The sequence below is a fragment of the Labrus mixtus genome, chromosome 23 (assembly GCF_963584025.1).
Source record: "Labrus mixtus chromosome 23, fLabMix1.1, whole genome shotgun sequence".
Classification (NCBI taxonomy): domain Eukaryota; kingdom Metazoa; phylum Chordata; class Actinopteri; order Labriformes; family Labridae; genus Labrus; species Labrus mixtus.
The window spans coordinates 5,974,469-6,088,728 of NC_083634.1; the positions used below are offsets into that span (position 1 = coordinate 5,974,469).

At 44.7% G+C, this 114,260-nt stretch overlaps 4 protein-coding genes across 7 annotated transcripts; 2 read left to right on the forward strand and 2 right to left on the reverse strand.

Moving 5' to 3' along the window:
• Positions 1-1,162: 1,162 nt before the first annotated feature.
• On the forward strand, positions 1,163-7,276 carry hacd4 (3-hydroxyacyl-CoA dehydratase 4). Its single transcript, XM_061031415.1, has 7 exons — positions 1,163-1,410; positions 3,285-3,391; positions 3,509-3,636; positions 3,773-3,882; positions 5,288-5,394; positions 6,341-6,469; positions 6,682-7,276. Coding segments are annotated over exons 1-7 (663 nt in total). The 5' UTR covers positions 1,163-1,408; the 3' UTR covers positions 6,762-7,276.
• Positions 5,668-41,813, reverse strand: focad (focadhesin). 3 transcript variants are annotated; one of them, XM_061031355.1, is made up of 44 exons: positions 41,739-41,813; positions 36,838-36,909; positions 35,678-35,752; positions 35,252-35,406; positions 33,436-33,534; positions 31,004-31,105; positions 30,567-30,771; positions 29,792-30,001; positions 29,559-29,646; positions 29,253-29,446; positions 28,080-28,346; positions 25,909-26,013; positions 25,364-25,465; positions 25,118-25,245; positions 24,053-24,179; positions 23,826-23,960; positions 23,426-23,476; positions 22,642-22,725; positions 22,294-22,441; positions 22,018-22,206; positions 21,775-21,896; positions 21,077-21,169; positions 20,725-20,813; positions 19,942-19,983; positions 19,717-19,825; positions 19,460-19,576; positions 17,848-18,086; positions 17,672-17,761; positions 17,269-17,416; positions 16,076-16,195; positions 15,810-15,932; positions 15,650-15,727; positions 15,338-15,409; positions 14,401-14,503; positions 14,075-14,155; positions 13,241-13,369; positions 12,865-12,980; positions 12,397-12,657; positions 11,141-11,230; positions 10,876-11,053; positions 10,263-10,360; positions 8,871-9,122; positions 8,712-8,787; positions 5,668-7,224 (listed from the first exon to the last, which is right to left on the reverse strand). In XM_061031355.1, the coding sequence occupies exons 2-44, from the start codon at positions 36,892-36,894 to the stop codon at positions 7,151-7,153; spliced, it is 5,421 nt and encodes a 1,806-aa protein (XP_060887338.1). In that variant the 5' UTR covers positions 36,895-36,909; positions 41,739-41,813; the 3' UTR covers positions 5,668-7,150. The 3 variants fall into 3 exon arrangements, with proteins under 3 accessions (XP_060887338.1, XP_060887339.1, XP_060887340.1); XM_061031356.1 differs by lacking the exon at positions 41,739-41,813 and adding an exon at positions 40,303-40,431; XM_061031357.1 differs by lacking the exon at positions 41,739-41,813 and adding an exon at positions 37,769-37,812.
• A 3,183-nt stretch (positions 41,814-44,996) lies between these two features.
• mllt3 (MLLT3 super elongation complex subunit) lies at positions 44,997-90,310 on the forward strand. 2 transcript variants are annotated; one of them, XM_061031376.1, is made up of 14 exons: positions 44,997-45,128; positions 45,873-46,053; positions 67,704-67,786; positions 68,204-68,347; positions 70,561-70,599; positions 71,900-72,028; positions 75,416-75,991; positions 83,067-83,136; positions 84,021-84,074; positions 85,094-85,232; positions 85,345-85,438; positions 85,524-85,592; positions 86,807-86,878; positions 89,907-90,310. In XM_061031376.1, the coding sequence occupies exons 1-14, from the start codon at positions 45,117-45,119 to the stop codon at positions 90,036-90,038; spliced, it is 1,794 nt and encodes a 597-aa protein (XP_060887359.1). In that variant the 5' UTR covers positions 44,997-45,116; the 3' UTR covers positions 90,039-90,310. The 2 variants fall into 2 exon arrangements, with proteins under 2 accessions (XP_060887359.1, XP_060887360.1); XM_061031377.1 differs by lacking the exon at positions 84,021-84,074.
• Positions 90,311-104,348: 14,038 nt separating this feature from the next.
• On the reverse strand, positions 104,349-106,696 carry LOC132958544 (histone H2A.Z). The gene is made up of 5 exons (XM_061031456.1): positions 106,561-106,696; positions 106,245-106,322; positions 105,988-106,101; positions 105,779-105,908; positions 104,349-104,679 (listed from the first exon to the last, which is right to left on the reverse strand). Exons 1-5 carry the CDS (start codon positions 106,561-106,563, stop codon positions 104,618-104,620), a joined length of 387 nt encoding a protein of 128 aa, XP_060887439.1. The 5' UTR covers positions 106,564-106,696; the 3' UTR covers positions 104,349-104,617.
• Between the last annotated feature and the right edge of the window lie 7,564 nt (positions 106,697-114,260).

Sequence of the window (114,260 nt, forward strand, 5' to 3'; positions counted from 1 at the left end):
TGTATGTTTGTCTGTTTCACACACTGAAGGACGACACAGACACACACACACAAACACACACACTAACAGACACAGACACAGAGACACCCATAAACCACATAGATGTTTATTCTATGTTTATGTTTTATTTTTATTTTATTTTGTAAATCTATTTTTTGTACATTCTTAATTTTTATTTTTTATTTAAATTGTACTGTGTTCACTTTTTGTCTGCAATCTTTGCTCTTTGCTGCTGTAACACTGTACATTTCCCCGTTGTGGGATAAATAAAGGATTATCTTATCTTATCTTATCTTATTCTCCCCACCACTAGAGGGCGGTGTGACTGTTTTGAAAAAGTGCAGTTTTTGAAACCCATGTGTAGGAGCCAAATCAGTGTGTGGATAATTAATATGTACTTTATTTAAATGTTTTTGCTTTATATGTTAATTTACTTAATGTGGACACTAGAGGGCGATAACGGGTCACTAGGGTTAATTAGTTAATTGGGCTTTTCAAGTATTCAAAGACACTGTAGTTAAAAATGTAGGTCAGTGAGGTAGAAGGAGGAAACTGTGAGTGAGTTCAACTTCAACAAAATCCACAGTGGAGCAGCTTACCTCCGTTTGTTAGTGGAGTGGTCTCTGAAGTGGTTACAGGTACACTTGGTGTGGGAGAGGTTAAGGTGGAAAGGTAAGAAAAAAAAAAAAAGGCTTCAGAGACGGCTCCACTACCAAACATAGGTGAGCTGCTCCACTGTTGTTTTTTTTCTGTAATTTGTCCCCACAACAGCGCAACTCATTACCCAACATGACCCGACACACCCTGAGCACGCCAGCTTCCCCTCATTGTTTTAGGTTCAGCTCTGGGATGATGACAACCCTTTCCTTGGAGTTATTTGTTTGCACAGCTGACATGTTGAATGTGTTGTTGTGTGTTTTGAGCATGTGTTGAGTCACCATGAGTCAAACATCAGAATGTGAAGAATTTACACTTTCCCCTCAGATTCTCGTCTGTTTTTCACTCCTGATATTTGAGACGTGTTCGGTCTGTGAGGCTCATTGTTTCTCTCTCCTGAGGCAGTGTGTGTGTGTGTGTGTGCGTGTGTATTCTGGCAGACACTCAGTTCATACTTTTATTAGAGGAGGGTGCAGAGGGAGGGGGGGGAAGACTATCTGACGTCACACTCACATATGGAACATCCTCTTCCTCCTCTCTGTTAAGTAATAACCGTCACGTTCAGCCCGACACATGTTGTTGCTTTTTTTCCTCTTGCTCCAGTTCTGACGGTTAAAAAGTCAAAGAGGCGTGTCGATGTCTGAAACAGTCTGTGGTCGTAAAACTGGACAAGTGATCCTCGTAAAGCTCCCACTGGGATTATGATCATCTCGTCACTCTGGCTGAAGGACAGAGCGAAGACTTCAGGAGGATGTGAGTGTTGGAAGTCGGAGTTTTGTGAGTTTTTCTTTCAGAGTGTGAGTCTGTCGCTGTGAGAGGAATGTGCCGTGTGTCAGGGCGTGTTGAGCTCTGTGAGTACACACACACACACAACTTCTCTTACGCTCATCTTTAGGAGACTTAACAGCCGAGGCAAATGTGAAATATGGAGTCAGAGGAGGGACAGAAAAACACATTTTTACAAGCAAAGCATCGACGAGGCTCAAAAGCTCCTCAAAGACGACCGGTTTCTGTAAATCGTGTTTTTTTTCATCTTAACTGTATTTATAAATCATCTCTCATACATCTAAGCATGCAGCCTGAAGCGCACTAACCTGTTTGCACATTGACCCATTTATTCTTTTAATAAATCCACTTTCTTCTCAAGAATCTGTTTTCACGTCTTCATCAGAGCACGTCAGAGCTCACAAGAAATCTTCAAACTGTTAAACTGCAGCTGAAGGAAACCAACATGTTTGAGCCCGACGCTTTCATCAGAGATTTTAAAGATGTGGGTGTGACTCCGTTTAACAACAACCGTAGCTAGGTGCCAAACTCAAACATTAATCATCAATCATAATAGAGCAGAGTTTCTGAGGGGGGCGGGGGGAGACAGCTCTCTACAATGTTTAGAATTTGGACTGCAGTACCCATTTTAAACACTAGGTGTCAGAGTTACATACTGCTCCTTTAACCGCTTTCACTTCTTGCAGTGTGTCGTTTTTCTGATCAGTGTTGAACACCGTTCCTGCTGACAGCGTCGCCTGAAAGAGTGACATAACCTCACGTCTCTGGGTTTCTTTTGAGCAGCACTTCATCCACTTTAGACCAACGTCAGTATTTATAACTTTGCGTCCAGTGAGGAATCGTTAGAGAGACATCAGGAACTAAAATTAAAGTCTTCAATTTCTCTCTTCAGTCCCATTCAACTTCTGTGTGTGTGTGCATACCGCCCTGCAGCCTCATGCCCTTATATGGGCATAAAAAGGGCATTTCTTTAAGCAAATTAGCTATTAGTTATAACACACAGAAAATTCTTGTTTACAACGGAATGGTGTTCAGAATTTTAAGAACACATGGGCGAACACTTCTGCTCAAGAACCCGATGAAGGTTTTGCCTCCAAACTTTCTTTGGAACAAATTTAAGAAAGTGCTGAAGATGTTGGTGAACTAGGCCTAACATGCTAAATGTTGAAAAATAGAGAGGTTAGAACACAGAAAGGTTTACAGACCGATGCAGAGCTGGCTAAACACTGAAGCTTCAGTGTTCACCACATGGTGACCTGTGTGAGCATCGACTCTAGAGAGGAGGGGGCGGGGGGAGACAGCTCTCTACAATGTTTTGAATTTAGACTGCAGTACACATTTTAAACACTAGGTGCCAGAGTTAAATACGGCTCCTTTAAGAGGTAAAATTAGTTTAAATACCTTGAAATAATTCAAGAGAATTCAGAATGAGAAGCTGCTGAGGTTTGAGTTAGTGCAGTGTGACAAAAAGCACAACAAGCATGCATTGCTTACAGCTGCCCTTTTATATTTTTATATAAACAACAGATCAGATGACCGTGTGTGATGTGACAGGAGAACCTCCTTAAGATGGTGTAGATTCAAATATGAACCCACTGAAGCCATACACACTTGGGAGGAAAATGCAAAGATTGTGGATATTTTGTGCAGATTTGAGCCTCAGCTTTAGCAGTCCCAGAGTTAAAGTTTTGCAGTTTTGATAAGAACACACTCTATGTACTCTGCTTTTTAGTTGAGACAGGAAGCAGGTGAGCAGTTTCACCTCTCCAGGGGATAAAGTGACGATCCAGCCATGAATGCCCTCCTTGTAATCTGTTTTTTTCTTCTCGGTCCTCTCCCAGGCTGAGCTTCAGGCTTGTCTATATTTTCTCGTATAACCTGTTCCAGTTCTGTGGACACACGTGGATCCTGGCCAACACCATCGCCAGGTTTCTCACTTTTGGGAACGGTGAGACGATCCAAGAAGGAATTAATGAGTTAGAGATAAGAGAGAAAACACCTCTGCACTGCTTCAATGTGGAGAAAAAAAAGCAGCTCTTTACGTCGTCATTGTTTTCCTCTGCAGATGCTTTAGCGGACACGTTTTACTCTGTGGGCGTCGTGATGAGTCTGTGCCAGCTGCTCTCCATCCTCGAGGTCTTCCACATCGCAGACGGCATCGAGAAAGCCCGACTCCTCCCTCGCTTCTTCCAAGTGTGTACCCACCGCAGCCCGAACTCTTCATGCTGTGTCATTCCTGATCTTTTTAAAGTAAAAACACTCAAACCACGTTGTGAAGAAAGTCTTTGTACATTTGAATGAGTCTGTGCGTGCTCTCTCTGTGTCTCAGGTCGTGGAGAAGAACCTCCTCCTGGTCATGGTCGTCAAGTTGGAGGAGATTCAGAGTAAACCTGTCGTCTGTGTTCTGCTCTTCTTGTGGAACATTTTGGACCTCCTGCGGTACGAACGTCACCTCAAGATGTCAAACATGCAGCACTGTTTTCCCCTAATACACAGATATTCTTCAAACACCCTACAACTTTTAGATATGTAACATATTGGTCATCATATATTATTTATTGAAGAAGCAAACACTCTAATATCTTCCCTGTTGGCTTGGCTGGGATAAGGCGGTCTATCGACCTCGCCCACACAGAAGTTTCCTATATTTTAAGGCGAAGGTTCAGACATTTCTCTACACTTCTATCAGGATTGACAAGCTGCCGTGGTGGCCACAAGATGATTAATCAAAACTGCATATAAAACATGCAGAGCCACTGTTCGTTTGTGGGCTGTCAAATTAGAGCCTCCGGTTTGAGATTTTAGAGGTCTCTTCTCAGTCTCTGTATTTTGGATCCAATCAGTGAGATGTGTAGTGAGTGAAATGATAAAGTGATCTTACTATATGATCAGACATTAAGGAAACATGTTATGTTGAAGTGCTGTCTTCTCTGACAACAATGCAGCAGCCAGTATGTCCTCCTTCTAACTTTAGATTCTGCTCCTGAATGATCTGGATTTGTTTGGACCAGAGAAGGTAGGCGGTTTTAAGACACCCCCACACGGCCGTTTTGGACGCCCCTCGGTTTGTCAGATATGAGAGCAGTTATCAGGTCAACAGGTGTTGCAGTGATGGAAGTGGGCAAGAGAAGTGGTTCAGATAGAAGTGATTGTACCCGACCTAAAAAGCCTCTGCATGTTTCTAATAAGCTCCACGAGCAGAAACGTGCTCAAACTAGGATCAATATTGGAGATGCTTTTTGAAAAATGGAGAGAGGTTAGAACACAGAAAGGTTTACAGACCGATGCAGAGCTGGATAAACACTGAAGCTTCAGTGTCCACCACATGGTGACCTGTGTGAGCATCGACTCTAGAGAGGAGGGGGCGGGGGAGACAGCTCTCTGCAATATCATTGGTTGTACTTGACATATAGGTGTGGCCACAACACAAGTGTAAGTATGCATGCAAAGAGAGGTTTCGGTTTCGGTTTTATTTTTTAAATAATATAGTCATCATAATAAAAGCTTTTTCAGTGTTTCCGTCATCACTTCTACATATTTCATGCTTGGACTGCCTGGTTTCCTCCCTTTTTTAATGTGTTAAACATCCTGCTGTGTGGAAGAAGTCCTGGAACCAGAGATAGAGATCATAAACTCTCCAGGAAAATGTTTCCTGTGGGACTAAATTAACTGAGAAGTAGGGCCGCCTGCTGGTCGTTAGAGAGACTGCAGGTTTAAGATACTTCTGCATTAGCTACATCTTTTCAAATATGATGTCGTCAAAAACAAATCACTGTCACTTATTGTGTCATGATTCTTCTTCTTTTTCTTACTTGAAAATGTTTTTGTGTATTTCTGCGGACAGGTACCCTCACGAGCTGCTGTGTGTGATGGAGAAACCCTCCGACACCATGCTGTGGACTCGATACACGCTCTGGATCCCCGTGTACGTCCTGTCAGCGGCCACTGAAGGTGATTCAATCGTTTCTATCATCTTTATTTTCACAGTCATTCTAGGGAACTTGCAGTTCTGCCTCAGACGGTCTCTGCAGCTGACCTCACATGTTCCCCTCGGTCTGAGCTGTTTCTCGTCTGTGTCTGTTATTGCATACAGGAAGCAGAGAACAGGAAATGAGTTGGCAAAGCAGCAGAGATAATAAAACGTCAGGAAGTGTGAGAGGAGAGTGTAAACAGAAGACACACATTAGGAGAGGATGGTCTCATGTCTTTAAAGAAGTCATCAGCTTGTCGTTAAATCAAACTCATTTATATCTGCAAAGGGATTCATGTAGCGTCAGACATTAAGGAAACATGTTGAAGTGCTGGCTTCTCTGACAACAATGCAGCAGCCAGTATGTCCTCCTTCTAACTTTAGATTCTGGTCCTGAATGATCTGGATTTGTTTGGACCAGAGAAGGTAGGCGGTTTTAAGGCACCCCCCACATGGTCGTTTTGGACGCCCCTCAGTTTGTCAGATATGAGAGCAGTTATCAGGTCAACAGGTGTTGCAGCGATGGAAGCGGTCAAGAGAAGTGGTTCAGATAGAAGTGATTGTACTCGACCTAAAAAGCCTCTGCATGTTTCTAATAAGCTCCACGAGCAGAAACGTGCTCAAACTAGGATCAATATTGGAGATGCTTTTAAAAAATGGAGAGAGGTTAGAACACAGAAAGGTTTACAGACCCATGCAGAGCTGGATAAACACTGAAGCTTCAGTGTTCACCACATGGTGACCTGTGAGAGCATCGACTCCAGAGAGGAGGGGGGGGGGGGGGGGGGGGAGACAGCTCTCTACAATGTTTTGTGGAGCTCTTTGAATGGTTTAAAAGTTTAATAATCTGTGACCTTTAAAAATAGATTTTAAGGTCTTATCAATGATGTAAAGACAGAATTCAGTATCTTTGTTCTTCTTCCTCAGGTGTGACGGTATACCAGGCCCTGCACATCGAGCCTGAAGCTCCACAGTGTTCCTCTTTAAACTCGACGGTGTCGTCACATCTTCGCCTGCCCCTCGTCCTCATGGTCTACCTGTCTGTCCTCGCTCTGGGTGAGATGACTTAACCACTACTCTGATAAAAGGTGTATCTTTGTGACGCCGATGCAGACATGTCTTAAACCTGAAGTCTTTCAAACGGCCACTAGAGGTCTCCACCTAACTTTAAACTTTAACACCAGTACTGCCCTTACAGCGACATGTTTTTTGATGAACATCTACCGACCTTTGCGCCTTCCTTTCTAACAACGGTGTTGTGTTTTCAGGAGCGTCTGTGACAGTGTGGCAGCTGCTGAAGGAGAGACAACACCACCTGCACAAATGGAACAAGACGAAGAAGAAATGACACCTGGGGACATAAGCCTGAACGTTTGGACGTCTCGGTTTCCCAGGACCTTCCTCTGAAGTTTCACTTAAAGGACAACAGAATCTTCATCGATCACAATCTGAGAGTCTGACGTCCAGACGTGCGTCTAACGTTTTAGAGAAGGTCCTGAAACAACAAGCCGACAACACCGTTTAATGATGAACTTTTAATGGGTGTGTAGGAAACGTTCCTCGTGCATCTTTGCATTCAGTCTGTGAGGCAGCAGCGATCGCAGCCGTGTGAAGTCATCTCTGCGGCCGGGTCAAAGATGCTGTCTGAGTGTGTTCAAGCTCCCACCGTGTTCTCCTGAAGATCCTGTGTATGCGTTTCCACGGTAACAAGTCTGTTTTCTTAAAATTCCCCGGGCGCTACCATCCGTACGCTCTGGTCCACACGGCTTTCTTCTTGAACTCGTCGGAGGACTTCAGGGCCAACAGAGCGGCTGGAACGACAAGAAGGGAAGATTTCATTTGTCGTGCGATTGTGTTTCTTTCTTTAAAACCGTTTTGTTTACGTTCTGTCTCTCTCTGAAACACGTTGTACATTCCCCTGGTCTCTAACAAACAAAGTGAACATGTATCCTTCTAAATTAAACATTTATAAAAACACTTTTTATACATTGCAAAACCAAAACAGTCCACACTTCCTAAGACTGGATACTAAACTCCACGTTCACGTAAAGGGGCTTAAACATTCCATGCTTTAAAAGTCATGAAAATTATAGTAAAATCTGGACGGCCTGGGTTAGAATCCGACCTGTGGCTCCTTTTCCCGCATTCTCTCTCTCTCTCTCCCTCTCCCTCTCTCCCTCTCTCTCCCTCTCTCTCCCTCTCTCTCCCTCCCTCCCTCCCTCCCTCCCTCTCTCTCTCCCTCTCCCTCTCCCTCTCTCTCTACTCTCTCTCTCTACTCTCCTGAGTCTCCATTAAGGCACAGACTTAATTGTCAGTCACCTGCAGCGAGGCCTAAACTATTCTGCGATCAGTCCGGATCTGAGTCCTGCAGTTTCCGTTATTTTATGAAATGCAGATTTGCAGGTGCTTTACACATGACTGGATGTGTTTGCAAAACTGTAAGAAGTCACTTTGGTCGATGTTTTTTGATGTTCTAGCAGCTGATGTGTTCGAGCCTGAAGGATTCAATTTGCACTACTTTTTTTTTGTGTCTATTTTGGAATAATAACAGTCAAATCAGAACCAACAGAACTCTGGTTACAAATCAAAGACACAGAAAAAAAGATGTGCTTTATTGTGAAATCCTCCGTTTCCTCTCAGTTATTATCAGGGCTAATGACTCTGCTGTTTCTCATCCTGTATTGTGAAGCACTCTGTGACGTCAGATCTTCACAGGTGCTCTTTAAATAAACTTTACTTACCGGGCAATTTATTCTGATTTAATGTTATATGAGCAATATGAGCATTCACAATAAACAAATAGAGTCTGAGTTTATTGCAGTGATGTGTTCTTGGGTGAGACCCTTAACCCCAAGTTGCCCCCGCTGCTTTGTCGGCAGTGTGTGAATGTGTATGAATGGATGAGTTAATACTGATGGACTCTTTACTCAGCAGCCTCTACCATCAGTGTGTGAATGTTTAAGGCCCCCGCCCTTTGTGAAAAAGATGAAATATTTTCAACTTGAGCGCTCGGAGCGGCTGCACAAAAATGGCAGAGCGCTCGGAAAAAAAGACGCTGAGCGCTGCGCTTTTTCTCCAGGCGTCCGCTTTCTGCTGCCAACGCTCCTCTGCTCATTGTAATGAAGTGATAACAACGCTAAGTGGACACAGGGCCAAGGTGTGACCTGCGGCGCAAACGCTCTTTGAGTAGACAGAAGACAAGTCAATGTTATCGCACATCGCTTATTTTTCTCATATCGTGCTTTAGAAGTGTGTTTCTGGTGCTTGTCATATTTTGTCCCGTGTGTTGAGTTCTTACCTTTGGCGGTGTCGATGGTCGATGGCGACAGACTCAGCTCGGGACCTTCTGTGATGCTGAGGAGCCAGTCTATGAACTGAGACACACATTCAGGTTATCATCACTTTGGTAAGATGTGTATCACACTTGTTTTTATTATTTTAAATCTTTCACACTGACTTTGTGCGTCTGTCCGCTCCACGGCTCTTTGTCCAGCAGCACAGGCAGACTGTGGGACACTCCCAGCATGCACTGGGGCAGGGCGAGCTCGGTGAACGACTCCCCGCCGTACAGACTGTGCTGCAGAGTTTGGGGCTTGGATCCTTGTTGCCACGGGAACCACCTGTCCCTGATGCCGAGGAGGAGGGGCATGAAGTGGTCGCCCCAGGAAACGACAGCAGCAGAAAAGAGATGAAACAGAAAGTCTGAGGCCTGCGGGAGAAAAAAGAAATGATTAGTTTAACTCGTGTTCAATAATGAACCGTACGATCAAAACATTATCTGCAGAGCTTGATCAGGTTTAAAGATGGTGTCAGCAGTTTTCTCCTTCAAAATAAAATACAGACTTCTCCTAAAGTGAAGCTGCTCCATCGTCCCTTCTGGGCCTCCGTACATGTGTGGTGGTGACTGTGTCTGCAGAGACTCTGTCCTCTGACTGGATTTTACTGTTCTGCTTTGTTCTTGTTGACTCGGGACGTTTCTGGGCGGAGCTGCTGTGTTTCCTCCAGCCATTGAGAGCGCAGCAGGTGAGTTTAGGAGTGGATACAATTCAGTGATTGGACGAGATTCAAACCGGTGAATATGACCGATGTGGACGTAGCAGCAAAGAAGAGAAAATATAATCACAGTGAGGAGAAACACCAAGCGGATAAAGCTCGTTCTAAAACGAGGGTGAACCTTGTGTTGTCTTTTACCTGTGGACGTGGAGTTTGTCTACTTCCTGTTGGACAGGCAGGTGACAAACACCGGTGGTTAGCCTGTGCTAGCGTGTGTTAGCTTTCAGTGTAGGTACAAGCAGTAAATGTACACACTACGTCCTGCAGTGAGTGAGAGCTTCTGGGGGCGATGAGCCCAGGAGGAGGGGCCATGTTTGAATGTTGAGTTCATTTTGAGGCTCTGTTTGCACACCCAGACATGAGCAGCAGAAACAGAACATATGAGTGTTTCTTAGGATCTGAAAAGTTTGTCAGAAAGTTGCAGAAGTTATGCAGGATCTTGCAGATAAATCTCTTGTTCTGTTGTGTTGATATTACATGAACTGTTTGTTATTATTCTGCAAAGGTTTATGGATTTCATCAAACTAAATGTTTTGCATTTTTTAAACCCTGGCTTTTTCTCTCACTGGACTTTATTTAATTCATGTCAGGGAGTTTAATCTTTTCAGATCTTAGAATAAGAGACAGAAATGATGCTTTATGTACTAAAATAAAGCCTGAATGCAGAGCCAATAAAACTCGAGCTGCATTTGAGTCCAGCTCAGGAACCACAGGTATGTCTCCGGATCCTTCAAGTCTCACTCTCTTTCTAAAACGCAGACTTTTCTATCACATGAACGTGACAGAATCAACATACCAGTTTGGTATCTCCACATGTGACGGAGGTCGCTCCGTAGGCGACGTTTCTGATGTGTCCCATCAGCTCCAGCAGCCACTCCATCCGTTTAAGAACGCCTGAAACCAACGAAGAGCGGGTCAGCGTGTGGAGCCCCTCAAGAGGCCCGCAGAACAGAGACACACAGAACAGAGACACGCAGAACAGAGACACGCAGAACAGAGACACGCAGAACAGAGACACGCAGAACAGAGACACGCAGAACAGAGAAACACAGAACAGAGAAACACAGAACAGAGACACACAGAACAGAGACACACAGAACAGAGACACACAGAACAGAGAAACACAGAACAGAGAAACACAGAACAGAGACACACAGAACAGAGACACACAGAACAGAGACACAGAACAGAGACACACAGAACAGAGACACACAGAACAGAGACACAGAACAGAGAAACACAGAACAGAGACACACAGAACAGAGAAACACAGAACAGAGACACACAGAACAGAGAAACACAGAACAGAGACACACAGAACAGAGAAACACAGAACAGAGACACACAGAACAGAGACACGCAGAACAGAGACAATGTAATTTAAAAAAATAGACAAAATGATCCCTCACCTGTGTTGGCGTTGGTTGCCAGGCGACACTGGTAAAACGTCTGCAGGAGGAGCCAGCCGACTCTGCTGCTCGGCCAACCTCGAAGCACGCCGGCGATGATGTCATTGAGACTGAGGAGGGGGACTCTGCCCTGGGAGGTCAAGTAGCAGAGGACGAAACACGTCTTCTCCATCTGAGTCTGAGGCACACAGAGAAAATGTTTTAAACTCTGAGACAGCTCAACATATCCAAACAAAAAGCTGCATTCTTCCACTTCCTGCGTTACCTCTGTGACTCGAGCGATCCGGTCGATCTCTGTATCAGACATCTCAGACAGACATTTAGAGATTCCCACGTACAGATCCACCTCATCGTCCTGAAAAACAAAGAGTGTGTTACAGGCTGGAGACACTCGCTGAAATTATTAACACGTCACATAATGCTGTGTTAAAATGTTTATATGTTAAAATGTGAGATGTTGAAAGGGAGCTACAGTTTAAGGTCGAGCCTCAATGCCATTGTTCAGTTAAGATGTTTGTTCCCTGCGCGCTCGCTCACACTGCGGGTCGATTGTGTATAGAGGTCAGCGTGTGAGTGTTCCAGCTCAGAGGACGACACGTACTGATAAAACTCAGGTTGTAGCTCGCTGTCTTCTTAACTTATACTTGCGATTATCTCACAAAAGCTTCTCAGAATCTTGCAAAAATAAACTTTGCTTTTTCTTTTCTTGCAAGTTTCGCAAAGTCTGGTATCATGCAAACATTATTTGGGATCTTTCCAAAGTTTTTCAGGATTTCATATACATTTTTCAGGATCTTGCAAAAGTTGCTTTTCCAAGATTTCCAAGGTTTTCTCAGGAAATGTGCAAAATTTTCACAGAATCTCCGAAGTTTCTCAGAATCATAAAAGTTTGTCAGAAAGTTGCAAAAGTTTTGCAGCATCTCACAAAAGTTCCTCAGGCTCTTACAAATATTTTTAAGGACCTCCCAAAAGTCTCTTGGTATAATGCACCATTTGATGATCCTTGGGATCTTTTCAAAGTTTTTAAGAATCTTGAAGAAAAACAAAATGTCCTTGTTTTCAAAAAGTTAATCAGGATCTACCAAAAGTAAGTTAGGATCTGAAACGTTTGTCAGAAAGTTGCAGGAATTTTGCAGAGTCTCGAAAGTTTCTCAGGATGTTTCCAAAGTTTTTTAGGATCTTGCTAAAATTTCTCAGGATCCCCACATTTGTCTCTTCATCCTGTATCAACATATTTTTTTTTTCTTCTACCTCCATGTCCCTTCTGAGCCTCCGTACTTTTCAGACATTTTTCAAACAGAAAATGTAATTATTTGCTGCTTTCAGCTTCTTCAATGTGATGATTTGAAAGTTTCCTATTTCACTCATGAAGACAGGTGAAGATTATTTTAGGGATAAATTATGATTCAGACAGAAGAAGACATCAGCAGGTACAGTTTGGGCTCAGGTGTGTAAACAGTGTTTTATATCAAACATCAGCTGAGGAATAAAAATGTAAAGTGGAAGTGGTTATTTTTTTACCTGGATGTGGTTCGGCAGGACGGAGAAGATCTTCTCGGTGGTGGAGCTCAGGATGGTCCAGCAGCTGTTGGGGGGGTTTGGGAGGGCCATGGCCTGAGACAGACCCTGCACCACGGAGCGACAGAGGGACACACGCTGAGGTCGGAGGTCGTCCTGGAACTGCTGCAGACCCAGACTCTCCAGGTAGACCTGCAGCTTGTCCTCAGCGACGTGCTTCATCCACAGACCCAGACACTCGTACAGGTGAGATCGAGTCTGGAACTGCAGGAGGAAATACGATTTACCCAAAGAGCACCGTCATTCTAAGAAGCTCTCCTGCTCCTACGCTTTCCTGTTACTCATTTCTTTCCAATCATGACTTCTGTTTCTGTAAAGTCCCCTTCCCAAAGCTACGGTAGGCAACACTATGGCAGAAACCAGAAGCTGTTAGCTTTGTAAACCTGGGGTGAAACGGCGTTCTGTACTTACACTGAGGCTGTGCACGAGGGGCGGAGACAGCCAGGAGCCCAGAAACAGAGACGCACTCTGAGACGTCTGAGCCTGACTCGCTGCCAGAACCAAACTCTGATGCTGAACGTCCTCTCCTGTGATTAAAGGGAGAAAAAAACACTGAGCCTGTGCCAGACCCAATCAAGGCTCCTCACCTTCCCGCCCTTTTTTCTGAGATCTCTGAGAGAAGTGGTAACGCTGTTTTGGTTGCGGTGGCGACTAAGGGTAGGTTATGTATCTCATCAGTAGACGATTAGGGGCATAATTAGGACGAGGGTTTCCATAACGAAGCTCTTGACCTTTCAGTAGGGTGTATATTTCAAATTCAAAAAGACTAGTGAACGAGGACTCTTACCGAAGCCGAGTCTCATCAGCGGAGACAGGACGGCGCTCCAGTTGATCGGCGGGAACTGGAAGCTGGATCCGACTGATGCCAGAGGAGTCAGAGCCGTTTTAACGAGAGCAGGATGAGAGAACTCTGGACCTGGATCATCAAAAGGAAGGAGTGAAGTAAAAATCAGGTTATTGAGATAAATATACTTTGTGATCAACCAGTGAGTCTCAGAGCTCCTCAAAACATGTGTGTGAAGTTTCTTGTTCTAAATCCACTCTGATCCTGTATTTGATCATGTCTATCAATCCCTCTATTTCAGCCCTGCTCAGAACAGGCTGTTTCTGTGTCTGTACCTTTAAATATGTAAATGAGCTGTGTCTGACCACGCCCCCTCTCTGGAAGGACTTGGGTCTTTCTCGCTCCATGTCCTTTTGTTTACAGTGAGAAGGCAGACTCAGAGGGCAGAACAAACACCTAGCTGTGGGAGTGTCACCCACCTGGGGGAGGGGTTACTGCCCTTTGTGATGTCATGAAGGGAAAATCTCCAAACGGCCTGTTTGAGCACACATTTTCCGAAAAGTGGGGCAGGCATCGTCTAAATTTCTAAAAAAACGTTTTGGACCTTCTCCAGTAGATTGCTGCAGCTTGCAGCTTCTAAACAGGCATGTAGTCGATGGTGGCGAACGCATGTAATCACAGTAAATCCACCAAAACAAGATGGGCCGTGTTTTAACTTATTTATGCAGCAAAACATTAAAAAAAGAAAAGCCCAGGTTTAAAGGTATATATATCGAATTACATTCTATAGGTGAGACAATCGATAACACTCGTGCAGCGATAGTTGAGTCAACAAACCTTTTTTTCCTGCCTCTGTGAGGAAGTCAACGATGGATCTAATGGCGCTCTTCTCCGAGAGGTAACTGAAATCCTGAGGAACTGAGAGAAAGAGAAATAACACGACAGGAACTCCTCGTTATGCAGTTATAAGACGAGTCAGTCAATCTGAGGAGCGTCGAGGTTCACACCGAAACTGAAGCTACATCCACAATCCAACTCGTCAATATCACCCTGGAGTTACTCAAACCCTACAGAAAGCTTCAGGATTAGTTTTGATCAAAGTATCGGACAATAGGTGCATGTGAATGGTGTCATTGTGGTCAGTGCGGTAGTTAGAGACCTACCTGCTGTGTGAGTGTGACTGGTCGACATGTGGGCCAAATGTAAATGAGCCACCAAACAGGCGCTGTTAGACTGCAGGCCGATGGCTCCTGAGAACGTTATGATCTGCAGAAGAGAGCCACAAACATATAAATCATCATCTCTCCTCGTACTTGACAGCATGTTGTTTGTAGCTGTGGATGCCTTTACAATATGTAACTCTGACACCTAGTGTTTAAAATGAGTACTGCAGTCTAAATTCTAAACATTGTAGAGAGCTGTCTCCCCCCGCCCCCTCCTCTCTAGAGTTGATGCTCTCACAGGTCACCATGTGGTGGACACTGAAGCTTCAGTGTTTATCCAGCTCTGCATCGGTCTGTAAACCTTTCTGTGTTCTAACCTCTCTCCATTTTTCAAAAGCATCTCCAACATTGATCCTAGTTTGAGCACGTTTCTGCTCGTGGAGCTTATTAGAAACATGCAGAGGCTTTTTAGGTCGGGTACAATCACTTCTATCTGAACCACTTCACTTGACCGCTTCCATCGCTGCAACACCTGTTGACCTGATAACTGCTCTCATATCTGACAAACCGAGGGGCGTCTAAAACGGCCGTGTGGGGGTGTCTTAAAACCGTCTACCTTCTCTGGTCCAAACAAATCCAGAGCATTCAGGAGCAGAATCTAAAGTTAGAAGGAGGACATACTGGCTGCTGCATTGTTGTCAGAGAAGACAACACTTCAACATGTTTCCTTAATGATCATATAGTAAGATCACTTTATCATTTCAGTCATGAAGACATTATACAAAGTTATCCATGAAGGAGGCGTTAGCCTGAAATCTCTGGGGAGCAAGTCCTTGCAAACGTCATCGGTACAATAATTACAGGAACAAGACGTGTCAGATATTCCTCCTGATGGAAACACAGAATGAAGGAAAAAGTGTTTGATGCTCATTCTGACCTGTGTGATGGCTCGTATCACCTCGTTGAGTCGGCTCTGCTGCTGAGAGGAAAGCTCCAGCTCACTCGACAGCTGAAACACAAAACATGCTCATGAAAATAAAACCACAGTGACACACACCTCACAGCGGGAGACTGTCCCTGTCAGAAAGGGGGGGGGGTCTCAAGAGGGAAGACGTGACGTAGAAAGAACGAAATGGAAGTAGTAGGGTGTAGAGAGAAACATTCATGCAGCTCAGGAGTTTTTCAGGAGTTTTGTGCAGCAACACGGCTGTAGAGCTTTAAAGTCATCTGATCCTGGCAGACTTCTCACCTGGATGAGGTAACTCTCTGATCCGACTAAAGCCACCAGACCGTTCACGGCAGCCAGACGCTGCATCGTGGGACAACCCTGAAACACAAACATCGCTTTTTAACTGACGCTGATAATGTTTCATCATCACTGTTAAAGACATGAGATGGAGGTACGTTACCTCAGCCAGTAAGATCTTGATCCAGGCAGCGAGCAGACGAGGATGGATGTCTTCAGCTTTACCGTGACCGGACAGTGAGAGGCCGTGGACCACCAGACCCAGCGCCAGAGAGAAGCCTGGAGTCTGAACAGAACCATTACAGCAGACCGAGTTAGACTACAGAGAATACCACGACGTGTTCTTAATCTACAAAATACTGAAGGAACGTTTCTCTGTTTTATCATGAAAAGCAACTTCCACAGAGACTGATTCTCCTTCCCTCTGACCTGCTGGCTCTCCTCAGTCAGGGTGCGCAGGCTGCTCATGACCTCCTCGGCCTTTGCGGCGTCAATGATACCTCCACTGAAGGCCGAGACGGCCACACACGCCACAGAGTACGCCAAGACCTGCACGGGGAAAAACCTTTCTTTACACACTGTGTTTAGTGAGAGTGATACGCGTTGTGGCTACGGTGCTTTACAGCCTTTAAAAAAAACTACTTTTAGTGAAGTGGAGACGGATGCACACAAGACGTGTCGATATTTTAGGAATTTTGGAAACATCGGAGTCTCAGTGTGAGAAGAGAAAAACAGAGAGAAAAGAGGAAGAAGAGGAAGGTGAAAAACACAGAATTTGACTGCAAAGAAGAAGAAGCAGAAGCCCTTTTACACCAGGTACTCACGGTACCGAAGTTTTTAAAGTCAGTCAGTAGGCTAAGTCAGAGTTGGCTTTGCTCCATCGGAACCGGCATCTCCTGACTCCAGGGAACAGCTGTTAAGCCAGGGAAATAAACAGATCGAACAGGGAATCGTGCCGGACAACGACGGACCTCCAGCGATGAAGATTTCACACAAATACGGCTATAACGCAGACTTGAAAACACGCTCTTATGCCGATGTAACCTCCTTCACTGACTCTCCGCTCCGATCACCGGTGATTTGCAAACCATACAAATGCCCTTCCTGGAGGATGGATTCCGACTGCGCGGGGAACTGTGGCTGTTTACCATTGGAGTGTGAGATGGAAGGGGGTGGATGACGGAGGGAGCCATGAATGGAGGTGTGAGTTAATGGAAAGGTGTGTAGAAAGGGGATTCTGACTCGGCAGGCGCTACAACGTACACACACAGCGCTGTGCACCCCCGCTGGCTCCGCCTCTGATACTACCTCCGAAGGCGGTACAGAGGGGGGAACACTTCTTCCCCCAATCATGCCTCCACAACATTCAGGCCGAAGGTGAAACGTCACAGGTGTGTAAATATCGTGGTTTGAATCGGCAGTCTGAACAGGGCTAGAATGAGCAAAAGAAGGAGAAGTGGAAGTAGGTGCAGAAGAGGAAGCGGTAACCTGGGAGACAAACGAAACCTGCAAAAGCGGGTCACTTCTGTTTTATTTATTTGTCAGTATGAAAGACAGCCAAATGCTGATTCCTGGAGGAATCCCTGAAACCACTCATGTAACAGTAAAACTCGTGTTTGTACCTCCTGCTGCATGCGTCCCTGCCCGCTGCTCTCCTGCAGGCTGCTCAGGAGTTTGTGGAGTGTTCGGGTGACCTGGACGTGTTGGTCCGTCTGTCCGCTGCTGCAGAGAGCCGAGAGCACCAGAGCCAGACCCAACACGCAGCCGGTACTGAGGGAGAGGAGGGAGGAGGAAGGTCACAATGTCAAAGTGTCAAAGCAAACAACCGAGTGTACTGAGGAAGAGGAAAAAGGGGGAGAGGGGAGGAGTCTAAACTCAACTCTCCAATCTAAGCATTTCCCACATGTGCGACTAATCATTTTTCAAGCCAACAGATCAGAACCCCAGGCTCAAACCAAACAGCAAAATGTTTCTCTTATTAAAACGTGAAGAACTACATATCATGTGTGAGGATTCAGCACTGACTTGTACTCCAGGTTTGGGTTGAAGGAGCAACTTTCCAAAGCCTCCAGAGAGCCGAGGAGGAGATCAGCGTCCTTCTGAACGGCGACATCGCTGAATAAAAGAAAAGAACAAAGTTTAAGATGATCCTAAACATGGTGGCTCAGAGCATGACACATTCCACAGGTACACACTCCAACCTGAGGCGCTGGTGGTGCAGACTGGACAGCACCATGCCGAGAGCGAGGCCCGAGTGGAACTGGACGGCCTGGGAGTCGTCAGTGCTCGGAGAACCCGGCAGACCGGCCTGCAGCGCTGACAGGACCTGGACCAGACCGTCCCTCTGCCACACCACCAGAACCGGGACGAGCAGGGACAACGCCAGGCTGGCACAGGAGCGAGCGATGGCACTCGCCGTGTTCTCACCCGAGTATGAGCGCTGAGAGGGAAGACGAGGATGTTAAAACCCATTAAAAGGTCAGAGAGGAGCAGGTGATGCTGGGTTTTAGATATTACAGTTTAGAATCACAACATTCATCAGCAGAGAAACAGCGCCACCTGCAGGACTTCTGGGCTCATTACAGACAATAATCACCATTGACACCCTCCAATATTTGAAACCTAGGTGACCTGTGTTTACTCTTTTTGGCTCTGAATCTCTCCAGAAGTTTGTTTTGGTTGATGTTTTGCAGATTTTTAATCTAACTGATAACTGGGCCGGGATCTAGGCACGGGCAGCGTGGGGCAAACCCTCGCCAACTGCACCGACTGCCCCAACAAATCATCCTGCTTCGAAAATTAAAAAGTAACTAAAAAGTTGAATTTGTCCTATCAAAAACATGCAACGTTTAAATACTAGCTTGTTATCTATGTTCTTTGTTAGTGTTTGCTAGTTTTAAATTGCACCATAGCCGCAAATGTCTCTCAGAAACAAGCGGTTCAGTGGTTCACTCACAGGCTTTAATTTCTCTCTCTCTCTAAAGACAGAGACAATGGACAATACCTGGCCAGGTGTGATCAATCAACCAGCTGGTCTCGCCTAATTAGTAGCACCATCTGTCTATATCTGCTCTGTGAAACACTCGTATCAGTAGCACTGATGATCGTCAAGCACAAGGAGGTATTTTAGAAAACAGAGGTTTTAAAAAATAATCCCGACCTCACACGCTCAGTTCTGAAAAATCATCTTTGTCCACATGGAAACACAAAACAACGATGTCCTTGACATGTTCTCACCATTCCTCTGCATCGACCGTTTCATTGTCAAAGTCGACCAATCAGGCGTCTCTGCTCGTCCACATAGTGGGAGAGTGACTGTGTGTGTATGTATGTGTGAGCATGAAAAAAGTCCGGTTAGCAACGTTAGCACCAACGCTAGTTTGTTTACGTCTGCCATCGCACTTAATCTCATGTAAACAAAACTGAAGAGGTCAAACGGAGGAGAGACCGGCGCACAGCGTGACGTTACACCCTGGAAGGAGTTTTACTAACGGAGAGTTTTCAGTGAGCTAAAAAGCAGTTTGCATACAAAAAAGGTCAACATGCACAGCTACCAGAAAAACCCGCCTGCATGCGGACGAGGCCTCAGTCTGTGGACTTTATGTGTGACTTTTTAGACCAGAGGAGTTAGTGTGTCATTTTTCAAAATTCTCTCCAGTACTGATGCGCTCGAGTGTCACTTCTTGGACGCCCTGAGTCGGAGGAGTTCCAGACCTCTTGAAATATTTGTTACTGAGAATCTAAGCACAGTTTTCTTTGTGCAGAAACACTTCAGACAGACAAAGTTACACAATCCTTGTCAAGGAAACGTACGTGTAGGAACCACGGGAACACCTGTCCTGAGGGCTTGTAGCTGCTGCTGCCGATGCTGAGCAGCGTGTTGAGGACCATCGACAACCAGCTGGACGTGGGGACAAACTCTGGACCAGCCTACAAGGGAGAAAAGACTTTGTGACGCTCTCTACATGCACTGTATCATTCTATTTTCATTTAATGGAAATCCCCCCACAGTTGAAACCACACAGTCATTCCTGTCATTTGAGGACAAAAAGAGGGACACATTATCTCACCCCGAGGCCGCCGTCTCCTTCAGCTGGCAGGTTGCTCTCATATTTAGCCAGGACGGCAGCCAGGCCGCTCAGAGCCAGGATGGAGTTCCCCTGAACAACAGGGCTGTCTCTGAACATCACAAACAACAACAACACATTCAGGTTAACACCCACACCTTGATCGCAGTATTTCACACTGTGTCCGACTGTTTGGTTTCCTGCAGAGATCACAAGCAGCCGACTCACTTTGTAGCGGCTTTGATGACGTCTGTCAGCTGATCTCTGGCCCTGAGAGGGAGGGGGGGAGGGGGGAATAATACAAAAAAACAACCTGTCAGCATGGACTCTCCTCCTGCTTGTGCAGCACACATTCAAAGTTACCACTCTCCCCTTTCATGTAAGACTGGCTGCTTCTGCACATATTGTGTGTCTGTATCTGAAAAGCAACTCTGTTTTATCTTCTCCTATAACACACACGCACTGCTTCAAACTTGGAGAACATTTCTGGACAGTCTGCCCGCCTCACAGCTTGGGTTTTCCCCTGTCTGATCTCCTGGCATCCTCCTGACAGAGTCTGCACAATGACCGTCTGTGCCCTAACATCAATGCAACGTGTGATTGGACGATTCACAGTATCGACGAACAAGTGAAGAAAAAGGTACTTTCAAGCAGAAAAGATGAAGCAGAACCTGCTGTTTATTTCCCTGCTGTGTTCACACAACCGCTCACATTGACTTCCTGCGAAAGTTTTACTATTAGGCTGGCAAAAAGGAAAAAGTCCAGGTGAAGTCGGGGAGACAATTCAGCTGTTTGCATTCACAGCAGCAAGTTTCATAACAGCATAGACAAAAAGCATCGTATGAATGTGTTCTGTGTTGATCCTTAAAGTTTAAACAAGGGCAGGGGTTGCAAATCAGCCTCGGCCTAGAAACTTGTAAGCATGGCATCTACTTTGTATTTTACACATGGAGCAGCTCATTGCATGTGTCCCTGTTTATAAAATGATGAATCTGTGTGGTTGACTCTCACCACAGCCAGGCACAGTGCTGTTTGTACTGCAGCTCCTGAGGATCCTCTTTGCCCTGTTTCTGCTGCAACTCCAGATCTGCACGACGACCCTGCAGACACACCACAGAAAAACACTAACTTCACCGTGCAGGACGTCAAATTCAATCTGTCAAATTAAAAAAGAAAAAAAGAGGGAAAAGTTTGGGTTTTTCCTTCCCTCCCTGTGAGATTAAAAACACTCCATGCTGCTTTTTATCAAACCTTTTCTCCTGGCTTTACTAAACAGTCCCTGAACAATGTATAATTCAAAGCAGCAACACATAAAAATAGATCAATCCTTCAATAAACATGCAATTAATCCAGACACACAGACCTGCAGGGCGGCGTGGAAAGCTCGGCTCATGAATCCTCTCCAGGCCTGAGGCAGGAGGAGAGCACGGTGCCACTCAGACGGCTGGATGTTCACCTAAAAGACGAGAAGAAGTTGAGTTATTTTGTTCTTAAACTTAAGAAGAAATTAAGATTACAGGAAGAGGAAGAGCAGATTGTGACCTCAGACTGTAACTAATAATGAATGCAGCCTGAGTGGCGTCACCCGTCTGTTCCTGCAGGGGGCGCTGGAGTCCCATCGATGGCGGTCTCCATGCTGGAAATGCTGTCTCAGTCTATCTTTCAGTCAACCTAACGACAGGCTGAGAGCTGGAGCTGAGGCGGGTTTTAAACCTCCTGACAAACCGTTACATCACGCCCACCTGTCAATCATGTCAGCTACACACCTTATTGTGAATAATTCTTATCCTTCATCAAATCAAAACTGATGAGTCATCAACACATTCACCCCCCGTACAGTGTGTGTCGATCGAGACATGAGCTAATCAGAACTATTTGGTTTTTTGAACCAGGCTGTAAACATGTTAATCTCTGCTGTAAAAACAGACTTTTTAGAATGGGTGTGTATGTGACTTCCTGTGCTTCTGCAGCCAGCCTCTAGTGGACACTCGAGGAACTGCAGGATTTTACACTTCAGCTTTATTTTTCAATGCAGGAGGTTGCCGCTTGGTTGAGACGTACCTCATGAATCAGAGAGGATAAGTTCTGCTGGTAACTGCGGCTGCGGCTGACGAGGAAACGATCGATTGGTCTTCCTTCACGATCCGTCTGCACGGGGAGCTCGTAACACAGCAGCAGGCCGGCTACAGCACACAAACACACAGACGCACAAAATGACAGTACATAAGTAATCCCATAAATTACAGGAGGCCGTTATCGCATCAAGTGTCTTTGCCATACAGGTTAAAGTGTTGCTTTTGTCACCTGCTAGTCCAGGTTTGAGCCCCGGCTGCTTGTTCTTCTCGTAGGTTTTCAGCATGAACGACGGGATCCCTGCCACCGTTTTCCCCTGATCCGAGCGCAGGTTGCCCCCCCTCAGGGCCGAGAAGTAGACCCCCCGAGGCATCTGGCTCATCTCCTGCTTCACCAGCGAGGTGAGGAAGAGCTGGAAGGCTGAGAGGAAGAGGAGAGCGGAGATCAGGTCCGGCTGGAGGCGTCATGGCGCCATCGTAACCATGAGGATATTAAAGGTTTTTTTACCTGGTAGGACAGGTACAGGAGTCAGAGCCATGAGCTTCACGTACGATGAACCTGGTACAGAGAGGTCCTTCTCTTCTTCTTCTTCTTCTTTTTTCTCCTTTGCTTGTTCGTCGTCGTCATTTTCAGGGAGTTTGATGGCCGGTCTGGCCTTCAGAGAGGACAGAACAGAAACACCAGGGCGATGTAGAAAGACGATAAAAACAGCCTACGACCCTGATTTAAAACTTTCTTCAGCGTTTAGAGATTTCATTAAAGAGCTGTCGAACATCCATGTTTATTTTCTACTAATAATCTGTAACTTAGAGCAAACAAACTGACAGTTTTTTGGATGTGGAAGAAGACTCTTACTGCCTCAGGAAGGAGGTTGATCGTGTGGACGTCTTCAGGAAAACCAGCCAAAGCTCTGAACCCACAGCTGGCCACCTCTGGATCCTGTTAAAGCAAACACAGATGTTATAATTTAGTTTTGTTGGAAAAACTGTCACCTGATGTTGTGAAGAATTCAACTCTTTTTGACACTGAGTAAAATGGCCCGTCTCCACCTGGAGTTTTTTCCGGGCAGAAAAGCGCTGACTGTGCACTCCGGAGTGTTTGCATGAAGCGTTTATGCGCCGAGAAGTAAAGCGCGAGCGTCTGTCCTGTCTCTATGACAACGGTCTCTTTAAACGGCCGCTGTATGACCCAACACTGCTCTGTTACTTTTTACTGCATGTTTTTCATTTTAGATCGTTTCCTTTCCATTCAGACACGGAACGAGGAGGATGTGGGTACAAGACACGATCTGTAGGGTTTAGAAAAGAGCAATGGGGACGTCATCAGCGCCTTTCTGAAAAGATTTTGAACTCTAAGTTCTTGGAACGGCTCCACAAGAAAGGCAGAGCCCTTAGAAAAAAAGATGCACTTTTCCTCCATGCGCCCGCCTGCTGCTGGAAACACTCTCTGCTCATTTAACACAATTGAAAAAAGACGCTGGCGTCAAGAAAAAAAACAAAAATGTTGTTATCTCTGGGTTTGTTGTTCTTAGCTGTGTTCACACTGACAGGACACTGGTCACATGAACCCCCTCCCTATTATCTTTTCACCCTGGGGGGAAGCCCGATGGCCCCACCCACTCTGACGGCAGTACACTGACCTTGCTCACGGCGTAATTCCAGAGAAAGCTGACCACCTCCTCTTTTAGTTTCTGAAAAAAAATGAAAATCATTTTAAATCAACAGTAAATGAGTTTAAACAATACAGCTGCAAACGTTGCTTGTGAAGTCATATGAAGGATTAACAACAAATGTTTGTTCAGAAAGAGGTTGAACGATCATTCAGGATAAGAAGGTGTTCCTTCCACACTCACATTAGGCAAAGTTTCTCCGCACCATGCTGCAGCCCGACTGATTTCTCTTTAACAAACATTTCATCTTCATGGTTACAAATCCATGAGCATTTATCCCTCAGGAGGAGGAAAACGTATCTGCGTGCCAGTTGCCATCGCGGCCGCCCTTCACATAAGCAGAAGAAAAAGGAAGGATGCTCTCCGTTACCTCGTACTGCTCTGACTTGACAGCAAGTTGTGGAACCAGAGCCAGGAGCTCCGCTGTGGCTTTGACCATCAGAGGACGAGAGTCACAGCTCAGCTCAGGACCCAGACTCCTCCAGGTGGAGACGATGTCCACCACCTGCAAAACACACCGCATTAAACCCTGAATACATGTTTAGAAGTTGGCAGTGTGTGTGTGTGTGTTTGTGTGTGTGTATGTGAGAGTGTGACCTCGGCTCTGCACAGCTCCTGTAGTCCCTGCAGGGCGAGAGCAGCCGGAGTTGCCGTGTCCGATGGGGTGCACTGATTCAGAGTGAGTTTAATAGCAGCCAACATGTCTCCTCCGTGCTGGTAAGGCCTGACACACACACACACACACACACACACACAAAGGTAATTCTATGAAACGTGCTGTGATCCATGCAGCTGACGTGGAAACAAAAGAGGAAGTGTTCTTTCAAAGCCACCAGACTCATTCACTAAAACAAACAGAAGCTGCAGGTCTCCTCCTACCTGTTAGTCTGTTTATTGTTCGTTACACAAACATTCGATGGATCTGATTTAACCAACAAAAAAAGTCACATAGAATAATAATTTGAGCCCGTCAGGGACAAAAACAACAACTGTTAAGCCAAGCGGTCTAGTTTGGTTCAGTACAGTAAACCCTGATCCTGCTGGGGTTTCCACAGCCGGCCGTACCATTCCTTAGAAAGCAGAGTGTGAAGCTGGTGATAGTGTGACATCATAGCAGTGTGACACAGTGTGATAAATTCAACAAAGAAGAAGAAAGTGACACAGTAAAGACTGGGCAACAATGGACGGCGTCCAGCAGAGGTCACTCAGGACTGACATGAGTCAGTAAAAAACAAAAACAAGAAGAGCCTTGAAATTACTCTCTCCAAATCTACAGGATATTTAATGGCGCGTTTTGTCTTTGACCTTTATTACCGCTGTTGCACAGGAAGAGATGATACCTTTGACCGATCAGTGGACGGTAGTGTGTATAGCTCCGCCTCTGCCCTTTAGAGTCGGATCGGTACACTTGGCACCCAACAGAAGGAGGAAAAAAGTAGGACAGTACAGAGTGGTTATTTTGGTAACATTCTCAACTTTTGACAGTGGACCCGCCAAGAAATGTGTACCATTGGTGGCGCAGTGGTTAGTGCGCGCACCCCATATATGGAGGCAATGGTCCTCCAAATCATTTAAGAAAACTAATTTATTCAGTTCCTTTTCTGTCCCTTTTGTACTGTGTCACGCTGCTTCATGCGACTCTTGAGTGTTTGTTGTTCTGACCTCTCTCTGCAGACGTCTCTGACGGAGGCAGCTCTGGCCAGGATCTGCTCCCACTGAGCGTCCCTCCCCACCACCACCCTGCTGTCCTGCTGGCCCAGCAGACGCTGCAGCTCCGGGTACACTCGGTCCTGAGAGGCGGGGACAGAGTGAAAGATGGACAAAAGGACATCAAAGGGAAATAATGAAGGAATAGAAAGAGTCTTAAATAAACTGTGATGAATTTTATGACCAGCTTTAGTTACAGACCTGTTTCTTCCACAAGGCAGTCATGAGGCGCATCGCCACTGCTCTCAGCTTGGGGGCGCTGGCCAGCGTGTGGAGGGTCTGCAGCAGCATGGGGACACAGAGCTGCAACATGACAGCACAGGGAGTTAACGGATGAAATAAGTCCTGCATAATGAGCTTCCTGCATAGTCTCAATGTTTTTAATTTTTTAGACGACTCTACCACTGAGAAATCAAAAAAAGACACGCACATCCCTTGGTGGGTGCTAGCTTAAAAAACAAAAAGTTATAAAGAAGCAAAAAGATCTGCACGTCCCATTTAAGGATTTATTAACAAGTGAGGTTCCGAGCCACCGATCTTCCTCAGGCTTCAAAGTGTATTTGTGAGCCGCCATCTTAAATATACAAAGACATACGCATGACAGCTGAAGTTCATCACTCTCTAATCAGGTTTGCTTCTTTATACCGCCTCTACCGCTGAGCCACAGCCGGAGGTTTACACGACAGAGAAGTGACGTCAATTCTGTTCTTCATGAGAAAACATCTTCGCTGTCGGCGGTCCGGTACCTTGTGAGTCCCGAGGTTGGGCAGACAGTTCAGCACAGCGTGAGACACGTTTGGATTCTTCTCTCTCCCCAGTTTGAACATCAGGACAGGAAGAAGGGAGGGAACCTGCAGACACACACACACACACACACACACACACACACACACACACACACACACACACACACACACACACACACACACACACACACACACACACACACACACACACACACACACACACACACACACACACACACACACACACACACACACACACACACACACACACACACACACACACACACACACACACACACACACACACACACACACACACACACACACACACACACACACACACACACACACACACACACACACACACACACACACACACACACACACACACACACACACACACACACACACACACACAGATTGAATCATGGTAATGAGATTATAAATATACTGGAACACAAATATATGATTACACATCACGGCATCAGGATAACTGGAGATTATAACATTCACCTAAAAAGGCAAATCCCAGCGTTAATGTATTTATTCTCTGAAATACGGCGTCAGTTTCACCTCTTATTCTTCAACATCTTATCAACGCTGTCCAACATTATCCCACTGTCTTCTTTTTCTTAAAGAGGACATATTGTGAAAAATCCACGTTTACAGTGTTTTTTAACATATATTTAGGTAACCTGAGTGTCTACTGACCCACAAAATGTGAAATAAATCCATCCAGTCCTTTGTTTGTGGTCTGCATAAGTCTTACAACACAGAGAGAAATGCTCTGTTTCAAATTTGATCAACTTGTGATGTCACAGTGGGATCCTGGTGAAAAAAGAAATCCCCTCCCCTCCCCTCCCCTGGTATCTCCACCCATGGACTCCTCCCCCAACCTAGAACAAAACTCTTAAGCAGGTCCACCATTTTTATTTTCCCTAGCAAAGGAGTGATGTCGACGGGGAAAACTCGGGGGGGGTCATTGCATTTAAAGAGACACACACACCAAAACGGAGCGTTCTGAGAGAGCTGGTTTATACAGGGTCACAAACCTCCTCTGGTGCTTGATTCATGTTATATTTTGACCAAAGCACAGCACAGATGTTTCATTTAGACCACAGGGGACTGTTTGAAAAGGTGGAGAAGGGGCGATAATATGTCCTCTTTAAGACTTAATTTTGGGCTTTTATTTTGTTACTTCGTCACACCCATTACGCCTCTGTGTAATTTAAGGTTGAAGGCGAAACGTCCCAGGGGCGTAGGTATTGCAAACCCCAGCAGGCCGAGCTGTGGTGACAGTATGAAGATGTTCTGGGCTGTCACACCTCCAAGATTAAAAGACTGGTCACTGGTCTTAACCGTGGTCATGTACGTCTGACTTCTCCCATGATCCTCTCTGCTCATTTAAATCTTCAAGGATACAAGCCAGAGAGAGAGAACCGAAGGACAACGCAGGGTTAACACTTCATTCTCCTTTCTGTGCTCGGGTCAGATACCAGGGTCTCTTGATGCACGTCGTCGACACAGCCCTGCACACTTTAATTAGCATAAAACACTTCTTGGTGCCCGCCACCTCGGCTGTTACCTAGCAACAACTTCACCTGCTGCAAGAAGACGAGGAGAAGAAAGAAATGAAGGTTTTTTTTTCCAGATGAATCCCAGAAATGTCTTTTTGTCACCTTGGACTCCAAACTTCCATCAACAAAATGTTAGAGTTTTGAGTTATTATTCATATTTTAGCCTCGTTTCTTACAAGAAAGGAGATCCATCGAGTTCAAATCTGCCAATAACCTCATACAGACACATCAAACGAGCGGAGGTAGTGGCACTGAGGGAGCAATTAGAGCAGCGGGGATACTGCGAGGAATCTAACGAGGCCGAGTAATGAGCAGCTTATAGCACTGCGTGATATTTCACATCGTCTTCTGCAGAGAGCGACTTTATGATCCCAGAGGGTCAGAGGGAAGTCTGTCGGGTTGAATCGCTCTCTTTAGACGAGAAAGGAGAGAAACACAGCGGCTGAAGGGAGGCAGCATTTCATGCATTACGTCCAAAAGATGTAAAAATATTAGTTTCATGTGAACTTTCCTTCTTTTGATTCAGAGAAGTTAGCGGGAATATTTGTATCTGAAGCTCTGCGTGAGTCCAACTGAGCCGTGTGGATTTTCTACCTGGCAGGGGTCGGCTGCAGCGATGGCCTGGCCGGCGTTCAGAGCCAGCTGGCAGACGTCCTCCTGACCCGTGAGTATGGCGTGCGTCACCATCAGGGTGAGGGACGAGAGGCGCTGCTGGCTGGACGACAAGGAGAGGGCGGAGCTGACGGACAGCAGCCAATCAGCTGCAGCGGCTTCATCGTCCGCCAGTTTACGCAGCACAGACACGGCCACGCTGAGCTCGCTGAACCAGGAGCTCAGAGGAAGAGGCAGAGGAGGGGCAGACTGAAGAGAGGAAGAGAGAGCGAGAGAGATTATTATTCTTTTTATCCATCCATGATTCAACCTGTAAAAAAAACAGTTCAGGATTCTGTGTGAGTTTCAGCCACGTTGAAAAGAAAACTTTGTAATTTAGAGTTTAAACCACAGACTGTACTTACAGGAAGATCCTGGAAGGAACTGAATGTTGTCTTTCTGTTGCAGGAAATGAGGTGGACATGCCATATCTGCAACGCCATGTTGACATCTAAACGTGCTAAACTCCTAATAATCCACGGTGGTCTTATTTTTCTCAGATTTCAAAATCACTGCAGTTTGTGTTGTAAAAAATGAACATCACAGACGCCTGCTCGAATACGATGCAGAAATCAGAAAGCAGGGTACGAGTGATTATCATTTTTCCAGGTAAATGAAGAACCAGGTTTATCTGTGTGCCTGTCCCTCTACCTGCCGCACACCTGAGTGCAATCTGTGCTCAGGCAGGAGGAGGGGTATTCTCAGCGATGTGCCGACGTGTTTTTGTCCCCCATTTTGGTTCAGTTTTTTCCCGGGCATGTCAAGATTTCTGGTTTTGTTATATATTTAATTTTTTGTTTGGGCTGGAGATCACAGGTGGTCCTGTTTTGGGGTCTTTTGTTTTGTTTCGGTTAGATTTTTCTTCTTTGGTAGTTTTTAGGGGGAGGTGCGGGAGCGATGGCTCGGCACCTTCCAGTCTTCTGTTCTTTTTGGCCGGGGTCTCCAGCCCCTTTTCTTTCTTTGGTTTCTTATTCATCTTTGAGTTGGTTATGTTCAATAAAGCTCGGGGTTCAACTTTAAATCTGTCAGCGTGTAAACACCAGATCCTGAACATGATGAAAACCAGGATAAGACTCATAACCGGGATACTCAAGTCTTTGAGAGAAACCTGTTTACCTGTCCAGGTTTATCCGTCTCCCTGCTGATTCTCTGCAGCAGCTTGTGGGCCAGGTCCTGGTTGAGCTTGTGAATCCGTCGGTCGGCTAGAGCTTCAGTGAGGCTCAAGCAGGACAGGAGCTGAAGGACTGGGAGGACCAGGACGGGACTCATCCAGGGTGACAGCTCAGACTCCTCGGGGACTAAACTCAGAGCTGGGCAAGTGAGGGAGAAAACACAACAAGATTTTAAATCCAATGAAGGTTGCACATGTCATACTGAGTGAAGAATGTAGCTGTGATCACTTCCAGTTAAAGTTTTTTTTACCCAGACTGAGCAGGCTGCTCTGCTGAGCTGCAGGAGCTTCTAACAGGAGCAGGGCCGCGCCCATCAGCAGCTCGTCCAATGGCAGCTCCTGAAAATACAGATGCAGCGTGAACAATGATGCACAGTGTGGAGATACTTTTATTGTTATTGTAGTTTTTGATGCTAATAAATAACCCCATGCAAAAGTCATAAATCTTAAACCATATTGGTTGGATAATAAAAGTTTCTGTCACCTGTCGGCAGGCGGACAGGAGCTGATGCATCGAGCCGAGGAGAGGGCGGCAGTCCCCGTTGAGCTTGAGGCAGAGCTGGCAGGCGCACAGAAGCTGCAGAAGAAGAACGACCCTCTCAGACCTCCAGCGCTCCTCAGAGGACGAGACGAGACCCTGAAGCAGAGCGTCGACGAATCCACACAGCTCCAGCACCGCCTCCACGCTGTCCACCTGTCCAATAAACAAAAAGAGTGTAACTGTTTTATTAAAAAAACAAATTTGACATTTAACCAGTCTATCTAACTTTAAGTTGGCTGCAGACAGGACAGAGTTTTTGTGATCAATTTGTGCCTTTTCTGCACCAATTTATTATCATGATGTAGTCTTGTGCCTCTCTTGTGTCTGTGACATTCTCAAGAATCTTTCAGTAGTGGATATGTGAAGACGGCTTAAGAGCGTGTGGAGTAACATCAGCAGTAATTAGCCGCACGGAACAATTCAAATTACGGCATTAGAAAATTAAAGTTTTAGTCTGAGGAGGACAGAAACAGCAGCATCTCTCTCTCTCTCTGATCACCTGCAGAGCATACAGACATTCCTCGCAACACAAACACCACTGGTACAGAGCAAGTGGAGATTGTCTGATTTCTTTTTTTTTCAATCTTAGATTGTAATCTAATGCAGATTTTTTACTACATCAAAAACAGTAGGCGGATACTTTGAGGTGGTGGGAAGTACATCTGTACATTTATTTACGTATTATTGAGTTATATGCACTTCAGCATCGTTGTTTCACCTGCATGTGAGGCACCAGCTGACAGAGGCAGAGCAGCACGCTGTCAGACACGGAGGAGGGCCGTCCCTGCTCTGATCCTGGGTGTTTGGGCAGCAGCACCCTGAGAAGACCGTGTCTGAGGAGGGCGTGCTGAGGCTGCCTCTGAGGTTCACAGTAGAGGTACCGCAGGAATGGAACCAGCATGGCGATGTAGGCCGCTTCATTTCTGCAGGATTTATAAAAACACAATTTAAAAAAAGAAAAAAACCCTGATCTTCCTGAGAATAAAACAAAGCCTGATCCACGCTGTGCATGCTGTGATTTATCAGTGCTGCATCATGACATGACAGCGGTGTGATGAGTTATTTGGCACGCCAAGCTTCTCGCAGATGGCTTTGAAACGCATGCAGTGAAGGAGGGAGGAGCTGATTGGACGGAGGGTTCAGGGCCTCTCTAACCTGTCAGCAGCCTGCTGGATGAAATCATCAATCTCCAGCAGCAGAGCCGGCCAGCAGTCCGCTCGGTTCTCCAGCACCGTGATGAACGGGTGAGGGCTGTTCCTGTTTTAAAACAAAAGGCCGGGTGTAAATCACACATCCAGACTACCTGTTCTCATTTTAATCCCATGCAGGTGACACGGACGTGACCGGCGACGAGTCAGCAAAGTAATCACAAAGCATCCTGCAGGGAACACGAATCTCTGCACAAACTTTCATAACAAAAGGTTACTCACACATTTCGCTAAAAAACAAAATCACCATTGATGAGAAAGGTTAACTGAGGAATATCACACCTGAACTGATGTAAAAAAAAAACAAGTCAAAGAGAAGACTTTGATCTGTTTTTTTTTTGTGTAAACTACTGAAACTGTGTGGTTCTAAAAATGGGTTCGAGTGGAGCGTCTTCCCATTACAAATGATCTTTGGCTGCCCAAAGAAAAGAGCTTCCAGACAACAAACAGGTTTCATTTTTTTGTTCATTAAACAATAATCAACGACAGGCGATATGACTTGTAAACAGTAAATGTTAAATGGGCGCTTTTAAACCGCAGGTCACACCTCCACATTCACACCGTGATGGTAGAGGCTGCTGTGTAAAGCTGCAGCCTCAAATCCGACCTCTGCCCTTTCCTGCATGTCACCCCCACTCTCTGACCTCCCAACGTTTCCTGCCTCTCTTCAGCTGTCCTGTAAGGTGCTGTAAAATGGCACCATTGCTCCGTCTCGTCTCCTCCTCTGGGAGAGTAAACAACAGACTACCTTCTTGAATTTGAAACCCATTAAGTCCAGGCAAAACACTGAGGTCAAATCCAAGGTGAAGGGTCTGTGTGCTGTCAGGACTCTGCACACAGACAGGTCAGAAGTTAACAAACCAGAGTCCCCCCATTAGGTCCACTTAACCAATCGCTCAATCAATCACCACGTATCTGAATGAAGGAAGGAAGTTCAGTGGCAGAGCATGTCTGATCCTGTGACGGCGTGCAAAGAGACCCAGACCTCCTCCTCCTCTTCTTCTTCTTTCTTCCTCACGCTGTAATCTGTCTGACCATCTCTGCCCCCTCCTCAGGTTCCATGTGGCCGTCTCCGCTTCAATTCAGCCCCCATCCATCAGCCTCTCACAGCACGCCCGAGTTCTCAGCGTCCACACAAAGGAGGAGGAGGAGGCAGGAAGACGAGCGGGGATCGTCCTCCCTTTTTTTTAGTTCAACTACAAGTTCACAGCTGAATCAGAGAGCTGGCAGACAGACAGATGGGTCTGCAGCTTCCTGAGAGGTCTGCAGGTAACAGCGACCTCTGAGAGGAAGTCTGACACAGGCCGGATTTACAACCTGAGAACAGCACAGAAAAACTAACGGCAATAAAACATCCATATGTTTCTGCCAGGAGCATTTTGTCTTTGAAGGAAATATCCTGTATTCTTAAAAGAAGAATGTGTGACCTGTAACACATAAATATATCAGAAATCAAGTAGAAAGAAAGGCTTCACTCGCTCTCTTTCTCTCACGGCAGCTTTTGGTTGAATTTGACTGAAGATCTTTTGATTTTTTAAAGCTTTTGTTCTTATCAAAACAACATATCATTGTATCAAGATTTTGAAATTGTAAATAACCTTAGAGCGTGCGGTACAGACATGATGTGTAGTGTGGGAAAGACAGAAATCACATCAGAGACGGGCTGGTGTTTCAGTCTGAACCGTCCCTGATCCCGCTGAGGCCTGAGGTGGCTGAGAGTCTCTGCAGCAGATTGCACAGGGCCGTGGCGAGCAGACGGTTAACAATGGGCATCAGTGTGCATCCTCCATTAATCCCGCAGCATTTACAGTCACCCAGCAGTGCCAGGGCCTGGCGACCAATGACAGGCCGGTCCTGCCAGGCCAACGGCGCCACCCTGCTGCCCTCAACGCATTCATCTTCACACCGGGGAGGTTCAGACCGCCAGACAGACGCAGACAGCAGAGACAGCGAGGAAGACAGAGAAGGACAATGAAAGGAAGGAGGAGAGGAGTGTAGGAGAGAAGGAGAAAGAGAGCAAGGAAAGAAAAAGTAGGAAAGGTGTCAGAGGTAGAAAAAAAAGACAAAGACAAAGAAGCTACGTGTTTTATCACCTGCTGTAACTGATTAAGGAGGCCCCCGGGATCCAGGCTGGCAGAGGTGCAGGAGGAGGAGGGGGAGGAAGAGGAGGAGGAGGAAGAAGAGGAAGAGGAAGAGGAGGAGGAGGATGAGGAGGAAGAGGGGGAGGAGGAGGAAGAGGAGGAGGAGGATGAGGAGGAAGAGGAGGAGGAGGAGGAGGAAAGGGAGGAGGAGGAGGAGGATCAAGAATAGGAGAAGGATGAGGAGGAAGAGGAGGAGGAGGAAGAGGAGGAGAATAAACATTCAACACTAAAGTCTCACCTGATGGAGTACGGACATGTGAAGGGCTTTCCTCCGTCCCTCTGATCCGCCTGCATCTGCAGCAGCCGTCCAATCACCTTTATGAGCCCCTGGACGTTTCTACACACAGATTCAGACAAATAAACAACAAGATTTATTTAAGTTCATTCAATACCTGATGAAATCAAAAGGGTATCCTGTGCACCGCCAACCAACGTTCTCAGGTGCCGGTCGGTTGCAGGGACATACAATGAAAAGATAAACCGTGGTACGCTGAAAAGGACTTCACTGTCACTTTATTGTGAGCAAACAGCGCCTTGCGCCTGTAGCTTCCCCACGTTGGCTGTCCAAACACATCCAGAAAGATCCACAGGTTTTATAAATTTCCCACCACTTCTATAACAGGCCAATTGCAAACGACTGTGCCGATGACTGACGTTTCTCAAAGCCATTTTGTGGGTCAGTAGACACTCAGGCTACCCAAGTATATGTTCAAAAATTGTAAAAGTGGACTTTTCATAATATGTGCCCTCTAAAGATCATTAAGGAAGGAATCGGACCCCCAATCGGCCCGATTATCCCGCCGTCTGAGCCAGGCTTTAGCTTTAAAAAGAGACCTTATCTGTGCTTGTTATCCAAACAGTTCAAGAGCAGCACTCAGTTTCCTCGGACTATGTCTGGATAGGCGTCTTAGGCACATTTTACAAGATCTCAACAAAGGACATATTCACACAAAACAGCTGATTTTGGTCTTTTCTTCCAAAACAATGAGCCACATCGGGTTTAAAAAACGTCCCTGGAGCTGAAGTGAGTCTTTGATGAGTCTCTGCAGGATCCTCTTTACCTTAAACATATTGTTCTTGTCCGTGTATTAACCAGTGATTTTTGCTCCACCATTCACTGGAGGAAAGGTCATTTTAAAAAGCTGACTCATCATTTTCCGTACGACATGAGTCATAGGACGATGAGTTGGAAAAGGTCACCGTTCTCTTGTTAGGCCGGATCCTCACAGAGAAGACTTAATGGATCCGAGTCAGCAGAGAGGACGAGGACAGCGTGCCAGTGTCCCATTACTAAAAGATGAGTTATGTTTCTGCACAGAGGCGCTGTGTCATGTTCACAACACGCTCCACTTCTGTTACAGGTACGCCATTTATTCCCCCTGTCATCTGTTTGAATGAGCTCAAAATCCAGCAGAGCATTAGTCACATTTAGCTCCATAAAATACTTCTTTGTGACTTCGACAATGCAGCAGCCAGTATGTCCTCCTCCTAACTTTAGATTCTGGTCCTGAATGCTCTGGATTTGTTTGGACCAGAGAAGGTAGGCGGTTTTAAGACACCCCCACACGGCCGTTTTGGACGCCCCTCAGTTTGCCAGATATGAGACCAGTTATCAGGTCAAACCAACAGGTCTGTTGTAGGTTTACAGACCGATGCAGAGCTGGCTAAACACTTCAGTGTCCACCACATGGCAACCTGCGTGAGTATCGACTGTAGAGAGGAGGGGGGGGGGGGGGGGGGGGGGGGGAGACAGCTCTCTACAATGTTTAGAATTAGGACTGCAGTACCCATTTTAAACACTAGGAGTCAGAGTTACATATTGCTGCTTCATCTGTGAATTTTAGAGCATATCTAGCTCTGATTCTTCAGGGCGACAGCATCTAGGAGGTTTTCTTTTTGTGTTTCCACTTATTGTTGGGGTCGTTACATTCAGACTTACGTCTCTGAAAGCGTTGGCCTTATTTCCGACATATTTTGGGGTCAAAATCAACTTGCATCCTGAAACAGGCTACAGCACTCAGTCCCCGAGCCCCAGTGTGAGTGTGTTTGTGTACCTGGCAGAGGGCAGGAGGTTGAGCACACTGTTGAGGACGTGCTGCAGGTCTGCGTGTCCCTGATCCGCCAGCAGCACCACGGCGTCACAGCAGGCTGAACGCACCAGAGCAGAGTCAGAGCAGCACTGCTCCCACAGAGCCTCCAGCGCTGGACCCTGAAACACAACACAACCAGACTTTACTGTCCAAAAGCAGAAGACGGTTTTAATCTGAGTGGATTTCTTCAGCTGCCTCCATGACTCCATCACACATTTCTGACCGATATGTCCTGAAATGAAGTCACTGTTCATTCAGAGACTGCAGGTTCAAGGCACTTCAACTTTGGCTGCATTTAACAGTCCCAGATACTCCCACTTCTTCCATAACATTTAAGATAAAGAATCATTTTTAAGCCACAAGAAAACGGCCTTTTCATGCGTCACTCACCTGTGTGGAGGACTGTGTAATCTGTCCATGTGGTCCTTTCTCTTTCAGGACAGCAGCAACGAGAGTCTTCACCGTCTGGGAAAGAAAAGAAAAAAGACATTTTACACTAAAGCATGTTTTTTTCCCTTCATGTTTCTCTTGGTTTCCGCTGCCCTGTGTGTCCACCTAACGTTTCTTTGTCAGCGCCAGAGCTTTTTTCAGTTGTTTTCAATAGGTAGAGAGCGTTTGCAGCAGAAAGCAGCCGCCAGGCTGAAAAGCGCAGCGCCCAGCGTCTTTTTTTCCAAGCGCTCTGCTGTTTGTGTGCGGCCGCTCCGAGTTAAAAGTTAAAGTTAAAAATCTTCCAACTTTTCAGAAAGGCCCTGTTGACGTCACGGGCGCTCTTTTCAAAATGTATGATATTCCCCGTATTTTAGCCTCCTACAGATCGTGTCTTGTACTCACATCCTCTTTGCTCTGTGTCTGCTGGGGTAAAAAAACAATCTCAAATATAAAACATGCAGTAAAAAGTAACACAGCAGTGTCGGTCATACAGCGGCCGTTGTCAACAGACTGTTGTCATAGAGACAGGACGGACGTGCAGCGCTTTTCTCCTCAGCGCACAAACGCTTCATGCAGACACTCCCGAGCACACAGCCAGCGCTTTTCTACCCGGAAAAAACACCATGTGGACGCAGGGCCTAATCCATTACCTGGAAGACAATAGTTCAGGGGAGAGGACAAACTAACTCAAAAACAAACCAGAAGCCAGAAATGGTGGACGGTTAGGCTTGGGGCTAGCAACCCCAACGTGTCTATATGCAACAGAAACGCTGACAACAAAAAATCAGACTCTGGCAGAGGACAGTTCCTCACCAAAAGGGGGAAATATCATTTATCTTTTTTCTAAAGGGACTACCCATCCATTCCTTTCCTCTGAAGCAAGGGGAGAAGTGTGTCCTGCCTGTATTTAGACATGACAGTAGATCGAGTAGTAAATCAAGGAGAGAGAGAGAGAGTGAGAGAGAGAGAGAGTGGGGAATGAGCCACAGCCACAGTTCGGACTTGAACCCTGGCTGCAGCTTGGAGGACTATAGTCTCTGTACAGGGGGTGCGACCTAACCACTAGGCCATCAGCGCCCCCCAAGAGGAGAACTGGGGTTTGGGTTGAGTCAGTCACTCACCTGGGCTTGTATGACGGGGCTTTGGAAATCAAATCGTGTCTTTAAACTGTCCGCCATATCTGCTGGTCACACCTGGGAGGAGGAGGAGGAGGAGGAAGAGAAGAGGGAGGAGGAGAAGGAGGAGGAGGAGGAAGAGAAGAAGGAGGAGAGGGAGGAGAGGGAGGAGGAGAATGAAGAGGAGGAGAAGGAGGAGGAGGAGGAGGAGGAGAATGAAGAGGAGGAGAAGGAAGAGGAAAAGAGGAGGAGGAGGACGAGAAGGAGGAGATTGAGGAGGAGAAGGAAGAGGAGGAGGAGGAGGAAGAAGAGGAGGAGAAGGAAGAGGAGAACGCTTTAGTAGAATAAGTAAACAACAGTTTTATCGTTCATTTCACTTCCAATAAATCGTGTTTTGTCAGCAACATAAAGACAAACTTTCCAGAGAGAGGAAGCTTGGTGCCGTGCTTCTTCTAAACTCCAGAATATCACATATCAGACGTTCTCTGAAACAAAAGCTACCTGGAGCAGCCACCTGTTCTTCAGCTTTAACAGAGAAACATTAGTGTGAGCGGCAGAACTGCTTGAAGGTATTCAGGTTCTTTGAAAAATGACCCCTGCTCTCTGTGTTATCATATTATTGGCCTGCAGCCCTGACATTATTTTGGTTTGAATTATTCACAGGACATCAGAGGGCCGGCCCGCTGACTGAGTCACAGGTTGCTAAGCAGACGAGTGGTCCACATTACACCTGTGTGTGTGTCGTACAGGTGCTGAACACCTGCTGTCTGAGGCCTGAGCTCCACAGCTGCTCTTTCATCAGACAAGATTTGACTGTTACAGACTGTGAGGGGGGGCGGGGGTGGTAATGACAGAAATGTGTCTGCTGGACTGAGAAGAAAAAGTAGAGTTGGTGATCAGCTTCAGAAAGACTGAAGCATAATAAGTTAGCCGATACCTGAGAGGAAAAACGAGAAGAAGTTATCAGCCAACCAAAAGAAGGAGAAAATGACGTCCACTACAGAGAGCTCCCTATGTAGTTAGAAGGGAGTAGAGAATGAATGTGTGATTCATAGACTGTAAATATGATGACGCCTGAGTGACGTCACCCGTCTGTTCCTGCAGGGGGCGCTGGAGTCCCATCGATGGCGGTCTCCGTGCTGGAAATGCTGTCTCAGTCTAACTTTCAGTCAACCTAACGACAGGCTGAGAGCTGGAGCTGAGGCGGGTTTTAAACCTCCTGACAAACCGTTACACCGCGCCCACCTGTCAATCATGTCAGCTACACACCTTATTGTGAATAACTCTTATCCTTCATCAAATCAAAACTGATGAGTCATCAAAACATTCACCCCCCGTACAGTGTGTGTCGATCGAGACATGAGCTAATCAGACCTGTTTGTTTTTTTGAACCAGGCTGTAAACATGTTAATCTCTGCTGTAAAAACAGACTTTTTAGAATGGGTGTGTATGTGACTTCCTGTGCTTCTGCAGCCAGCCTCTAGTGGACACTCGAGGAACTGCAGGATTTTGCACTTCAGCATCGGCTTCATTTTTAAATGAAGAAGACGACAGCTAACACTCAGCGACCTAAAACGACTGCTGCCGACTGATTTTTAAGAGAAAGAAAAATGCATTTTGAGTCTTGTTTTATACATCGAGTGACATCACAGAGACAATAAAGTTTCAGAAAGAGAGCATAAAAATATCAACATCCAACATTCAGCCCCCCTCCCCTCCCCCTCCTCGCTGCATACAGATAAAGTTTGTAGTTCCCCTTCACTGCAGCTTCTCTCTGTTAATCATGTAAACTGATCTATTGTTCTTTCGTTACTTTAAACAGGGAACAGGAGCCTCCCGTGTCCTCACCCGTCACCCCCTCCTCAAACACACACACCCAACCCACCCCCTCACCCCCCACCCCACTGCTGTTATCTAACTGATAAGCTGCCTGCTGTTCTGTACTGTTATCCACCCTGCTGCTGCTGCTCGCTCTGCACCCACTCCCACCGACCGCCTTCAGCTCCACATGGACAGGTAAGACAGCAACACCTGCTACACAACGACATCGCAAACGTACACGACCACAGGCTGCTCAAAAGCTTCATTATTCTCATTTTAAGACCACACGGCTGTTAATCAGGTCACATCTCCAGCTCCTGACCTTCACACACATAGCGTATCTCGTAGGCTTTAAACTAGTTTGACGAGTTTGAGGGCTGCAGAAGTTTATTTTCTAACTAAAATATTTTCAAAAAAGTGTCAAGACTCATCACGTTTGAGGTGTTATCCATCGTTTCAAATCATCAAGCGTCATCTCAGGTTGAATCTCTTGAAAAAAAAAAAAAAAAAACTGTTGATATGCAGACTTTTTCCAGTGTTTTCTGCAGCATATTTACCGTACAGCCACACAATATGCGCCTGCCTGTACTGCCAGCTCTGCATTAGCCATAGAAGAAGAGGACAATGCGTGAACAGTGTTGAGCCAACAGTGCTTTAGAAATGACACGGCTGAGGCTTTACTGTGGGACTCACGCCGCTGCTGTTGCTGCTCACCGCTGCACACATGCCGGACACACACACATGCCGGACACACACACATGCCGGACACACACATGCCGGACACACACACATGCCGGACACACACACATGCCGGACACACACACATGCCGGACACACACATGCCGGACACACACACATGCCGGACACACACGTGGGATTTTTTTCTTCTTTTTAAAGGCCGTTCATGCAGCACGACGTGGACAGTTTCATGGCCGTGTTGAAGGACTGTAGCAACACAGATTACAGCCTGATTGTTGTATTCTTTGAAACATGAGAGAGATGGACTGGAAGTGGCTTGCTTAGGAATCATTTTGATTCATATATCAGCACTCGAATATGCATATTTTTCAGGGAAACTGTGGTCATTTTATAGTATTTGTTTAGCCATGACACAACTAGTCTATTTCAAACTGGTTACCAAAGAATCCCTGAAGCATCTTTGTGACCTCCAAAAACAAAACAAACCAACAGCAAAAAGATTTAGCGTCTCTAAATAGGTATTACTAACGCCTCCGTCACTTGATCAGATCCAGACAAAAGACAGTAAATATGAATGTTTGAAGCCTGAGTGACGTCACCCGTCTGTTCCTGCAGGGGGCTTCGGAGTCCCAGCAGTAGCGGTCGCCATGTTGGAAATGCTGTCTCACCCTAACTTTCAGACCAAAAAAATGAAGCCGATGCTGAAGTGTAAAATCCTGCAGTGTCCACTAGAGGCTGGCTGCAGAAGCACAGGAAGTCACATACACACCCATTCTAAAAAGTCTGTTTTTACAGCAGAGATTAACATGTTTACAGTCTGGTTCAAAAAATACAAATAGTTCTGATTAGCTCATGTCTCGATCGACACACACTGTACGGGGGGGGGAATGTTTTGATGACTCATCAGTTTTGATTTGATGAAGGATAAGAGTTATTCACAGTAAAGCTGACATGATTGACAGGTGGGCGCGGTGTAACGGTTTGTCAGGAGGTTTAAAACCCGCCTCAGCTCCATCTCTCAGTCTGTCGTTAGGTTGACTGAAAGATAGACTGAGACAGCATTTCCAGCACGGAGACCGCCATCGATGGGACTGCAGGAACAGACGGGTGACATCACTCAGGTTTCATCCATTAATATTTACAGTCAATGTTATTAACCAGTTATAAAACACAGGTAGATGCGTTTGCCTCATCAATATGCATCCTGCAAACAAACTATACGAACTGAGGTTGCACATGAACACAAAGTGAAAGTTCATCATAGCTGCTTTAATGACCCCCTTTGATTAGAGACATTCACGATTTTAAAATAAAGAGAATAGCAAATAGTTGTGTGTTTAAGTATCAAATGCAGATTTTTAACAAGCACCTCCAGTATGGCCACCAGAGGATGTACAGTGCTGCTAACCCAACGGAGGACCTTTCAAAATAAAACTTCCACCATACAGAACATTAAGAGGAGATTCTTACTAGACCAAAGAATAACACGTCTTTTAAATGTCACGGTGTCAACTGTTGAGTTTAGCTTTCATACTTCAGGATTACTAAGCACAATCATTAGTGATGTGATAAGTGTTGTGGGTTGTAACTCACATAAAAAAACAGAGGTGTACTCTGACAGCTTCTTGTTTTATGTTTTTAGGCCATCTCTTTAAGTCGATTATATGTATGCCGAATTGAAGCACCCTGTCTGCTTTGTCAAATACTTCAATTTATTTCATGTTGTGCATTACAATGCCTCTTCAGTAAGCTAGTAAAGTTAAAGTTGGCACATTTCACAATGGGGTTCGCCGTAGCGCGTGCTCTAGTCCAAGCTAGTCGTGGTTCTGATGCTGGCTAGGTGACGCTCATGTCTTAGCAACAACAACTTCTTTTGAAACGAACAATTAATCATATAAACTTAAATGTATGCCGAATTAAAGTGTGACAGCTGTTTTGTCAGGCATTTTGTTTCTGAAATGTTTTACTCTACCGTTGTTCTCCAGTTAGCGAGAGACGTAAAGTTAACAGATTTTACAATGAGGTTCAACGTAGCGCGTTCTTTCAAGCTAGTCGCGGTGCTGATGCTGGCTACGTAAGGTGTCGCGCGTTCCCCAGCAGTAATGTAACGACTAGGTAATAAACACCTGTTCTTCCATTAGCCTTTACACACATTTATACTCAGTAATCATCATGATAGGCCGAATAAAGTTAGCTAAACCGGCTAAAAAGAGCTAACTTTCACAGGAGTTATCCACCGCAAAGCTAATGCTAGTCAACAGAAAGTGCACGGGCAATAATAAATAGTTTTATTGTTTGTATTTTTGCTTTAGACTTAGCTACATGTAGCATTTTATAGCCAAAAGTTAAAACTTTGGAAGTTATACATGTTGTTTGCTAAACTTTACCTCATTCATCCGCCTCTTGTTCACCAGCGTGGAACTACGGCGAGTCTGGAGGACCAAAACAGTAGAGTCCGACTTATCCAGACCACAACCTGCTTTTTGTTCATTTTAGGCAAATGCTTTTTTAAAGACCCTAGACTGTACATTTTAAGATAAAGCCTCATTGTCACAATCAGTAGTTCGTTTTAAATATTCGTATTTAAAACTGCAAAGTCTGGATTTTTGTGGTTGTTGTATTTTTACCTGGAGTTGCCTATTTGTGTCCTTTAGTTTTGTAGTTGTTTTGTGTTTTGGTCTTTATGATTAAAAATAGTCTAAATAGTTTATAGCTCTGTTGAGCACTTAGTGTCATATTTCTGCAGGAATAAGTCCTATAACCCTGCGAGTTTACATATTTGAGTCTATTTTCGATTCTCATGTGTCAAAGTCAACAGGTGTGTTTTGAAAGCGTGTTTCAGATGTAAACTCTTTTACTGTTGAACACTGGGTTAATAATTCTCTCTGTGGACTAAATGATTTGTAAAGGTGAGATAGGAACAGGTTGTGGACTCTTATGACTGCCCACATTTTTATGACCGTTTTACTTTTGCATAGTTAAACAATTTCCAATTATTTTCAGATGTTTTCGAATTGAAAAAAACAACAACATTTAAATGTTGTTTTTTAAACAGGGGTGTGTCCAGAGGGGTGACCACCGGTGGCATGGTCCCCCAACTGAGCTCTGTTTCCAACAAGTGATCCAGTATTTTCTGGTCCGGTACCAGTGGCGATTCTACAGTCTGTTGGGGGCCTAGGGGCTACTACCCCTATTAATCTTGGTTTACTTTCATTGTTTTGACAAACTTTGTTTCTCACAGCAATAATGCATGCAACGCTTAGCAGGGCAACAAGAGTGAGTGCTGTCTGGCAGGGCCCCTTTAGGGAGGTTTCCTGATGTCATTGCAAAATGAACATGCATCTTCTTTTCAATTAAGAATTAAGGGAGCAACATGTAACGTTATCCTAGTGTTTAAAATAAGTACTGCAGTCCAAATTCTAAACATCATAGAGAGCTGTCTCCCCCCCCCCCTCCTCTCTGGAGTAGATGCTCTCACAGGTCACCATGTGGTGGACACTGAAGCTTCAGTGTTTATCCAGCTCTGCATCGGTCTGTAAACCTTTCTGTGTTCTAACCTCTCTCCATTTTTCAAAAGCATCTCCAATATTGATCCTAGTTTGAGCATGTTTCTGCTCGTGGAGCTTATTAGAAACATGCAGAGGCTTTTTAGGTCGGGTACAATCACTTCTATCTGAACCACTTCTCTTGCCCGCTTCCATCGCTGCAACACCTGTTGACCTGATAACTGTTCTCATATCTGGAAAACTGAGGGGCGTCTAAAACAGCCGTGTGGGGGTGTCTTAAAACCGCCTACCTTCTCTGGTCCAAACAAATCCAGATCATTCAGGAGCAGAATCTAAAGTTAGAAGGAGGACATACTGGCTGCTGCATTGTTGTCAGAGAAGCCAGCACTTCAGCATGTTTCCTTAATGTCTGATCATATAGTAAGATCACTTTATCATTTCACTCACTACGATTATCATTTGTGTGTGTGTGTGTGTGTGTGTGTGTGTGTGTGTGTGTGTGTGTGTGATGTCTTATGGCCACCCCTGCAAAAGTCAGTGGTCCAGTTCAGCCACCCCAGTCAAAAAAAAGTCTGGCTCCGCCCCTGGTTAAACAATGGAAAAAGTGGATTTAAGATAAGAAAATAAACAAACACACTCTTTGCTTTCAAAATAACTCAATAAAAATGTTCTGTTTGTTGTCACATGACTTTGTTGTGTCTGGCCAGCTTTGAACATCTCATACAAACTGTTGAAGCACGCTTCATTCGCCGGTTTTCCCCCGGGACTTGAAGGCAACATAATTACATGAGGGTGCGAGCACCTGATTGGAGGACCGTATATTTGCTCTCTTCTAATAGGCTGCCTTCGTCTCGTGCGCCGTCTGCAGCCCCAGCGGGTACACCAAGCTGCGCGTGCGCTCTGTCCCTCAGCGTCGTGAAGTTTGCGGAAATAAGGAGGAAATGTAACGACGTTAAGAAACAATTTCCTTCAAAATAAAAGAAACTCGTTACGATGTTTTTAATATTCTTTATTCAGCATTTTTGACAAAGGCAATAAAAATGTTTACAATTCACACATTACTTCAAGCAGCATCTTTCGATTCATAAATTAAAATATAACAATCAAAAATGACCTAAAACAACCATTCATAAATATATAAAATCTTCACACAAATCTCAATAACATTTAGATTTATAAAATAACATTTAAATTAAAAAAAAATATATTTTTTTGTAATCAAAGTAAAACTTTCAAGGCACTTCTTTTTTACCAATTATTATAATATAAATATAATACATATTTCTATATAACCTATGACTAAACTGACCCCCCGGGATTAATGAAGTATTCTTTATTCTGATTCTGACACTGAACCAGGAGAACCACCTTACAAACATTGATTGTGAGTGTCTTAAGGTCAAAAACCTCATTTAAATATTTTATTACAAACGTGATGATCTTGACGAATATGTTGACTTTTTAAGACTCTGAATATTTTAGTTTGATCAGGCCATTAGTAGGTGAAATAAATGATTTTTAGTGAACCAGAAAAGATTCCTGGCACAATGAATTTAAAGAAGCAAATATTTGTCAAGATTACCCAAAACCATAAATACACCAGGGGGAACACCTGCAGCCAGACGTATTCGCCTCTAAGTCATTTAACATCCTCTCAAAAAGCATCCAATGAGAGCAGCAGGAACGAAAGTACACAGTAAATAAAGCCGGAAATATAGAAAAGACATTTATACATCAAATAACCTTTTCAAACAGTCGCCTGTGGACCTGCACAAAAGTTTTGTTCGAGGCTGGGGGTGGAGTCCATGGGTGGAGATACCAGGGGAGGGGAGGGGATTTTTTTTTACCAGAATCCCACTGTGACATCACAAGGAAAGCAAATTTGAAACAGAGCATTTTACTCTGTGTTGTAAGACTTATGCAGACCACAAACAAAGGACTGGATGGATTTATTTCACATTATGTGGGTCGGTAGACACTCAGGTTACCAAAATATATGTTCAAAAATACTGTACAAGTGGATTTTTCATAATATGTCCCCTTTAAAAATCTCCAGCTGCGTGTGTTTTATTTTGAAACTGTGCGGCGGAAACTGCCTGTCTCAATTCGGGTGCTTGACCGCCGGTGAGCCTTTGAAACTGTTGAGCGTGACTGCAGACCAGGAGAGACCATGTCCGGCGTCATAAGCAAACTGTACTCACCTCTACTCTCATTTATAACTCATTCTCCATGAAATAACAGGCACAAGGGGCCCAAAGGATGGCCAACTCGGTGAGTAGCCGGCCCGAGGATTTACTCGCCATTCCGCTCTAACGGAGTGGATGTTTGGATATTTTTTCTGGTTTGTCACACCGGAGGAGTCGGTGGTTTTTTCACTCCGTAACGAGGATTTTCGTACCGAGCTAGCACGAGCCGATACGTGCCGCTATCTCCTGCACGAACGTTCCAATTCAAAATCCAACCTAAAAACTTGAGATTTTTTTTGTAGTTTTCTTCTTAATGACCAAAAAGTCGCGTTTAAAACTCGCCAATTAACACTAATCAGAGTGACTAGAGTCCATTCTTCAATTCGGCGTTATTTTTACACAATGTTCCTCAAAAAGTGGCATGCAAAAATGGGTAAAATGCCAACTTTCTGCAGGGGTTTTCTTGCATTTTTTACAACCATATAGAGACACTTTATGGGAATTTTAAGATAACTGTTAAATGTTTGTGATAATACACGCATGCTTATATTGTTAAATAATGTTTCGGTTTAAATTAACAGTTAAACGTAGTCAGTCCAGTTTTCTCAGGTGTGTTGATTAGGCGAGGAGGAACATTTCATTAAATTTGCTGATTTTTAAATGGAGTTTTGTATGGCATGCTTCATTCAGAAGACATGGCATTATAATGGCTCCTTCTTCAGAATAAAGGAGTAAAAGTAGCATGTTAAACCCATTGATCAATGTTTTTACTTTTTAACTATTTTTGCAGTTTTATTGATCAGTAACCCAACATCATTTTATCCCAAAGGGTGCTGTTCAGGTGAAACTAGAACTTGGTCATCGAGCCCAGTTCAGAAAGAAACCCACCGTGGAAGGCTTCACCCACGACTGGATGGTGTTTGTGAGGGGACCGGAGCACAGCAACATCCAGCACTTTGTGGAGAAAGTAGTTTTTCACCTGCACGAAAGCTTCCCCAAACCAAAAAGAGGTAAGACACCTGGGCTGCTATTTTACTGCTCTGATTTCTCTGGCCCTTTTGTTTGATGCTCTCTCTGGAGCGACTCCTTCAAAGCAGCTTTGTTTCCTGTGTTATCAGCACTCATCCTGCAGCTGGATCCCACTGTGTGTGGAGGCTGGCAGAAAACCAGAGTCTCCTTGTGTTTAGAATTCATGTTTGGTTCGATGATTACTGGAAAGCAAATTGTGGAGAAAAGTCAGTGGGTTTTGGTTTTGGAGAGCATTTAATGTCCTGTTGCAGAGTGTAGGTCGGACACACTGGCTCGTAAAACCAGTGATGTGTTTAATTTCTCTGTAACTCTCAGAGGACTGAAGAGAAAAATTGGAAATAATGTTTAATGGAGGAAAATGTGTTTTATGGTGTGTAGGAGCTGCCCATGAAGATGGATGCTCCCTGCAGAGCAGAATCACACCTGATGTTGCTTTTCATCTTCGATGTTTGACAAAAGGACTCGTGTGTTGTTTTCTGTTTGTGTGGTTGTTTGCAGGTTCTCGTCTCCTAACAAACCAACATGCTTTAAACACAAACTCTTGCAAAAACGAATCGCTGGATTTGATTCGATATCGATATCAGCATCACCTCTGTTACGGCCTAATGCTGCATTCAGGTGCTCCTTGGATGGTCCCAGTTTCTGAGTCGGGAAGTCAGAATGTTGTAACAACAAAAAACAGCGTTGATGCTACAGACGATGTGTAGAATGTCTCTGAGTAATATTTGAGCCAAAAGTTGATGTGCAAAAAAAGTATCTGAACATTTACAAAACATCTTTTTCTCCCCATGTGATGACCAATATGACGTCAAGTCAAATTCTTTCCGGAGTTCTTGAGTTGTTGCTCCGACTTGAACAGGCGTTCATGTGCATTAAACCACTCGGAAGCTTGTTTTTCCAATGTGTCCAACAACACATGAATGCACCATATATTGCAGGATTTGCAAAGATACCATGGTTTCTTAGCTCTCCAGAAAATTGACTTATTTCTTCTTAAGTTGTCAGGATACCTGATTTTTAAAAATGATCCGATTCTAGTAAAAATCGAAGGATATCGATATCGTCACCCGTTTTGATGCCACAGCAACAAAAATTTAAATCCCTAGGCGCCAAATAGTGTGTCATTTCTTGTTCTTAATCACCACAAATTGCAAACAAACTCCTGCACATTGTCTGAACTGCACAAATCCGTTGTTGTGCAGGAGTTTGTCTGTAGTTTTTAAAGTATTCAATCCTCTCCAACGCTCCGTTCTTAGGAGTTAAAATGTTTTGTATTTTTTATTAAAATAACAGAGATTGTAACGTTTTAAAACAATTTGCGTCAAAAAAGTTTCCATGTTGGCAACGTTTGGGTACTGAATTGGTGCCAATGCACTTCTGCACTTTAGTAATGGCTCTGTCTGTCGTTAGCTCGCTCAGCTTTAAGTAAGATTTGAATAATTCAATATTTGGTACCTTTCGATACTATCGATCATTGAACTATATTTTTTATTGCAGAATATTGGAGTGGTACTGTTTATTGCTGTGATGTTTAGATATTTAAAAAAGGTGTCAGGTAGGAAGACGAGTGTCCACATATATCTATGGATCAGTCAGTGTAAGCATGCTGATTCCTGATTGGTTGTTGCATCAGTTTGCATGCAGACCGTCTCTCTCTCTGTTTGTAGCAGTCCTGCTCTAACTCTTCGATTTACGACCCTGCTTCAGGACTTGTCTGCTTTCCTCCGTGTTGTGCGTCAGGGTCTTCTTTGTGGTCTGTGGTGTGCTTTTAGTTTGTGAGCTTCAGGAGTCCTAATGGAACATCTGGAGAGGAAGAGATCAATTAAAAACCTCCCCTGGTTCAGGATTTCTGACCCCACTTCAGCTCGTTGTGATTTCAGGAGATTTCTACGAGCCAGCGCTTGGCATCGGTCCAGTGTTGCTTCCTCTCGTTTGTTGCTCGACTGTACAGTCACTGATATCCTCACACTGTGCTGTATTGTTGTGTTTGCTTTGGGTGTGTTTCTACCTGAAGTTAAGTCTCTCCACTTGTGATCCAATCACTCAGGACAGATGTTAATACCAAATGTAAACAGGGAGAAGTGCAGGTCTTTATTTGTGCAACCTGTTTCAAAGGAAGGGATGAGAAGGCTCGTGTTGTTTTACTCAAGACTCCTTTTTGAGACTAAGGTCTCGTCTCAGAGTCGAAAGCATTTTTACTCGGTCTTGTCTCGGTCTCAGGCTGGGCGGACTCAGGATTTTAAATCAAGACCACCACTGGTCGTCTATTTTTTCCCCGTCATTACTGAGATTAGAAGGAAAACTCCTCTTTCTAAATGAACAAATAACTTCAATTCATTTGTAGTTTGATTTTTATCCCCCGGTTACGGCCACAAACTTCCCGGTATTACGGTCTTAGTGAGTGACACAGCCCCTGAAGACAAGATAATGATTTTTCACTGATATTTATGGTCTTGGTCTTGTCTCGGTCTCACCATGCCATGGTCTTCTCTCTGTCTCGGAGCACTCCGGTCTCGGGTTTGTCTTGGTCTTGATTAGTGTGGTCTTGACTACAACACTAGAAGAGACCTATAGGGTGTTGTCACACACTTGAATCATTTGGATACAGTAAGTTGTTCAGAAACAAGGTTTGGTTCTTTAGACGTGTGTTACCAAAGCAACAGTCTCTGATGAGGACCAAAACAAGCGAGCCGAGATCACCAAGAAGAGGTGGTCTCAGCTTGCTTCAAACTCCCTCTTGTTCATGCGCTGATTCAGAAGTTTTTTTTAAAGGTCACATATTCTCCTCTTCTTCAACCAGTTTCAATAAGTCTCAGAGCTCCTCAAAACATGTGTGTGAAGTTTCTTGTTCTAAATCCACTCTGATCCTGTATTTGATCATGTCTATAAACCCCTCTATTTCAGCCCTGATCAGAACAGGCTGTTTCTGTGTCTGTACCTTTAAATATGTAAATGAGCTGTGTCTGACCACGCCCCCTCTCTGGAAGGGCTTGGGTGTCTCGGGCTTTCTCGCTCCATGTCCTATTGTTTACGGTGAGAAGGCAGACTCAGAGGGCAGAACAAACACCTAGCTGTGGGAGTGTCACCCACCTGGGGGAGGGGTTACTGCCCTTTGTGATGTCATGAAGGGGAAATCTCCAAACGGCCTGTTTGAGCACACATTTTCTGAAAAGTGGAGCAGGCAAAAAACATCTCATCATTGGGGGGTTTGTAGACGGACTACAGACACATATTAGAGTTAGTGGAGGTGGATGTTGCAGAATATGTGACCTTTAACATTTATCAAATATGTTCATCTACCTAAATGTTGATGAGATATTTCACCTCCTCGCTGCTCAGTCAGCCCACGATTCCTTTTATTATGTTCACAATCTAACTAGCAACCAGTACACATTGCTTTATTTTCTTGCATAGTAAGGAAACAAGGCTGTGATGTAATCATGTACAGACAGCTCTCCATTAGTGTGAGATTTGGCCCCGCTTTGGAATATTGCAGTGTGAACGCAAAACGCCCCAGGGAGATGCCACAGTGAATAATTTGATCACCTGAATCGTTACCAAGCAAACGAGCTATAGGTGTTAAAATCACCCTTAATTAAGTCCCTTGTGTTTCTGAAGGAACTTGCGTTTGATTTCCTGCAGTCGTTAGTGGATTTTATTTCGGGGTCTTTGGGGTGAAAAGTCGCCTTTACTCGATGCCTCTAGGTGTGTTTGGTTGAAGTCTTCTGAGTAATTTTCTCAGCTTGAGAAAACGATCATTCTTCGTGGCTGAACAGTCTGAAAGTCTGATGTATCGAGTACCTACTGTATACATCACCGTGATAAATAAAGCTTAAAAATGGATGAACTTCAAGCTTTCAAAAGTTGTGAAAAAGTGCACACCAAGTGGGAAACCTCTTACTGTATTTATGCTCCCTGCTGCCTCTGATTCATCTGTAAATCAAACTCCTGTCTGCTGATATTGAACCCTCAGAGCTCAAATTTCTCCTGAAGGGCTTTTGATTACAAAGAACCAAATGAGAGCTGGCTCCTGCAGACTGCATCCTTCTCCCTGCACTTTCTGTACTCCAGCTATGTCTTGATAAATGTGACGTGAGGCTCAAAGAGTTCGGCCTAGAGCCCAGCAGGAGAATACTTAACCTTCAATAAGTCTCCCGCTTTGACACATGCCATGAGATCTTTGTGGAGTCTTTGGGGCCTGTGTGTTTTTACATGGTGACAAATTGCGAGCCAAAGTGCTTCCTGATCTGTTGGGACTTCAGAGTGTTTCCATTTGAAAGTCAGCCCTGGTGTAATTAATCAGAATAACTCGAGTGTTTCATGTGTTTAAACTGCTCGAGGGAGTTCAGCATGTTGTCACATTTCAACTTAAACCACCCAAAAGTCAACTAATTCTCCATTATTGCATTCATGGACTTACACAAACTACTCATACATCTACACTCCACATCTGTTGAGCAGAAATTTAGACTACTTTTTTTTTTACTTCTGTTGCATATTTTGAGGTCTAATGTGTTCTAAAAGGATTCAAATCACTGCGGTAGATTGCTTCAGCCTGCAGCAGTGAAACAGGCTTAATGGCTGCAACTAGATACTGAGGGCACTGCGCCCAAACAAAGGGCCACTAAAAGTTCTTGTTTTTTTCAGTCCGATTTACACCTGGGCAATAATCATGGAGATTTAACTTCTCAGCATTTGGAAGAACGGTGCACTGAGCTTATGATAGTGAAATGTTCCTCTGTTCAAGTATAGTTTGACATGTTCCGACAATGAAGAATGCTTAAACCACAATTAACCTTCTGGTGTCTTCACCTAACCCTAACCCTTTCACTCGAAGGGCAAGTCGAAATGATCTTGCTACCAGACCAATATCCAGATTTGGTCTGCAATATCAACTGAGATGAAAATTATTATCGGGAAAACATTTTTAGTCATATTGCCCAGTAGGGCTGGGAATCTTTGGGTGACTCATGATTTGATTTTGATTCCTGGGGTCACGATTTGATTTGAGAATCTATTTTCAATTCAGATCTACTCCAGTCATGACTGGCTGAATTTTCTTGCTGCTCCATTTGGTGTTCTACTGAGCTAAAGAGCTAGGCTTAGCACTTAGCAGGGAGTGGCTGATTTTTGGAAGTTATGAATCGATTTGAAATCTCAGAAGATAAGAATCTTGATTTTGACATAAATAGATTTTTTTTCCCCACCTCTATCGCCCAGCTATGGTCAGCTTGTCATCCTAAGACGTACAGAGATGGACCTTTTTATTTTAGAGTAATGTGCTTTTTTAAAACCAGGACCAGCTCTTCAATGCCAACAAACTCCATTGACAAAAACAGAGATTTTACCATTCAGAACATGTGAGCTGCTGGTCTAACACTCAGTATGTTTACAGGATGTCTAAAAAGTAGATTTTATTCTGGAAGTCTGACTGAAATCGTACTACATCGAATTTTCAAAATCAGACTAGCACCCCTGGATAATGTAGTTTTGGGTCAAACCAACCTTTGCCTTCTGCACAAACAATTAGTTCCCAAGCTGGGCTCCAAACATCTTACATGTGTAGGAGAAAGATGGCGTTGTTGGATGTCTCTGCATATTACCATATCATCTGTCATTTGGATTTACCCTTTAAAAACTCAATGAAATCCATCACTGCCACTTGGCTCACTGGCAGATTTCATTTCAGAGGCGTCTTTTGTTTTGATTTTTGTCGGCCATGTTTTATCTCCTCCTGTAAAGATGCTGACGACAGGTAGGCTCGTATGGCACGCTGATGCAGCTTTTCACGTCAGTTGTTGTCTTATTGCACCAAACACTGTTCTCTTTATCGTCATGTCATCACTTTTATGAATTTCACACACACACACGCGTGCTCGAGGTGCAGCAGTCACAACACGGAGAGCCGTCCTCCCACACACTCGCTGATTTGTGGAGCCGCTCGCCGAAGCTGCCAGACACACATTTAGATTAATGACGAATCAGTCAGTAAAGCTGCCACTGTGCTTCATTATTGCCATGCGGTTAACGGGCCAGCGTTGAGGCGTCGCCATGGAGACGGCCTAATGGCAGCGCGTCTGAACAAACGGAGGTAAAAGAAGCTCTTTTGGAACCAGTGAAGGGGGTGCTATTTTGGCAATAGGCGGCAGCGGCTCATGCTGCTTAAGCACCTCATTTGGAGACTCGGCTGCCATTTAATCGACTCTGAAGATGGCATCTCTTCAGAGGTGTTTGTGATATTTCACAGGATTGTCACTTTTATGGAAAGATGTAAGGCGCCGTAATGGGAAAGAAATGGGAGAGCCGGGTGAAAAGAGTTTGAGATTTGTGGCCTGTGCAGAGCAGGAAAGATGCCCGGAGAGATGATCTGCTTTTTGTGGTTTTTAACACCAAAGTGCTCTTTGTTACTGCAGGATGAAAAAAAAAAAAAAAAAAACCCCGCCTCAAACTGAGATTTGTCCTGGTTAAAAAAAACGGAGACTATGTGGTGTCTCAGCACGACTGGCTCTCTAATCAAGGACAGTTTCACCAAACCAAACCTCCAACAGACCAGGTAGCATTAAGAAGTAGGGCACAAAGAATCCAAATCTTCAGCCTGCTGCAAAACTGGAAGATTTTCAAACTTTTTTTTTTTTTTTAGCTTTTTATGCTTTCATTATAGAGACATGACAGTGATAGAGTCAGAAACTAGGAGAGAGAGAGGAAAGACATGCAGGAAAGGATCCACAGGTGGGATTCAAACCCAGGCCCCCCACCTGGAGGACTCTCCTCCGGGCCACATGAAAAGGTCTCACATTGGGCCCCACCATCACATCTCAAACTGACCCCGGAGCATTTCTATAACCACACCTCCAAACTATCTTTGTTTAACACCCTGAAAATGGTAGATAAATAATCACTGTAATATTTCCTCATAGTTTGAAAATAATTAAAATCTTTTAATATACAAACCTTTCAGACTGTTGAGTTCATACAGGATGATAAAAGATTCTTGTACAGCTGCAGGGCAGACACGTTTTCTGAAACGATATCAGAGCTGGTACTCCAACAACGCAACGGACTCTTTAAAGTCGGTGCTCTCAAACGGGTTACAAACCTTGCACCTCTTCACCAGTCACATTCACGTCTCTCCTGACGTGATATTAACGTATTCCTCTCCTCTGTCGTTGTTTTTGAGACTCTGACATGGTCTCATCACGTACAGTTGAACTCCTCTCGCCCCTCAGTGACCTAATTCGACTTAATGAGGCCAATTCCACGGGTCAATATTTGATGTAAGGCTCCAAAGAAAGTCGCTCTGAACGGTTCAGGACAAACACACACACACACACACACACACACACACACACACTGTCACACCCAGGTGATAAATCCAGTCTCACCTGTGTCTTGTTCTCTTACAAGGGATGAGTGCAGGTACATCTGTTCATCAGCTGAAGGTTCATGTGTCCTCATTAGGGAACACTGAAGGCGGCTGTGGTCTGTTTATGCAAAAGTGTGAAATGATCTTAATATTTTTTTAGTATTCTGTGTATGCCTTAACTCTGTGTCAGGTCGTGTATGCCTCCTTTAAAAGGTTGGTTGCTTTAAAGGCTTTATATGCGATTTTTTTTTTTTTTTTTTTTTTTTTTTTTTAATGCTACATTCTTTATTATGCTCGTATCTTCACACTGCATGTAAATTTACCCGAAATGACCGTGATCTAGAAACACTTACGAGACATTCAAATAAGCAGTGAGTACAGTATGTTATTCTTCTTTTCTCTAGTCCCTCAATTAAATAACTTTTATTCGCGAGGGGAGGAGTCAGCTGGCCGTCCGGGCGATGTAAACAAAGTGAAGATAGGACTCTGGAAACATCACAGACAGTGGGACTCGGGTGTTACACCCATTATAGACATGAATCACAGAGTTATTTTCAGAGGATATACTTGCCTTTAAGAGAATCAGTGTGGTTACACCATTTCCTTAGCAGCTGTTTATCAGACATATTGTTAAATTTAGAAAAAGAGAGAGAGAGAGGTCCGCTGCCCGTATGTCCCTCCTGTAAATGTGTCGATTGAGGTGCAACACTCGTGTCAAATCTGAAGTTTCTGTTGTCTTCTTTTTAGTGTTCTTGTGCAGCTTCTTGCTAACCTGCACTCGTAATTTAAGATGATCGTTGTGAAAGGCGTCATAGTCAATAATCCTCCTCGTAGAAATAAGCATCAAATCACAGAGAGAACAATCATGATTCACATTTTAGCAAGAATCGTGCAGCCCCTCTGGACACAGGCCCCAGGTTCCCCTTAACAGCATCTTGTTAAAAAGATATGAACATTAGTGTTGCGGAGGCTAAATTGTCAGACAGTCGGCAATGGGTTCTGAGAATGTTATATCTGTCATCTTTGGTGTTTTTTAGTGAATACCAAACAGCACTACCTGCAGGTATGCAGAGTCCTGTCCTCTGAATGTGTGGTGGAGAAGAGGCCGTTAGCTGTTGTCTCTGTGGTGTGTTCAGGTTCTGGAGTCCGGAGATGTGAGCCTTTGTTGCAGCTTGTGGTTTGATATCGCTTTGGGACTTAAAGAATAACTTCCAGCTGGGTCTCAGGTCTGGAAAAACAAAAAAAATCTTCACCATGTATTGTCTAAAATGCAGCTAAAATATTCTCTTTTTGCAGCTTTAATGGACTCATTGTTGCCGCTCTGACTTAAAAAAAACTTCTGCATCTGTTTATTTAAGCTGCAGCGACCTGAAGCTTCAAGTTTACACCTCCTGTCGAGTGTGAGACAGAAAATCACTTCACTGAAGTCAAAGTGGAGAACAAAAGCTGAGGGTGGAGGAGTATCTCCTTTCCTTAAAGAAAGAGCGTTCTGTTCTGTTAGCCAGATTGGCGACAGTATAAGCCCCTTACAGTGCACACTTACACACACTTACACACACACACACACACACACACACAGATTGATGCCTTAATGATTGGGCCAACATGTTAGCCCCCTGGCCATCTCCTGCGCTCAGAGGAACACTCACATGAAACCTTTTAACTCCCCTCGTCCTCCGCTCAGGCTTAATTTGCGGCTTGTGAGCGCATACCACATAAGTCAAGTCAGCGCAGTGACCTACACATCGGATCCAGATCCCGGGGCTGAAATCTGCGCTGCATTCCTCCGCTCTTTGCTGTGGCTTTTGCTAATGTGAGCTCCGATGATACATGTATTGATATCCTGCAGGAGATGAAGGAGGCTTCCTCTGCATGTGTGTGGCTCCCCTTTTTTTTTTTTTTTTTTTTGATTCCATCATAACTTCCTTCATTTCAGAGGTTAAATATGAACTTCTCCTCCGGTCTGCAGTCCTCGAACGCTCCTTCAGTTTCACTTTTATGTCCAGAGAGAGAGAGAGGTGAATCAAAAGCATGTGTGCACATAAGGAGAAAAACTCTTATTGAAGCTTTTGAACAGAAGCCAAATATTTCTTAAAATACGATATTTTGTTTGAGGTGAGAAAGAAAGCGAGGAGGATTTGACTCGTACATGTTTTTAAAAATCGCAGTGGCAGCCAAATGAAAGTGATGATTGTACCGTCTGATTGTACGGCTGTCTCATGTTATTCTGTGTGTTGCTGGATGTGTGAAGAGTCTACTTTAAGCAGAAAACTTCACTGTAGATTAAAACAAAAATGCATGCAGTGTTTACACAGAAGATGCCCCCGGGCTGATCTTAATTACGGTGTCATCACTCTCTTTGACTTGACGCAGCCCCAGAGCGCTGATGGTTGTCAGAGGACGGAGTCAAACAGGAGCAGGCACATTTTTAAATGCTCAAACAGGATCTGCAGAAATACTGCATGGTCTAGTTCAGGAGGGGGGGATCTTCTTCTGCATGTTTCAAAACCTGAAACTTGACCACGTTTGAGCTTAACGACACTGATGTCAAGTCTCGTGGTTCCTATAATTTGATGTTACATCAAGATAATGTGTCAGGTCTTCTAAATCATCGGTGCAAGAACATTCATAGGCTGTCCAATAAAGTTCTGGATTTAAATTAATTAACAGGTATCGGAAGAATGTAGTTTTATAATCCGGCGAGGGGAAATTCAGTCTTACACTCTGTTGAGACATGCTACACACACACACACACACACAGACACAGGCTGTAACACACACACACATGCTACACACATGATCCTGTGGACGTGCACTAATGGAGAGATGTCAGAGTGAGGGCGAGATGATGAGGGAGGGGGTCAGTGCCTTGCTCAATGTCACCTCGGCAGTGCTCAGGAAGTGACCTAGCACCTCTCCAGCTATCAGACCAATTTCCTGACTTGGTCCGCACCGGGACTTGAGTCAGCGACCCTCTGGTTCCCAACCCAAGTCCCTACAGTTTGAGCTACAACTCAATCTGTGTTAAGATCTGCAGCATTAAAGCTAGTCAGCTAACTAAAGCCTGATTCAGACTTACATCAAATCTACACACTTACCCAAGCTCTTCAGTGTTTCCCCTATATGCATCTAGCGGAGGTGCACCGCTGCTTGACTCCAGCTTACCTCCTTAGAAACTAAAATTATAATAATTTGTGCTACGGAATCAAATGTGACCATCGTTTTCAAATACATTATTCATTTTCTTTTGTACATTTCTGACTCCTCCCGTCTTCTGCCATTACCCACGAGCCAGTTTATGACAATAGGGTGGTTGTTGGTTGATAATTTTTTCCAATAAATGTGACAAAATTCCACCTCACCTCCGCTGCTACAACTCCAACCTAGGGGAAAAACTGCTGTTGTGAGCGCTACATACTATGGTGCGTTGCTGTGTCTGCATAGCTCCGCCATACTCGCTCGTAGGCCGTCTGATTTCACAATGGGAGGTTTGAGCTGATAAATATTGAGCAGCAGTTGACTTTACTGCAATTAATGCGAAGAAGAAAAGTGAGGAGACGTCGGAGGAGATAGATGTACAGCCGCTGAATCAGTCGACGCAGAGGACTAAAATTTAGCAGCTTGTTTGGCTACAGGGAGACGCGGAGGAGGAAATGTAGATTTGACGAATCATTGTGTCGTCTGCAGCCTTTAAGATCACACAAGTGTACACACATTACGATGCTACTCAGCAATCCAATCACAGGGATTGACTTCTGCAAAGTTTTGCCGAAAAGTCACGTTTTTGATGAGGTGCACATCAGGTTTCGTACGAAGGCTTCTGTGCAGAAACAGAGCTACGAGAACCTGCGGCGTCGATTCATCACAGAAGTGTAAATCAGCCGTAAACGACTCAACATAGAATGTGTTCGTGAGCGTCTCAGTGAAACGACTATAAGGCAAACCTAAAGAAAAAAACGGAATATTATTGTGTCTCAGCAGAAATCTACGACCCCGTCCCAAATCAGGACTTCCAGTTTTACACAGAAAAACTTACAAAGAATCCACAGAGCATGAAACCAAGAGAACGTGAGCCGTGACTGATTCTGAGCCGGTGTGTACATGATGGGACTAAACGTTAGGAGTGTGATGTGTTCTTTTGGAAGGAAAACTTTGAGTGTGTAGACCCCCTCCTCCCCCTCCTCCTCCTCCTCTCTCTCTACGTCTGGCAGGAATCAAAAGCTGCAGGAAATTCACCAGTAATTGTTTTACGATCCTCAGAAATCATACCTACTTGTATCGCTGAACACAAAGAAAGCAAGAGCCATGAAAGCTGCAGACTGCTGCTGTATGAAAGGAGGAGGAGGAGGAGGAGATAGACGGGGCAGCCGCCACCGCCAAATAACAGGAACTGAGCTGTAAATGCCGGCTCTCCCTGGCTTCAGTCAATGAAAGGAGGTAGCAGGAAGTGGTTTATTGAAGCACGGTTTATATGGGCTGTCTGTTGGCAGCTCTTTCACTCCTTTCTCACTCAGCCGGCCCGTAAAACATTTGTCTTTTATTTACAGCACCTCCACACACACCAGAGCTGCAACATTTCACTCACTAATGACTCCACGGCCTCTCGCTTTTTTTTATTTATTTTTTTTAATCAATGAAAACATCACAACACAAACAACCTCATGCTAAGTGTAGCATGCATCTTTTTAAAGCTAATCAAATTCAGGTGTTGTGGAGGTAATTAACCACACTGAACGCCAAATATTCTCCGTCTGCAGTTTCTCAATTTCATGCTTCTCTGTTTTATAAATCTCTGGGTTTGAGCCATCCATCTGCACGTTTCAGAGATGCTTTCTTGGCCCGTGGTAAACTGTCTTGGTATCGTTAGTATTTTATTGATTAATGGAAGTGAATAGTTAACAGATCGAGCCAAATCTCCAGTGTTGAAGCTCAACAAATTTGATCCTCATCCTGATGTAATTTTTACCACCTTGCTTGAGATAGTTTTCCGTTTCTAAGCATTGTTAATGGTTCCCAGTACCCAAATTGAATGTTTAAACTTAAGGTGGATCATTTCTACCCAATGGGGATTTGTCACCAAACATCTGTAAAGTTTGTAAGATTGTAAAAAATGTCTCTTGCTTGGACACTTTTTTTCTTTGTGTTTTTGCAAGACACTTAAAAATGCATGTGTCCCAGACTCAGACTTCACATGTTCAGGGAACAGTGTTGTGTGTGCATGGAGGTGCGATAAGAGTGGAGGCAAAGGGAGGGACGGAGAGGAAAAGCAAACATTGTAAAAAGAAAAATGTACAGCTATCATCATCGCCATCAGCACCAATGAAATAATAACATGAAGTCATTGACAAAATTAAGAAGCAATAACAAAGGAAACAGGAGGAGTGCCGCCCCGCCCCCAGTAGCAAATCCATGGGTACTTTCATTTTGTATTCTTTTTGGGCCTTTTATTTTAGAGACAGGACAGTTGATGGAGTCTGAAATGGAGAGGAAAGGAGCCACAGGTCGGATTTGAACCCGGGCTGCCCGCTTGGAGGACTAAAGCCTCTGTACATTGGGTGCACACTAACCTCTAGGTTACCGATGCCCCCCTTTGATCCTTTTTTTTGATACCACATGTTTTAAAACCACTACTGCCTCATGTATTAAAATTCTACTTAATAGGTGAGCTGCATAAGAGACGACGGAGTCCATCAATTTTTTTCAGGTTAAACTCCCTCACTTAATTGCACAAAAACACATTAAATTGTTGTCAAAGTGCGAGAGTTTACCTGCAATATTTTATTATTACAAACTAGGACTGCCTCGGATCAACATCGATATCGGCTCTGCTGACAGACATCAGCACATCGGCAAATAATGTGACATGACCCGATGTCGGTAGGCGATGTTTCTTTGTTGTGCCAAATCAATTTAATGCTGACATCTAGTCCACCTGACCACTGATTCAGAGGAGAGGTTTTTATTTGGCAGATGAAGTCACCTGTTGGACAAACTCTGACTCTTCATTGTCAAACACGAGATAATAAGTCGGCATTGAGGGAGTCTGACTCCAAAAGAAGTCATGACACAAATATCGGTATGAGCATGGGCCTGATTTTCCCAATCGGTGCATCTCTGTTAAAAACAAATGCTGTGCATCTTGACAGGATAATCAAAATCGAATCATATAGACCAGTTAGCGGTTCGATTCAATATCACGATGGGTTGCATCCTCAGATTTCAAACATCAGTATCGGCATCAGCCCTTATTTTCCCGATCGGTGCATCTCTATAAAAACAAATGCTTTGCATCTTAACTGGTCCCACTCTTCGATTTTGATTATCCTGCCAACGGTTTGACTTGACATCACGATGCATCACAACAGGTTGCATATTACTCCACGTGCTGACTGAACTCCCATTTTTATATCATTGAGGAATCAATAACAACATAAACATCATTCACTTTGTAAACCTAAATAAATAAAGGAATAACTGCTTGGTACAGGTGACTTTCTGCAACACATGATAGTTCTCCTCAGGGGAGATAAGAGAGGATGTTTGTTGTTGTTGTATCCCCGTGATTGTAACCCCAACCCCCCCACCCCCACCCCCACCCCCCCATCATCCCACTCACCTCTCCATCTGTGTTTGCTCCCCTGAGGTGGGCGTGGCTTCACACCTGTGTGGTTTAAGTCTAGGATGTGCAGATGGTGTTTTCCAAATTAAGTTTCATGGGGTTTATTTTGGTGCTGGTGCCTCTGTTTGGTCTCACAGCAGGTGTGGAGGAAGATTTTATCCTGATTAAGACGTGCAGCAAGAGGAAAAAGTGTTTGGTTTTTTGTCACATTTTTTGGCCTAAATCTGCCCCCGACTCGACACCTGTAAGTCTCTGGTCTAGTGAGTCGCCTTGCAGCAGAAGCCTGGATGTTTCTTTGAGTCTAGTCTTTAATCCCGGCGGTCTAATCTTGACCCCGTTTGAGTTCTAGGGGTCTTGTTGTTAGCTGATTAGCGTGAGGTCGTTAGGGTCGGCAGAGTTCCTGCTGGACGGAGGAGAAAAGTGTAGTGTGAGGTTGTTTTTAAGGGACTGTGCTCAGTCATCCAGAGACGCCTTCCCTACTGAGCTGCTAATCACCACCCGCCATTGTTAGAGAAGCTCGGATCAAGACTGCTCAGTGTTTTTAAGACCACTGCACCGCCATACGAGTCTGGCCTTCTGCAGCAAGACGTCGTTTACTCTGCTAAAAGTTTAATGATGTGCAAATGATGTTTTGAAAGGAGAGTTATACATATCGCTTTTGTTGATATTGTCAGTTTTTTCTTTTGGAGTGATGCGACACTTTCTGTACACTTTAATTAAAATCCACTTTAGTGTTTTTGAACATATATTTGGGTAACCTGAGTGTCTACTGACCCACAAAATGTGAAATAAACCCATCCAGTCCTTTGTTTGTGGTCTACATAAGTCTTACAACACAGAGAAAAATGATCTGTTTCAAATGTGCTCTCCTTGTGATGTCACAGTGGGATATTGGTTAAAAAAAATCCCCTCCCCTGGTATCTCTACCCATGGACTCTACCTCCAGCCTAGAACAAAACTTTTGCGCAGGTCCGCCGTTTTCAGGAAAACATGAGGGACTGCTAGCTGGGCTACGGCTAATGTGAGTTGCCTTGTTTTTAGTTAAAGGATTCTCAGAGCCCGACCGATTTATTGTCCGGCCGATAATATTAGTGTATCTAGTCTCGGTGATGTCACTCATGTAGAAAAAAAGAAAGAAAATGTTTTTTTCTTTCTCTTAAAAAATAGTTGGCAGGGGTCGTTTTCAGTCGCTGTTAGTTAGCTGCAGTCTTCTACTTCTGCTTTTGATTGGGTATTATTTTTGGTGTAGTGATGCCTGAAGAAGTGGGTATAATTTTCCCCCAATTGTTTCTTATAAGTGGCCCATCCAGCAGAGGATAAACGGCCTCTGACATGTAAGACTACTAGAGCCCGACCGATTGATTGGCCCCCGATATTAGCATTTCAAGTGACTATCGGTATCGGCTAATGACATTACAGATATGTGCCTATATTACGAGATTTATTCACCAGTCAAACAACATTTAATTTGAGTTTCATTGTATCACACTAGCAGTTCTCTGTCACCAGCAGAGGGCGCTATATGGATTACAACAAGCATCATCACTCTGCAGAGTGTCGAGCGGTGATGCACGTACACGCTCAGTTAGCTTACAGCTGAGTGACCATCTTGTCTTGCAAGTGTTTGATAACTGCATGTGAGGGATCAACACAATAAATGTGTATATCTATCTTTCTTTAAAGATCGAACATAGATATCGGCCAATATATCGGTGTCTGATTTTTATTTAATTTTTTCCTCCCTGATATCAGTATCAGCACCAAATGTCCCATATAGGTTGGCCCTTGTGTTTATCCTTTATATGTTTTTTAACCGGTAGCCAAATTGTCTGCAGCATTGTCCCGCTCTGTAAAACAAACCGACCTAACTGTTCAACGCTGAAAGAAGGAATCGAACTTTAAGATCAGTGTTTCTCCCACGCTTTTTGGCCAAAGCTAATTGTTGGCTGGCTCGCCTTCCTCCCAGAGAGTTTAAGATTCAGAGGTCGTACGATGAAAATATCTCAGGAGCACTTTAAGTGTTCCTTTGGTTGCAGGTCATTTGATCCTACAGGTCGAAGTCTTTGTTTCATCGAAGTCTTATTGTTTGTAATTAATAGAATAGAATCAGCTTTATTGGCCATGTATGCTTACACACACACAGAATTTGTCTTCAGTGACTGTGCTCTCAATGTACAAAGTTAAACATTAAACATAATATAAGCAAAAAAAAAACACTAATATATACAAGGCTAAATAAGACAATTACGACGGAGGATTAGGGCCATGTTAAAAAATTTTTTTTTTTTTAATTTACGAGATTAATCACGTAAATTAATGAGTTTGAGACCGGCCTGCGCAAAATGATGAAAGTAGAACTCTTAAAGTATTTTCCTCTGCAGACAACTTCCTCTAAGTCAGTGTGGTTCTTTCTTCAGTTTCTTGTATCATTTCAGGGTGCTGATATTTTATGACAATGTGAAGATGATGTGTCAAAAGCATGTGTAGTTTCATATCTGCATAAGTAAAGCCCCAACACAACTATTTGTGTCTGTTATCGGTCTGCCTTGTTAAAGTGTCTCATGTGCAGAGACAGTTTGTGCCCTGTTCCTCATTTTACAGATAAACAAGTTCTTACAAGTTAAAGTGAAAACTTCTCTTGAACTGTTTTTACCGACTACACAAGGAAGTATCCTATTTCCTTATTAGTGAAACCTTTAGGACAAGATGCTCCATGTTTGTCATTTGAGAACAGGATGCTGCTGCTCTTCTGATATAGACTAAAATAACAACTTTATTATTTTAAGACTTTAGGAGTTCTACTTTGGTCATTTTCGCGCAGGCTGGTCTCAAACTCGTTAATTTACAAATTTAATCTCGAAATTTAATTTTTCTTTTTTTTCTTTTTTTACGTGGCCCTAATCCTCCGTCGTAGACAATAGTGCAGTGGTGAGTAGTGCAAAAAAATGCTGAGATGAACTTGATGATAAATATATAGTTATGTGTAACAGATCAGATGGTTAATATATGAGGTAGAGTTTTTACAGTGTTTACATACGCAGTGTGCATAGGTTGGTGAGTGGATAATATTTCAGTATGATTAAGCTATTGAAAAATTATAATAGTTATTAATTAATAAAGAAACATTTTTTTATAAAGAAGTCTTAAGATTTGTGATGTTTTCCGCTGCACACGTGGACAGTTGGCACCCAAAGAGAGCCGGCATTAACTGACCAAAGGATGCTGAGCTGAACGGCTCCATTAGGACGTCGACGGTAGCAGATTAACAGTAAATCAGCGGAAGCACGAATACAAGCCTGACTGAAGAATTTCACATTTGCAGTCTTGTCTTTTGTTTTACGCTCAGGTCGGCGGCCCGGCCGGCCTCATTACAAACCAGTCTGTGTAGAAAGGGCAAATCCAGAGTGACTGGCATTGTTCTGTGATTGGCATGAGGGTTTGAACCGCGGCCGTGTTAATAAACCACGCAGCTCTGTCCCGCTTTGAACGCCTCTCAGACCACGGGCGAGTTTCCCGTCACAGGTCAGTGGTCACTTTGTGCGTCTGTGGCTCGCAGACGCTCCTTCAGATAATATTAACCTTTTCCAACCTGAACTGCTGACCCCCGGCACAGATGCTGCTCGGACTTAACCTTCATGGTAGCCGGGTTTGTCTCGTGTCTACATGCAGAATTTTAACCACAATCAGACAGAAAGTTTAAATACGTTCTCATTGAATACACCAGGAGAGCTTTCTCTGTCGATAATAATCAGACAGTATTCATTTAATTATAAGTCCACTAACCCTCCAGGAATCATGATCTAAAAAACACCAGAATAAATGTTTTAATTGTCGAGTCATTCCTTTAATTGGTCAGAAATAAGAGAAGAAATGTACAGCGCTACAGAAGCGAAGAGCAACGAGAGACAGAGCACAAAGTTCACAATTAAATAAAACATAAAATAGTTGAGGAGCCAAAACCAGAGTTGCAGATGTTACAAATGTAGTCTGAACATTCACAGTTATAAAAAAAACAACATAATAGTAGCATAAGGTAAATATTAAAATCTGATTATATTGCACGAGAGGTTGGAGTGAATTTGTCCAGCTTGTGCGTGTGTTTTGGGATCTATACTGGGTCGAACAGTCTGACTTAAGCAGGAAGGAAGGACCTGCGGTATCTCTCCTGCACCCACCCGCAGGTGATGAATCCTCTACTGAAGGCGCTGCCCAGTGCTCACTCACACTAGGCAATCCGTACCGTCCACTTGGTTTGACTAGTGCTCCAATGCTCAAGCTCGGTACACTTCCTGAGACTGACATGTACCTGAGGTAATCTGATAAGGTACCCGGGATGTATCCTCTGCCTCTCTTCATACTCTGGACTACTGCGATAATAACCCTGAACCAGTGGCGACTCTAGAGTCTGTTGGGGCTCTAGGCAAAAAAATAATTGTGGGGCCCTCTGATCCCCATTCATCACCACTGTCCTGATGCTTACCCCTCTTCCTCTTTTATTATTAAAGCACCCAACACCGACTCCTTCATGAAATGTCGCGACCCAAATTTCTGTTTTTTTTTTTTGTTTTTTTTTAATCAAATCACTGTGGCTCAGTTAGTGAGTCTGTCGTCAACCGAAAGGTCGGGGGTTCGATCCCCAGCTCCTGCAGCTACATATCCGATGAGTCCTGCAGCAAGACACTTAACCCAGAGTTGCTCCCGCTGCTTTGTCTGCCACCTGTGACCTACAAAAAACATGACAGAACAAAGAAACGTGTTTAAAAAGCACTTAGATTAATTTTTTTTCCACGCACACATTCACGACCCACTGAAAGAAACTCGACGACCCACTTTTGGGTCCTGACCCACCAGTTGAAAACCCCTAATGTAAACCAGTATCAGCCTCAGACCTCTTGTACGGATTCAGACTTGAACCATGAGGCGTCTCAGTTGAAAACTGAAAACATCTCATCGTGACATCACGTCTGTCCGCTCCTCCACGCTCTGAAGAAAAATACACAAACACGTGTCTGCCGCGTTGGAGCTCTGACTGTGAATTCTTCTTTCCGTGTCAGGCGGTTCAGCTCATCTCCTCGTCGTCATCCTCGGTTTATTTTAAGGTGAGCTGCTGAATGGGCTCTTTTAGCCCGCTGTAATTGAACCTGACCCTCCTGCACAATTAACTCTAACCCACAATATTTGCTCAGTGGTCTCGGGTTTTGGATGGCTCGGCCCCAGCGGTGAGGTCGACCCCACTGTTGTCAGCTCAGCCATCAATCACTGAAGGGGGGGCGGGGCCTCGACAGGAAATGAGAGAGAGCGGGGATGGTTAGATCTGTGTGTTCTGGACGCCTCGAGGGTCTCTCCTGCGTCACTGGAGGCCACGCCGTCAGTTCTGTGGTTAGACGGCTTCCTCTCTGTTCCCCTTTTGGTTCTCCAGCAGTCCACTGGGTCTACTTTCGAGAACAAATGTTTCCCAAGAACCTGTCAGGCACTGAAGTTTGACGCCGGCTGTTTGCATAGGTTCTTAGCCATGTTTACATTTTTTAAATTATCGATACCAGAAACCAAAAATGTTTGTTTTTCTTATGGAAAATGACGTAAACATCGTAGATAGATCCAAACAGTTTGCTGCTTCCTCTGTCTGCTCTTTTTTGCTCAGATCTCCACATTCAGTACTTGGGACTTAATTGGTGGTTATTCTGCAGCCTCCACAGGGAGAGAGTCTGACAAACACACACACCTCCAGGGGAGGAACACCTGAGCTCCAGTAGAGTTTGTTTGTTTTCGAAGACCCCTGAGAGTGATGGGGAGGGGGGGAGTCTTCACCTGCACATTTTGGTTAAAGAGGAAGATGTTGTTTTTAAAACTAATAACAGCTATTTTATTACCACTTTCTCTAAAGCCTCCAAACTCCATCCACAGAAACAGACATTTTACCTCCAGGAACGCAGACGTTGCTGCTCTGCTAGTGGTAGCTTAGGTTGTATTTTAATATTTGGTTTGTATATCCTAGCATCACAGTGAGGAGGTTCCTGGTTTGAATCCCCGTCTGTCAGGATCCTCTCTGTGTGGAGTTTGCATATTCTCCCCGTGAATGTGTGGGTTCTTTCCGGGTACTCCGGCTTCCTCCCACAGTCCAAAGACATGCTCGTTATGTTAACTGGAGACTCTAAATTGTCCCTAGGTGTGAATGTGAGTCTGGCTGGTTGTCTGTCTCTATATGTCAGCCCTGTGATTGGCTGCTGAATAGTCAGGGTGTAACCCCGCCTCTCGTCCAATGACAGCTGGGATCAGCTCCAGCTCCTCGCAACCCCGACTTTATTTTGCTCATCTTACTTCCCTTCCCTACTTCTTGTCTTATCCACACGACATGTACACACACACGCACGACACACACACACACACTTCTGCACTCTCTTACACAGCGTCTTGTCATGCTCCACTGTATTTTGTTGCTTTGTGTTTTAGTGTCTCCGCTTTTTTGACATCATTCATTAGCCGAACACTTAAGACGCCTTAATAAAGTTACCAGATTTCACTCAATAGTCCGTTACCAGACCAGGTGACTCATGTAGGAGGAGTCTTATTGATCATGACCTGTGTCACAACAATCACTCTAAACTAAGACGGCGTCGGCAGCAGGCAGCTGCAGATAAATACTGAAACGAAGGCATCAGAAGCTTCCGTTTGGACATGAGCATCGCACCTCAATCAGGGCATTTAGGGGAGGGATGTACGGACAGTGGACCTCTCTCACTCTCTCTGTCTTTTTCGCTCTCTTGCTTTCTTGAGCGCACAGCAATATATGAAAAAATGGGCGAAAATATACTTGGGCGTAGTGTTGTAGTCAGGACCACACTAACCAAGACCAAGACATACCAGAGACCAGACCAAGACATTTAGGGAGCGAGACCGAGTCAAGACCATAAATATCACTGAGAAATCATCATCTTGTTTGTCACTCCCTTAGTTCATAACACCGGGAAGGTTGCGATCAAAAGTTATCAAAGTTATTTGTTGTTTTAGAAAGAGACGTTTTCCTTCTAATCACAGTAATGACAGGGACAGATAGCCTATCAGTTGTGGTCTTGATTTAAAATCTGGAGACAAGACAGAGTCAAAATTCTTTCGAATCGGGAGACAAGACAGATTTTGAGTACTACAACACTACTTTGGCTTACACAAAATACTGCCTGACACGCTGCTCCTACACGATGCTGTACCTCCACTGATAAACTGATTGTTTACATCCAGGTTGTAGAGCGGGGGCAGCAGGTCCTTCATCCAGAGCTGCAGACCCTGATTAGTGGCGGGCGGCTGATCTGCAGTTTGAGCGAAACATTTGAGCAGCATCGAAGACCCACATATGAATAACCCTTCTAAACGACTAGTAGAAGTAGTAGTTCTGGTTCAGGGCGATGCAGCCACTCGTGTTTCCAAGCAGCGTGCAGAATGTGACGGATGTGATGACAGTTGGTGTTATCGTCCCCCAGCAACCACCGACACGAACAGAGTGCTGCTATATGCTGAGCCGTGATTGGATAAAAAAGCTGCTGTTTCGCAACATGAAAGTGAACGAGTTTAACCCAGTTCTTGTGTTGTGTTCGTCACCTTGAGTTCGAAGGTTGACGGCCGCTCTTTAATCGCTCGTTTCTCTTTCATGGCAGTGATCAAGGACCCGCCGTACAAAGTGGAGGAGTCTGGATACGCAGGCTTCATCCTGCCCATCGAAGTTTACTTCAAGAACAAGGTACGTTAAAACATTTTCACCCACCAGCAAAATAAACACAACATGGTCATCATAACACTCTGACTGTTCTGCTGTGTCCTCTCTCTCTCTCTCTCTCTCTCTCACTCTCTCACTATCTCTCATTCTATATCTCACTCTCTCTCACACTCTCTCTCTCTCTCTCACACTCTCTCTCTCTCTCTCTCTCTCTCTCTCTCTCACACTCTCTCTCTCTCTCTCTCTCTCTCACACTCTCTCTCTCTCTCTCACACTCTCTCTCTCTCTCTCTCTCACTCTCTCTCTCTCTCTCACACTCTCTCTCTCTCTCACACTCTCTCTCTCTCTCTCTCTCTCTCACACTCTCTCTCTCTCTCTCTCACACTCTCTCTCTCTCTCTCTCTCTCGCTCGCTCTGGGTGCATTGCCGATTCTTCATCAGGAAGAACCGAAGAAAGTTCGCTTTGACTACGACCTGTTCCTCCACCTGGAGGGCCACCCGCCTGTCAATCACCTGCGCTGCGAGAAGCTCACCTTCAACAACCCCACGGAGGAGTTTCGAAGGAAGTTGCTCAAAGCCGGAGGGGTAAGAGAGCATTTTTGAGGGAGGGGCGGGGAGACGGATTGAGTGACATTTCTGAATGTGACGCAGCAACTTGAACTGCAGCTAAGTGAGATAATCTCAGCAGGGCGAGGCGACGGATTGTAGGGCCTCAGAAACGCTCAGAATGTGTCAAGACAAAGGTCACAGGATAACCCGGTGGATCTGTTCTAATTGATTGTTATATTAAGTATATCTGCTTTGAGGACTACAGCCTCCTACATGCGTGTGACCTTACCGCTAGGTCATCAGCGCTCCATAATCCCTGTTACTTTGATTGAAATTTAGATCACGACAATTTCTTCTGCTTCCACTGCTGCTGCTTCGCACTTTCCTTTAGTTCCAACCAGAAGTTCAAAACATAAAGACAATACGTTTAAAGACGAGCTTAAGAATCACATTTTCATATTTAGGAAATGGAACTAGCTACCAGGGGTCGTTCATCTTCTGTCCATCAATATGTTATCTAATCCAAGCAGCTCTGATTTTAAAAATAAAAAAATAAATCCATATTAGCCTTATCGAAACTTTAAATCTGCTCTTCATAGCCTTATAGTTCTTTCACACTCGCAGAAATCTCCTTAAAATCTCCTGATATTTTCTTTCTGAGCGTCACGTGTGAACACAAACAGCTGAATGTTTCTCTCTTCACCCGGAGTTTCTCCTCCAGCCTCCTCGTATTTATTCTGCAGAAAGTCAGAGTGAGCTGATGTGAGAACGCAGCAGGATATAATCAGGAGAATTCACCTGGAGCGAGTGGGAGGGGGTGGTGACATTTATTCCCTGTGATCGCTGCACGACCATAGACTGTGTGCACGCCACCTCTACCATCTCCGTGCTCTAATGAACCTGCTGCATTATGTTTCCTGTTCTCCAGTATGTTCTTCTCCACTCTTTAGTTCACATTGAGATTCTGTTCAACTACACGTAGCATTGATAGAAAGACACATATTCTCATTATAGTGTCGTATAGAGGACTCTGCTGCTTCGCCTGCTACTTCCGCGTCCCTCCTGTCTGACAGCGAGTCTCCTGCTGTGAGGTGCATGTATGAAAACCAGATCAGGAGAGTATCCGGGGCAGTCCTCCTGAAATGATCTCGATATTTTCAGGAGTGCATGTTTGAAAACGTCTTTAGTTTCTTCTTCATTGTTGTGCACTGTCAGTGTGTCGGCCCCCGCTTCAGAGAACCCCTGCAGTCAGCAGGTTTTATGACTTTAGCTAAGTGCTCTCTATTTACTTTACCTTGCACCCCCCCTCCCTCTCCCTCTTCCCCTCCCCCACACTCCTGCTCTGTAAAAAGAGCTCGAGTGTTGACACTGACCACGTCCAAACTCATGTTCTCTTTCATCAGGAGGAAAGACGCATTATGAAATATTACTCTGCGATGTTGAGCTCCTTTATCATGTCTGCTTCCACGACTTTTATACACGAATAAAGGTTTGAAGGCATTAAACTCAATATTAGAGTATCTTATCTTTTCGTTTTGATCTTGTTGCTTTCAATATGCTTTTGTCCTTTTTTATGGATCATGCTTATTTTTCATTGCACAAGATTTTGATCCACTGCTGTCACTTCAAAGGGGACATATTATGAAAAGTCCACTTCTACAGTGTTTTTGAACATATATTTGGATAACCTGAGTGTCTACTGACCCACAAAATGTGAAATAAATCCATCCAGTCCTTTGTTTGTGGTCTGCATAAGTCTTACAACAAAGAGAAAAATGCTCCATTTCTAATTTGCTCTCCTTGTGATGTCACAGTGGGATTCTGGTAAAATGAATCCCCTCCCCTGGTATCTCCACCCCCAGCCTAGAACAAAACTTTTGTGCAGGTCCGCCATTTTTATTCTCGCTACAGAGGAGTGATGTCTACCAGGAAAACTCAGGGGGGGGGGGGGGGGGGGGGCATTGCATTTAAAGAGACACACACCAAAAACGGAGCGTTCTGAGAGAGCTGGTTTATACAGGGTCACAAACCTCCTCTGGTGCTTGATTCATGTTATATTTTGAACAAAGCACAGCACAGATGTTTCATTTAGACCAGACGGGACTGTTTGAAAAGGTGGAAAAGGGGATAATATGTCCTCTTTAAAGCTTATGGAGTATTTTGCAAAGCTGAAATCCTCTGTTTCAAGGCTTCTGAGACCATTAGATGATAACTCTCTGCCTCTTTTGTCTTCTCTCTCTCTCTCACAGCAACGTGATCCTCACAAACGAAGCTCCGAAGACTCAAAAGTAAGATTTCCCGTCATGGTTTGAGGGTCCTGGATGAAACGATAACATTTAAACACCTCCTCTATAAATCACTTTCACCTGTAATGACAGCAGCACTTTGTCCCGGCTCGGAGATTTAAGAGTCATGAGTGTTGAGCGCTCCGACACAGACACGCTGAAGCAGCTGTGTTGTCTTAGCTTGTATACTCTGGCCGTGTTTCTCGCCCCGCACTGACTGCAGAGTTTTCCAGCAAAAACATGCAGCCTTTGAGGTTTTGAGTGTGTGATGTGTGGACAGTTACACCCTTGGCATTTAAGCACATGTTCATAACCGTTAAGTCTGACGTTCGTCCAATGAAAGCCTCCCTTTATGAGCCACTCTGGACTGATTTTTTAATTGGTTTTAAATTGTATAAGGTTGATAAGGTCGCAGTCATTATGAACAGATAAAGCTCCAAACCTTTTTTCAGTCTTTGTGCTTTTCCGTCGTTTGTTCTGGACGTCTGAATGTGCTGCCCGTTTCTCTTTTAGAATGAACAGGGGGCCCCTCCAACCAACGTTGATCTCTGTGATGTTAAAAGTAATCATATAATTCCTCTTCCTCTTGACTTTCATTGACAAACATTTTCACAGTAATAATGCATGTGATGCTTATTAGGGCAACAAGATGTCAGATGGGGTGCCTTCAGGGAGGTTTCCTACAGTCATTGCATTTTTGTACTCGCTGTGTTGTAGTACCTGAAATTGGTCTTGATCTCAAGACCGGTATAAAGACCCTCGTCTCGTAATCAAAAGCATTTTTACTCTGTCTTGTCTCGGTCTAGCCCTACCTCGGTCTTGATCTTGACTTGGTCTTGATCCCTAAATGTCTTGGTCTTGGTCTTGTCTCGATCTAGCCCTGCCTTGGTCTTGGTCTTGACTCGGTCTCGATCCCTAAATGTCTTGGTCTTGACTCGGTCTCGATCCCTAAATGTCTTGGTCTTGACTCGGTCTCGATCCCTAAATGTCTTGGTCTTGACTCGGTCTCGATCCCTAAATGTCTTGGTCTTGACTCGGTCTCGATCCCTACATGTCTTGTTCTTGACTCGGCCTCGGAGCTCTCTGGTCTCGGGTACGTCTTGGTCTCTGTATGTGTGGTCTTGACTACATCACTACTTGCTGTAGAGAGGAGAGAGAGAAAAGGGAGTTGCTAACCTTGATGAAATGAAACCATGAATGACTGTTTCCAGGAATGGCTTGATTTTAGAAATGTGTTATGTAGAATAACAAAATGTAATGGTCAGATACATTATTATCAATGTCTTTGTGTTTTCTCCATCAGGTGATGGTGATGCAGGAAGGATCCACCTCCCTGTTTGGACAGCACCTGAAGCTGCCCACCCTCCCCAACAGCTCTCTCACCTCCACCTTCTCCGACCCAAAGAAGAGCAAGAGCTTCCACGGCTCAAAGGTCAGTCGATGTTTCCAGGTACAGCCTGGAGCTAGAAGAGAATCCTGCTCCTCTCAGCCCCACCCTGCTCTGAAACTTTTCACCCCAGTCACAGTCTCCAGGCCTTTAATCCCTCACATATTTGGCAGCTTCAAAGACATCCAATATATTTAAACTCAGGGATTTCAAAGACATCCAACTTTGGCTTAAGCAAACTATATCTTGGCTGCGGCTCAGTTGTAAGTGCTGCTCGGCCTCGGGGACGTGCTGTGAATCTTTGACTACCTGGGGGTTTGAAGAGGTTCATGTTTAACTCTCATTTATAAACTCTGTTTGCTTTGAAGGCTCAGACAAAAACAAGCAAAACCCGGATGTGGAAATGCTGGAAGAGACGGCGCAGAAGCTCCGCAAAGATTAAAAAACATTATCTGGTGCATGTCAATAAGCCGCCATGTTGTTTCCATTATGTGTTATTTTTAGTCTCTTTAAATAGTGTCATTTAAGAGCCGCGTTAGGAGAGGCCCATTTCACATGGAAACAGTTTCCAGTCCAAACACAGAGTGTGTGATGAATTACTTCTGGAGCAGCAGGTCTCCCCTCCTCCTCCCTCCCTCCCTCCCTCTCTCTCTCCTCTTTTCTCTCTCTTCCCATATGCTGCGAGTTATTGCTCTTGTATTACAACAAATCAGATAAACTTGAAATAAATCAGAAGTGTCACAAAAAGGTCCCAGCTTGAGATGTTCCCGAAGTCTTCTGCAGATTTAGGTTTAGGTATGAATAATGAACATGACTCGTGCAGAAAGCAGGGAGGGAATGGGGAAATAAAATAGTCAAGTCATGTTTATGTGTCTAATTATTTATGGTTTAGCCTAAATCTTGAGCAAAGAGAGATGTTTTTAGTCTGCTTTTAAAAGAAGACACAGCTGTAGCAGACCTTAGTTCATGTGGTAAAGAACTCCAGAGAGTCGGACCATAACGACTAAAAGCACCACAAGCTGATCAGGATCTGATTTTGGGTTTGGTGAGAAGACCTTTATTTGACGATTTATGTGAGGGAGCTGTCTGCTGTGTGCTCAGTCAACATGTCAGCAACGTAGGAGGGGGCTCCGCCATTCATAGATTTAAAAACAACACATATTGTAAACTCAAAAAGTAGTGCTGCTTCTCTCCTTATTCAGGTTTGGGAGTGCAGTGATGCTTTAAATTTTCATGCAGGATGAAATAAACTAGGTCTAAAGGAAGGTTTGACTAGTGTGAGCTCGGTACACTTCCTCGGCTCTGGCACGCTTGGAAAAGGTTTGCTTCGGCACAGTACAGCTCATGCACGGATACACAACGAGGACAGCCTTCATTCAGGAGAAATCTCAGTGTTCCTGCTGTATCTGACTAACATGACTCAAAGTCAGTAAAGTAGCTGTCATGTTCTCTGTGTTGTTCTCCGATGTGCGTCCCTTTTTATTCATTATTTTCTTGGAGTTCGTCTGTCTTGTAAACTGAGCACACTTCATCATTACATAAAGCCATGCATGTGTAGTATTACGACGTTATAAACAAGAGGTAACCATGCTCAGGCCCGGTTAGTCCTGGAGCAGTGTGAGTGCAGACCAGCGGGGGAATGGGGAGGGGGGACAATCACGTTTATGAAAGGTATGAGACAACTTTTCCCATACCTGCCAGAATTTGCCAGAAGTTTTCTTTACATTTTCAGGAGTGCATGTGTGAAAACGGCTTTAGACTAGCTATCGACAAACAGGCTTGATGGAATGAAAACAGGTGTGCGTCTGCTAGAGCCCAGTTCATCTTGCCGTAGTTAATTGCTGAGATTATCTGTTAGAGGACGGGCAGGAAAAGAGAACTGGAAGCTTGTAAGAAGCAAAGGGACCAAAAATAAAGTCATGGCACAACTTAAAGTAGAATATAACATACAGGGCCGCTGGTGTAGCTCAGCTCACTTCGGTGGAGCATGCAGGTTCGAGAGAATATTCATGACTTCCAAATCAAAGGGAATGTACTTGGGACGGTGGTTACAGTAACGGTACCAGTCGCCGGTCTTGAAAAGCCACTGGTCCTGAAGGCCGACCTCTGCTGTCATGCCAAAGCAGACATTAAAATGCGTCTGGAGTGATGTACAAAAAAATCTAAAAAAGTCATGAATTCAGCTCTGGTAACTCTGCTGAAATCATGAAAAGTCTATTGTTCTGTGTGATATGATTCCTAGAAAGTAACAGTGCATTCAGGGTGAGTTTGCAGCTATGGCATGCTTTCAGTTCCACTCGGCACGGTCAGAGAGACTCTGTCGTTCTGGTCCCGTCAATGATTTACATGAACTCGGGTCACCTGCTAACCTGCTAATGTCACGGTGCTGAAAGGTTCTTTAAAAAGTGACACTTTAGTGATCTCGTCTTCGTTGACGGCGGTCAGGGCCTCAGTCCTTCCCCCCGTCCAGAGCACTAAACCAGGTTTTTTTATGTCGGGGTGGAGGATCCAGCTGCAGTTCAGAACGAGCTGGCAGCTTTACATCCTGAGGTCAGCGGTCACCGGCAGATAGACCAAATGAAAGGTTTTTAAAGGTGCTCGGTTGAAGTTGTAACACGCCCCGTCGTCTAGACTGCTTTAATGGGTTTACTGCTGTGATGAAATATTGACAAGGGGGCTGGAGGTGAGACTGGGGTGGGGTGGGGGGGGGACAAATGGCCCCCGTCGTTTGGAGGAATGCGTTTCCTCTTTTCTCCACGTTGCCCTTCGCTCCACTTTTCAGGGTGTGTGTCTGTTGAAAAGGCCCCCTTCACCCGGCTCAAAAGAAGCCCTGAGTTTGCTCTTTAAGCCCGTACATGGGGGCTAAGAAGACCCTTTTGATTCTCTCCAAAGAATGGACCACTACAGATGATAATGCCAAACGGTGGCACGCATGCTTCCTGCAGAGGATTAATTGTCATTTGACCGAGCTGCCTGTTTTCTTGCTCACTTTGTAGTTTTCTAAATCAAACATGATGCGATCAGAAAGAAGGAAAGGTGACAAGAAAGTGCTTGAAAGGGGGCATGGTAGCCTAGTGGTTATAGTGTACGCACCCATATACAGAGGCTATAGTCCTCCAAGCGGGCGGCCCGGGTTCAAATCCGACTTGTAGCTCCTTTCCCATTAATCTCCATTTCCTATCTCAACGATTTCCGACTCCAATAACTTTACTGTCTCTAAAATAAAGGCATAAAAATATAGCCTCATGGGTATGCTAGGCGCCCCTTGTACAGAGGCTATAGTCCTCATCGTAGCGGCTGTGGGTTTGAATCCGACCTCTGCCCTTTGCTGCATCCCCCACTTTCTCCTGTCTCTCCAATAAAGGCAAAACCTGATGGTTAGCTTCAGTCTCATGTCCTAGATTCTCATTTTTTTTATCCTTCAATCCACAGGATGGTTCCAAAGGAGGTGGCCCTGCCCTTCTCACCACCGCCACGACCACCACCAGCACCAACAGCAGCAGCTTCTCCAAACTCCACAAACCCTCCAAGGACCACAAAGAAAAGCCTCCAAAAGACTTGAAAGAGCCCAAAAGTGCCTTCAGAGACTCTGGCTGGGAATCCAGCAAAGCCCCCAAAGAACCTTCCAGGAAACCCAAAGAGAACCAGCCACTGAGAGATATCAATCCTAAGATGGGCTTCAAGGAACCCAAGTCTTTGTCCAAGGAGCACCGGACTGAAGGGATGACCCACGGGTCAGGGCTTAACAAGCGTCTGTCGACGGACGCTGACGATCATGTGACCAAAAAACGTAAAAAGGGATTTGTGGATTCATCAGGGAAGCCGATGTCGGACGCTCAGCTTTCGGATAAGAAACTCTTAAAGGATAGATCGCAGATCCGAACGAGTAAATCGAGACCAGAAGGGGAGGAGACAGAACGCAGGAAGCTTTCCACACTGCCGCCCCCATTCCAGGGACTGGTGGACCCCAACGACTCTGATATGGAGGAACATTCCAACAAATCAGATGTAAGTACAGCGTGCTTTTGTAATTATTTTAGAGCTTTGAGTGTTATGAAGATGTTAAAGGTCTGGATTTGTTTCAATGGGGAATTCTGAACATGTGCCATGTCTTACATATTTGACCGGCTGGGTACCAAAGATCTTTTTTATTTACACATTGGATATTGCTTTATCCATTAGCTATGGACAGGAGTTCCCAAACTTTGCTGTGCAGAGGACCCCCATACAGCATTAACCTCAGACGAGGACCCCCCTCTTGCAAGATTTCTTAAATTCCTTGGACATTACGATGGCACCTCAAGACCGAGAACACGTTTGGTCACTTCACTGCTATTCCTACTTAATATATTGAAGCCAGAGTTTCAGACGCCAGAGTAGCCTTCTGTGTTTGAGGCTCTTTTGCAGCTCAGTAATTTTCAGTCAGGTTTCTAGGTGATCTTTACTTTTTAGTGATTTTTCGAGGAGGTGGTAGCTAGTTTTCAGTGGTGCAATAATTTTCATCAGTGACACTCTGATGGCTGCTCAATTCTGATTGGCTAAAGCACATGGACTTACAATCATATTTCCTAATTCAGACCCAAATTAAGTTAAAGGTCACATATTCTGCAAAATAAACTTCACCCTCTCCGTCTTTTGCCTGCTCCACTTTTCAGAAAATGTGTGCTCAAACAGGCCGTTTGGAGATTTTCCCTTCATGACATCACAAAGGGCAGTAACCCCTCCCCCAGGTGGGTGACACTCCCACAGCTAGGTGTTTGTTCTGCCCTCTGAATCTGCCTTCTCACCGTAAACAATAGGACATGGAGCGAGAAAGACCGAGAACACCAAAGCCCTTCCAGAGAGGGGGCGTGGTCAGACACAGCTCATTTACATATTTAAAGGTACAGACACAGAAACAGCCTGTTCTGAGCAGGGCTGAAATAGAGGGGTTTATAGACATGATCAAATACAGGATCAGACTGGATTTAGAACAAGAAACTTCACACACATGTTTAGAGGAGCTCTGAGACTTATTCACACTGGTTGAAGAGGAGGAGAAATTGCTGAAAAAGAGCCAGGTTTGGAATAAATAGTAGAGCAGCTGATTTATTTGATGCAAACACCAGAAACCAATTTACATTTTATCACACTGGAGGTTTAGGAAAGCCAGCACGTTGGACTTAAGATTTCTTTAAAGGAAAAAGTTTTGGAGGGAGGGGTTGCTGTTGGTATCCAATTCTTCCAAGGAGTTTAGAAGGGGGGGAAGGGTTTGTTAGTGGTCAGTCCTCCTGCGTAAAAACGGTTGTAAAATCAAATAACCTACAGGGAGAGAATCCTCTTTAATGGTGGTCTGCAGGACTCCAGGAGGGGGCTGGGTGGGGGGATTGGAACCAATAAACCTGGTGGGAGTTCAGCTGCATTAGTCTGGGTGGCCAAGCAGGATAAAGTGGGCAAAAACTGTTGGCAAGTTCTGTTGATTTATTGAGTGAAAATAGCCGATTTGTGTTAGATTTGTTTTAACTTTAGGTCATGAAGTGTCTTATTCAAGACCCCACCAGAAGTCACATACACACCCATTCATAAAAGTCTGTTTTTACAGCAGAGATTAACATGTTTACAGCCTGGTTCAAAAAAACAAATAGGTCTGATTAACTCATATCTCGATCAGCACACACTGTACGGGGGGTGAATGTTTTGATGACTCATCAGTTTTGATTTGATGAAGGATAAGAGTTATTCACAATAAGGCGTGTAGCTGACCTGATTGACAGGTGGGCTTTTTGGTTTTGAACACATCAGAAGCAAAAGTCCTGGGCACCACAAAGGGAGTGATCTCTTGTTTTTAATTTCCCCCAAATTACTCCTGCACATTGTCTAAATTGCACAAATACAATTGCAACGTTTTTGGTACGTGCAGGGATGCAATTTTCTGCAAGCAAATTCATCATTGGGTAAATGTGTCTAAATTGAGAAAAGTCGTATTTGCTGACCTGTATGTTTGGAGGACCATCGCTGCGCTCTCTCTCGCTTTTGTTTGTGGCAACTGCTCAGAGCCAGGCCAGTATCGGGGCCCCTGAGGGCTGACAAACTTGGTTCAAGCGGTGGTTCAAAACGTGTAAAGTTTGTAATGACAGTAGGAAACCTGACAGCACCCACTCTTGATTAGCTGCTAAGCTTAGCATGCATTTTTAAAACATGATGTTTGTTCTTTGATGTTTAACATCACTTTCCTTAGTTAGCAGAGCAGCCCAATGTGTCCTCGCTGGCCGTAACCGAGTCGACTGCACACCACCATGAGTCAGAGTCGCTGTTGCAGGGGGGGCCCCTGAGAATTTTTGCCTAGCGCCCCAACAGACTCTTGAATGGGCACTGGCAGTATGGATTGAAAGTATAACTTTAGATCTGTTTTTCCAGAAGTTCTGGTACTCTTTGATCCTGTTGAACATGAAAAATAACAGAGGTCGTATCGTTGTAAAACACGTGGCATCGAAAAACGTTTGACAACCTTGGAGGGAGCAGGATTAGAAAATCTTTATTTCTACAGTGGCTCCTTTCATGAATAGGCAGGGTTGCCTGGTCCACACTCACTCAGTGCAGAACTTCCCCATAAAAGAGGGGGCTGTTTAAAAGCCAAACAGTCGACTAGAAAGATTTATGGTTTTACAACACCTGAGGAGAAAGAAGAGCCGCGGTGGTGAATAGCAGAGAGTTCCCCTTTAATCCTTTTAGCTTCTCGGAGAAGAAAAGGGTGAAGAAAGGTCTGAATCCCCGGGCTTTGAGCCGCTTTCTTTTATGTGATTTTCATTCCTTTTCTCAGATGCGTGTATAAAGCGTGGCTCTTTCTGTGTGTGTCTTCTCTGTAGGGGCAGCTTGTTTAGCCGGGGGAGTTATTACCTAGCACTAGCAGGGACTGTGTTTTTGTCTGCGCTCGATGTAAATGCCTTTTAAGTTTTCCCATGCAGGAGGCTGGGGTTTGGGGGGGAGGGGGAGTGGTTGTTAAAGGGGGATGTAGGGTGACAAATGCCAGGTGTTTGATTCTCCCCCGGTGGCCGACACAGAGCTCCGCTCTCGTTTTTTCTTTTTTTTCTTTCTCATGTGACCGCTTGTTTGATCTCGGTCTGTTCCGCTGAGCGCCAGCCGGGACCAGAAACAGCACAGAGGAGGAAATGTGGAGAAGGTGATGACATGAAGGGAAAGCAGGCCGGTGTGTTAGCATGAGAACCTGGTTGTTAGCACGCTGGATGTGGGTACTGGCTGAGTGATCCGTCACCTGCACACGCTTGAGAAGACGTTGTTTTACAAGTGTGACTGAGATATCGTTCTGAACAGCAGAAGAAGAAGCAAGTTAAATATTTGTCGCCTGGTTTGATCACACAGAAGGCCTGCAGAATGAAACAATCTGAGGTGCAATGAATAAATAAATAAATCTAATATAAATTTTTAGTCATTTTACACATGCACAAACTCTGTATCTCACAGAATGAGCATGTTGGCGCTGTCTGCTCCCTCTGCATCCTGGTTTCACACATAGACTGTTTCACACCACAGTGGGGTAGCCGTGCAGCACTAATTTAAATAATGGTATGCAGCCATTATGTCCTCCTTCTAACTTTAGATTCTGGTCCTGAATGATCTGGACTTGTTTGGACCAGAGAAGGTAGACGGTTTTAAGACACCCCCACACGGCCGTTTTGGACGCCCCACAGTTTGCCAGATATGAGAGCAGTTATCAGGTCAACAGGTGTTGCAGCGATGGAAGCGGGCAAGAGAAGTGGTTCAGATAGAAGTGATTGTACCCGACCTAAAAAGCCTCTGCATGTTTCTAATAAGCTCCACGAGCAGAAACGTGCTCAAACTAGGATCAATATTGGAGATGATTTTGAAAAATGGAGAGAGGTTAGAACACAGAAAGGTTTACAGACCGATGCAGAGCTGACTAAACACTGAAGCTTCAGTGTTCACCACATGGTGACCTGTGTGAACATCGACTCTAGAGAGGAGGGGGCGGGGGGAGACAGCTCTCTACAATTTTTAGAATTGTGACTGCAGTACCCATTTTAAACACTAGGTGTCAGAGTTACCTACAGCTCCTTTAACATTTTGATTTAATCAAAAATTTTGACTAATTTAGACACAAAATTTGGAAATCATTTTAAGATAGCAGTGCAATCTCTATAAAAATGTTATTCTTTGGGGTGCCCGCAGCCTGGTGTTTAGAGTGCACGCCTCATGTGCAGAGGCTGTGGTCTTCGGGGGAGGTGGCCTGGGTTCAAGTCCAACAGTTCAACCAGACCTAGAAAAAGTTAAATGTCACGTGCCACATACGAGACTTTCTGCCACCTTCTTTCATACACCGCTGATGAAGCAGGATGAGCAACTTGGGGTTAAGTGTCTTTCCCAAGGACACATTGGACATGTAGCTGCATGAGCTGGGGATCAAACCCCTGACCTTCCTATTGAGAGACGACCGACTCTACCAGCTGACCCACAGCCGCTCCAAGATCCATACAGGCAATGCCCATCATGAAAACAGCACAGATACATAAATACATACATATAAAACATTCCTCCCATGGATGTCACGATGATGGACATGAGGGAGAGGCTCATTTCAGCGCCATAAAAAAACTCCAACGTCTCAAAGTCGTCAATTTTTTCACCAAGATTTTGGCCATTTGACACATTAGTGTTTCAAAGCGAGGCGTTTGAGTGTAAAAGAGTTGTGTTTGTTTGTCTTCAGTGTCGGCCTGAAAAGCGTCCTCACATTGAGATAACTCTGTTTGGACAACCCCCGCTGGATCGGACAAGCTAACTAAGCGGGCTCCGGTCAGTTTGTTGGCATGGCTTTCTCCTCGTCCGCCCTAACTGTGCCAAGAGTTAAGAGATTGATGCCAACAAAACTCGGACTAAAGACTGTTTATTGTCTTTGAAGAGGGCAGCTTTGGTGGCTCTGAGTGAAGCGGGACAAAAGGCCTAAAGAGGCACGGTGGTGAGATTTATGGCGCTGTGAAGAAGCTGTCCCATAAACCAACAGACCAGCTGTGTGCCGTTTGTTGGCAGGAGGTGACGACCATTGAAGTCGCTCTTGCCTTTTGTCCTCACTTCTCCCCGTTTCTCTCATGTTTCTTCTCCACGCTCGCTCTTCCTCTGCCAACTCGGGTTTGTGGTTTGCAAATGAACATCTAAGAGTGTTTTAAACTCCCCCTCGGACTGACAGTGACACGTTTTAAAGTCCCGCCCCCAGCTGTGGGAGATAACATTTTCTATGAACGTTGGGAATTTGTTAACCAAATGATTGCATAGAGAACTTCAGCGCTGCCCCGCCTCTCTCAAAATGACCCTCAAATGTAAATATTTCACCTGGCTCTGTAATTAAACTCAGGAAAATGTAGAATCTGTACTTGGGGGAGGGGGGTCTAGATTTTAGTATGAGAGGTCTTCTGGTTTTTCAGTTTGTAGTACATTTGTAGTCAGAGTGGTATTGACCAATCAGGTATCAGCAGACTTTGGTGTATGCAGGAAAAACAGTCTGTATGGAGACCAAGAATGGGCAGAACAAAATCTATCTTAACGACGCCCCATCTCCCATCACCCCGTCAAATATTTGACTTTGAAGGACACGTCTGCTTGACTCTTTGTTGCTAACGCTAATAAGCGTTGAGATTTCCTGGCACCAGCCTAGTGTACACACCCCATGTACAGGGGCTGTAGTCCTCCAGGCGGGAGGCCAGTGGTTAAATCCGACCTGTGGCTTCTTTCCCACTCTCTCTCTCCGTCCAATCTCGGGATGGACGCATAAAAAGCTAAAAAATTCAACCTTAAAAAAAAAGATTTCCTGACACCCTGTTGTGCTTCCTGCTTCAGTCAGCTTGCCCCCTGATTGGCTATTGGTTTGTTAAAAATGAGAATCCACATATTGTGGGCTCGGCTGTCCTCGGTGTTCTCCCCACACAGCTGGATTTATGATCGTAAATATTTCAAATCAGGGCGGATCCCATCATCTTCTAAGCAGATCATGGAGGGTTAAATCACTCATAACACACCTCACACCACGGGGCCATCTGGACAGATCATCTGTGGGACCTTCAGATAATCAGGCCTTTGCTGACTGGTCGGAAAGGGGGGTAATCATAATCTGGTAGCGTGTACCCCGTTTAACTTATTATTTAGAGTCAGCTGAGACTCATAAGAAACAGATGAACGGGCGCTCCTCTGAGGAGAGCGTTTATTATGCAGACATATCTCGAGGGAGGATTTAGCTTCTCTGTGATCTGGACACACGGGTCATTTCTTGACATGGACTGTAAACAATGCAGCACAGGGAAAAGGAAGTCCACTAACCGCTGGCAACAAAGAGAACGCCCGACAAGTTAGCGGTCGTTCCCACAGGCGTACTTCATCGTTAAATGTTATCGATACCTGATGGACTGAAATGGAAGTACATTTAACTTCAGTTGAAATTATTCAGCAGTGATGGAACTCAAAACATTTGCAAGAGAACAGAAAAGTCGTCATTGTTCTCTCTCTGCGTCTGATGAGAGCCGATCGGTTCTGAGATCTTGGCCTTTAACGTGTGATTCTTTAATATGTTCTCGTCCTTCCTGATGATGTCATCATAACCACAGCAGTGTCATGAGTAGCTGTCAGACGTACAAATGGTTTTCTGTGTTTGTGTGTAATGTTGGGATTTACCCTGTAAGCTTTGGCCGTGCTGATGAAAAAGCAGCGTCATGTTTATCGAGCGGATTTACCGACATGATCAGGTGAAAGGTTATCCCAGTTTCTGCAGCATTCTCCCACCCCTCTCTCTTCTTCTTCTTCTCTTGGAGCGCTCGGTCCCCCGTCAAAGTGGACATGCAGTTCACGCTACTAACTAACAACCTGACAGACGAAGAAGGACAAATCTCAGGAATGTGTTCAAAAGACTCTGAAGAGAGCCCGGAGCCGTGTCTGCTCTCACACCTGGACCGGGGGTCTGAGAGCAGACAGGGCAGACGGGATTGGTGGAGATTTAAAAATACTTTGTTTAGCAAGTTTAAACTTTGTCTCATTAAATGTGTATTTTATTGTTCCTAAATCCAGCTCTTTTTTTTTCTTCCAGTCCGAGCAGCCCAGTCCAGCCAGTTCCAGCTCCAGTTCAGGCTTTGCTCCCACACATCACAAACGACAAGGTAAAGATCTGCATCATGCACACGTACAAAACGTTACAGCTGACCTCATGTCTATCGTCTTTTAGTGCTTTATTTTCCAAACTGTGGTAGAGTTGTAGTTATGACCACAGTAACTGAGACCAAGACTTACCCGAGACCAGAGTGCTCGGGACAAGACCAAGACATTTAGGGATGTAGACCGAGTCAAGACCAAGACCAAGGCAGGGCGAGACCAAGACCATAAATATCAATGAAAAATGATCATCTTGTGTGCAGGGGGGCGTGTCACTCACTTAGACCGTAACACCGGGAAGGTTGCGGCCGTAAATGGGAGATAAAAATCAAACTATGAATAAATAAAAGTTATTTGTTCTTTTAAAAAGAGGCGTTTTCCTTCTAATCACAGTGATGACGTGGACAAATAGCCGATCAGTGGTGGTCTTGACTGGTCTTTATTTGAAATCCGGAGTCCGCCCAGTCAGACACCGAGACCTTCAAAAAGTGGTCTGGAGACCGATTTCCGATGTCATTGTAAAATGTTTGTTTGGTCACATTTAGATTTCTGTCGACCAGTCGCTGGCCTTTGGTTGTCAAACCAGACGAGATGAAACAGTTTTTAAATGTTCTTATCAAAACCATAAATTTAAATATTTGATTGTATTTTCATAACGCTCCGTTGTACTCAGCTTGACTAGATAGAGCCGCCTCCTTGTCCTCAGATAAGTACTTCAGATACTCGGCTTCAACCTGATGAAACTTTAACACCTGTTGTTTAACCCCGAGCCGCTGCAGGTGTTAAAATATTCTTGCAGAAAGATCAGTCTGGTCCATGTGTGTGTATTTTGAAGCGTCTCTTTCTTGAGGGTGACGTCTGCTTGTGTGTTTGTGATCCTCTCTGGGTGCAGTGGTCGACTTCATCATCAGGAAGAGGGTGGCTCTTCCTGCCACCACCCAAACAGGTAACGGCTCCTCTGAGACCTGTCAGGACCCTCCCCTCCCATCTCTCTCACACACACACACACACACACACACACACACACACACACACACACACACACCTGTTCACACCTGCATGGGGAATATCATCACAGCTTGTCCACATGCATGAACACTCGTGCATCATCTTGCAAAATCGCTGTAGTACATCGAGGATGTGATTCAACCCTGCAGAGCGTTTGTGTCGTCCTGCTGCTGATGTCTGAACGTGTTAGCTGACTTTTTGTCCTGCAGGAGTTCACTAAAGGCTCTGACACACCAAGGAGATCGTCAGCCGTCGGTCCTAGTTGGACCGTCGGTGAGCGGTCGACTTGTTGTAATGCAAAGCAAATGCATTTATATTTAACGGTGGTGCATTGGTTAGCGCTGTCCCGCGAGGAGGTTCCTGGTTCGATTCCCGTCTGACAGGAGCCTCTCTGTGTGGAGTTTGCATGTTCTCCCCGTTCATGTGTGTGTTCTCTCCGGGTACTCCGGCTTCCTCCCACAGTCCAAAGACATGCTCGTTATGTAAACTGGTGACTCTAAATTGTCCGTAGGTGTGAATGTGAGTGTGTCTGGTTGTCTGTCTCTATATGTCAGCCCTGTGATTGGCTGGTCAACAGTTCAGGGTGTAACCCCGCTTCTCAGCGCAATGACAGCTGGGATCGGCTCCAGCCCCCCGAATGGGGAAAGGATGAGCGGTGTAGACGATGGATGGATGGATGGATGGATGGCTGTCAGCAACAAGGCAATTCAAAGTGCTTCAAACACAGACATCAGAAGCGTCATGATAAAGGGAAACTTAGGGGATGACGGTGGCATAGTGGTTGGTGGGTGCACCCCATGTGCAGAGGCTCTGGTCCTCCAAGCAGGCGGACAGGGTTCATCCTGCATCCATCCTTCCTCCTGACAGCACGATCCTCGTGTTCATGGTCGTTTCTTTCTTCTTCATTTAAAACATAAAACATGAAACTCATCGTCTGTGTTCTGTGTCTCTCTGAAGTGTTGGGCCCGCTGCAGTCGGTCATGCAGGATCTGCACTCGGACGACAACGACGACGATTCGGAGGACGACGACGACAACGACATGGACTCTGACGTGGAGCGCCCTGTGCACATGCATCACACACATCACCAACGCAGGTCAGGAAACGGTCGTTACTGTCGAGTGCATGAACCTATGAGATGACTTGAGAATGTATTTTAGATGTGCTGAAATCCTCTCTCTCTCTCTCTCTCACGTCTGAACATTCAGGGTCAGTTTGAGTGACGGCAGTGAGAGTGACAGCTCATCGCCTTCACCTCCGTCACGCATCGAAGCCCCGCCCTTATTGAAGACTACTAACCAGGTAAGAAGACATTTCTATGTGAGACCCCTCAGAGGGAGCTCAGGTGAGGACGCTGCTTCATGTGTTCACTTTGTCCTCTTGTCAGATTCTGGAGGTGAAGAGTCCGAACAAGCCGAATAAACAGGACAAGAACAGAAACCTGGACTGTGACAAGGTACACGTTATCTTTTTTATAATAATAATTATATAACAATCTGGAACTTTTCCGCCTTACACCAGTCGTTTCAAACGTCGATTTAGTTGCACAATAACTGATATATTAAATATCTGTGCTCAGGAGGATGCAGGCGTCCCACAGAAGCCGGGGACTTTGCTTTACTCCGAACTTTAGTAACGGAAAAACACATGTTCTCACTTGTAAATAAAGTCATCTGTAGCAAGGTAGAAGAAAACTTTTGAGCCTCAGACGCTCCACAAATGGAGGTCGGTGAAGGACCTTAGTCCCCGTGTCCAGCTATTACTGTTTTCCAGTGTCTTTTTTTCAGTTGTTTTTAATGAAAGAGCGTTCTAAGCAAGAGGCGGCCACCCGGAGAAAAAGTAACGGAGTAGGGTGCTGGTGGCACAGTGGTTAGAGCGTGCGCCCCATGTATGGAGGCCTCAGTCCTCCAAGCGGTTCGAATCTCACTTGTGGCTCCTTTCCCGCATGTCATTCCCTACTATCTCTCAATCAAAGGCCCAAAAAGCCCCAAAATAAAAATCTTTTTTAAAAAAAGTAACTGAGCAGTGTCGGTCAACAGACTGTTGTCATAGAAACAGCACGGATGTGCAGCAATTTTCTTCTCAGCGCACAACGCTTCATGCAAGAGCACCAAAATGCACAGCCATAATTCAGTGGACTCACTAACTGCACATTCTTCACTGCGTTGTTCGTCCTTTGCACCTAAATATATTCACTCGAAGTGATTTGTGTGCTCCAGAACATTCTTTGGATCCGGCCTGAGAGAAGGAACACACTGAATTCTATTTGAATCAGTAGCTTTGTTTGCATGTGCGAGTTTCTTCAATCTGATTATCCTGCAGTCGATCAACAGAGTTCAGGTCTGCAGGACCTTCAGACGTTAAGGATTCAGGAAGACACGATGGCATCGAGCGTGTACGTCCATATTGATCCAAAAAGCGATCGGCATAACCTGACGGCACCCGTCACTACTGATGGATGTGTTTACATGAAGCATTTTATATTCTGATCATTTGTGTCCATGACAACGTAGCGACCGATGTGACACCCTCGATAAAGAGTGTAAAAGTGTTCAGAGATATTCTGCTGCCAGGGAGGATTCTGGGTAAACTGGATAAATGTGAGCTGATTGTCTCTTCAGTATGTCTTCAGTGTGAAACTTATCCAACATGTTTCCGTGTGTTTCTCAGGCGTACCTCGATGAACTGGTGGAGCTGCACAAACGACTGATGACACTAAGAGAAGGACACATACTGCAGCAGGTGTGTATTAAGACTCAGCATGCAGCCGTGAGACTGAAGGAGTTCCTCTGTGATTATTAAACTAAACATTGTAGAGAGCTGTCTCCCCCCGCCCCCTCCTCTCTAGAGTCGATGCTCACGCAGGTCACCATGTGGTGAACACTGAAGCTTCAGTGTTTATCCAGCTCTGCATCGGTCTGTAAACCTTTCTGTGTTCTAACCTCTCTCCATTTTTCAAAAGCATCTCCAACATTGATCCTAGTTTGAGCACGTTTCTGCTCGTGGAGCTTATTAGAAACATGCAGAGGCTTTTTAGGTCGGGTACAATCACTTCTATCTGAACCACTTCTCTTGCCCGCTTCCATCACTGCAACACCTGTTGACCTGATAACTGCTCTCATATCTGACAAACTGAGGGGCGTCCAAAACGGTCGTGTGGGGGTGTCTTAAAACCTCCTACCTTCTCTGGTCCAAACAAATCCAGATCATTCAGGAGCAGAATTAGAAGGAGGACATACTGGCTGCTGCATTGTTGTCAGAGAAGCCAGCACTTCAACATGTTTCCTTAATGTCTGATCATATAGTAAGATCACTTTATCATTTCACTCACTACACATCTCACTGATTGAAGCTTTAATGTGTCTAAGTGTGCACTGAACAGATAATAAAAGGGTTCAGTGTCTGTTTGAAATGTTTCATGTAACATGTGGACTGTGTTAGATGTAAACTCTGAGCCTTTAGAAGTATCAGATATCCAGTAAGAAAATGTTCAGTGTAGTGGAGGTTTGGCTCTAAAATCAACTCTGATGAAAGATCTCCACTGAACCGCTAAGCTGCAAATAAAAAGAAATGAAGTATACATTGGCTACAGTCCCGCAGCTCTCCCTGATCTCACCATTGCATCGCTACACGCCCGTACGATTGGTCAGCTGTGTCGTCGTGTCGGATTAGAAGAGGAGCTGTGACCTGTTACAGATCCGCTCCAATCTGGAAGCGATGAATTATTTGGTTAACCTCTGTCCACCTGAGAGATTGCGTGTTTCTCGCTGATATTTGCGAGGCCTCTCGTGTGACCGTATTCGCAGATCTTCCCTGAAGCGGCTGCCAACTGGTGCCTCGCTCTCTCCTCTTAACAAGACGGCCTGGCTCAGAGAGAAGGAGAAATCCCATCCAGAGCAGCATCACGGCCTCGACTCGCAGCTCTGTAATCAAGCTAATCTAACAGAGTTCAGCGACTGGCTCCACATCCTGTTACAAGAGATGGAAATGATTAACTCACAGCCTCTCCTGCACGCTGCTGAGGAGCACACAGGGCAGCACGCGGAGCTCTGTACTGTCCCTGGTGAGAAGAGTGCAGACGGAGGAACAGAACAAGATTTTGGAAGCTGCAACAACTTTTAAAACAAACGACAATGAGAATCAACAAACCAGACAACAACAACCAGCAACAAACTCCGCTGTTGTTGAGTGTCCTCTTGAGGCTGCCTGCAGAAACCAGGAGATCCCCATAGAGCCAGATGTTAAAATATGTATAATGACAGCAGAAATAAAGATGTTTACAGCCTGGTTAAAGAAAAAGCTTTTCTCTCGTTGGCCTGTTTATCTGTTTTTACTATTAAAGCTAAAAAATTATACATGTGCATAATTAGGGGCGTGGCCGAGTTGACTGACAGGTGGGTGGGTCGTAGCGGTCGGTCCACCTCAGCTCCAGCTCTTCGTCCGTTTCCAGGGTGACCTCGAGGTAGTTGTTCCAATATGGCTACCACCATCGTTCAGCTTCATGACGCCTCTTTAGCACCGCCAACACACCACATGCAGCTGGATTGTGACGCAGTGACTCTCACTAGCCACTTTGGCGGGTTGAATTTAAATGTATTTATTTAATCGTAGTCGTCTCAAAAGCACATGAAATAATAAACTGATGTGACACTACAACTCCCATGAGCGCTACCTTCGCACAGTTTTTGTTCATCGGTCCATTACGGTAAAATTCCACCAGATGCGTGTTCGGTCCGTCTCCGCCCTGTTCCAGCGCTGCGTCTCTGCTCCTGCAGTACGGAGTTCTCCCTAGCTGGTACGCAAGGATTCTATTTCTGCAGGATGCCGGAGCATGACGCATCAATTTAGCACAGAAAAGATCGAACAGGACAGGAAGTCAGACACAGATACAACATTAAAACATCCGGTTTATTTTCAGAATAAAACACTAAATGGTTTTATACAGTTTCATACCACATAACATCGTATCACCTCGCACTGTCGCGAGTGCATTTGTAAAATTACCGTGGGAATTCCTTTGTCTCCGCACTCCAGCTTTCCTGTGTTCTCCGTGCTGCGCAGCGAGAACGCATCCCGTGGGTGTTGATGGACGAGGATGCACAGAGCGGTAACGGAGCGTAGCGGACACACAATGCTCACGTATCTGGTGGAAGTTCTGGGTTAGTGAAGCCTGTTGCTTTGGGGTTGTGCGCTAGTGACCGACGACACTGTAGTTCCTGCTGAGAACTTGGGGGAGATGTGACCTGAACGAGTGGTGACTGAAGGCAAAGCTTGAATTACCGCTCTATCTTCTTTCCAACCATCACCTGTGGTCAGGAGCTTTATGTAGTGACCCGAGGAATAAGAGCGTGCATACCTGTAAAGGCGGCTTCTCCAGAGGGTTGGTGCGCTCGGCTGTAGAGACAGGGGGAGGAGCTCGAAGTAGAGCCGCTTCTCCTTCTCATCCAAAGGAGCCAGTTTGATTAAGATCTTTGGTTTGGGCTTCTTGTGATGCCTCCTGGACGTTTTCCAGACACGCCCAACTGGGAGGAGATCCTGAAGTAGACCCAGAGCTCGCTGGAGGGATTATAAATCCCATCTGGTCTGGGAACGCCTCTGAATCCCCCAGGAGGAGCTGGAAAACATGGCAGGGGAGAGGGGCTTCACCCAGTGTGACCCGACCTCGGGTGGATTATTCATAAAACATTTCCAGTAAAAATCACTTTCACATGCAGGGTAAATGTTTCCATTGCAGAGGCTTTAACCGACTCTCTCCCTCTCTGTTTTCCAGATCGTGAACCTGATCGAGGAGACGGGACACTTCCACATCACAAACACGACTTTTGACTTCGACCTGTGCTCGTTGGACAGGAGCACGGTCAGAAAGCTGCAGAGTTACCTGGAAACCTCCGGACTGTCCTGAAGCTCTGAGCAGCTGGCTGCACGCAGACTTTTGATTCTTTTGTCTTTCTTGAATAAAACTCTGGATGCAATGCAAACGCCCCCCCCGCCGTGGCCGGGTCCAGCTGCTGTGTGTCCGGCCTGCTGGTTGGACGGAGACGTGGTCCCGCTGTAGAAACAGAGCCGGGTGAGGCGGGGCGGATGAGGCCTGTCGATCAGGTGATCACCCAGGAAGCCTTTAAACAAAGTGAGGAGTGTCCGCCTTGTTGCTCTTAATGAATGTGCATAATGTTACCCAGTTTCCTGATTTGTTGTTCTTTGTGACAGATGCATGGTCGAAAAATGCCTTACAACATTGTAAGTCTTATTTATTGAATTTAATTTGCAGGTGTGCGTGCGTGTGCGTGCGTGTGTGCGTGTTTTTGAAAAGAAAAAGCAGCAGAATGAGACTTAGTTGAAGCACTTCACAACAGGCCTGTATTCAATCCAAATCAAACTCTGAACATTGAATTATCTCAACGGGAACAAAAAACTGCTGCAAGTATGTGAGCTCACATTTTGGAAGATTCAACATCATGAATCATCCAGGGGTCCATGAAGCAGAGGGTTTCTTTTTAGTATAAAAGCAGAAGGTTCAGGACGGTCTTCATCTTTTGATGGAGAAGTTTTGGGTTTCTGATCTGACTGGTTGAACTCTTTCCAGTCGCACTGACGTTCTGTTTAGTTCTTCCTTACACAACATCTGAAAGCGTCATGCACGACCTACAGAACCTTAACGTGTTTGTGTCCCCCGTCTGTCCTGACCTCGTGCTCGGTCACCTTCATCGTCCTCTTTCTTCTCTTCATCTTCTCCGTGATAGCCAATCATCAAACGACACAGCTCAGACTTTTAACCAGAGAAGTTTACCTTACAGGATTTCTGCAAGAGGGCCGCTCCATAAAGATCATCATCAAAGCTTTCAAGTTGAAACCACTTAGCATAGTTTACAAACTGTTTTTAACGGGCTTTAGGATCTTTATCCTCACTTTAAAGAGGTTTAATCCAATCAGAAACAACATACATACTAACCTGTAGTGTTGTAGTTAAGACCACATTAACCGAGACCGGAGTGCTCCAAGACTGAGACAAGACGAGGACCATAAATATCACTGAAAAATCACTTACACCGTAACAGCGGGAATGTTGGATGCTTCAAACTATGAATGAATTGAAGTTAGTTGTTCTTTTAGAAAGAGGTGTTTTCCTTCTAATCACAGTAAGGGTGGCAGAATATTCAATCAGTGGTGGTCTTGACCGGTCTTGATTTAAAATCCAGAGTCCGCCCAGTCTGAGACTGAGACAAGACAGAGTACAAATGCTGTTGATTCAAAACGAGACCATCAAAAAGTGGTCTCGAGACTAAGACTGATTTTGAGTACGTCAACACGAGCATCATGTGGCAGTTTTTTGTTCCCATATTTCGACTCGTCACAAACACGCGGTGAGAGTCTGCTGCAGAGAGCCGAGCACAAATCAGGAGCGTCAAAGCTCTCGGAAACACTTTCCTTTTTTTAAACCAAATCCAGGAGGAACGTCTGATGGGATCTGGTCATGCTCCAGGGCCGACCAAACATGCCGACTGCAGAGTTAGGAAAAGCTTCATCTCATGTTTGTCTGCAGAAGACGATGACAACATTGAGATTCTCAGAGCAGACTTGAGTAGCTTCCTGACGTCTGTGAAACAAACAGAAAGCCGATTGGCCGGTCGGCTGACAGGTGCTGTTACAGGTGTTTAAAGAAAAAAAAAAAAAAAAATCTTTTAATTTATTTAGTGGGAGTTTGAGTTGTTCAATCGAAGCATTAATTTTCCAATGAGAGAAGATTGATTTGATTTGTAACTTCTGCAGGACGAATGCTTTCCAAATGACCTTAAAGGGGTTTTTTGTGCCCTCTGTTCTGTCTCATGGTTTCTTGTGTTTTTTGAAGACATACGAAAAAATATTCTGTATGATGTACAGACGAGTTATTAAAAAATTTGTGGATCAACTGGCCCCTTGATTTTTATTTATTTATACATTTCATCTTGTGCACAAACACAATGCGTGGCTATCCGGCCAATTACATGGTGCAAAAAAAAAACTTCAGTTCCTCGGGTATCCACTTGAGGCCAGCTGAAAAAGTGAGTCAATCCCCATTAGGGCTCATATTAAAATTCACATTTTTACAACAGAAATTAACATGTTTACAGCCTGGTACAAAAACAGCTTTGCTCTGAATAGCTTTATAAACAGACCCACAGGTCTCGCCTTTTTATGGCGAGCAGCTATGTGCAAACTTACATTTTTTTTTCATATCAGTTTCATTTCAGCATAAATCTTACTTAAAGGTCACATATCCTCCTCCTCTTCGACCAGTTTAAATAAGTCTCAGAGCTCCTCAAAACGTGTGTGAAGTGTGTTGTTCTAAATCCACTCTGATCCTGTATTTGATCATGTCTATAAACCCCTCTATTTCAGCCCTGCTCAGAACAGGCTGTTTCTGTGTCTGTACCTTTAAATATGTAAATGAGCTGTGTCTGACCACGCCCCCTCTCTGGAAGGGCTTGGGTGTACTTGGTCTTTCTCGCTCCATGTCCTATTGTTTACAGTGAGAAGGCAGACTCAGAGGGCAGAACAAACACCTAGCTGTGGGAGTGTCACCCACCTGGGGGAGGGGTTACTGCCCTTTGTGATGTCATGAAGGGAAAATCTCCAAACAGCCTGTTTGAGCACACCTTTTCTGAAAAGTGGAGCAGGCACAAGACAGAGAGGATGGACTTTTCTCATCATTGGGGGATTTGTAGACGGACTAGAGACACATATTAGTGTTTGAGAAACATGGTAAAGAGTGTTTTGCATCATATGTGACCTTTAAAAGAACGCTCTTGCACGCCTGACTTGATTATGAAAATGTCATCTTTAGTACGGCATGATATCAGGGCCTGTTTTGGTTTGAGTGGTTTATTTAGAATAAGAATGATCGGGTATATTCAAACCACTTTTTGCTCCAAAACCTTGATTAAAGCGAAACCGTATCCAAGATTAAAAAAAAGAGTTTCTCACTCAGAACAAATTATTCCCCAAGAAGATGGAGTGATGGTTGCTGAGAAACACGTCAACTCCATTCTTCTTCTTCAGTTCACTTCAGTCAACACGCTGTCGCTGATAAATATAGACTTTAAAATAATGGATTCACTGACACTTTGGGAGACGCACTGAGCTCCCAGCTGTCAGGACTGAATGAAACTGTTTGGAGGGTATGGAAGGTATGCAGAATCTGAGAAAAGGAGGAATGAAAGGTTTTAGATATAACTTAAAGTCTACCTCGCAGGCAGCGCTGGTGAAACTTTAATCCTCTATAATTAGAGAATAAAGGGAATAAAAGGTCAGAGAGTGTTTGAGTGATCACATTCCTGGATGATCTCCCTCCTGTAGTGGAAGACAGAATCTGTGCCGAGCGTGTTTCGAGCTCGGTGGGTGGTCTGATGGAAGAAAAGTTGGAAGTCTTCCAGTTTCCTCGTTTTCTCGTGGGCGATGAAGTCTCTCGCCTGCTTTCATCGGTCTCCGTGTCACACACATGTGAGCAGGCCTGCAGGAACGAGCCGCTCTGCTGACTGATGGAGAAACGTTAAAAAAAAAAAAAAGAAAAGAGGCTCTGTGGAGGAGTCTGTAGGTGTTCTCCTAAATTTAGACCTCCTGCAAAATCTGAGCCGCTCCAGTCCGTTTTTATCTCCAGGATTTCATGCACTAATCTGGTTTTTGTCCGATAAGAAGCAGCACCACCGTCAGGCAAACGTTTTCCACCTCAATGTTCTTGCATCTGGTAGGTTTCTCTTCTCCTGTAGCATCATTTTAACCTCACCGTGTAAACTCCTCTGCAGGCTCCACATGATCCTGTGTCGACTTGTCCGACCTCGTCTAAAAGCAGAGTGTTTTTTTTGAGTGCATTCGAGCACATGGCTCTCATGTGGGCGTGAAACACAACAGAAAAAAATAAATCCATTTTCACACATGCACTCCAGAATATTCCAGGACAGTTAGTGCTCTTTCACACACACATGTCCCTCACAGCGGGAGATTATCACTGTCAGGTGGGGGGAGGAGAGGGAAGACATGACGTAAAAAAGACGCTGCAGAAGTCACAGGCTGCATCTCATAGATATGAAGTTGCATGCATGCAATCCACACTTACATCTTCTCCTTGTGGGAGGAATTAAAGTTAGGAAAGAAGAAATGTGGAAATAAGATTTAGTAGACCAGGGACCGACTGCACCAACTGGTCTTAACTTCAACTGGTCTAAGGCCCCGTGCTGGCCCTGCGCTCGGGAGCTCTTGCATGAAGAAAAGAGAAGAACGTCCGTCCTATCTCCATGACAACAGTCTGTTGACAACAGCCGCTGTATGACCGACACTGCTCCGTTACTTTTTCCCGCATGTTTTTATTTGAGATTGTTTATTTCCTGATCAAAAACTACGGGGAATATCAAACATTTTGAAATTAGCGCCGGTGATGTCAACAGCGCCTTTCTGATTTTCAACTTGAATTCTCCTGATTATATCCTGCTGCGTTCTCACATCAGCTCACTCTGACTTTCTGCAGAATCAATACGAGGAGGCTGGAGGAGAAACTCCAGGTGAAGAGAGAAACATTCAGCTGTTTGTGTTCACATGTGACGCTCAGCTTTTCTGCAAGTGTGAAAGCCATAAATTATTTTATTTTCCAGAAAAGTCCCTCCTCCTGCTCTCTCATGTGTCCCGCCCTGATTGAGCTCACCTGTGTCTGATTAAACGTCACCTTTAAGGCTTTGATTCTGTGTGTTTCTCTTCAGTTTTCTGAGCAATTTCTCTGTTTTTTGCATTTCTGGTTCCCTGGTTGCTGCCTTTTAAAATCCTCTGACTCTGACCTGTCCACCAAACCAGTTTTTGTGAAAGTTAAGGTTGTTAAACTGCAGCTGGTTCCGTTTTCTTGGGTGAGTTTGAGTCAATTTTTTCTTTGATTTCTGCCTTCTTTTTTTTTTTAATAACTGGAAATGTTCAGTTGTTGAAGTTGTTTTCATGTCAGGATTGTGGATGGTAAACCTCCATGTGCAGCTTTAAACGGATCCATACTGTATTAATTTGTTCCTCTGGCGTCCTCTCCAGCAGACAGCAGAGCTGCAGAAGGCAGGAACGTTTCTTTGTGATTCCCAAATGGAGACAAAAAAAAAAGGAAAGTGGCTGCTCAGACTCCTGGATTAATTTAAACTTTTTCCCTCTGAGAGAAAGAAAGCTGAGCGAGAGGAGGAGGAGGAGGGGGTGAGGAGGAAGAATAGAGCCCGGGGGGGTAGAGGAGGAGGAAGAGAAGGAGGGGGGGGACTGGTTTAGAGTCCGGACCAGTCAGCAGGACATCCTGTTTGAGCCTCCAAATACCATTTCCTACCATAAAGAGGGAGGGAGGCGGGGGACCCTCGAAATAATCTCCCACAGAAGAGACACAGAGACATTGATTGTCACCCTGGCACGAGGCCAAGTCTGAGGAGGAAGGCTGGACCCCCCTCAACACATCCCCGACCCCCCCACAGAGTCTCTGGACGGCAGTCAAAAAGCACCTCGAGGAAGTCATTAAAGCTGAAGGTTGGTGAACAGTCTCTCCTTCCTCCTCTGTCTCTCTCTCTCCCTCTCTCTCTCTCTCTGTCTCTCTCTCCCTCTCTCTCTCTCTCTCTCTCTCTCTCTCTGTGTCTCTCTCTCTCTGTGTCTCTCTCTCTCTCGCTCTGTGTCTCTCTCTCTCTTTCTCTCTCTGTCTCTCTCTCTGTCTCTCTCTCTCCCTCTCTCTCTCTCTCTCTCTGTCTCTCTCTCTCTCTCTCTCTCTTTCTCTCTCTCTCTCTCTCTGTCTCTCTCTCTCCCTCTCTGTCTCTCTCTCTCTCTCTCTTGGAGCAGCGTGCTCTGATAAAAAAACAAAACACCTTCTACTCTGTTGACTTCTTCACACAGAAGCAGGTGTGGATACAGGTGATGGAGGTGACATCACAGTCTGTATAAATACCTCTTCATTAGCTCTTCCTTGTAACCTGCTCACTGCTGTAAATGAGGCTCGGTCTTGAAGATTTCTTAAAGCAACAGTCTGTAAATTCTCCGTCAAACAGTCGATCTAATAGAACAATAACCTCCAACAGGGAGGCGTCTCTCTCATGTCCACAGAGTGTCCCGCTCGCCTGTTTTCAGCACTATGTAACTTTGGCAGCGGGTTGAGGTCGTCTCGTTAGAAGTGTGAGCTGACAACACCAGCGCCATTTACAACTTTTTATCAGACATTATTCTCCATTAGTAGTCTACCTATAATACGAGTGGTGAGCGACAGCGCTGTGAAAATGGTCTTCTGGTATCATAACAACGAGCTATCACCGCCTGCTGGCATGGAGAGTTATTTCCTCTCACTCATGAGCAGAACGTACGTGGTGGTCGGCTGTCGGCTGTAGTCTTTGCGGTGTGTTCAAGTGCAACTTTTTGGCCAAGGTGTGAGGTGACGCCACAGGCGGCCTTCACAGCCACTAGTTCTTTGTCGTCTGCTTGGTGTGTCGGGGTCTTTAGATGCCAAAGTTACAACGTGCTGAAAACAGGCGAGCGGGACACTCTGTGGACATGAGAGAGACGCCATTCTCCCTGTTGGAGGTTATTGTTCTGTTAGATCGACTTTGAAACGACTGTAAAGGAGGAAAAGTTGGACATTTTTGCTTTAAGGAGCCCTGACTTATGATGATCTAACGAGTCTGCACCGACCACTCAAAGCTCTGACTTTCTTCCAGTAAATGTTCTCTTTATTCTGCAGCACACCGTCCTTCTTGTGTTCCTCTCTCAACTCGTCCTCAAGCAACCAGTCACAACAATCAAATGCAATTCACTTCCTGGTCTTGTTGAGCGTTTTGGCCTTCTAATGTTAGCATTTATCTGACGCGTCTATTAGCCGAGGTAGATCTGCTTCTCTCTGGACTATATCAAAATGAAATATGTTAAATCTGAGAAGATGAACAAACTGAATAAGGACTTAGATGCAGCAGCAGCTGAGAGTCCAGCTCCTGTAAGTCCTCCCTATCAGACCTCTTTGAAGTCTTCCTCCATACTTGCAGTCACAGCCTATAGCTGTCTGCTCTGTCGGGGTCTCTGACAGTTAAATGAAGACCACCAAAGCCTGCGCTCTCTGTTTGCAGACGGATTTCGGCCCCCTGACCACTCCGCCTTTGTCATCAAATTTGCACAGCGCTGCAATAACTCAAAGACACTTATCATATGCTTTTGGTTTTGTCGTGTCCCCCGTTTCCCCCTGTGGACAATCGTGTTGACCTTCCTGTCAGCTCCCCCCCCCCCCGAGGAATTCTGGGTGGCGGGTCCTACCTCGCCCCCCCTCTCCCTCCCTTACACCCCCTTACTCACAGAATGCATACAAATTAGCCTTTCAGATATCAGATCAAGTTATGTAAAGGACAAAAGCGAGCAGACTTCAAAGAGGGATGCTGCACCGACCGGCCCGGTGCTCCGACGCCAGGCTGGATTTGATTTTTAGTTTTACTCCCCCCCCCCCTCCCCCCCCCCCCCCCCCCTCCCCCCCCCCCCCCCCCCCCCCCCCTTCCTCCTAGAGACCCCCTGCACCCGAAAAATAGGTCCAGCCTTTTGGAGCGGATCCCAATCCCAAACCTGGTCTTTGATTTCAGGGGGCTTGGCACTGCTCCTTCTCCCCCCGCTTTGTTCCTCTTGATGGATCTAGGCGGGCCGGCGAACCGTGACCCCTGCCAGCCCACCCCGTCTGTGTGAGTGCACACACTCTCTCACATACACACACACACACACAGTAACGGACAATGCCAAGCTGCCACAGAGCCCGACAGGAAAGGAGGAGGAAAAAAAAAAAAAAACTGTGGACAAATGTTCTGAAAGCGTCTGAGAATCAAAGTCTCATCCCGGACAGAGATTACAGACGCGCTGAGTGTCGTCGCTGTTCCTCTTTGTGTCTCTTCTGATAAGTTAGCCATGTGTGATGGGCGAGGAGGAGAGTCTGGACCCACGCCTATTCAGCTGCTCTGAACCACCTGCCACCACATGGACCCGAGGCTGAACTCGAACAAGGAAGAGAGAGAGAGAGAGAGAGAGAGAGAAAAACACTTCAATTCCCAGCCCTCCCTGCAGCCGCCTCATTTTCTCTCTAACTGTGATATCAAACGCTGAGTTTCTCTGCTGTGCTGTGCGGCTGGAGGAGCTTTTACACCCGAGTATCTCATGCGGGGAACTTTTTCTGTGCACTGAGGCCAAAAACAAAGCAGCTGCTCATCAAGAGGCTTTTAAGAGGCTGCAGGAAACCATGAAGAAGAAGTAAGTCTGTGGACGAGCAGCGTGTGAACAGAGCTGAATAATAAAAAAAAAGCTTTCATAGTTCTCGTCTTTACATTTAGAAAACACTCCTGATTACATCCCAGTGACACCAGCCCGTCTTTCTTACAGCTCGGGTCTAATATGAGTCATTTCAGACTTTATTTCTATCACTTATAAAAGTTCACTCACCGACGTATTCGAGATCTGCAAAGGTCAACAACTCCCCAAAATGTTGACTCATCTGGGATCTTTTTTACAACACATGCTCATCACTAACTCCTCCAAAGTTAGGACGTTGATGATTTAAAAACATTGAAACCTCGTAATTGATTTAAAAACGCCCAAAAAAAAAAAATCAGATGTTGAGACAGTCATGTCACAAAACAAGAAAAAGTGATGCTGCAGACGGGTCATCACGACCCTGATTAAATTTGGGAAACATGTTGGACATTAAATTTGTCTCTTCAATGTATCCAGAACGCCCGCTGCTCTTATTCTCACACACTCACACACTCATGACCACATCGACCCCGTCCTTCATAACCTCCACTGGCTCCTCGTCCACCAGAGTTTCCACTTCAAACTCCTCATCATCACCTATAAAGCCCTCCATCACCTGGCTCCTCCCCCTCTACCTGTCTGACCTCCTCCGACCTGCACGCTCAGGTCTGCTGACGTAAACCTCCTGTCCCCCCTGCAGGACCAAGTCATAGCCCCGTTTCCACCAAGGGGTCCGGTTCAGTACAGTAAACCCTGACCTTGCTTGCGTTTCCACCACCAACCGTGCCCTTATTTGGTAAGCGGACTGTAAGCCAGATGGAGATAGCCGCGTCAGCTATGTAATAGTGTGACATCATAGCAGCCCAAAACAGTGTAGCCCGCATTAATTAAGTTCAACGAAGAAGAAGAACTGGGACACAGTAAACAAAGGGATTCCTTTAGGGTCAGGTCGGTACCCTTGGCACCCAAACAGAAGGGTACCAAAATAGTAGGACAGTACAGATCCCTTACTTTGGTACCATTCCCAACTTTTGATGGTGGAAACGCCAATAAATGGGTACAGTACTGAACCGAGCTGAACCGGACCGCTTGGTGGAATACGGGGCTATTAGGCTATTAGGGGGGACAGGGCCTTCTCCATTGCTGCTCCCACCCTCTGAAACTCACTCCCAAAAACCATCAGAGACCCCCCCCCCCATTCACTTCCCTCTTCAACATCACCTACAACCACAACAACCTCTGTTCTCCTCCTCCTTCTCTGACATCATTTATTCTTTGTTCAGCGTCTTTGAGTATCTAGAAAAATCGAATCCATTATTATTCTTATTTTTTTATCATTTACCAAAAAAATTAATGAAATTTCTGTTTCAACATTTGTCTTTGAGCTGTTTTCAGTCAAAGTTTTGCAAATCATCACCGTCTGTTTCTTCCAACTCTTTAGGAGATGGTGGAGTTTATAAAATTGTCTCCACTCGGACCAGAAGAGTGTGTTGAACTCTTCTTCTAACCTGTGATGTCGGGCCGTTGTTGGTTTCACGGTTTCCAGAGAGAATCAGCCCGGCCTGCAGGTGAGCGCTGCTGTTTCACTTCCTGCACTTTAATTAGAACCAAATTAAAAGGAACAACAACCCCCTCCCCCTCCCCCCTCCCCTTCCCCTCCCCCTCCCCCTCCCCTTCCATCGGCTCTTGATTGACTTAATGGTCGAGCGCTCCCCTGCCTGGTTGGAGGTGGAGGGAAAGCCTCATTAGCCACGCCGCTTTCCTCCGCGCCCGCCAAACAAATCATGGAGGCTTTTAAAGAGTCTGAAGGTTAATTATGGATCAGCCGACCACATTTTGAACTCCATTAGACCCGCTGAGGATTTAGGAGAGGCTTTTGATCCCAGTTTGACATTCAATACTTACTGCTCAACAAAGGTTTAGCGTTAGCCAACGTGCGAAAATCCCAAAGTCGACCCCAAAGAGAGAGAGAAGAAACAACACAATCTGTAGCTCCTCCTCCTTCAAACAGTCGATCTAATAGAACAATAACCTCTAACAGGGAGAATGGCGTCTCTCATGTCCACAGAGTGTCCCGCTCGCCTGTTTTCAGCACTATGTAACTTTGGCAGCGGGTCGAGGTCGTCTGGTGAGAAGTGTGTACGTCTTTACGGCGCTAGTTCACACAGCAGCCTTCAGCTACAGAGCAGCCAGTTAGCCCGTCTCTGTACTGTTTGATACAACGGCTGAGGCTGAGAGGAAGAGGACGGAGACGGAGGAAGATAAGAAGAGAGAGAGAGAAGCCGGACGAGAGGAAATGGACAGACCTTTCCACGTTGAAAGAAAGGCTGCCAGTCTGACACCAAGCTGGTTAGAGACCTTTGGTGGGCGCCAAAGCTCACCAAGCCGACGTCCTCCACGATGTTGCTTTAAAGCTGCTGTGAGGAGTTTGTCACTGGTTATGAGATTATCTGAAATGAATATGTCTTCATGAGCAGCAAAAAGACGGGTTATTTCTTCAGTTATTTTAAATGTATAAATCTGCTGCTGCAGGGTCGTGGTCAGACGAGGAGATGAACAGCACGCTGCAGAAACCGACCTTTTTTATTTTTTTCATGCCTTAGAATCCCAGTGAGTGACAAATCTAACCCCCCCGATTTTCACATAATCCGTGTGCATAGTGGCACAGTGACGCCGTTAGCTGTTACTCTAGTCAATGATTGTGTTTCCACAAGCGAGCGTCGCGGTCTGTGTCCTGGGCGTGCCGGCAGCGCCACTGCACTCTGATCCGTTTCAACGCTGCAATCATGCGTCAAACTGGACGGAATAGATCGACCCAGACAGGAAGTCAGACGAAAGAAACACACGGAGCGTCCGGGCAATTTCAAAATAAAACACAACATACGGACTCCTAGTCGTATTTTTCACCACTTCATCAGCATGACGTCAAAACAGGCACCTCAGAAAAACAAAGCAACATGTTGTTTGCATGTTGTTCTCTTTCTTCCTGCGCTCACACTCCACAAACGGAGCCAGTGGGGCAGGGCGCGCGCCGTCCGACAGAGCGAAACCTTTGCGCTGACGGACCGCGGCCTGCACGGAGTCTGTGTAGATTGTGGTCGACTGTGAAACGACAACAGGAGATTTTTTGGTTAATAAACGCTTCGTACACGACCTCAGGAAAAGGTCAGCAAGCAGAAGAGGTGAACCACTTAGCCTGCAGGGGGCGCCAACATCGACACAAACTTATCCACCCGGCCTCACCCAATGCATGCTGGGAGGACCTCTAGCCTCATGTAACCCTGATTTACACATTTACAAAGACTTTTTAACTTCCTCTGAAACTCGAGCAAAGAAAATCGAAAACGTCTGCACCAGGCGAGGAAATCTGACCCGTAGACTGAGCCGACCCGTCTCGTGATTAAATCAAAGCGACTTCAGTCATTGTGAGTCACGCCGCTGACACATGTGGGATCAGTTTGCTAATTATTTCTCTCATTATTTCTCCATAAAGGAGGCGCAGTGAGCGGAGCCCTCAGGTGCTGTTTGGACTCATTTGTCCGGTTTAGGACGTCGGCCTCTCCTGCAGGTTTGATTAGTTTGGACAAGTCGACCGGGCCAGCTCCGGCGCTGCGTGCACGCCCAGTCTGTGCCACTCTGCAAAGTTTTCTTAATTATTTTTTAAAATGTCACGTCTGATTTCACCTCCACAAAGGGTGAGAAGAAAACAGTTTTGTTTTGGAGGGACTCAGAGCCGGCGTGCGGTCATTCCTTCATTAACGAGGAATTTGTGATTTTTGCCTCCGACGTCGATGATGTGTTAATAAAAATGAAGGAACTTATGAAAGTGGACTCAGGGAACTATTACTTGCCAACATGTTAAAGGAACAGTCTGACATTTTCTGTCCTTCTTCGTGTCAGATGAATCGTCGGGTCTGTTTTCACGCCTTCACTCCTGAAAAATATCAAGAGAGTTTGGAGCAGATGACTCCTGAAATCTTTCTGACTCGCCTGTTCACACACGTCCCTCACAGCGGGAGACGTCCCCCGTCTGACAGGGGGGGGGGGGGGGGGGGTCTCGGGGGGGCGATACACGGCGACGCTGAAGTAGCCGACAAAGAAACAGATCTGATGAGTTTTTGAGAAAAAAGTGGGGAAAGACATGCAGGAAAGGAGCCACAGGTGGGATTTGAACCTGGGCCGCACGCTTGGAGGACCACAGCCTCCATACATCTTGACTGTTTGGACCGACAACTATATAATCCTGCTGTTTATTTGTGAAGATATCTCCGACATGTTTTCGTCAGACTTCTTTCTTGATATGGGGGCCGCTGTGGCTCAGTGGAAGAGTCGGTCGTCTCTCAACTGGGAGGTCGGGGTTTGATTTTCAGCTCCTGCAGCCACATGTCGATGTGTCCTTGGGCAAGACATTTAACCCTGAACTGCTCCCGCTGCTTTTGTGGCAGCGTGTGCATGAATGGGATGAGTTAAAACTGATGATAGTCAGAAGACAAGAAAATAAACATATAAGCTCAAGTCCATTCACCATTTACTGGGATCAAACCAGCAGCATCCTATACCATGCCAGCATCCCTCCACCACATGACAGCGTGATCCACCTGTTCATGGTCGTTTTTTTTAACTTCAACACTTAAAAACATGAAACTCATCTCCCGTGGCGTCGTCTGTGTTCTCTGTCTGTCTCTAATATCTCTGAATGTCTCTTAATATCTCAAATGAGAGACGCTTCTTCTTTTGGGTTTATTCAAGTTCCAACAGATGTGTAATAATTTCCCTTATGTTTCTGCCTGCATAATAAAAGACAAAATGCAGCTGTGGGTTCAAATCCGATCTCGACCCTTTGCTGCATGTCCCCCCCCCACTCCTCCTAACATTTCTTGTCTCTCTTCAGCTGTCCTCTCCAATGAAGGCAAAAGGCCCAAAAGTATCAGTTGAATTTGAAAAACTGCTGCTCAGTGTGACAGAAAAAGACACATATTTAATTTAATATAGGACACTGACTTCCGTCTGTAAAGTCACAAAAAAATGCAACAAAACACATAAAGAAGCTCCTCAGTTTAACTTAAAAATGACCCCACAGAAGACCTCTGTGTGGAAAACTAAATAACACTTAGCATATATTGTTGATAAATCACCTCCTACTGCCCCTGCTGTGAGTGAATACAGCTTTACCTGAATCATCGTCAGGAATATAAACCTACATGTATTCAATATATTCACCATCATTTATTTGAAGCCTCTCATTGATCCCGTTCATTCGGAGATCTGCCGCATCATGAGTTTAATCGTTGATGATTGGGTTCATATATTGGGACAATGGAGGACATGGATGGTCGGGGTGTCGCAGTGTTATGGCGCCCTCTAGCGGTGATCACGTGTCAGTTGAGTTATTTCATACCGTAATAATTCTGAGGTTTTATAGGTTCAGTATTTTGATTTCTTTGCTTCAGCTTGATGTCATTTGTGTTTCTTTTGGATCTTTTGGATCTATTACTAAATTTAATCTTCTGTGGTTGGTAAGTTTCTTTTTCTCTTAGTCGTGATGCTTCTGATGTCTTGTGTGTGAAGCACTTTAAATCGCTGTGTTGCTGAAATAAAAAACTTGAGGGATCAGACTTTTGGTGGACATTTATCTGCAAGCATAAGTTTCTTTAAGGGCCATTTGACTTTAGTTGAACTGGGGGATGGGCAACTCTAGTTCCCAAGCAGACATTTATGCGATTCTAATGTCAGCGGGTTTGTTACAAACTGTAGAAGAAAAAAACAAAGTCCTGAAATGTAGTTTGCACAGGTACATCTACCTGCGTCTGTTTATTATATATTTGTGAAACTCTCCACATGCAGGTTGTGGGCGCTGTGGACTTGATCCAGCTTAATTTGGGACACCAGCATCCACGCTGAGTCAGCAACTGAACCCCTGCAGTGTAGAAAACTTAAACGATGAGAATACATAAAGACTGAATCAACAGGCCGCTGCTGCCCCATAAGAGCTTTATTAAAACATCACTTTCAACATGGGAACGCCACAAAAGTAAGTTTCAACACAAAAACTGCAGCACCAGAAAGAAAGAAAAAAACAAACCCAAAAAAAAAAAAAAAAAAAAAAAAATGAGCTTCTCTGAAGCCACTTTTAAAAAATACCCCAGGTGAGTAAATGCAAGCTCAACCGTACAAACAATTCCTAAAAGGTGATCTACTGTAAGACATTGAACCGCTCGATGCAGGACGTCAGAGCACTTCAGGTTATACGGTCTTCTGCTGGCCCTTCTTTCCGATCAGAGACTTGTGGATGTGAGGGATCACACCTGAGGGGGAGAGAGAACAATGGATGAGACGTTAAGGGAGCCGCCAGACAGACAAACTTTATATACATTAATAACATGACTTTAAGAGAACTGAGGGGAAGCAGGCAGGAGATTTGAGAAGTTTCAGTGGAAGAGCATCAAACAGGGTTATTCCTTATTTGACTCTTTATGTCCCACAAGTTAATGAAACAACTACTCGAGTGTCATCACCTCCGTCAGTCAACTAAATTAAGAATCACTGAGGCTAAAAGCTTTTCTTGCAGCGCTAACAATGATTAGAAACATCAACTCACAGAGCGGTAAATGACAGAAAGGAAATATTTAAACGCCAAGCGTTGTTAGATTTTATTTCTGTATGTTTTTATGGCTCATTAAGCATAAAGGATGTAAATATTTCTCCTAACTGTTCTTTTAAAATCATATTTATTCCATTCCTTTTTCTGGGGATGTCCTCAAAGCTTTTAAGTTGCTTACCTCTCCAGCAAATATCTGAACATGTCTCCTTTAGTTTTTTGTTGTATAATAATAATCATAATAAGTGCACACAGAAATATAATTAAAATGTTTCAGAGGCTGACTTTGTGCCAGCATCATATTGGGAGTTACCGTAAGTGCATCATTAACTCCCTTTTTAACCACAGAAAATAGTCACAGTATGACTCAGACAAGTTTCTAAATTTAAGCCGCATTTCAACCAACTTAGAAATTGCAAATGCATGAATTTCTGTTCCGTTTACACATCTGTTAGCCTTTAAACTATGAAGTTGTTCAGTTTGTTATTTGACTAGCTGGTGGTGACAACACCCACAACAACAAAGAAGAGTATTGCAATATTTTTGTGTCTCAACGATTTGAATTGCAGCTTTATTTATTTTGTGAGACATCCCTTAATCCCAATAGTTGAAACAAACAATGGTGACTGCCATGCAGGTTTAAACCCTGTGATTATCAACATTACAGGGTGTACTTTATTTAACCCTCTTCAGGAGAACTGCACCTTTCTTTTCTAACTTTTCTACTGCAGTCACTCCTTTACATGCTGAGACACACCCCTCAGATCTACTTGGACAGAAACCTGACTGTGACTGTGTTCTCTCACCTCCTCCAGCAATGGTTGCCTTGATGAGTGAATCCAGCTCTTCATCTCCTCTGATGGCCAGCTGCAAGTGGCGGGGGGTGATACGCTTCACTTTCAGATCCTTTGACGCGTTTCCTGCCAACTCCAGGACCTGAAACAAAGCCAGCCGTTAAGATGTGTGTTCAGGCCACATGGTGAACACCTGTAAGGTAAATAAAGGAGGTGTTTACCTCAGCCGTGAGGTACTCCAGGATAGCCGCGCTGTACACCGCTGCGGTGGCTCCCACTCTGCCGTGACTCGTGGTTCTGGACTTCAGGTGTCTGTGGATACGACCCACGGGGAACTGCGGGGGAGCCGAGAGAGAGGGGACATGAGTCAGGCAAACAAAGGGTTCAGTGGCCTGGCGGTGGGATACCGGCGGTCGCCAGCTGGGAACCCGTCTGGTTGTTAGCATGTTAGCTTAGCACAGAAATGAATGAGACAAACCTGCAGCCCGGCTCTCTGAGAGCGCGAAATCGCTTTCGTCTTGGTCTTTCCGGAGTCTTTTCCTGCCTTTCCACCAGCCTGGAACACAAAACACACTCTTAGTCCATTACGTATTTTATATTCACTTCACATTAAATGATGTTGTTATATTTTAGCCCCCGTTTAACCCTTCTGTGACCGTTCTTCCGCTTAACGAGAAGTTAGCTAGCATGCTAAGCTAACACTACCGGCTAACAAAATACAATTCTCCGGCTACTGGTTCATATTATACCGTCTAGAATCAGCTATACGTGTTTAAACAGAGATTCACACTCACCATGTTTAAAATCAACTAATAAGTTCCGACGCTGCAGCACGAAATTGTGTTTAGCCGTAGCCGAGTACCGACTGCTGGTTTGAACTACAACCCCCGCCTGCGATTGTTCTAAATATATGGACAGTCTTCATCCGGGTAACGCCGATAAGCTCACCAGCCAAACACATCTCGTCATGTGTTTATTTCCTCTCCGCTCAACCAATGGAAAAAGAAGCGACATCAGTTTGCGGGAAAAGCGGTAAATTTCCCTTCAAAGTGTCGATGGGAAATGTAGTTCACACGTTAATATCGTGTTTTCGCTTCCTCTTTTTATTTTTATTAAGGCAGATTTCTATGACAGATTTAATATTATTAATTCCGATGTGAATGTATATAAACACATTTCGTAATAAAGGGTGAGATTTATTTGTCTGGACAAGTTGTCGTCATTTGAGGAACAATGTTTACTGTTATATTATCATAATCACACAGAGGTACCTTTTACCTGTACACAGTTCACCTTGTGTGTGTAAGCATACCTGGACAATAAATCTGATTCTGATTCTGATCAGATGTTTCCTACACAACATTCAGTCAAATGATAAAAACACAATAAAAGAGAAATCAACAACACACTATCAATGATTTAATATTTAAGCTATTAAACTAAACGGGAACTTATCTGACTACCCACTATTTATGATTTTAAACAAATTATTCATTAAAATGCATTATAGGCCTATTTTCTAACATTATATATATTTATTTGTTTAAATATATAGTTACATCTTTGCACATGATTTGTCATGTTGAATGAGAGTTGCTGAACTTCCTGTTATATGGTGTTTTATGTCATATTTAGCCTTTTAATGATCTTCCTTCTTAAAGTGCTTATTTTACCTGCCTGTTAACTCCTTCTTCTTCCTTTTCTGTTAACTTTTAAACTTTTACAATCCTCATCTACCAGGCCTATTTCAGAACCAAAGCTTTGAGTTGAACAAGCAGTTTCTAGTGATGTGATGTAGTTTCTCGGTGCGGCCACATGGGGGCAGTGAACGCAAATGATTTCACATGCAGTCTGTGCTCTGCATACATCTGAACTAGCAAACAGCTCTTCTTAACTACACCATCGCTATAAGTTTTGTAGATAAATGTCCTGCTTTACTTCAGATACAAATGTTATTTGAGAAAAAAACAAGTTTTAAGTGTTTTAAGCAGGAGTGCTGATTATAAAGTCCTGCGTTTTATACTGTGTTGGTAGCTATTGTTCCCTAAATAAATACCAATGCTATTATTTAACCTTGTGTTGTAATAATAATAATAATATACTCTAAGCATTACAGGGCATGAATGTAAGCTTGTTTGGGGCTCAAAGTTTAAATAATTTCTTTGTTTTGTTTGTCCTCTTCCCTCACACCTTTGCAAGTCCTCTCTCATCCCCTGCAAACTGCAGTTCCTCCAGTGTCCACTAGAGTCTGTGTCCTGCAGTGAGTCAGTCCCCATAGAGCCCCATGTTAAAATAAACATCTTTACAGCCTGGTACTAAAACAGTTTGGGTCTCTAGAGCTCATTTCTCTCTTCAACTGTACGGGCTGAATGTTTATACAACTCACCTGTTTACATTATAGTAAGGCTTAAAGGGATTTAGAATTAGGGAGCGTGGCCTCTTTGAGTGACAGGTGGGAGCTGCTAGCTGTCTGCTAAGTGTCATCTCAGCTAATTCAGTCCCTGACCTTTGACCTCTGGGCCGTCATTGTTACTGTTTATCATGTAAAGACTAATAATCTGTCTCTCTGTGAGCTTTATTGGACTAACAGACCGTCCAACGAGTCTGAGCTCCACTTTTTACAACCGGTCACTTTCTCGTGGTGATTTGTTAATATGTTTGCAGTTAGTGACAGCTTCCTGTAAAGATGTCGGTCACTATACCCGACTTGTTAACATTTTAACTGGCCTCGCTAATCTCCAGCTCCACCTTCTTTTACCACATTTATTTTCCAAAAACCAAGAAACCAGAAACACCTGGGTGATGTCAGGATCACTATATTCACATTTTTATACATTCAACAGTAGGCCTTTGCAAAAATCCAAATAAGAAATGTTTAAAGGTGTTTTTTCGGTGTTATAAAAATCAGTTTAGTTTCAGTTTAGCCTGTTTTCAGCGGCCATGTTTGACGTGAATAGAGTCATGAAACCGGAGAGATTTAAGCCTCCTTTTCATCCTGTTTTACTGCCGTGTTAATGTGCAACAGGCTCCAGTCAGGGTGTGTGTGTGTCGGGGGGGTTGATAAGGCAGCAGTCTGTGTGTGTGTGTGTGTGTGTGTGTGTGTGTGTGTGTGTGTGTGAGTATGTGTTTGTGCGTGTGTGTCTGGGACAACATGCACAGCTGGTGGTGGGCTGGTCACGTTTAAATCTCATTCCATTCATTCTCAGGCGTCCTCTTCTTTCAGCAGTCACTCTCTCCCCTGACCTTTACCTCGCTCGCACGTCCTCCGCTCTCTCTTCTTCAGTCACTGTCAATCACACACTAACACGCACACAAACACACACACACACACACACACACTCTCTCTCTCTCTTCTGCACCTTCCATTGAGTTTTTCATATTCATGCGACTTTGAAGTTTTCTTTTTCACATGTCCCTCTCCATTTCTCTGTCTATTTCCGCATCCTTGGTTCCTCCACTTGTCCACTTCCCTTTCTCTTCTTGAGGTCACTCCCTCCATCTCCTGCAAGGTCAGAGGTGACTGAGAACTTTCCATTGGACACTTGCAATGGTTGAACATTTAATTGAGAAGAGAATAAACCAGTGACATTGAACAGGAAGCAAAAGTGCAGAAACATACTCCTTAAAAATCACATAATTTTTATATTTAGTCAATGCTCTCCTGAATAAAAAAGCGTACCATAGAAGAAGCTTCATAGAAGTTTTTTGTTCTTTTTGAAAGAGGTGTTTTCCTTCTAATCACAGTAATGCCGTGGACAAATAGATGATCGGTGGTGGTCTTGACCGGTCTTGATTTAAAATCTTGAGTCCGCCCAGTCTGAGACCGAGACAAGACCGAGGAAAAATGCTTTAGATTCAGAGACCAGACCTTCAAAAAGTGATCTTAAGACAAAGACCGATTTCAATTACTACAACACTAACTACAGCCACTGCGCACCAACCACTAGGCCTCTGAAAATATAACAGGCATGTGTTAATAAAGACATCATGCAGTTGTCTCTTCTTTTTATGATTGGACGATAAATGACTGAATGTGTTTCTCCACTTCTGACAGAAGGAAACAGGAAACCAACAACGTCTCTACAGCCCACTGGGGGGAAAACAAGAGGACGTGAGAGGGAGAGCTCGGAGGAAGGAGAGACGGACAAAGAGCGTGAGAAACTGTGATGTCACTCTGTCTGCTGGGAATGAAGTCACAGAAGACAGAGACGTTTGGTGGGAAAAGTCTCCAGAGACGAGGTCGGGGGTCGACGAAGATCTCAAAAGAAGCAGGGACGTCTCTTCTTTGGTGGAAAAAAACTGTGTTATAATCTTCACATTTCAATTGAAACAACATAATCAGTGCTGTAATCCAAAGAAACACAAATCCTCGTGGTACATTCGGCTCTCCTGATTGGTCTAAACTGATGACATCATCACATAGGCATGTGGGTCAGTAAGCAGGATGAGTATTCACACTCATTAAGAGGACGCTTTATTTAGTTATTTGGATGCTTCTTTTGTCACCCTGAGAGACAGTGACCGTGTGTGTGTGTGTGTGTGTGTGTGTGTGTGTGTGTGTGTGTGTGTGTGTGTGTGTGTGTGTGTGTGTGTGTGTGTGCGCCCCCCCCCCCCTTATGTGTGTTTGTATTTAAATGAGATCATTCACACGGTGAAGTTAGGTCACTTAAGCTGGGAATGAAATTTGAGTCATCACAGAAGAAAGTTAACAGTGTATAAAGCACAGATAATGAGTTAGCTTGATGCTAACACATAATGGAGATTGCTATTATCAGGCTAACAGAAGTAGCATCGCGACCACATTGATTTCACCTTAAGAAACAATCTGATGTACTAAACCAGTGGTTCCCAACCTTTTTTCCTTAGAGCCCCCTTAACTGTATCTTAAAGAAGCTGACGACCCCCCGCGACCTCATTTCATTCTTAGATCCCAAATGATGAGCCTAGATACACTTCTCATACCAAAATACATGTTTTAAGATTTTAGTTCAAATGTGTAAATCTTATTTTGACAACCTCGGCTCAGACAAAGCCCCACTCTCTGGAGCCCCGCCTAGGGGTCCCCCACCTCAGGGGGCTGAGAACCAGTGTCCTAATAATGATAGAGAAAACACGCTCAACTCCCTTTCACACAAAAAAAAACCACTGGGTGCTGAATCCCCGAAAAATGTTCAAACAAGAAGAACAATTAGGACAGCACTCCAAAACTGTGTTTTAATTGCCACACTAACGTTTCGAGTAGACGCTCTTCTTCAGCGTGAAACAAGTCATTTTCTCCACAATTTTTAACTTGAGAGATGCTTAGTTAGTGATTATAGACTTTTTTAAATGTTTCCCAGGTAAGTAAGAATTGTAAAGATTCACCAAGGTTCCTGTGCATCATCTGATCTGACGTTTTGGACCCGATATAAACAATGAGGTATTATTGTGAGATTTAAGTTCACAAAACATTTATTCTAAATCTATTTCACTTTCTCGAACAGACACAACACTGATGTTACATCCTGATGTTTTAGGAAATGAGCTGAAGAGTGAGCAACCTGCATTTTGAAACTGACATGTTAAAGACATGTTTGTTTTTTAAAGATTAATTTTGGAGCTGTTTATGCCTTTATTGCAGAGACAGGACAGTGGAGTAGGAATTCAGCGAGAGAGAGAGAGAGAGAGAGCGAGAGAGAGAGAGAGAGAGAGAGTGGGGAATGACATGAAAGGTAAAGGAGCCACAGGTCGGATTCGAACCCTGATTTACCCCCTTGGAGGACTTTGAGCCGATGTACATGGGATGGGACCTTACCGCTAGCCCATCTGCGCCCCTGCAGCACCAGGCAGCTGCAGGTCGGTTGCCTCTTTTAGCCACCCTCATTTTCAGGTTATGAAAGGTAGTTTGAGCAGAGATAATAAAAATGTGAATAAATACAGTACATAAGCAAAAGCTCATTTGCCTACATTATCTTGGTGTATGTAGAAGTATGTGACACAAATACAGCATACCAAACATTTCTTTAATGTGCAGGTAGCGTAGTGGTTAGTGGGAGCGCCCCATTAAAAAGGGGTTTGATCACATCGTATCTGTGTTTTTGAGTTGTTTCTAAACATGCAGCACGTTTTATTCATTTTAAATAGTTTGGGTCGTTGCAGGTCTGATCCCGCCCTGCAGCCCCCGTAGAAAGAGACCTGCGTCAGAACTGGTTAGCATGGTCGCTAACATCGTTGACTTGAAAGTTGGATATCTCTGCTTGCAGCTAGAAGGCCGGAAATCATTTGAAAAGATCATCCTCAGCTCATGACCCCATTTTCTGGCTCCTAAAAAACGACCCGAGGGAAAGCGATAGCTCTTTTAAAGGAGGTCTGAGGTTTTGAAAGCAGGCCAACCAAAATGAAGTGACAGTGACAGGCTCACAGAAAACTCTGAATTATGCATGTTTAAATGCTTAATCAGTGAGACACAGGGCAAGCAGCGCTACACTAATAATAATGTTCCTGTGTTCTCTTTACAGGTTCAAATGGAATGAAATAAAAACAGACGATGCAAAATCACAACATCCCCCCTGAGTGGGGGAGGAATTATGGCTCTATTATAATCTGATAGAAATACAGTGAAGCTGGGTGTGTTAACCAGTGACTGTTAATGGCTTTTAAAAGTACTTGTAGTGAAAGTTAACCCCCCCCCACACACACACACACAACAACACACACATAAACACACACACACTGGTCGCAGCTGGGAGATCTACTCAGACAGGACTTTGACAGATGGTCCAATGGGAGGCTGGAGCGGGAGGGAGGGAGGAGACGAGGGCTAAAGAAAAGGATGGAGGGGAGGGGACAATGCTAATGCATGCAGAAGTGTGTGTGTGTGTGTGTGTGTGTGTGTGTGTGTGTGTGTGTGTGTGTGTGTGTGTGTGTGTGTGTGTGTGTGTGTGTGTGTGTGTGTGTGTGTGTGTGTGTGTGTATGTGTGTAGGAGGGGAGTCATCTGCTCCTGAAAGAATGGGAGAGTAAGAAAAAGGGTTGTAAAGCTCTCAAGAGGCTCTGTAGTCCTGCTGACGCTGCATTACCACATACACGTGTGTGTATTCAGACACACATAAATACACACACACACACACACACACACACACACACACTATTGTGTCACTCTTCTACATTTTAAATTACAGTAACTTGTGTTTTTATTATTTATGTAATTGACCCACAGGAGCTTCCATTCATGATAAATGGAACAATAATTGGATCACCTGGTTGTTTCCTCATTAAGCACGCAGCTCTCTGATTGGTTCGTGCTTTCATTTTGTCACACGAAGTCTCCTTATTACTCATTATCTGATTGGTTTCTCTTTCAACGAGTACGCAGAGATCCCGCCCACAAAATATGTCACTCAAAAAATACTAGCGTTCTGGCCACGCCCACTCCTCGTCTCGCCTCCTCGCGCTCGCAGGCTGCACCCTTCCGAAAACCCTCCTCGTGAAACACAGGTAGAAGAAAGGAGAACAGTTTCGGTCGACTTCCGGTGTTCACTTTCAAAATAAAATTAATCGAAACACAACTATTGTTTAATGGTTTTAGGAATTATTTTTAGTGCTTTATTCTGAACTTAGTGAAAAGTTCACATTTTGTGTTGTCTAAATAATTCTTAAAATATTTCAGTTCTTTGAGTAACTAGTTGCTCTGACAATATTTAAGAAAAAGCAAAGTTAGCCCTAACTTGAAGCTATAACCTGATATAACTATGCTATGTAAATTTCCATAAGTGTCCATTTAGAAGCTATAGTGCTTATTGACTCACATTGACTGTTATATTGGTTGCTATGGTTACTGTTTATGAGTATCTCCTCGTGTCTCTATGTTTCCCGCAAATTTCCCGCTGGAGAACAATAAAGTCCTATATTGTTGTTTTTTGTTTTATTGCAAGAATTTGTGAAGTTTACATTTTGTTAAATTTTCAAATGTTCACATTTGTATATTTTTTAGGTGTTATTCTTTTAATTTCACAAGAAGCCACAAGAGAAACCAAAGAATGTAAATCAAACATGATATGTAAAAGAATAATTAAAGCCAGTGTGTTGAGGAAATATGATGAAATGTGTTAATTAGCTTTTTGTTCTGTTTCGTGATGTTGCGACAAGAAAACTACTTGGTGATCTGCTTTAAATGGTATAAAATGAATTGTTACTGAGGACCTACTATAGAAGAAGAAGATTTAAATTATTAATCCCAAGAGGGGATTAATACATTTTACACTTTTGTTGAACATGCTGCACATATAGGCTGAAATACACACACATGCACAAACAGGATCCTATGGACATGCACTGATGGAGAGATGTCAGATTGACATGGCTTCCCACAGCGGGCGCTCCTGACCTGGTGGGGGGTTCGTAGCCTTGCTCAAGGGCACCTCAGTAGCGGGCAGGAAGTGAACTGGCACCTCTCCAGCTACCAGAACAATTTTCCCAACTTGGTCAACACACCGGGACTTGAACCGGCAATCCAAC

What these genes read in the sequence shown, in the direction of transcription:
- hacd4 (XM_061031415.1), top strand. An exon ending in CCTGTCAGCGGCCACTGAAG is followed by an intron (nt 5,395 to 6,340) that starts GTGATTCAATCG and finishes CTTCTTCCTCAG; the next exon opens with GTGTGACGGTATACCAGGCC. An exon ending in CCTGTCTGTCCTCGCTCTGG is followed by an intron (nt 6,470 to 6,681) that starts GTGAGATGACTT and finishes TTGTGTTTTCAG; the next exon opens with GAGCGTCTGTGACAGTGTGG.
- focad (XM_061031355.1), bottom strand. Translation starts at nt 36,894, where the DNA reads ATGGCGGACAGTTTAAAGACACGATTTGATTTCCAAAGCCCCGTCATA. An exon ending in CTGCACCACCAGCGCCTCAG is followed by an intron (nt 17,762 to 17,847) that starts GTTGGAGTGTGT and finishes TCTTTTATTCAG; the next exon opens with CGATGTCGCCGTTCAGAAGG. An exon ending in GGATCGCTCGAGTCACAGAG is followed by an intron (nt 11,054 to 11,140) that starts GTAACGCAGGAA and finishes TGTGTGCCTCAG; the next exon opens with ACTCAGATGGAGAAGACGTG.
- mllt3 (XM_061031376.1), top strand. An exon ending in CACACATCACAAACGACAAG is followed by an intron (nt 83,137 to 84,020) that starts GTAAAGATCTGC and finishes CTCTGGGTGCAG; the next exon opens with TGGTCGACTTCATCATCAGG. An exon ending in GAAACCTGGACTGTGACAAG is followed by an intron (nt 85,593 to 86,806) that starts GTACACGTTATC and finishes TGTGTTTCTCAG; the next exon opens with GCGTACCTCGATGAACTGGT.
- LOC132958544 (XM_061031456.1), bottom strand. An exon ending in CTCAGAGAGCCGGGCTGCAG is followed by an intron (nt 106,102 to 106,244) that starts GTTTGTCTCATT and finishes GCTCCCCCGCAG; the next exon opens with TTCCCCGTGGGTCGTATCCA. An exon ending in GGCAACCATTGCTGGAGGAG is followed by an intron (nt 104,680 to 105,778) that starts GTGAGAGAACAC and finishes TCTCCCCCTCAG; the next exon opens with GTGTGATCCCTCACATCCAC.